The sequence below is a fragment of the Pseudoliparis swirei genome, chromosome 12 (genome assembly GCF_029220125.1).
Source record: "Pseudoliparis swirei isolate HS2019 ecotype Mariana Trench chromosome 12, NWPU_hadal_v1, whole genome shotgun sequence".
NCBI classification, from domain to species: domain Eukaryota; kingdom Metazoa; phylum Chordata; class Actinopteri; order Perciformes; family Liparidae; genus Pseudoliparis; species Pseudoliparis swirei.
The window spans coordinates 7,845,168-7,963,766 of record NC_079399.1 but is presented as its reverse complement, the minus strand read 5'-3'; the positions used below and the strand labels follow the sequence as shown (position 1 = coordinate 7,963,766).

The following is a 118,599-nucleotide window of genomic DNA, read 5'->3' as shown; positions in this document are numbered from 1 at the left end:
CCATCCGGTTCATGTCAACATGCCAGTTTTGCCGGTATTGGTCATCATGATCCTGACTCTTAAATGTTATGGAAATCCATTACAAAGATTTCACTCAACATGACATTTCCATCAGGGCCAAATCTGCCTGATCGTCATCCACGTGTGAAAATGCCGATGGGAGATGAGGAACAAAAAGATGAGCTGCAGTCTGCTGTTGACATTCAATGAAATGAATTCAATGTGTTTATTTCAAAATATTCATTTAAGGCATTTATGAGACACTGCATAAAGACAAAAACAGACACTTGGGGACGTCGGTACTAATAATTTCTCCATCGTGTCATGGCAAGCTGGCGACCTGAAAAATATCTCCCTTGCATATAATAGTAATTGAAAAAAAAAAAAAGAGCGTAAACTTAAATCACAGTCCCTATTATGCTTCCCATGGGAACTAAAAGACACATCACATTCAACTTGATAAAAAAAGAAGACATTTCTATATATTAAAGTATGCACTTCTAGAAGTGTACAGCCACGTTAGAAAAATAAAAACAAGTATGACACACTTGCATGCTTACTAATAGTGTGATCTTTTTCACAAAAAAAAGAACAAAAAAACACGAGAATGGGCTTACGGGCGACAGCAAAACGTAAACCGAAAAGCAATGAGACAAAAGACCCAGAATGATTTTAAACTTTAAAACTAATTTGTAGAAAGTACAAGGTTGAGAGGAACGAAATCCTTTGAACAACATGCCCGGTTACAAGAAATGTCGACCAATGCTCCCCGCACCCCCCACTTCACAACCTGGTCCGAAACCGTTTCAAATGTACGATTGTGCTTTTCCTTTAACCAGACAACCAAGTGAGGACCGAGGAGGGTCTTTTCAAGATGCTTGCGCATGCATTTTTAGTGTTAAAATAGTCTTTATAGTCCAAATCAGAGATATGATCCTGAGGGGTTTGGCACACGGGGGCTCACCGAGTTAGGTTTACGCAACCTAACGGATCAACGTCGCTCACGACGGGTAAAACAAGTCCAGGATTGTTACATAGCGCTCTGCTAGTCGTTCATACATAAGCAAATTAATCTGAAGGCGTGCCGCTTGTGCCCCGATGAAAACAAAGCACCCGATTGGCCCTCACAAGGACCCCTCTTTCCTTTTAGCCGACGCACAACAACCTCACGAAGCGAGCGCGTCATGTGATGCAACTCATCATCTGTCCGGAAACATTTAAGGTATTTCATACGATTTTTGGTACAAAACTAAAAAGATTCGAGCGAAACCTTTAAGAATAACAAGTTTGATAACCAAAAAAAATTAAAGCAAATTCCCCAAAACAAACATATATATATACACACATATATATACATACACACTAAACAGTTCAGGCAGAGATGTGCACATGTGTATCGAGGAGGTAACGTCCGGTCCTCGCGGGAATCACCAGATATGCGTTTGTCATACGAGGGGGGGGCGGTCATCATCGGCCGAGTGACGGACGGAACGAGGCGGTCAGAGGCCGGCGTCCATTTGTCCCGACACAAAAGCGGAGATGAAAACGAGTCCACTCATCCAGCCGATCGAGATAGTCCCAACAAATTGTGCGAGAATCTACAAACGAGACGATTAGCAGCCTCTGAAGACGTCCGACAACACGAAAAGGTTTCACACACACACAATATAAAGGCTTTGTGGAAGAAAACACGCTGCTGGTAGCTTCTCTTCGCCGAGTTCCTTCTCACGCGATCTCCAGTTTGTAGCACGAGTGCAGCGTCTGGCCGCCCTCCCTCGACATGTACTGCATGTCGGCGGCCGCCTCTTTCCGGTGGCTCGCCACGGCGAGTCCCATCCCCTTCCTGACCTCCTCGTCCTCGTCGGTGCCGGTCATCGGGACCTTGACCCAGCCGTCCGTGGCCAGGCCGTGCTTCTTCTGGTGCCTCTTGTAGTTGTCCCAGTGGCCCGTCGTGTAGCCGCACTCCTGGCACTTGTAGGGCTTCTCCCCGGTGTGCCGCAGCATGTGGCGCTTCAGGTTCATGCTCTGGTTGCAGCTGTAGTTGCACACGGCGCACTGGAAGGGCTTGGCGCCCGAGTGGACCCGCTGGTGGCGCTTCAGGTTGGCGAGGTTCCCGCAGGCGTAGTCGCACAGGTGGCACTTGTAGGGCTTCTCGCCCGTGTGCACGCGGTGGTGCCGCTTGAGGTTGTCGAAGTGCGCCGAGGCGTAGTCGCACTGCGGGCACTTGTACGGCTTCTCGCCGCTGTGAGTCTTCATGTGGCGCGCCAGGTGGTTGGGGTAGTGCGTGAGGAAGGGGCAGGCGGAGCACGTGTACACCTTGTCGCTGCGCTCGCCGGGGCTGTTGGGCGAGGACGACGAGTCCTTCGTCAGCAACTCCAGGGTGCACTTGGCGCAGATCTGGGCCGAGGAGCCGTCCTCGTCCTCCAGGACGATGCCGCACAGCCGGCAGGTGTAGGGGAAGAGAGACGAGGGCATGGCGGCGCCGTCCGCCACGCCCCCTCTGGTCGCCCGGCTGCTGCTGCCGCCCGCCGCCGCCGTCTGGGATGTTCAGCAGCGGGGGGGGCTGGTGGCCGGGAGGCTGGTGGCCGGAAGGACGGTGGCTGGGAGGCGGGTGGGTGGGAGGCGGGTTGGAGGCCGGTATGGGTGGTGGCGACGCCCCCTTCAAGCCATCAAAGGCCGACAGGTAGTCATTGCTCTGGGCTCCCAAACTCAGATTTGAAGACGGCCTTGCAACGACTGAAACTTGAAAAAGAAAAAGACGACAGTTATAAGATACTACGTGACAGATTGGGGCTTTTCAAAAGGGTGCATCCTGTTTCACGATCATGGAGTCACAACATAATTGTTTTTTTTTATTTAAATAGGTACGGTGATGATGAAATAATGAAGGAAGGACATCATACACACCCTTAGCTGAAGAACAAGAGCTTTCTTCATTGGGTCGTTGCCCAATCACATGCCTCTTCAGGCTGTGTTGGCCAATGGGAGGTCGCGCCGGGACGTCCGGCCCATGGGCCGCACAGGGCACATGCATGCGCTGATGCCTCTTGAGGTTGCCGAGGGAACTGCAGGCAAACGTGCAGATGTCGCACTTGTACGGCTTCTCGCCCGTGTGAATGCGCAGGTGCCTCTGCAGGTTCACCAGCTGGGCCGAGGCGTACGTGCACAGCGGGCAGTTGAAGGGCTTCTCCCCGTTGTGCGTCTTCATGTGGCGCTTCACGTGGTTGGCGTAGCGCGACGAGAAGCCGCAGAGGTGGCACGAGTGCAGCTTGGCCAGTTTGTCCTCGGCCGACAGCGCCTTGTCGCCCATCCCGTTGCCCAAGCCGTCGCCGTCGAGCTGCAGGTGGGACCCGCCGCGGATCCCGCTCATGCTTCCGAAAGGGGAACAGAAGTCCGAGCTCTTGGCTTCCCGGGAGGCTTTGCAGCACCGGAGGCAGTAAGGGCCGACCAGGTCGATGCCCGGCCCCAGGGGGTCGTCGCGGAGCTGTCCGCAGCCCCTGCAGGACAGGTAGGGGGGGAAGGTGGGCGAGGACTGGGCCGCGCCGCCCTCGTCTTCCCGCCCGTTGTCGGTGGTGCTACGAGAGTTGTCTGTTTCGCTCTCCATGCTGAGCTGGCTGTAGGCAGGGCTCACCTCACCCAGAGGATACACAGAGAAACCGATCTCGGCAGCGACTTCTGCACAGGGGACACACAGAGAGACACGGTTGTAAACACGGCACCTCAGGACAAAAGACCCTCGAAACGTCGTTAGAGGCCGACGAGCCAGAGCAGAGATCTAGACTGACGTTTATTCAATCTGCAATGTTTCACACCACGGTTTCCAATTGCAGCTGAATCCATCGAGAATGCCTTTTATACTGTTCTGCATAGAGCAAATATTCAGGTTGTCATTGCAAATGTATTTTACAATACAGATCAGAGCACAGCGGAACAAATACAGAAAGAAGACAACAAGCAGCCAGCCACACAAAAGCACTTCCACAACCAACATCAGAGACAATCACACATCTATTACGATGCAGCAAGAGCTTTTGTTTTGTTCCTCTAAATCGAACAGGAGACCAGTTTGTAATAACTGAAAAAGTGTGATAATCCTAATATTAAAATGTGTGATCACAAAAACGCTTCATGTTGACACTGTGGGTATAAAAACAAACGACACATTTTTATATTACCGAGTTTCACCGAGACGCTGGCTTCCATACGAATGAACCGAGGTCAGACTGACAGCCGAAGGCACGCGTCCAACTCGGACTGGATCTGTTGAGCAGATCTCACCGAATGACTTCAAACTCAAACGAGGAAAACAGCCGGCAACGACAATCTGTTCCAGATAATGACCCTTTCCTTCTCCCCCCACTGTGGGTAACACGACTCCACTGCAGACAGAAACGCTCTTCACAGCACACACAAAAAAGAAAGAAAAGTGAAACAGAGGATCATTTCATACTCACAGCGCTACCTGCGAGGACAACGGGGGTTTTCCAGGCAATAGAAAGAAAAAGGGGGGGGAAAAAGGAAAAAAAAAGGGGGAAAAAAGGACACTTTTCCCTCCCAGAAAGCTACGCGGAAAAGCTTCGAGACGAGGAACTCTCCGGGATTCGGCGTGTGCTGTTGAACGAGAAGCCGGGAGAGGAAAAGCAGCCTCCTTCACCGCCGCCGAGCCGAAATGTGAGGAAGGCGAGTCGCCGCTGCCCTTTTATCTGCCCCACGGAAACCCCTCGTGGATGATTACCGAGCCTAATGATGATGATGATGACTATAATGGTGAGGCTGCTGCGGCTGATGATAATGATGATGATGATGATGGTAGATGTAGATGATGATGATGATGATGATGATGATGGGGGTGTGGGGGGGGGAATGATCATGGCAGGAGGGTTGTGGGAGCAGAGGCAGCAGATGATGATGATGATGAATACATGCCCTCATATAATGGTGTCCTTGATGGTAATGGTCCTGTTTTTATGACCCTTATACAATAATGGAATGGTGTCTCAGCTCCTTCCTCTACTTCTCCATTTTTCAGATCATTCTATCCGACAAAGAGTCATGCTGGGGAGAAATGAGCGGAGCCTTCCATTTCTCTTAATGTCGCGACGAACAAACTGTAAAAACCTACGAGTCCTCTTCGCACATGAAGCCGCCGCTTCCTTTAGCGCGACGGTGATTTATTAAATGTGTTCATAGTAACGGCAGCAAGTTAAAACGTTTGGCTTCCACTGAACAGAATGAGAGCGTTGGTCTTTCACCAAGACGGTGCGATGGAGTCAATTGAAATGGACTGTAATGCTCCGGCTGTGCGATCCTCCCATTCCCCTTCATCGTATAATCGATACCGATTCACCATACGATGTTTAGGAAATAGAAACGCAAACGCAAGCAGGAAGGTGAGCAGCAGAAAAACGGTTCGGCACTAGAAGAGAAAATAAAATGCGGCTGCTGGATAGAATTGCTCTCCTGACGAGTGACAGACGGCGGACGCCACTTTTTAAAGAAATCAAAAACGCATTCTAGATGCTATTCAGGGTCAGCATTGTTTCTGCCACAACACTTTAATGTATTTACATTCTGTAATTATATAGCAGTTTTTAAAATCGGTCGGAAAGTCACGGCAGATTGAGATGGCCTACTTTCACGCTAGAGATTCCCAGATGATGCATCCAACTGAAAGCAGCTTCACCATCAGAGATGTATTCATTTACTGCTAATGAAACATTTCCTACCGCTGCCTACTTTACATTATGAGCATTCACCTGGTTAAGTGACTGCAAGTCAGGCCAGTTTGGGCATTCAATTTAAAAAAGGAAATCCATCATAAATGTCATGAGCAACATTTCAGATGGCTTTAGTTCAGTTATTCAACACAATAATGTCCCGATAATGTCCTCAGAGGGGGTCTGCCAACATTGCAAAGTAAAATTGGTCTATGGAAAAGGGAGGTTTCCGTTTTAATTTATATTCTGAATTTAGAGGGAACATGGCTCATATGACATTTGAGGGCTATAATCTGGAAATTTCACATCAGCATGACCTGGTACTGTCTTGAGTTACACGCTGAGGTGGTGTAACATTCTGAAGTGAAATGGAAACAGGATGATTCCTTTCAATACCAATTATAATTTAGAGGGACTATAGCTCGTATGACATTTTAGAGGGCTGTACTTTCAGAATGCTCTGATATTGTCTGAGTGAAGCTCTGAGGTGGTTGGCGATCATGCGAGTGTTGCTTCGTTTTAAATATGTTACCATAACCCCTGATATATATATATATATATATCAGTGTTTCCCCTACCATTCTATCAGGGTGGCGCCCCAACCCCCTCAAATCTCCGCCCGACACCCTGTAATTTTCTCTATCGCGCCAGATTACAGCAGAAGTAATTTAAGGTCCCTTTTCTTCAAGACGTCTTTGTTCTTTTATTAAAATAAAAATTTTGTTTTTTTTCGCGCCCCACACACAAGCATTCATTTCTTCTTCTACGTGTCTCGCGCTAATACTCTCTCGCTCTCCTCCGCCGCGCCCGATTTTTTGCGGCATCAAGACAGGTGAGCATATATATATATATATATATATATATATGCAATAACCACACAGAAACGTGGGGGCAACTTTGACCCTGTTTCCCAAAGTGAAGGCCAGCTTCACTGCGGTGTGAAATGCATGGTTGCCGTTTATTGTGAAGCAATCGCAGGAACGAGCGCATTGTGTCACAAGGACTGACTGCAGTCGATTATCAATAATGGAAAACAATTTTAACACTGTTGCCATTTTTTTGGTCTCTTACTATCATGAGCCAGATGCTCTCTTGTTGCATTTCTGACAAAGCTCCAGCACGTGCCGTTTCAACCAGGACAGACACCTTAAGGATTAGAACTTGAAATGCTGAATTGTATTCTTAAAAATTCTTTACAAACCTGAGAACTTTTCCAGGCCTAGAATCTTGTGGTCACGATCAGGATCACCAAACTCAAGGTCTTGTCCGAGAAGGAAGTCTGTGTCTAAGGAGAGGTTTCCAGGCGCTTCAATGGCTACACCATCTTCAGAATCCACTGCAGTCATAGAAAAGAGAATATCAACAACATTTCACCGAGGGGGCAATTTAAAAATCACCGTGGCTTAATATTTCTATTATGAAGCTACTCATGGCAATGACACACATAGCAACAGTACAGAAAAACTCCGCAGCCCAGTGTCGCACACAATCATTGGCAGCCCGACCAGGCGTTACATTAATGTTGGCCCAGGGCACGTGAACTTTATCGGGGGACTAGATGAGAATGGATGACTTTTGGAAAGGGGGAGTTAGGTGCTTGGTCACCATAACAATAGATTTAGTGACAACAAACAGTATTAGTAACACTGATTCTAGCATTGTTCTTTCCTGCAGACTTTACAAAATGCTTTGTTTGCATTTGGTAAAGCAGCATTGATCCAAGGACATCCACAGCTGCTACCTGGCTGGTCACCAGGGCCTGGGGCACCAGGCTCCATGCAGTTGTTGTAGTTGTGAAACAATTCACGACACAACTGTACATGGCATGACATTAAGTTTAGTGGTCAATTAAGTTGAGCAAAGCATACACATATGGGGCGTATTTAAAAGCAATCGACTATGTAATCATTAATAAGTCTGTATTTCTGCTGGTGAAAATCCTTTCAGTTACACTCCAAGGTTAATTATTTAGCATATTGGATGATAGTAAAAGTCTGACATTATCTTGGCAGACAATCTTATTTACGTTCCAACAGTGTACAAGCAGCATCTTATGCACACACAATGAAGTGCGTGTAGTTGACAGATGGAGCATCTTTACCGCAGTTCCAGCTAATGATGCCTGAAATCCTAAATTCGTCTCCCAAGCTTGATGGAATCTAAACAGATATCACACAGCTGTCACTGTTCACCAGGCCAAGTCAAGGGCATCTTGCTCATCAGCACTGCTGAGCAATTCCTTGAGAAACGGCGCCACACTGCCACCTAGTGGTGCTTTGGGGGATCGACACGCTGAGAATGAGATGGGACGGTTCTCTTTTTCTCAGAAACACATAAAATCAAACTAAATAATAGATAGCTATTGATTAGGGTCGGATACAAACTACCTACTAGGATAAGCTGGTCAAGTGACCATCTGTATAAAAAAATTAAAAAAATTATTAAAGAAAACCCTTTGTTATTACTGCATGACATAATTTGTTCTATTTTTAAGTACATACTAATCAATAAGTAATGAGTAACTGAGCTAATTCCAGATTGTGAGTTGATGGTGTTGACATTGCATATTGGCCACCACTGAAATACTTGCTTTTAAAATTCCTGTCCTTCTCTAAGCAGTACGGAGGTAGTAACAGTATGAAGAAGTAGAGACAGTCTCTCTATATATGTTGTAACAATTACTTGAGTGTGAATGTTGGGCAATGAAAAGGTTTGTGAAACCAATACTATCCTTCTGCTAATTGGCAACACAAACATCGGGCCATACTGTGAGGTTTCAGAAATTGGTTTAGGCCACATTTTGCTACAGCAGATGTAAGATCTCTGGGAATGGCTAAAGTAACATGATCAGTCCCCTCTTTCTGAATCTGGTTCTACAGAGAATTGAAGAAAAGTAGAATCTCATCACGTAACATGTCCGTTTTTACATCTGTCCATTTCTAACTTGCAATATGCACTTTCTCATGTATGCAGAATGTGAAATATTTCCAGTACTCATACAGCAACGCCTGTTGTCCAGATGTGGGCGGAAAAAGAGGACACAAGTCGTTAACGACCCGGCCAACATTCACAGGGTTTTAATCAGAGGTCTAACTGTGAAGCCACAGTTACTGTATGTGGTTAAAATAAAGATGCCAGATGATTTCTAAAACTCAGCTATGCATAACATTTCCAAAGTTAAAAAGAGTTTTGAATACCTACACTTGACTGGCTGTGGATTCTGTTGTTTTTTTCTTGGCATCTTCCAGACAGCCTCCCTCTTTGATCTTCTTGCAGACTTCCAAAACCATCAGCTCATTGTCATCCGTTTGGAAGATATTCCTCAGTATATCTATAGATGCAAGACAAAATCAATTAAAATCAATTAGAGGTAGGTCATATCTTTGTAAATTATAATTTTTTTGATGTAGAAAACATCAGTTTACCCACCAATTCAAATTTAAGACCAAAACAATTTCCTAAAGCATAAGGTGACGTCTTCAAATTGGCTGTTTCACCTGACTAACATTCCTTAATCTAAACCCACACGAATATCCCAAAAGAATGAGAAAAAAATGGCAAATACTCTAATTTGACAAGTTTGGACCAGTACATTTGGGGAATTTCTGCTTGGAAAAAAAGTACTTGGATGAATAATAATTTGAATCGGCACCATATATTTTCTGTTGATGTACTGGCGAGTTAAAAAATAGTATCAGCTTCAAAAGCAACTGACAAAAACATTACCACACAATTAATTTGCCATTATCCAAAGCTTAATGGTTGAAACTGAACCAAGGGACTCCTCGAGCTGAGAACAACAGAGTGTCAAGTCTGGAGTGAGTGATGGTGTCATCGAGACACATACTGCACGCGGAGAGCACATAAAGAACACACTTGATCATTTCACAGCAGCGTGTGTAGGTCGCCTAGCTCGTGCACGTCTTTTAAGCCCCGTATTTAAATAAAACAAATATAAAACTGCTCACTATAAAATGTATAGTATAAATGCTGTTTAAGCCAGTCGTGCGTCTTGCTGCAGTGCATCTCGGTATCATTTATCAGCCAAGCTATTCCGTCCCAGTAAAGCAAGTTGGAGGACATTGCACACACTGTAGTAAATACACCAACATCAGAAAACACAGACGGCATACGAGTGTATCATCTGGTGCATTTACGCTGCAGACAAACACGGAATCCACCAATGAAGTAGCGAAGCCGTCGTGCTACTTTAGCAAAATGGCTAACACGTTAGCTCTGGTGCAGCAGAGCGCAATCAAGCGAATCAGCGAGCAATTTAAACTGAAAGACGTCTTCGTATAGCATTCAGCTAACAGATGGTGTTGCACAACGTGAAATGGTAGCAGGATGTGGCCAAACCCGTCGGCGCGCAGCCCATTGAGTGGCCGAACAAAAACGCGTCCTTGTCAGCACGTAGTAATGATTGACAAGTGCCTTCTTCAGTCAGTATTAGGCGGAACGTGTTAACCGAGCAGCTAAATTAGCCGAGCAGCTAATGTCAACTTCACCAGCTAGCCATCGAGCTAACTCACCTAAAAAACGTAAATATTCCTGTCGGTTGAGGTGCTGGTTGTCGTCGGAATACGCGCCATTGGGTGCGAAAGGTTTGCCCTCAAATGAACAACGTCTGGAGATCCGCCATTTCTTCATGAGCTGCGGTGACAAAGAAAGGCAATTAATGGTATTTTTCATAACTTAATTGATTTTGTGATCCGCCTGTGATCCAGCAGCAGCATCAACAAAACGACTTCCGGCACGAGTCCTTCAGAATAAAAGAAACGAGCGCACGAATGACGACGTAATGTGTGCGCGTGTAACAAAATAAAACATTTGCATTCTATGTTACACTGTCTATTGAGGTGATTTAAAGATTTGTTTGTGGATTTATTTCATGTATATTTGCATTACTCAGTTGTATGGCCTTGTTATTACTGTCCTAAGTGAGAGCTGAACTTGTTTTTAGCTTTCTATTTTCACCCAGACAATGTTCTACTTCTTTGGATATAATACAACGTTATGTTGGTAGTGTCCCATTTACATCGTGCCTTAGAATTTATTCATTACTATTGATATTGAAATCACTATTTCAGGACCTATTTTTTAAACGATTTAAATTCGTTGCTTTTATTCTGAAGGCCAAGAGCGCAAAACGGACGTGGTATTGTTGCCGGTGGGATGTATCTTGATTCCATTGTGTTGTATCCATCCCCTCTCTGTTAGATGGGTGTTTCCGTTTCCGTTTCCTAAAACAATTTCCGGTTTCTACCCCTAACATTGTAGTTGTAGTTCATATACAATCATGATCAAATTATCCGTATTATGATCGTTTTAACTGAATTATGTTTACAGTTTTGGGCATGTGTGTCTGGCATTCAAACAAATACTTGCATCACAATATACACATACAATGCACTCATTTAATTATAACAGCAGGCATACTTCCAAAAAACATTCGAAAGCAGTCTCTTAGATTGTAACCTCATCACAGTATGGAACACAAATACAAAATAAAATGCTATTTAAAGCTTTAACTGTAAACTTTAAGCCCAATGGAGTATCCGAATGTTTAAGATACAATGCAATACATTGTGAAATTGTAGGAAGTGAAACAATGCCTCAATTGTGGGAAAAGATTTATATGTTGCAGAATTGTGGTTATGTCTTATATTATATATGGTCAAAAAATCCTCAATTGTGGACAAAGATTCCCTTGATGCATCATTTTGATTATGTCTTATATTATATTAGGTCATTATCTGAATTTCACAAAATAATACAAAATGTAATGATCCGTCTCAAGGTTCCGTGAAATTAATTGCGTTCTCCATATTTTTTAAATTATAAATCCCAGTCCGACAAATGAGTAAATTCAGCTTGTAAATGATAATTATATAATTAAGTCGAAGAATACATTATAGGAAGAATAGAAATAATGATAAGCTGTTCAGTAACAAAGACAAGGTTCTGCATCTATGGCCTATAGATTTATTTGGAATTAGGCTAATCTAAAAATAAATAAATGATTTGACCTTTTAATACTATGTGTTAGACCGAGACAATGTGAACTAATCTTTCTCTCGTGGGCATACGATATGCTTTTAATATTAAATAATCAGAAACCAAACATATTTAGTGAACTCGGACAAACTATAAAAAGAGATGCCATGTGTGTATATTTAGCACTGAAAACGTGTGAGAAGTACCACTGTGTATTTGTTTTTATTGGGCATTTATGCCAAGGAGATCCTGGTATTCTGCGTCATCCCATTGGTTCATGTCACTGCAGTGTGCCTCCCCCAGGCCGCCGCACAGCGAAGCTTTCAGTCTGCTGCTGTGCCGGGTTGAAGGGGGGCGGGGTGGAGAGGATCCCCTTTTACCGCGAATCTACCTCTCTTGGACTCTCTCCCGCACCGTACCGGACCTGACCATCGCACCCAGCCTCTCTGCAGCGTTTCATGGCCAGATATGTGTTGTGTGCAGCAGTGAAGAAGAGGAGACTGGGCAGATTTATGTGCTACTGTTTGGTCCTCAAGGGGGAGGAGCCAGTTGTTGATTCTACGCTGCAAAGAGAAGGCTCCGCACCGAGAGAGGTACGATACCGTTTACGTAATACAACATATTGTGTGTTTTTATCCTGCAGACTTTGCACCGCGCATTTGGACGACCGAACATTCGCTATCACTCGTGTTTATGCGGGATATCTGGAGGTGGAGTTGAATGCGAATACGTAGCCTATTTAACATGCCACTCCCTGCAATAGCATATGCTGATGCCCTGGAAGGACCCCTCTTTAAATGATTCAAATGGAAGTGTGAACATGTGTAAATATATATTTCAAGGCTGCTTTTGATCAGTGTGTTTTGATGACAATACCTTTATTTTATATGTGCATCTCCAATGAATGGCCTGTCCTTATTATTGTGTTATTTGGTTGAATTACACTTATCTTATTTAATCTATGGAGTTAAAACACCAGTGAGTTTCAATACACCACGAACACATATAGCACTGTTATGCAATCCCACACCAAATAGCACTGTTTAATATCATGTACAGATTGTAATTCCTTATATTGCGGTTCATTCATAATATAAAAGAGCCTGCAAGCTGCCAGAGGTCACTCAGGCTCAGTGTTGAGCGGCGCCACATGCTGCAGAAACAGAACATTTTGGTCAGATATGCCGCGAAGTGCACTGGTGTGTGTGCGCGGCGTGTGTGTGCGCGCGCGCGTGTGAGTGTGCGTGTGTGTGTGTGGACAGACTGAGGTCACTCTCATGCCTCTGAAACCCGCATTGCTGATGTGAGCTTGCGTCCAGTAGAGAGACTGAGATATTTAATAGGGTGGATAATCAGGTTTCCCTCAGCTATTAGCAGAACTCAACATCAGACATCCGCTCTGATCGGTGATTGCATAGCAACAGCCGGTTAACAAGTGTCCTCTAAAAACGCCTCAACACGGAGGAGATAACCCGGTGGTGATGATATGGTTCATTCAAAGGACAAAACACTGAAAAGAAGATGGCATGTTTGGTGCATATTTGGCTTTTCAAAGGAGGGGGAAATGCTTTAGGGCAGATGATGGTTGTGTAATCATCCCATCTGCCATTGTAATTGTATATCTGTCATCAATAGAAAGAGTGTCACAATAGAATATAACCAATAAGTCATTTGTGAAATCATAAAGTCTATATTAATACAAGACTAACTTTCACATGTACCGGATTACAGTGCTTTTACCCCTTCTTTTTACCAAATCTATTGCAGAAAGTGCTCCATTTGAGAACGTTAAAGTCATATCCTCCCATTTGTTTCATAATTTTGATTCCTTATGTTTAGATATTACATTCTCTCGTCACAAAGCTAACCATAAGGTAAAATGTGACAGTGAAGGGTCATCACACGTTGAAAGAGCAATATCACCTATAGATGAATTAATGATTGTACAACTTTGAGAGAATAGTCAGAAGCAGCTGCTTCATTTTGAACCGAGCCTTCTGTACAAAGTCATTCAAAGGGCTAATTCAGCTGTTTAGTGTTGCACTTGGATAAAGATGGTCTAAAACAGAGACACAGAGCCAGAGATGTCCTTCATTTCCCAAAAATGCTCCCAATAGTATAATTTAATTTGAGCTTCCCTGCCAGTAAATGCCCACGTCTTTCGAACTCCATGCCTCCAGTTTGTAACACATGTTGAGCCAGAATACGTGGGCCGGTTCTGAGGGACAGTTTTTAGACGAATACATTTTCTTTGAAAACTCTCCAAGTTCAAACTGAGATAACCCTCACGAGGGTTAAACCCTTTATGTATGTGTACGGTTAGTAGAATGCCTCGTATAAAAGTGTTTACCTCTACCACATTTTCCGTAGATCTGTATTCTGAGTGTGTGCTGCTTTTGTTGCCGGATTAAAACGTGTGTGAATCAGCATGCTGAATCGTGTCAACAAGACTTCAGCCAGAACCGTTGCACATTACGTAATGATGCCCACTTGTGCTTTTGGCCGGGGGGTCAGTTTTCTTTTTGCCTGTGGGAAATAAATAAAAAATGAGGGTTTGCCTCTGTGAATTAAGAGTGAGACGCGTGGACGAAGCTTTTGTTTTGGTGCTCTGACGTAGCTAATGCGACGCGGAGGAAGTGTCGGTCGGGTGTAAATCGCTTCAGCAGGTCACAAGGTCAAACAGCCATCTTGTTGAAAGCGTCTTAAGTTGGACGGCAGAGATCCACATCCTGAAGACACATCTCTCCTTTTTGTCCTCGTACTGTAGAGGCGTACATGATGTGTGTGTCAGTAAGTCCAGAACATGTACATTATGAAGTATGTGTTGTTAAAGGTCAGTCTGTTATACAGCCTACGCCCAGCTGTAAGACTGCACAGATGGGTACTAGAGGGTTTCTTTTTCAAGGCTTGCAGTGGGCTATTTCTTTATCTTGATTCCCAAAGGACTGAATTCAACATGACTGATTCTCACTTGATGTCTCCCAAACCGTGAGCGGCAGGTCGCAGTGTGATTCACGTTGCAGTTTTACTCGTTTGTATGACACATGACTTGAATGAACACTTCCAGCGTCATCGCAGTCATTCAAAGGCATTTCATCCAATATTTCAGGTTGGAATTCCCACAAGAATAACCGTTTACCACTGTGTGTTCAGGCATAGAAAAAGTTCTGGAGCAGTTTTTGAATTTGTCCTTTTTAATTCTCTGTAATTCACCGAGGCGCCTTTTTTAAGAATTTTAATTCTTGTTCGGGCTGTGTTTCCGGAGCACCGGCGTCTTTTAGTGTAAAGAGTGTAGGTCATAACTTTAAGTGTGTCTCTTGCCTCAGGAGCATTTTAGGGTGTGCTGTACACACACACACACGCACACACGCTCGCACTCATTCAAGGGAAAATAAAAATCATTAACCTGTTAACAGAAGATGTACTCTCTCTTTCTGAACAGCATCCGCGTCTATCCCTCGTGTTGTTAACTCTGGTCCCCTGAGACTTGGATGACGTTAAATACAGCAGGACTCTTCTTTCTTAGCCCCATAAATGGTCCAAAGTTAGTCTCACTATGTATTTCCACATCGATCCAAGTCTAAGCCACCAAATCCTCATATTTGGTCCTTTAGTGGCAAAACTCAGCAAAGTTTGCCAAAGCTTAACAGTAAAATACAATGTTTTGCATCTTGGAGTATTTTGAAAAGCGCTATAGAAATGTAGTGTATTATTATTTTGTATAATGTCACAGAAATATTTGTTTTATCTTCAAATTAATTAATTGCCTATATTTATGTCCCTCAATATTTATATTTATCTGGATGGCAATATGATCATTTCAGTTGTAAGATATTAAACTTCTTGTTGATATAATGTCCAATCTGATGATGAACAGTATGCACAAAGTCACTGTCGGCCCGAGTCTTTATCTTTGCTCTGCTCTGTAAGAGTTTAAGTTATGCTGCTAATAGTGTTGCATAATTACTTGGATATCTGCCTTTTGTGTAGTGTGGAGGGATAAGCCACGCCTGGAGCCCACCGAGCAATTAAAAGAAACACACCATTGTGTGTGTGTGTGTGTGTGTGTGTGTGTGTGTGTGTGTGTGTGTACTCTGCATGCATCAGTATGCCTGTGTGTGCTTGAGCCTGTATCTGTGTACGTGTAATTGCACCGCAGAGGCAGTATGTGCATCGCATGCAGCATTCAGCTCTTTTGAATATGTTGTGCTCTTGATGTCTTCATATGTGGGAATTATGTCTATAAATAAAAAGCAGCGCAGTGATGTGTTCATCATGAAGGTCGGTGCTTTGGAACCTGTGCTTGGCTTTCTTGTCCTTAGAAAATTAGTCCCAGTGGAATATGGATATTGAGGAAATTGAGGCGGATGCACAACACAGTTGCTGTGAATCCGATGCAGAAAAGCCACGTTTGGTGCTCATGAAACATGAAATATGTAAAGCCTGGAAACAAAGTTTGTCATGAGAGAAATTAGTCTGAATTCATAGGAACTACTAAGTAACAGTTTTCTCATACTAAATGTTGGAAAAAGTGAAATAGACCTGAGAACAAACACCACTGAGCTGAATTAGTCAGCACAGGAAACCGCTTCTAAGAGTTGTTTGGATACTGTAGCTGTGACTTTGTTATTGTATCCTCCGTGTTGTCTGCCTGATTGAAACAAAAAGCTTTGAGTGTGTTCACAAACATCTTTTGTCTTGCCAGTTCATATTCCCGTAGTTGCTTGGAAGAGGACCAGGACTGAAAGATGTTGATTTGTGTTTATGAGCTTTTCTTTTTTTTCTTACCTCTAAATATGGAGTATGTTAACCGGCACTCTTCTCCATTCAGTTGTTCTCTTTATCACTATTTTTAAATCTGTTAACTTATTTGAATATTTGATTCAAACATTTTTTACGAGATTTCCTAAAACTGAACATAAAACGCTGTCGTTTGCGATGTTCCGCACATTTCAGTAGGCCTACTAGTTTTGTTCTGTGATGTCATATTGGCCGAATTGTATCTCAGCAACATATACAGTATTTCCAGCAGAGCTACAGTGGAAAGAATATCTTGCATTTAAAATATCAAATATAACCATCAGTTTATGGTGCCAACTTTTCAAAGGGCAAGAATATCTTTTCTGCACTCTTAAATTACCATACGGTACATCAAGCTGTGCTGCTGCTATTCATGGGGATTTGAACATATCCACAAGACCAGAATATAAATACTACTGCAACTCTGTCTCTATGCGAGACGGCAGGTTATGCACTGCAGTGTTACATAAATCCAGATTCTTTGTGCATCCCTGTTAGAAGAAAAGGACGAGGCACATCGCTCCTGTTGCCTCGAGCCATTCCAATTCATTTGATTATGGAAGAAAAAAACACTTTTTCAAGATAAGAGTTGACTTTTGAAAGTGTGAAACCGATCTCTTAAATAGACGGCAATCTGTCGTCAGATCATATTTCACGGCATGTTTCGTGGTCCGATTTTCTTTTTAAGCGGATGTCAATATGGAGACAGCTTATTTATTTGGTCTGGGGTTGCATGAATCACCTCATGCTCTGGGGGCCTGATTATGAAAGCTGGCCTCCGCCTAATGGAGACAGAATGAGTCGTCTGTGCTGTCTGTCACTGCCTCTCCTCGGCCTCACTCGGCATCTCCCCCTGATCCGTTCTGTCCAACCAGTCGCAACGCTCTCGTCCATCTGCTCTTTGTGTCTCATGGCCGTGACTTATATTGCTCATGTCTCAGACGGCACGCCGGCCATGCCGGGTCCCGGAGACCCTCAGTGTCTCGTCTGTTTGAGTTTCTCTCTTCTCTATATACAGGACTGTCTCAGAAAATTAGAATATTGTGATAAAGTTCTTTATTTTCTGTAATGCAATTAAAAAAACAAAAATGTCATGCATTCTGGATTCATTACAAATCAACTGAAATATTGCAAGCCTTTTATTCTTTTAATATTGCTGATTATGGCTTACAGCTTAAGAAAACTCTAAAATCCTATCTCATAAAATTTGAATATTTCCTCAGACCAAGTAAAAAAAAAGATTTATAACAGCAAAACAAAATCAAACATTTGAAAATGTGTTTCCAGGTGTTTCGAGTTAATTAGACGATTCAAGTGATTTGTTTAATACCCTACTAGTATACTTTTTCATGATATTCTAATATTTAGAGATAGGATATTTGAGTTTTCTTAAGCTGTAAGCCATAATCAGCAATATTAAAAGAATAAAAGGCTTGCAATATTTCAGTTGATTTGTAATGAATCCAGAATGCATGACATTTTTGTTTTTTTAATTGCATTACAGAAAATAAAGAACTTTATCACAATATTCTAATTTTCTGAGACAGTCCTGTATATGTCTCTAAAGGTATTTTTTAATAGATTATTCCGCTGTTAAATGGCATTGCTTGTGTTTGAAATTGCGGTTTTTGTGACATTATTGAAATGTGAGGTTTTAAAATTAGTTCCTGTTAATGTGTCTGGTCAGGTTTTTAAGCAAATGAAAGAGAACGGGCTCATTATTTAAAACACAATATACCTTTTATTTATATCGAGTTGTTTTTCAAGAATCAAATATTAAGATAATATGAAAATGAAACGTCTAAGCATAGATTGTGCTATCTATGTTCCTGCTTAGAAGACCTGTTGCTGATATTGTTCTGTACAATAGGATTCAGAATTTACAGCCATGGGGAAAAAGTTCATATTCATGTGCATGGGGTTCACAAAGAGTGTTATCTACAATAAAAAGTAGAATAGTCAAACCAAAGATTTAATTTTCTTGCTATTTCTTGCTATATTTTAATAGTTTTATGGTTTCACAAGAAGAAACAAATCCCCATCCACAAGACAAGATCAAAGCTTGAGTAAATTCAGGAAAATACATATACTTTTGTAAAAAAAAGAAATGTTTTTCTTGCTTCCCTCTCCGACTAGTCATCCTGTGACCCTTGACATGACCCCCAGGTCTAAACCACTGGTTTAGATCAATATAAGACGATTCAATTAATATCCAATTCCAGATGTCTCAAAATATTCATATTAAGGCAACATCTATTTGGATATGAATATGTACACAGAATAAATTGCATTCTACTGTAATGCATCACATGCACCTTAAATGTCTAAATATAGTCACTTGCACCTTTTGGCTTTTGGTTTGATGTTTGCACATGCTGTTTATATATATTTGTACATTTCCACTGTTAATCATATCTGCACTGCATTTTTTTATTTTTCATTTATGGTATACTGCTTCTTTGCACTTTTTGGTCCGATGTAAAACTACATTTCATTGCCCCAGTGCCTTTACTCTGTGCAATGACAATAAAGTTGAATCTGATTCTGAAACACTTTTTAACTTTTCATATTTGTCTTGTAATCATCATCATGTCCATCCACTATATTTGCTAAATTATTATTCTAATCGCAGAGCCTCTAATTAGTTTGGCAGCTTCCTGGAGGGACTTTTTTGTATCCCAAAAATATGTCCTGACCAAAGGGCAGAATACACATCCCATCATACCTGAGCCACTGTCATTTTGTTTTTAGGGTACGGGACTGCTCGTGGTGAAGAGGAGGCCTAAAGCGATGACGGCCAGTCGGCCAGTTCAGGACTAGCTCAGTCTGAGGGAACCGCACTGGAGGTGGAGGAAGAAGAGGAGGAGGGTAAGAAGCCCCGAAGAGAGACAAAGTAAATCCCATGACCAGACCTCGGGAAAGGTTCCAAATTAGTGATGTTCCCCTCGGGCAGGGATCACCTCCTCCCTGTCGTCTGCCTCTCCATCTCTCCCGCTCTTCCTCCCTCGCACAGCAGAGCAGCCGCCCAGCTCCAAGACTCTGAGCCGTGAGAGCTCCCGCTGCACGCCCACCCACCCACCCACCCACCCACACACACAACTCACACTCTCTCTCACACACACACACACACACGCACACACTTTAGCATCCTGCTCATGGTCGTTGGCCTGTCCTCCTCAGCTGCTGCTACTGCTCTAGTCATAGACCATGAAGAGGCCCAAGCAGCAGACGGGGCCGCTGAGCTTCCTGAACTTCTTCAGCAGGAAGCCCAAATCGGAGGCAAAGCCCGAGAGGCCATTGGAAGCCTGGCCCAGAGAGGAGGTGGCCCTCACCCTGACCCCGAGCGAGCGCCCCGAGCAGGTGAGGCTGAGCGAGTCATCACATATGTCTGGTGTTGTTCCTCCACGTTTTGTTTTAGCTTCTGGTAGACTCGGTGAGTTTTAGTTAAGCAGTTTTTTAAAGTTTTCCTAAAAAGTTTGATCTTGGTTTTATTAAATTCCAGTTAAGAAGTCGACTTGGAGTTTTAATCTGTTGTGTTTTCTTTGCAAAGAAACGGTCGGATATTTGAATTTGGATGAAAATGTACTAATGTCTGGTGTTATCTGGTATATATTTGTTTTAGTGTTCTTTCTCAAAGATGGTTTACACATGAGGACACAGATTATTTATTTATTTATACACTTTTATGTCATTCGCCAGAATCCAAACGTCTCTTCCAGGAAACGAGAATTTGAAGCGAGCGTGTAGATCATTAACTTTAGCTTCTGCTTGATTCCTCCCTTTCTCATACTGTTATAGCCCAAATCCATTAGAGTGTTTATTCAATTAATAGGTCATTTAGAGAAATTAAGTTGCCTAGAAACCAAACACACCAAGTATCCACCTACATATACACTCAGTGGTCATGATTTTCACGAGGAATGTCAGGCCGTTCCATTTGCTTTCTTGAACTTGTTATTATGAACAATGTTTGTGAACAGCAGAATACCCTCACAAGTCAAGCAGTGTAGGTGAATATTGTTCATACATGTGGTTGGCTTCAGTAAGTCAGCAGCTCTGTAATGGTTCACAGGACCTCAGCCGTACAGCAGAAGAGGCTGGAGGAGAAAGAGGAGAAGGAGGAGGATCGGCGGCGGCAGGCGAGGACGGTGCCGCCACAGCTGAGTGCGTGGGCGGGGTCAGCAGCGGCTCCACCGGCGTCCTGTCCGTCGCCTCCTCCAGCCAGGAGCAGCTTTTGGATGAACACCTGGAGGAGTGCCCGCTGTGCCTGCTCAGTCAACCGCGATGCCACTTCCCACGACTCGCCTCCTGTTCCCACCGGACGTGCTCCGACTGCCTCCGCCAGTACCTGCGCATCGAGATATCGGAGAGCCGCGTGTGCATCGCGTGCCCGCAGTGCCCCGAGACGCTGGCGCCGCTGGACGTCCGCGCCATCCTAGATGACCGGGCGCTGCTGGAGCGCTTTGAGGAGTACCAGTTGAGGCGTTTCCTGGCCGCTGATCTGGATACGCGCTGGTGCCCTGCGCCCGACTGCAGGTGAGAATCAGAACCCCAAAGCTGGATCGAAAGTTCCACCAGAAAATCACAATCACAAATACTTACGAAAAAAATATTTTTGGGGAATAAAGACAATTACCTAACAACATTGAGAGAAGATAACTTAATGACGGTTGAATAATGAAAATGGCTCCTCCCTAATTTGTCTAAACTTGTCGAAAAATTTACTTTTCTATTAACATCTTAAATCACACAGAAGCAATTCCCTGCACTGTAATTACCTTGAGACACACAAGAGAGCCTATTCCAGTGTTACAATATGGCAGCTCTTGTCAAAACCCTTTTCATCCCACCCCTCCATTATGTTGTAGAACACAGTTTTCCAGTGTCGGAATGATTGACGGAGCTTTGAAAAGATGAACTGACGACAACGGAAAGCTCAGTTTGGGCTGCATGTGCATCGTAAGGCTGTGAGGAGTTTGACGCAACCAAAATATGTCGTGAATGATGAAGCAAGCCTCTCTCCATTTTGTATGTACGATAATCAATGTGGGACTACGTGTCGTAACACCAAATACATGTTGCAGTGGGAGATTAAGGAAGAACTCGCCTTTAATCGATTTACCACTACATTTGGAAAATCTTTAAATAGTTCTGTGCCTGGCGTATCCGGGTCCATTTGACTTTTTCTTCCTTCCGCAGAACTGGCGGATATGTGGATGACATCATATTACATAGAGATGTTTAAAGCTGTGATGTAATTTCATCGCAGAATCGATCGAAGACTTCATCATGAAGGATTCGGGGAGAAAGACACTGAAGAAATATGTCTATTAGATGAGGTTTTATTTTTCCATTCCCACAATAGACCACGATGCAACGCAACCACAAGACATGTTCTGAGTGAACTCATCTTCTCTGCTGTTGTTAACGCAATGTACAGACACTGATCCATTGCTGGATCACCTTAATGTCCATGGAGGGGTAACAAAATAGGGCTGCTGACAAGAAGTGAGTGTGTGTGTATGTCTGTGTGTCTGTGTGTGAATATTTGTGGTCAAAAAGCATGTAAGCACCAGGGTTCAGGACTCGGTGCTAGACTGTGTGTCTCCCTGACTGCCGGTGCTCGCAGCCGGCTCATGATGAATGAGTGGAGGGAAAATCAATTCGGCAATCGGTCTGATGCGGTTGTGAATTAAATATAACTCAGAGAAACGGGATCGGATTTTCTCGAGCCTCTCCTACAAATCAGCAGAATTATGAATTCCACATGTGGAAGTCAGTGCAGTTTTATATTTGAAATAACAAATACTTCCTACGTAGAGAGGAGCCCTTTGAAGATGTGGCCCATTATGTAAACTGGTCACAGTTATGGTTTGTGTATGGTTCGTGCTCCCAACACACACACACACACACATTCCTCGAGATCTTAGTGACAGAAGCTTAGCGGGAGATTATGCCGGCTCTGGGAAAGTGTGGCAGAAAGTTCTTTCTTCGTCATGTTTTTGCATATGTGATGCTACTCGGTTATTCACAGACGGAATCGGCTGGACCAGTATTTCAAGTGCAAATCTTTCTGTGACTGTGCTCATGTAAAATAAACAGCAATTATATTTAGCCTGACCACACACACTAATGTTTCGGGAAGGATTTATCTCTCTACCTTTTTTAAATGCTGCAGAAAAAAAGCCCCAGAGGAGCATTTTAAAATACTTACACTCATGGCTGCTCTCACTTGTATTTGATGATTAATCGCGTGATCTTTTGAAAATTCAAACTTATGTTAATGTCCCTTCTGTGGAGGGTGATTAGGACCACCGGCTTTAAGCTCCTCGTTCTCATCACGGAATTATTTCTGGTTCAGGAGTTGAACTGAGAGCAGTCCCTCCGACACATGTGTCTCTCTTTGTGATTTACTGACGCACACACTCGCCAATTGTGAGCAACGGCAACAATGAACAACTCAGCTTTTCACAGATATTGCAGTCAGCCAACCAAAGCTGTGATGTTTCAATGACACGGCAGCCACGGTGAGAGTCAGCTGAAGATGCGAGGGCGGCAGGGTGGAACAGTGAGTTCGGAAGAGCATCTGTATTTAATCCTCCCATGGTGCCTCGTGCTGACGTGACCTTCATGAAGAACCCCGGACAACAAAGAATCCCCCTGCAGGGACGTATTAATCCTGTTTTTATCTCCACTCTTCCTCTCTCCTCAGCTATGCGGTGATAGCTCACGGCTGTGCAGAGTGTCCCAAGCTGAGCTGTGGCCGTGAGGGATGTGACGCAGAGTTCTGCTACCACTGTCGCCAGCTGTGGCACCCCAACCAGACGTGCGATCAGGCCCGGCGCCAGCGAGCCCGCCACACCTCGAGCGGCCACGATGCCTCCACGCTGTACGTCTTCAATGAAGAACCCGGAGGAGGTGAGACTCGCAGCTGCCGTTATTTTTCGTAACGTTTTTGCTTTTTTTTTAGTTTACCACGTTATCATGGATGAATACGTATTGACTCTGTTGCTGAAGATGCAGAGGAGATCAAAGCGTGCCCTCGCTGCGGTGCCTACATCATGAAGACCAACGACGGCAGCTGTAACCGGATGAACTGCACTGTGTGTGCCTGTCAGTTCTGCTGGCTGTGTATGCAGGAGATTACCGACGTGCACTACCTCAGGTACTCAGGAACACATCAACACTCCTAGCTAAACGTGTGCTTAATTACCTCGAGATCAGATTTGAGAATTAATCAACACCAAATATAATGACTGAGAAATCCTTCAAGTCATTCTTCAAGCAAAAATGCAGGATACCTGCTGGTTTCAGCTCCTTAAACGTGAGGATTTACAAAGGATTTGATGTGATGTCGTTGTCGTGGGCATTTTTCACTGTTGTGAAATAATAATATATATATAAATAATCATTAGTTGTATCAGCACAATAAACTATTCTGGTGTGACCGGCTGTACAAAGTGAAAGTGTGGACCAAAAAATAAATAAAATCAGCAGAATTTGATCCTCGTCTCACAGCAGCAAGATCAGGATAGAAAGTGCTTTGTGTAAAGTCAGCATAATAAGATACGGAAGAGTTTCACTCGAATGGGGACACCTGTCTTTATAAAACCTGCATTCCGTCGTATTGTTAAAAGCAATACCCAGTTGGAGAGAGAAACATGCATTATGTCATTGTCTAAAGGCCACGCTGCTTTAAACTCGTCGTCTGGGCCTCCATTGATTTCCCCAGCACTGCTGACCTGTCATCAATGAATAAGCTCCATCTGCCTCCATCTTTCCATGTGGCAGAATATGTAACTCAAGCTATTAGGCGAGCTGGAAGCTGATTGGCTTGTCTGTGTATGGATTTTCTTTCATGTATTTATCATTTTCGTGGTGTCACATGCATACGTTTTGATAAATGTCTGCGGTGAGGAAGAGAGCACGAGCCTCATTGTGTCTGAAACCCAATTCTTCTCTTCTCTCTCCCCTCACCCCCGTCTGTCTGTCACACTTAGTAAACACCCTAAAGAACGGGAAAAAGCTTTTAGCGTCGCACAACAGATCGACCGGTTTCTAGCAACAGAGCACGGCATTAATGCCTTCCCATAATTCCACCCACTCAGGCTTTTAGAACCCCCAAAGTGACATTTGCTGTTGTGATATAAAAGCATGCTTTCAGAAATGGCGTCGCCCTGCGGAGCTATTTGTATCGTCACCGCTGCTCCGACAGGGTAATGGCTACTTGGTTAAGACCAACCTAGCGTTATTCGGTGTCGTACCGCTCTCCTCGGCAGATAGAATAACACCACGTCAACCCCGAAGGCTGCTACTACATTAAAGAAACACTTCAAGGTGACACTTATTATACCTGGCGTCACATCAAGTGATCTAACAGCCGCATGTGAGATAAGTGAGTGTGTGAATGGAAGCTGTAAAAAAGACTCATTGCTTGTAAAAGGACAAAGATAGAATGATACATGTGTTCAGTTTGGGTAATGATGTTATGACAGACATTTAATATTGTTGGTGCTCATTTATTTCACCTGCTTCTGAAATGTTGTGTCAGTCGGACTCGGCTGCATTACGAGTGTCTATGAGAGTGTACACGCCATTTGTGTATATTTTAAGAATTAAGTTTGACATTTGCTAACATGCTAACATATTGCGCAGATAAAAAAATATTAATATTTATTATTATTATTATTTACCACATTCACCATCTTAGTTTAACCTAATATTTCTTAAAAGATAGATAGATAGATATATACTTTATTAATCCCCAAGGGGAAATTTGTCGTAGCAGTAGCAGCACCAATAAACCAAACACACATGAATAAAAAATAAAATATAAAATATAAAAAACAGGGATGAAAGATATAGAAGCATACAAAGCAAAATATAAAATAAAATATATTTGTATATATACAACATATATGCATACACAATACACAATACTAATGACAATTAAACTAAATATAAAAACATCAAATATAGACAGTGTGCAAAATGCAAAATGTGTGTAGTGCAAATGAAATGTGTGTGTGTGTGTGTAGTGTAAATAAATGAAATGTGTGAAGTGCAGATCAACATAGTGTGGATATGAAGTCATTATTGTAGTTATTGCACTATGATCTGGCAAGAGGTGATCTGTTGTAGAGCCTCATAGCCGTTGGCAGGAATGTTCTCCTGTATCTGTCCTTGTGGCAGCGGAGCGTGAGGAGACGTTTGGAGAAAGTACTCCTCTGTACCTGTAATTTGCCCTAAAAAACTGAGTACAGATGATGGGAATATGCCATTAGTTTTGCATGTATTCGGTCACAACACAAAGTAATGGGCACATTTAAAAATGTTGACCGGGTGAATGATCACAAGAATAAGAATATAATAATACCTTGAATATCTGTAGCAAATCTTTACAGCAATCCATCCAATAAATATAAATCAAAGCCAAAAATGGTGGCGCTAGAAGAATCATATCGATCACTTAACTTACTTAGATTCATCCTCAGGCCTGTTTGGAATTTCTCGGCGATCCATCCAATAGTTTTCATGACAAACGGACAGAAATAAGTACGTTGCCACCCACGCTGCCATAACACACATTTCCCATTTATTTCCCCAAGTGTGTGTACTATGGTTGAACTGCTATCTGATCTCCCATGTTGTGTGTCTCAGTCCATCAGGATGTACATTCTGGGGGAAGAAGCCGTGGTCTCAAACCCGCAAGGTTCTGTGGCAGGTGGGCATGTTGCTCGGGGCACCGGTGGTCATATCCCTTATAGCGGGCATCGCCATCCCAGTCATCATTGTGGGCATACCAATCTACATGGGCCGCAAGGTGCGAAACAGCCAGTAAATCCTGTGTCACGTCAAATAACCTTCAGTTGCATGCACTTAACTTTTGAGCGCCTGGTTTAGTTTGTACATGAGCAGACAGTCCAGAATGCTCCCATATGGCTGCTATGTTTAAAGTGAATTATTCTCAATCAACCAACATTTTACATCATATGTAGTAGTATTTAAATGTCATTTTTGCACGTCATTGAATTGGAAACTATTGACACACATGTAACTTAAGCATGCACTTAATATTCATTAATTGTGGCTTTCTTTGTGTTGGCGCTCTGTGATAGCTTGTGCAGGTCAACGAGGCTGTGTTCCTTTCCCCTAATGCATGCTGGGATGCATGGATTAGGGGACATGAATAGGTGTCATGAATAAGTTGTTGCCGAGAATGAGAGCAACGAGGATCAAGTTAAATTTCCATGAATTAATTTGTGTTTGTGTTGCCTTGTAGGTCCATGGTCGCTGTAAGAAAAACAATATCTCAGGAAGTAAGCACTACTTGACTGTGGCAAGTGGGGTGATGATGTCAGTGTTCGTGTCGCCGGTCATAGCGGCTATCACTGTGGGTAAGGAACAACACGAAGACGTCACCACCTGCTGTACTGCACACAGAGATGAGTGTAAAAGTGTAGAAGGAAAGATCCCTCCGGAGACGGAGAGGTTAAGGTCAGGTGCCAAAGCGGCAGCATATGTTAATCATCTTTTTGATTTGAATAATAAAGCTGTAGTTCTATCAAAATGTCTAATACCTGAGGGCGGTATTCATGCGGATCAAAAAGCCTTTAAAGATAAATAATGTATGTGGGTTTGACCAGTCTCGGATAATCCCTTCCATAATAATGAGTGAAGAGTCGGTGGGATCAACGAGAGAGAGAAATACCACATCTCAACACACCATTTACAAATATAATTAAAGAGTCAGTTAAACATTTTAGGAAATATGCTTATTTGCAAACAACATATAACGTGTTTGTTATATCCGTAAGCAGTGAGGCGCTATGAGCTGGATTTTGTTACCGTTCAACCGAGCCAGGTTACCTGTTTCCTGTGCTTTAGACTGTGGACTAAACTAAGCTAAACTAAGGAGATTCTGGCAGGAGATTTTTTTATTACCATATGAAAAGGATATCATTCTCCTTGAAGGGAAAGCGAAAGAATAGACTTCCCAAAATGTAAAACTATTAAAACTGGAAGAAAATATCATACTCATATTCATACTTGAACATATGTTCGCTTTAATAAGTTCTCGTACTGTGTCTGTATGTCTCCCTCCTGAAGAAGCCCACTGCACTGATAGGCTAGCAAGAAAAGCTTGGCACTGCTTTGGCAAAGGTGTGCAAGCTGTAGGGAGAGATTGGGGTGGTATATTGAGATTAGCCTGCATGTGACATAGGAAGGAGGGACGCATCTGAATTGCTTGTGGAATCACATGTGGCAGCCGACAAAATACTATCTTATGTCACAGTTTTTGGGTTGTTAGACACTTCAGATACCCAAATGTACGCGCACAAGCACTGAAAAAGTGAGTCTTATGTCACCTCTAATAAATCATGAGATGAACATGCATCCAGGCCCGAGCTGGTGTCAACCTTTACAGCCATATACATAGCCACAAGCTAAGTTTCTGTATGCAAACAGACCAGGATGTCATGAACACACTCATTTTGATGACATGTCCTGCTGTAGGTAACAGTCATGTGAGCTTCCCTCTGATGTGTCACAACTATCACTGACACACACACACACACACACATGCACACGCACACACACAGATTCTACTTTCCACTTGTGTATCTCCCCTGTCCTTACATACCCTCAGTCTCATTTGTTTCCTCCCTCGCAGCACCACAATTGTTGTTTTGTTTTCTCATGTTTTGTTTCACTCGCAGCGCCCTGTCTTGTTGTCTCTCTCTTTTTGACTCAAACTGACACACACATCCCCTCTGTCTGTGGACTTTTTGGTTGGCAGGCTCATCCTCTGGCCCTGGTTTCACCCCGTTGCTGAGTCAATAGCGGTCCAGTGTTCCCGCTGTGTTAATGATGTCCCTTTTGTGTGGTCGGCACCGCTTTGTGTTACCAAATTCCTATCTCAATCACAGGTTGTATAATCTCAGAGTAGGGAGGCTGCAGCTCATCGAGTTGTGTGACTGATTAAAAAGTACTTCTGTGACGGTTTTGAGGAGATACTCTAACTTATTTTGACTTAATATGAAGGTTGATGAATTATTGCAAACAAACACTTCATCTGTTATTTTATTGTTTTGTCAGTGTGCCAGAAATGAAGATGACAACTAATAACCAAATATGAAAAGAGCTCTTTAGACGCAGGTTGCTGCTTTGCTTCTAACTCTTACTTTTTAAGTGTCCAATGCAGGGACACTCTCGTCTACCTCTCATTGTAATAATTACATATTCACATCAACTTACAGTACACTATATGCAATTTAAGTTAAAAGTTCAAACGACTTGAATTGTCCAGGACAGCATAAAACATTAAAAAACATATAAGACTGACTTTTTATTAAATATGAAGAGAATAATCAAGATTCACAAATCCCATAAGATCAAAGGCATGAAATGTGAATGATTAATAGCAGCAAGAAAAAACCATTAAGATGTGCAGCAGATTAAAATAAAAAACATAAAATGCAGGATTGGCTTTTATCTAATTAAAAGAGAATGGATTCAAGCATGCAAGGAAATCGGTTCCTGAAAGAAGACAGAACTTCCTGGAGCATAAGCAATATCTCCCAGTATTTGAGACGATACAGTTGCATCGATATGGAGGCCATCATGCCAGACGAGCTTTATAGATCAGTGTGCTCAGAAACTTTATTGTGTACAGAGAAGCAGGAGGGGATCCCTCTTGTGTTAATTTGGGGTATTGCAGAAATAGTATGATGATAAAACTGTTTAAAGTCAATTTGACCCGAATCTCAAATAATAAATCAATTTTTTTTCGGTCGTCAACAAAACAACAAACAAACACACAGTAAAACAAAAAAACAATATAAATTAAAATATTTTCTGGAGATTTTTATTAGCTGGGGTCATATTATTGAAGGGTAAAATGGTAAAATAAATATAAAGGTAAAGGGAGAGGGTTAACATTGAAATCGGGTCAAACCCCCCAAGGCATCAGGAGGGTTAAAGTCACATGTCGTAAAACGTTAAAGTCACATGTCGTAAAACGTTAAAGTCACATGTCGTAAAATGTTAAAACCATTCACATTAAAATGTTTTTATCAGACACAGGAAGTATTATTATGTCAGATATGTAAGTCTGTCAATTACTCAAGTTACATCTTAGTTTTGGCTAAGAGACTAAAACATGAAAACAGAACAGACTGCATGACACTTTGGGAATGTGGAAGATGCATTGGTCATGGAGGGCCTAACAAAAGATAATGTCTTTGGAAGTCTAGAATCCAGTTTTTTTGGAGGTTGATCTCTACCAGGGACTACAAACTTAGACATTTTTACATCTGCTTTTTGACCATTTTCGCTTTCAAGTCCCTCCCCTCCTACTTTATTTATTATCATTTATTTTTAATCGTACTCTTTTTAACAATTTGTGTGATATTAATTTCTTTGGCACAAAGTCAAGACCAATCATAATGGGGAAATGCGTTCTAAATTGTTTTCTTCTACCTTTCTGCTTTCCTGCAGGTGTGGGTGTGCCGCTAATGCTGACTTATGTCTACGGGGTGGTGCCCATGTCGCTCTGTCGGAACGGTTGGTGTCGACCGCAGAGTGAGCCCCCCGAAGCACACAAAATCCAACTGGAGGACTTAGCCAGCTGTGAGTACAGAATTTAAAAGGAACAGTTTGACAATTTGGGAAACACGCTTATTCGCTTTCTTGCCCAAAGTTAAATGAGAAAATGGCTACCGCTCTTATTTTTCTACGTTAACCATGAAAGCTAGACCCAGGAAGTAAATAGCGTAGCTTGGATTTTCTTAGCATGAAGACTGGAAGCAGAGGGAACCAGCTCAAGAAAGCAACTGTTACTGTTTATGTTGTTCAAACAAACAAGATCCAATGTGTCTCTGCTTTAGAAAAGCTGATCGGTATGTTTTTTTAACTATGGCGAGAGCCAGATTAGCTGTTTCCAGTCTTGATGCGAAGCTGAGGGAATCATCTCCTAGTTTTAGCTTCATATGTAAAAAAACTAAAGTTAATAAGCATGTATCCCAATTTATAGAACTATTAATTTTCTAACTTTCTTGACATTGCATTGTGATTTTTGCTCCAGAGCGCGACCTGATCTGATGAAGTTTCAACTTCTCTTATAGATCTTCTATTCTCTCATGTAGTCAGTGACCACTGGCCGGGTCAGAATAAGCCAACGCCCAGCGACACTAGCGTCCAGGAAGTTCGAGTCAGTGTACAGGAAGTGGGCGTCCTCCCCAGTACAAGCGCCACGTTCCCGGAGCTGGACAGCTATGAGGAATTGGATGAAGCCACAAAACACCTCGGATGCACCCAGCAGGACAGCCAATCAGACTGCCAGGTGGTTATTGTGCCCGACAGCAAGCTCGATGACACACAAGCACTTCCTTTGAGGTAAAGGTCGCCTCTGTCTCTCCTCTTCTGTTTCTACTGTACTTTGTGTTAACTGCTATGTAGCCCTAAACTAGGATGGTGAACGACGTAAACAGTATATCTGCTTTTTGAGCATATCATCCGGCTGTGGCTCTATCATGGGACTTCAGCAGGTTTTTCACAACCGAGGCATTCTTTGCACTTGTTTTCAATTTCGATTGCCTGGCAGCTTCATATCGATTTTCTTTGTCTTTCTGCTGTCGCCACAGGGAAGGAAACAATTTTGAGGTCCGTGTGGAAATTGAAACCCATCCCAGAGGCGCCCGCCAGTCCAGCCTAAGTAGCATCCTGTCTGGCCGGAGCTTGTCAGCGGAGTCCCTGGGACACTCGCAGTCCCAGTCCCGAGACTACCTGTGTGCCTCAGAACTGGAAGGAAGACGAGAGGGGGAAGTAGGAGAGGAGCAGGAGGGAAGAGAGAAACCAGGAGGGCAAGCGGGAGGAGATGAATGGACAGTTTCCCCAGTCTTTGAAGTAGACGGTGTATGAGGTCCTCCAATGCAGGCTTTGTACTTGGTTGGAGATTTTATGGAAATAAAGAAATCCATGAGCTGACATGTCACTGGATTGACCTTTTAAATCGTTGGCCAAGGCCACCTCCTGCCTCCACGACCGGCCCTCCCACCAGTTGCCTTCTAGCTCCAGCCTCGAAGGAAGACGCGGGTTTAGAGAGAGCAAATGAAAACGTGTGTGTGTGTGTGTGTGTGTGTGTGTGTGTGTGTGTGTGTGTGTGTGTGTGTGTGTGTGTGTGTGTGTGTGTGTGTGTGTGTGTGTGTGTGTGTGTGTGTGTGTGTGTGTGTGTGTGTGTGTGACAATTAGCATGAGACTGACAGAGGAGGATAGACTGTAAAGCAGACAGGATAGCATCCATCATTGCATCATCTTAAGCGGAAGTGACTGAGAGCATGTTTTTTTTTCTTTGTTGTCCTTGCTGAAAGAGACTACCTGACAGCCCCATCTGTCATCCATCTATTTCATAAGACTCTCTCTTTGTCTGGCTGTACTTCACTTCTTTTAGTGACCTCTCCTCCCTCCTCCCTCTCCCTTTACAAATAAAGAGACACCCACAACCATGATTTGTTTTATGGGGGACTAAGAATCTAACAACTGTTGTGTCAGCAACTAATTATCACATGGATCCCAAGCCAAATTGCAGAAAAGTAGGGGTGATTTTTTTCTTCTACCTTTTTAAAGTATACTGACAGCATTTTTAAAATACATTGGTCACACCTAAATTGGAAAACTTTAAACAGACGACGCATGCAGCACTGTTACTCTTTTGTGAACCAGTTGAAAATGACATCAGCACACTGTTGAAGCCTGTAACTGCTGCTCTCTATTGGAGAAAAAGTGCTCTGTGACATTATGGCAGCAATTCGATTGATCTCAAATCCAGAGTCTGATAGGAGGCAACGTCACTTTTGCATCATTTTAGTGCAGCGTTTAGCCTCCGAGAAGCTATTTCCTTTTAAACTGCAGTCTTTTTCAAAAGAGACTTCGATTTTAAAAGTAGCTGCATGATTCTACTACCTGCTGTGTACCCAGGATGACACACACACACACACACACACACACAGCAGCAGTCAATATAATTGCCTTTAGTGTGCTCTGCTGAGAGTATTAAATATAAAGTAAAGACCCTTTCAAATGATCACAGAGCATCAAAATTACAACCGCAGCATGCCACCTCAGGCTCAACTCAATAACCCCCACTTGAGGATCCATGAGACATACATGACGTCACATGCTCTGCTTAGCTTCCTGAGTGTGAAATACTTGTGAGAGTTGAACTCGGATGTGAAATGATAACCTGTGTTGATGGGTTTTGGAGAGAAATTAAATAAAGATTTCACAATGAAGGACAAAAACACAATGCATATTTTGTATCTGTCACAAATAGATTTTCTTCTTCAGTGGAAGTTCAAGTGGAGAGTTTCTTGTTTCCTTAAATGGCACAATTGTTCTTTGGGGGCATTTTGCTTTAATGGTAGAGCTGTACAGTAAACAGACAGGACGTTTTGGAGAAAGCAACGGTCATACACAAGACATTAAACTGTGGATGTTGCAGATTATTTTAATAATTTTACCCAATGGTTTATAATCCATTTGGCATGTGACCTCTAAAATTTCTTCTTTTGAACCTGTACAACCGACTCCAGGTCTGGTTCAATGATTCCCATGTCGACAGTCATGGCCAGAGGCATCAGGAGGAGGGAATTCAAACTGATTACAATTTGGAGGTCAAAGGTCAAGAAGGTCACTGTCTCAGGAACACCGTGAAGGAATTACTTCTATTTAGGATAAACGTCCGTCGCACTTTAGTATGAACTGCTAATAATTTATTACAAAAACATTTGGAGCCATGACTCAACAATTAATTATGCAAATGATTACAATTTCACACAAACGTCTAATAAGATACAACTTGACTGGTTGGCAAAGGAATGCAGCAGGAAGGTGTGTAATTATTTCTAGATTTACATTCTGCTATTTGGATATTCAAAGAAAATCCCAAAATAGATGAACATAACTTTGTGTGGCTAAAAACTATTTTGTTTTCTGTTTTGCTCTCCTGGTAATCATCCTGTGACTCTTCAAATTCATCTCTTGGAATCATTGTCTTTGGTTACAAGTGAGCCAATATTTTTTTTTTTTAAACGGCTGATTCAATAATCTATTTATAGTTTATTTTAATTTTAAATTTTTTAATACAGCTACCAGTGCTACTGATATCACCAAATATGACCACGCTAAAGATGGGGGTAAGCCACGCTGTAATAACTGGTTGTAATCAAAAGAGGGCGCCAACATACAAACAAATATGGAATAATTTCCTTAAACAGAAGCATAGTTTTATAGTTTTTATTTTATCATTCATGCCCAAAATATATAGTATTATCCAAGCATTGTTTTTAGTAAAAATTACATTTGTGTAACGACGCATGGATTTTTTTTTAGAATGTGATACATACATCTGACAGTCCACCACGAATTAATCCAACATTTATATTTCAAATGAATTAAACCAACAACAGCGTATTGTTTTTGTAATAACCCAAGTTGAAAGGTTAGCACGCCCTTCCTCCAGAATACACTTTGGAGTAACGGTGCATCCGTCGCAGGCCAAATAACCACAGAAAGTCCCCTTTGAGAGAAACAGAGCACTAGTCCGCTCATTAGCCACGAACTCATTAGCACGAGACCGTCACGCGGCGACCGCAGCGCACTGATTCATCTCCTCGCGCGCGCGCTCAACTGGAGCACTTTGGACCGTCAGCTGGTCAAGGTTGTCGAGGACACGCCCTTAACTTTGAAGACCGTGCGGTAGGTGCGCGTGCTCGCCCTCAGCTGGTCGCCAGAGAGTCTCCGTGAGGGGCGAAAGACAACCCGCGCGATTCAGGGTGGGAACTTCTATCAGCTGGCTCTCTTTTGCCTTTTCTCTCTCTCTTGTTTCTCCCTTATTTGGTGCATCCCTCTCAGTCGAGCCCCGCCTGCTGTATTGTACCTCCCTCCCCCCCAAAACTCCTCCCCGTGGTCCGGACTCGGAGACTGGGGAATCCACCTGCCGGAGATCAGACGCACCTTTCGGGATGGATGCCCTGAAATCCGCCGGCAGAGCGATTATCAAGAGCCCCGGAGTTCCGCGGCACACATGGGGAACTTCCAAGCACGAAAGTGAGTCAGGCAGCATGTGTGTATGTGTGTGTGTGTGTGTGTGTGTGTGTGTGTGTGTGTGTGTGTGTGTGTGTGTGTGTGTGTGTGTGTGTGTGTGTGTTTGGTACAGTGCTGTGAAGGTCTAGCAGAGGCAGTTAAATGTACCTAGAGAGAGAGGGAGGGGAAGAAGGACAATGTGTGCCTCTGATGGACTGTTGTGTTTCCGGGAGCTTTTGTTTGTCTTGTTGCCAATTGTAGCGGAGCTGCATGTAATGAAGTGTGTCACTGTTGTGTAGTTCAACTCTCAGTTGTAATTGCTTTACTTCCTTCTATAGTTAGTCCCACTGTCGACTGTCTTTGACCTCAAAACATCTGGGCTAGCTGGATGCGACCCCGGAAATTGGGTGAATAATCGAGCCCGCAGTCGATCCACAAATACAAAAGATTTTTTATATATTTCATCAGTCGTTCTGTTTAATCATGCTACAATTGCTTACAATTGTTTTTGGGTTGCAGCTTCTCGGATGTGATTGTTTAAAAAAATAATTTAACAACATTATATTTATATAGTTTAATTTTTTAATAATATTTCTGGGGTTTGGACCTTTTTTTGAACAAGGCATTTGAAGGCATCATTTTAGAACTTGAGATGGGAAATTTACTCTTTTTTTCACATTTCATAGACAAAAATGATCCTTTGTTGAAGCCTACTATACTATACATACTAATAATCAGACAATGTGTACAATAGAATCCTACAACAATAGATAGATAATAGAGTTTTATACTCTGTACTGAATACATTGAAGGAGTGTAATCCGGACTTGAGTCTACAGTGATTACAGTTTGGTTGCTACTTTCTTTATCTCCCATCGCACACAACAATGAGGCCGTTCACAAAGTGCCCCTTAAAAAAAGAAAAATGATTCAGAAAGTGTTGATGTGCAAGGTTGCACCTCCAGCCATGCACGACAGTGTGAAGTGCGAGAGGTTGCGAGTGCTGAGTGACGGGTCAGAGCAACAAACCCCCTCACACCATTGGTGAGGGCAGAGCGAGGGGCCAGTGTTGTCTTGAATGCTCCCTCCCTGCAGCTACAACGCCTGTGAGCTTCTCGCTGCCATAAATGCTCACATGCTGTTGCTTTTCCTTTTCTTTTTTTTGTGCCTTATCGTGGATTCATGCTTTGTGAATAATCGGCAGCCCATGCCAGCTTTAATTAAATGTGGCTGATTAATTTCACAACTAGGATGATGTGCTTGATATCTGTACTCTCTATGTTCTACATAAATTATTGAAAATGTGGTGTTGAGCTTGGGATTTCAAAGTGTTCTCATTGGATGAGGGCTTTAATGAGGTTGTCTTACATGGTTGGGATGTTGGCTGCTGAGGGCTGTTGGACTGATACTTCTGATCTTGGCTTTTCTACAAACATCAATGGATGGGAGTTGTTATTTCCCCCAGCGCCTCCATATTCTTCATCTTTACCAATGGTGACTTTATGATGACAAGAGCTGACAAACAAACCGTCAACATCAGAAACTGAAAAGACATTGTCGTGTCACATTATTGGTAGGAGCCACTGCATTGTGCTTTTCTACGCTTATTGTTGTTTTCGTCAGCGAGAGAGGGGGGGGAGAAAAGACCATAGTATGTTTGTTGGAGCAGAATTCACCTCATGAGAGAAGCAGGTTGTGTCTTGAGAGGAACCAGGCTCTAAGAATGTGAACATGGCACTCGCAGACAGACCAGACAGACAGTCCAGACTGCTGATGTCCACGAGGACATTTGGAGGGAGGACGGCGTCTGGATGCCAGCGTGTGACGATGCGTTTAAGCCGCCTGTTGGAATTCAAATGAGGAAACATTGCAGCTGCTCGGCCCATCCACGCAAATTAGGTGGGATTTTAAAGTTGGATAAAAAGAAAAAGAAGAAGAGATGATTTTTTTGTTGTCCCTCATGGGTCTGTGGACGGGAGGCGCGGTCACCCTCGTTAAAATCACCAAATCTAATGAAAATATACAGTTCATTTGTGGGAAATTCTGGCAATAACTGTGCCTTGCTAAGTTGTTTCATAGAGCGATGCTTTGGAGACATAATGAACTCGCTTGGTCAAATGATTGAAAATGAATATCACATTACATTGTAACTGCCATCAAGAACTTTTGAGTTTCTGTTGAAAGTTCACGTGGTGATGCGTTAGTATGCGCGTGCTTCATTGTGACACTGCAGTGTGAAGGAGAGATGAGACCGACGCGTTTGATAGGATGTTGATGACTTGTTGAATTTTAGTACTCCAAAATCACTGAACAAGCTAAATTTACCGGCGTGATTATATTGGTTGGCGCCCGACCTTTCTGCTGACGCTGTAAGGTCAAACTTTCCCCTTGACAGACGTCTTGTTTGCCCGTATAATGAATTCATCACTTAACTATCAGTCCTTATGCACAAAGATAAACACTGCTAATGAGGCGTTAAATGATGTTGTTGAGCAGGTTCTTGAAATGAGTCTTAAAAACGAATTATTTCCCCTTTTTTTGTGGAGCAAAAGAGGTTTCAACCACAGTAATAATCAGATCGGCATGAAAGATGTTAGTCATGAAAGAAACAGATGAATATCCAGCTATTTGCTTCACCAAATGGATATGCATGTCCCATTTGTTGCTGCTCTGGTAGTCGTGGACATCAAGAAATAGGCAACAAGGATGTGCTGTGAAATAAATTGGTGAAATTGCTGAGAAAATATATTCAGGACTGAAGGGAGATGAGTGTCTGTCACACACACACACAACAGTCTTGATTGAAGGCTTGGAAATAAGAAAATAACTTTTTGCCATGCAACGTTGATGAAGCCTGTGATTTAAACCAAACACTTTTCTTCCTGCAGTGTCACAGCGTTCTCTCTTCGGCAGTGGGAGATAAAACAGTTTGCAAGCCGTGTCTCTCCGTGTGAGGGTCCTGCAAGCAGAGAGCTGTAAGGATTATTTAGGTAACATGCCCGAGTGACCAAAAGCCAATTGCATTAAAGTAGAAGGCAAAGCAATCGATGTTTTGTATTCCCTGTCTGAAGAACATTGAAAAACGATTTGAAATGTCATGTTCGGTTCTGGAGTACTTCACTGTCACCAGGGATTTGGCATTCCGAATGTGCATTTTTAATGCCACATGCTGCCGACGGTGTGCAAGACTGACAAATCTTTAGCACCTGAACTATTACACCCAAATCTCTTCTTCTGTATCCGTTCCACCTCAGGATGAGTCATGAGAAATAATGTCCCATCCATGAAGACCCGTTGCTATATTAAGTTACACCACCGGCATCAAGAGGCACCTGAAGACTGAATAATTACATTTCCACTCTACCTCGCCAATATTAAAAAAGATCTATTTATGGGCATGCGTGAAGTCGGTCTTCGGTTCTTTCGCCAACAGAAAACGCACACGTAGCACATTTCCCCCGTCGCGCCTCGCCGTCGTCCGTTGTCATTTGTCGAGGTCAAAGCCGGCTGGCAGGAGGGGAGAGGACGCAGCATGTGCCCGGAGTACAAGCTCTCCCTTTGGATCACATCATGTATAAGCAGTGCAGACCTTTCTGTATCTCAGGGCACACACACACACACACACACACACACACACACTAACATTTGCCCTTGGCACCAAGGATGTCCGTGCTGTGCAGTCTGCCTCAGTTTAACTCTCTGAAGTCGACGCCCGCAGCACCACGTTTTTCACTGTTTACGTTTTTAAAATATGAATTTTTTACTTTACCCTTATTTCTCAGTCCCATTTTTATCATTCTGGTGAATGGTGTGACGGACCACATCATTTCTACTCAAAAAACAATCAAACAAAATGTGGTTTTAGACCTTTATTTCCATGTATCTAGCATTGTATTTCGATAATTCACTGCTTTTAGGAACCTAGGACCTTTGGTAAACCAATTTCAAACACCAAAACGGTTCGTCCACGTGAGTAAAGGTGTGTTTTCACAAGAGATATGAAGAATTTATAAAAATCGAACTTCAATTCTCAGCTTTAGGGCCATATTTTCTCTTTCCACTTGTGCCTGAGGACAATTGTGCCTCATTATATAGAGAGCTGAGATTGTTGATGTATAACACGTGGGTATGTGTCATATGCAAAAGCCTTTAAAAGGTGAATTACATTTTTTTTGTAAAATTAAAAAAATGACCCCAGACTCCAGAGGGTTAAAGCCGTGAGGCTGTGGGACGGACCCAGTTGAATCCAGTCTGTATTCATGGTTCTGGGGTTTCTTTTTTTGGTGTAAATATCAAAGCGTGCTTCTGCTGCACAGCTGTGTTATTAATATCAAAGCAGAAACATAAGTAGCTTCTTTGAGTTCTTGGATACATATTTCAAGTGTGTTTTATTGCGCAGAAGAAAAGGTCAGAATATAATAGTTTGTATTGCTGTGCAGTCCAGAGAAGAGCTGGATCTGAAGTTAGCGACTGGTTGGAAACTCTGGCAGCGAGTAGAGCCTTCAGTTCTATTCAAGCTGACAGGGGCTCGACTGAAGGACTTGAAGGAGTCAATGGTGTCCGTAAGCGCTGACCCTCGAGGAGCAATTGTCCGTCAATGGCTCGTTAAGAATCAGTAACCCATGAGTGAGAGAATGAGAGAGAGAGCGAGGGGGCAGAACAATGGGAGGGAATAATAGAACATGCAGGATAATGACTGTGGGAATGTAAACAATACAGTATAAGAGCGAGAGAGAGAGAGAGGGATGAATGGTATTGTTAGTGTGGAGCACATTACAGCAGATGCTTTTAATTTCATTTAATGTGAAATAAATGTGGGCTGATTGAGCTTTGAATAAACATGAATAACCCTCGCACCGCTTTCACTTTACACACACTTACAGTATATACACTATATATACTTTGCTTGTTGTCATTTTCTTTATTATTTAATTTTCTATAATGTAATATGTCATTGTATTGTGTGTGTATATATTGTAACTTTGCTTGCTGCTGCTACAAACACATTTCTCTCGGGATGAATACCATATCTATCTATCTATTTATCTTTCTATCTATCTATCATTTGGATTGGTGTTCTGATGCAGAGTCATCACTGTTTCTCTGAGTACCACATGTGGAGACACAATTCACAGAAAACTCATTTCCCCACACACGCACACACGCACACACACACGCACACAGTGGTATCCAGTCAAGCGGATGGCTTAGTTTGTATCAGTTTTTGTCTGAGATACGTTTTCTTAGTTCCCCACTGCCACCGCAATACATTCGAGGGGAAAAAGGTGGTGACAAAACATCCAGGGTGACTTTATTTTTTGCGTTGTTTTGTCCGACCAACAGAATATTTTGGAATAATATTCGGTTTTGTCCCAAACTGCCCACAGATTATTCTTTGTATTTTTAAAAATTATTTCTGCTTTAAAAATGACTATACCGACTCGTCAATTATCTACACAGTTGCAGATTATATTTAATGGCGATTGACTAATCAATCACTCTACTAATTGTTTCAGTTGCACTTGCCTTAACTACTGAAAACATATTTTTTTCTTTTGAATAATACAAGAAAATTGCTTTGAAAAATTAATTTGCATTATCTTTGCATGCTGAATGCTTTCATTGCTGTGCCTGGGTCCTGGATTTATTTTACATGCCTACAGGAAAGTTTCAATTTGCATACAGTACATGACCTTTTACAGCAAAGCCCTGTTCATACACACACACAAAATGTACCAAGAGCAGACAAACAGACGAGGATAAGAAACAAAAAGCCAGGATAAAGTTACAAGGAGTACACCGGCTTCTTCTTTTAATTTTTTAAGTGGCTTTGAAGAATATTATCTTCCATCCAACGGATGTGCGACAACAGTAACATGGGAAGTCTTGGCTATATTAGTCACAGTACAGGATTTCCTATTATCGTTTTATTAAGAGTCAATAAACGCATCACTTCTGAAGCCAATACAGGAGAATCTTTGTACACGTAAAATACCATCAACCACATTGGAGATTAAAAAAACTAAAGTTTTTAATAACCTTGTGGTTCAACATTTCCAGCTTAAAAGAGAAGCACTCAGCTATATCGTCTTCCAGTCACTACATACATGATCTATATAGTGTGTGTACATCCAGTCATTTAAAAGACCAGTTAAAGTCAATAAGTGCTCTTAGCTGAGCTTCAGTGTATCGGATGATGATTTAACTGAGCAGATTTACCACCTATACGCTGCATAATTCATGCTCGCACACTCATCGGTCTCACCAGTCGCAGACTGAGGATAGATAGCATGATGAAGGCACGCTAATGGGCTTTCACGGAACAAGCTTTGAAATAGGAAATCAATTAAACAGGTTATCGTTGAAGATTCAAAATTGTTCAAACGCCGTGTGTATTCCTCAAGGTCCTGAGAATGCGTGACTCCAAAAACTCACAATTACCAAGAGATAAAAAGACTTAGCAGTCTGAAACAGATTTAATAAAAAAATGTTACCTTCAAAAGGTTGTTCCCAGCCACCTCTTTTTTTTTTCGCATACGCAATTTGGCGCAGTGAACATGTTAAAATGCAGTTTTATGTTAGTTGTATAAATATTAGCGGCGATGATTGTGGCCTTTTGTGAGTCTCTCCAAGAAGAGAGCTGCATGAGAGAAATCCTCCCAACAGTGTGTGATCAGTGTGATTATTGTCAAAAGCGCAGCTGCTGCCCCCCCCCCCCCCCCCCCTGGGATGAATTGTAAAAACTTTATTGAGACCGTGACCTTTTTCTCTAACCTCATCATCAGGTCATCACTTCAGTTGGTCCATTAGCTCTAGCATATAGACTTGTGTGTGAGCGTATTATCTCAACCTCTTAATCTCAGGTTCTTGTGACGGGGTGAGGCTCAGGCGCAGAGAGACCAGCTGGACGCAATATGAATAACATAAAAAGCACTCTTTAATGAGGCAAAACAGTTTACAAAAAACAAGGTCCAAAAGGGGCAGGCAGAGAATCCAGGTTCAGGGCAGGCAGGGTCAACAGGCAGAACCAGGAACACGGACAGGACGACGGGAAAAGGACACGGAACTAGAGACGACAATCTGACACGAGGCAAGGGAAAGACTGACACAATATATAGGGGGGGAAACAGGTGTACGACATCAGACAGTAACGAGACAAGAGTGGCTGAGGGCAGGTGCAGGGAATTAAACAATTAAGACAGAGAAGACACAGAGGAGACAGAGGAGACACGGAACACAGGAGAAACAGAACAGGGTGTTACACTTAAATGTGTTTCCATCATCTCTTATGAATCCGGTTCAGTTTACAAAAAGGGGCTTTTGGTGTTGTCAGATGACGCTGTGGTTTATTTGGGCGGGCGAGAACAAGGCTGTGGAAACCCGACACCGGGTCGTGTGCTTCGCCACACTCGATGCTCCTCCTGTCCAACTTGTCTGCTCGTGTTTTAATCCTGCGCTCGCTTTGGGTATTTTGAAATTGAATAATGTCTCTTCTTTTTCTGTCCTGTCTGGGTTTAATCAGAGCTTAGTGAGAGTCCTTTTGAGCTTTATTCCACAAGTATCATTTATGTATTAAGTTAATGCCTTAAATCCCCAATGTGCCAAGGGGAGTCCCCTTAATTCTTCCTTGTGGTTTAAGGATAACAGGACGCTTAGGAATAAGGATGGAGGAAGGATCTAACGAGATGTGCGTGTGTTTGTACTGCGCTGACTATATTATCAGGGGCTTTGGTTACATCTTTTAAAAGCCTATTTTTCATTTAGTTGGAAAGGTCACTGCGAATGTTACTTAAAATATGTCTCAGAAAAACAACTGCCACTATGATTTTGTTGTATCTTGGTTATTGGAGGATAATATTCAGCCTAAAACTCATGTATACAGAATCACATGCTCACGCTGTTACATTTGAAGCTGCGAGTGTATTTTTCTTTACTGTTGCACTGCACAAATATTGATTTTAAAGCCTCAGCCTCATGTTATTAAAAACTGCTCCGCACCATATTCTTTATTGATTTTCTTTGCGAAACCCTTGAGAGTTGTGTTATGGTGAGTGTATAACATTTTGTCAAAACCCCCCTGTGTATATATTATGTGCTGTAAGTGGTTATATTTGGTACCTCATCTGTTTTTCTCTTAAAGTCTTCGAGGTTATCTCAGGCTACATGTTTTTCACTGAGCCAGTTTAACATTGACAGCTGGGAGCACCCTTCACTCCTTCATTCTAAACGAAGATTAAGGACATGTCTGGTTCCCTGTTTCACCTCCATAAACACCAACACCTGTAATCACTCCACAGTGTGTCCTATATGCAGCTCATTATTGTTCTGCTCTGTGCCGTCTCTCTGGAGTGTTTTTAGCACCAACAAGGTTCCCCGGCCCAAAGTGAATTATGCAACGCGAGGAAACCAAGAGACCCTATCTTGGGAAAGCTGCTGCAACACACACACACTCACACACTCACACACCACAAATCACTTAGCTCCCTGTTCAGAGTAAAGTCCTAACACCCGAGTCCTCTTTCTGTTTTCCTTGGCAGCTGTCTGTGAAGTGGGATATGCTGTCACTCCGGGTCTTTCTGAGCAGGTTTTCTATTGTCATTCTGTTGGAGTGTGTCAGAGAAAGAGAGATTCAGTATTGCAGATGTGTAGATGTATCTGTGTGTGTGTGCACGCGTTTCGACTGAACTTGCTTCTCCACTGTTTAGCTAAATCCCATCTCGGTGTTCTGTTCCTCTGAAAAATTCAACATTTCTGAGACGTCATGTCCCCGTCTGAGCTCGGCACCGAGAGCCGAAGTGTACCCACTCCTAAATATAACTTTGTACTGTCAAAGTAAAAATGGAGAACTTTTGTAGTCCCGAGTAGAAACATAGTGTGCACGCTATTGTGGTTAAAATAAAGCCCGGAAAGCCCAGTAGAAGTTCTCTTGATGTATATGATTTGAGATGAGGTCTTGATGTTCAAACCAGAGTTTTGTGAATTACCTTTTAAACGGTTTCCTTTGAATGATTATATCATTCATTAAATATTACATTTAAGCAAATGACTGACAAATCTGCTGCTGCTCTTTTGTTGCCTTTATTAATTCTGAATTATTTGTATTTATAATTTTGGTATTTTACATTAACAAAAAGATTTCGGTGCCCATGGCTAAGTTGGATAAGATCATACCATTCATTCAGGGGTCCAATTTCCACTGGGAATGCTTGGGTCATTTATTTGCCCTGGGTATGACCTGTCAGGCAACATCTGACAGGCTGGAAAAGCTGATGAAAGCACTTTTACCTTTTTGTGTTTTTTAAAAATGTATTCCGCTTTTCTAAAAGGATGCTAGAAATAGCAGGGTACTCATTAAAAGGCAAGATAGAATATCAGGTATCTGTTAAAGAAACTTACTTGTGTACATATATTAGCCGTAAAGGCAATTCCAGTTTGTTGGTTATGTCATCACATTGGTCCAGACAGAATATCTCAACAACTATCACATCACAGTGGTGAGAGCCATTGAGAGACAATCTAAATGCTCCTTATCTCATATTATGCACCTTTTTTAAGTAAAGGACAACGTATATAAATAAGATGTGTATACATTAGTTAGAATAGGCCATACCCCAACTGTACGGTCCAGCTCAAACACTCCCATCGATTGTTTTGTCAGACCAGCATCCATCACTCAGCTGGAAGGGTTTAAAGTGATCTAGCGCATTAGAGGGGAGTCCCTTGGGAAGGCCTCATCTGCGAAAGGGGCACAGATAAATAAATGAGATTAGCAGCTCTTGAAGGTGACTTGTTTTGCTTTGCCGTGATAATGGATGAGCAAGCTAATGATTGCACAGGCAAAGTGATGTTTTCCTAGCACTCAGCCTGAGATCAGGACTGGGAAAGTCTTTCTTATACAAGTCACAGCTGTACCCTTTGAATAGAAAACAAAATATATAAAAAATAAACCTATTGTTCCATGAATGGATTTCTGTCAAGGGAGCTATTTATAGCTGATGAAGATGTTGAAATGGGAGCCAGCAGACTCCAGGGGGAAAAGATCTGTATCAGCAAAGAAATAATCATACCCTGTTTGAGTTGCTAATGAAAACAATCCTTCTATGGTTTTGAGCAATTATGCTTTGTGAATAAATAGCTGCGAGGAAAGATTTCCTTCAGTATCTGCATCGTTAATGTGGTTACATTATTTAGGCATGATCTTCACTCTCTGTCGTGTATTTCATTACATGCTGTACTGAAATATACCTCATAATTTAGGTGTCGTTGGGACCCTTTTTTCTTTTCATACAAGACAATTTATTTGAGATTTCTTTTCCCTCAGTGGTTTATTAGTGTCTAACGTTCCCATGTGTACCTATAGAAACGGCTCCGAAAATGTTAAAGAAAAAACTGTCGGATGAAATGTGCATAGAGGTCACTGGGTAGAAAAATGTACCTCGGTGCTTCATACCTAGAACCTTGACAACGTAAACATTAGAAATGGGCCCCTTTATATTTCCTGTCCCAGTGTTTGTTATTGCAGCTGCTGACAGGAAGTAAACTTGGACCAACGTTGTTGCCCTAGCAACAGAATGGCCTCAGAAAGGTCAATATGGAAATCTCAGAAGTATTAATTTAACAGCGAGCCGCTGTTAAACATAGAAAAACAGTAACAGCTGTGTCACTCCATAAAAAATTATCCAACGTACTTTAAATGGACATTTACTGTGCATGTCGCCTCCCTATGTCATGCCCTTTAGTCAATGATAAACTAGAACTGTCAAGAGATCGTAAACGGTCTGTGTAACGAGCAATCTCTCCTCTGGCAGTGTTGTGTTTGATTAATTGGCTCATGGTGACGCAGATGAATTTGTAATAGCTTTTCATAAGCTTTACTGAAGAAAGCTCTTTTTTTTAACAAGGGACGAACCAGCAAGCCGTCAGATCTCAACACTTTTGTCAAAATTCGGCAACTAAAAAGAAGTTTCACGGTGGGGTCAAAAGGGAGGCGCTCTCCATCCCCAGGTGTAGTGCACTGGCACATGTAAAATAATAGATAAGACATTAAAAGGATGCTGATTCAGCCTTAGGGGTGGGGGAATAATACAATGGTCCTATGCCTCTGCTCATCAGTTTCGTACTCGTACGCTCTCCCCTTGAGGTTGTGCACAGTCTCAACACTGCTTTGGTTTTTGTCAGTCATATTCATTGCTGGTGATCTGCTGGCTCCATACGGTGAGGAATCAGCGTTGATGGAAACTTAGATTGGGTATAGGGGTGAGAGTGGTTAGGACGAGGGAGGGGGTGGAGGTAGATTATAGTAAAATGTGGTTGAAGGGTTGTGGTCGGCTTTATTCAAGTGAAGGGAAGTGGTTAAGATTCGGGTATTGGTGGGGGAGGGGTTAACCAAAAGGGGCAGACCAGGGAATTGTGAGCTGTATAAAAGAGTCAGAGTTCACAGAAACCCATGTGGTTCAATGTGTAGAGGTCGCTTGGCAGGAAAAATAAACTGGTTTTACTTATTTTAAACATTGTATTATTCCACACAGGTACATGTGTTTGGTTCAGTGCTCCAAACATTTGTCTACAATAAAAGTAATAAAACCAATACCATAAAGTTAACCATAAGATCACAACATAGGCAAATAAAACCTTTGACCATGTTCAGAATGAGACCGAATAAAGGTTGAAGACAAAGGAAATACAAAATTCAATCCACTTTAAATAAGATTTAAAGTGACCTGTTGATTTAAGGTGTATTTTCTTCTTCTTTTGTTTTTGGACCCATTGGATGTGTAATATAAATTTCATTTTAGTTGGGAGTTTGATGTCCTGTGAGAAGTAATTCCGCCTCATCTGAGCATTTTAATGTGGTTTCTACACTTCCTTTGATGCCTTGCCAAGGTAATCAGTCATGTAATGTGCAGGTACCACCTCCATGTTGCTGCCAGGCTGTTAGTGATGGAATTAGCGGTTGTTCAGCATAATTGGCTGTTTGATCCCATGACTCCATCTTTGTTGTTGATGAAAAGAAGAAAAGAAACGAGTGGCTTGCACTGTACCGCTGATTGATAATCAGAAGTCTCTTATATGTGAAGAGGGGGATGATTTTTTAAATTTTTATTCAGCCAGAAGAAGTTAAACAAGATGCACTGGGTGAGGATAGGTGAGTGGAGGGATAGAATTCAGAAAAATGGTGAGAAGAGCGAGAGTTTGAAAGGAAGGACTAAGCTTTACTCGGTTCCCCCTCAAGGCAGAATCTGGAAACCATTTACACCCCCTCCTCCCCCCCACACACACACACACACACCCTCTCAGCCCACCATCTTCCCTGAATGTGCGGCCTATTTTCTCTGTCAAGGTGGTGTCCTAGATTCAAAGTTCTATCGGATGAGTAAAACAGTACGGCAAAGGGATTATGTTACGAGAATATGGATGGGGGTGTCACTTGGGTCTAAAAAGCAAGATGTATATTTCCTTTCTCACGTATTGGCCTTGTACATATTTCATTGGATTTAAACCAAGATGCGGTGAGAAAGATGGCCTACTTACTGACCTGTCGGGAAATCGTAAACAGGGAATGCTTTTGTTGTTTTGACCCTGGAGCACACACCTATTCCAACTGTTCCAACTATTCCAAGAGTCCGTAACCGGCTGATAGCTTGGCTTGCGGTACCGCTGCTTGCACCACGGTCAGATGGGGAAGTGCCTGTTTAGAGCGGGTGGTCCAAGTCGGTGTGGGCGGATTGTTTGGCTCCCGGCATCCAGCAGCAAAAGTGAGCTGCAGTCTATAAACGCTGCAGACCACACGCTCGACTCCAGGTCCGCAGTGATATGAAGCCCCCTCCTCCCCCTGAATGCTGAGCGGAGCACTCTTCAATTGTTTATTCAAAGGTCACTGATGCAGAACATGTCGAGTGTCCAAATTCGACAGCGCTCGTACCGCCAAGTGTGAAATTGATCGCATGGACGGTTCTTGAGATGTGCAAAGACCACAGACAAGAGATTCCTGGCGTTATAGTTAAACGATGGCATCCTCGGGAAGGGGTTTGTGCACGCATTTCCCCCTCCTTGCTTCGTCGTGCCTGTGTTCACATATGTGCGCCAGCGTTTGTGTTTTTAATTAACCGTCAGTGTATTCATCCAGAGCAGAATTCACAAATTCAATTACTAAGCGTGGAGCTTAAGGAAACAGCTGGTGATCACTGCATGGAGCTGAAGGCGCACAGAGCACTCTGTACATATTATTATGCTACGGCAGCTGGATCAGCTATGAAACGGCTATTCTTGTCAGTTGTTCGTTCAACAGAGCTGAATATTATTATTTTTTGCACATCTCCGGACAATGGCATTATAACTTGCATCGTAGCTTTTATGTGAATACGCTGATGGGTCTTTTAAATACTGCATGCAAATTCAAAATACTGAATTATGATGGCGGAACAACCAATGAGTTTGACTACTGTTACGTCGCCTTTTGATTAGTCGCGGGGATAAAGGGGACGAACACATGAACGCTGACGAATGTGACAAAACTAATGTAGGACAAATGTTAAAACGAGATTTATTGTCACTCAGGGTCATTTCATTAAATGAAATCAACATAACACAACTCGGCCTGGCTCCTTACCCCTTAGAATCCCCCAGTTGATACACTTGGCCTCTGCTTTAATGATACTAAACCGAATTTCTACATTTCCTTTCTTTAAAGCCCTCTTTGCCAACTTGTCCACCCTCTCATTCCCACTCACCCTATAGCTACATGTGCTGAAACCCACAGGAATTTTAACCTGACCTCCCTGACTGGTTATTCATGTAACTGACTGAAGGACTTCATCTTCAGTCTTGACGACTGTTTGAATGAAAAGATCTTAAGATTGCAAGGACTGAAGATGAGTCAGAGCATTTTAACACCTTTTTACTGTCTTGCCTTTTCCACCCACACTGTGCAACCAGCCACCTCCACTGAGTAGACCCCGAGACGATCAGTTCTTCTGTTGATTCCTATTCCTTTGTCTGGTATTGACACCTAAATCCTGTCACTCCTGTCTCAGGTTTATTAGCACCATCCGTATATATCTGTGTCTCTTCACTGTATAGTTTCATTAGCTGATATTCAAATGCACTTAACAAATCCAGGTCCAGAACTTCTTCAGACTTCCTCCTTTTTTAATTGGTTCCCACTCTGCTGATTGGCCAATTCTGAGGAACCCAGGTGCAGCATGACTAGATTGCACGGGTGGCAACTAATCACCTGATTGGCACCTGAAGGGAAAAACAAGGGGGAAGGTGAGAACACACACACACAGACACAGGCCTTGCACCAGCCCGACACATAACACTGCGCCTGCTTTTTAATAGAATTTTCCCAAAACAAATAAACGTCAGGAGAAAACTGCTGTTGTTAATCCACATGGATGCTCCCACTAGGGTATAAGTGTAGATGCTAGTGTTTGTAGCTCATGGTAATCACATATACATTTTTATTTTCGATATTTTCACTGCATTGTGTTCTTTCATTATTAGCTTTTTATATCTACCTGTCAAAAGCTGAAAGTTTCCACAGCGTTTACACTCGAATCTTAAAAGTTCAGATAGTTTACCACAATACAGTATATGTGAATTGAATCATGTGAATTTTTTTGTGAAATAATCCTTTTCAATTATCAACAGTGAAAAATGCCTTCCCATAAATATTGTCGCGTTTTTAATATGCCTTTATGTCATAAGAGAGTTCTTGAGCAGAGGCCCAAAACAAAGGCCCTATGAATTTTTTTTTTTTTTTACAGATTTCTGTGTTTTCCAATTCAAGCACATTCTGAAGTCAGAAAAAAATGTGTCTAATCATGTGATGGAAGATTGACATTTCATCAATTCACAAGAAAACAATCACAATGTAATGCCAAATGCCACTTTGCTTCTGATAGGTGGTTTTTGTTAGAAACAACTATCAGCAAATTCTAAAATGTTCCGTGTTTCCCAGCTGATTCCATCTTAATATCAGTTCCCACGATTCTGTCTTGTGTTTTCCGCATTGCGGAAATCACAGAGCCGTAACTGAAACCCACTGTGATCAGTAACTAACCCTGACCTCCGAGCTCCTGCGGAGAGGGGAAAGAGAAAAGAGGAATTTCTCCCTGATGGATCCGTTGCCCATTAAAGACCCATCCTTAAATGGTGTAAACATTCATGCTGGGAACCATGAATTGTTTAAAGTATTAGTCACAATGTATGTGAGACCAAATATGAGACTTTTAATCATCTTACACCTCTCATCCAGAACAGGTGGAAAGCAACCAACCACGTCAAAGCGATGCCATTTAATAACATGAAATGCGCTCTCCAGTTTTGAACCAGCCCCCCATAGTATGATTGAACATTAGTTAATAATTCAGAGCTGTTGGAAGCATTGTTAGAGGATGGTGTTCTCTGCTGTTCGCCTTCACAGCTGCATGGGGCCTGCCAGTGACAGATGGCTCGGCCCATTTGGAGAATTTGCCAGTAAAGCCCAGGAGAGTGTTAGACAGCCATTGTGTTTGTGTCTCTTTATCTTTCTTTATCTCTCTTTTTAAATGTCACAATCATGATAGTGTGTGCAGAGATACCTCTGGAGAAGGGAAGCACGAGTTCTATATGAATATGTATCAGATGGTTACTGCATGCGTTGTGTGGTTGTCTTTATCGCAGCGACATTGGCGTTAAAAGACTGCTTTAAAATCTGGATCAGGTTTCACTCGTCGCCCCATTGCATTCATCACAGAATGTGGTCTGTTGTCTAGTTTTGTCAGTTGTCCGTCTCCTGATGCTCCTCTGCGGGGTGTCCAGGTGTCTTTGAGAGATGTTTCCGGCTCTCTGCATGCGCACGGTCTCCCTCCTGGCCCACAGGACAGCAGCTTTGTGCTACCTGTTGGAAGTCATGGCAACAGCAAGACACGACAGCCTCTCTGTCTCCCGGAGCGCTGCGTGTCCTGGGTGTGTTGGTCCTGTGCAGCACAGCACTCCTTCTCTGAGAACACAATGATAACAGATGTCAGTTGAATGGGATTTGATCAAATTAAGAAAATGTAAACATGGTGTGGAACAGCAGAATCACTTATGGAAGGTTTCATAGACAAAATAAATCATGAGCCATGTTTATGCTCTGTTTGTTTTATTTGTATCTTCTTCTGCACACATGGTTTTGTACTATTACAAGTTTAATAGAAAACATATTGCAGAGCTCCGACTTTTAAATGTAGTTTATTTCAAAGTGTGACTTTTCCTAACCTGTAAATGACCATTTTTGTCGCATGACAAAGTGGATTATGCTAAATGTTCAGCTATCATTGGCAAGCGGCTATTCACAGATGTTTGAGCTGCTAATTATTCTGTATATCTTTCTGGATCTTTTATTACCTTCACATTGAAAATGCGGAAGGTTATGTTTTGATCGCCATTTATTTATTTATTTATATGCGTGTTCCTCGCATAACAAAAAAAGTTTTAAACCGAATCGCATGAAATTTGGTGGGATGATTGGTTATTATCCGGGGACCATTTGATTAGATTTTGGGGTCAAAGGTCAATGTCAAGGTCATGGAAAGGTCAACATCTTTTTTTTTACCATAGCACGGTCAATTTGTATCCAATTGGCATGCAACTAATGCCAACATGTTCATAATTAAATGCCCAATCTTGTGATATGCGAAGGTAACGAGTGCCCATTCTTGTTTATTAAAGCACATTTTATTTGAACTTTATTTGAAGTTGTATAACCTTGTTCAACCACATTTTTTGTAAATTCCCGATGTCCTTTGTGTTTTTGTCCAATCAGAGCTGCCAGAGAACTGGACGGACACCAAGGAGACTCTGCTGGAGGGGATGGTGTTCAACGTGAAGTACCTGGGTATGACTCTGGTGGGCCAGCCCAAAGGAGAGGAGATGGCCTCGCCTGCCATTCGCAGAATTGTTGCCACCGTGAGTCACTGGTCTCTTTCTGCCTCCTACAACCTCATAACAAAACTCACATTGGCGCTTTCATGCACATCTGGAACACTATACTTCAATTTCATTGTGTTTACAGAATACGGCACACATGATGGATCTATCAGTACACAAGATAGATATATCCTGATGTTTTCAAACAGTGTTGCACATTAAGCTGTGAGCAATGTCAGGATCTTCAATTGCAACGAGAACCTTCAGGAGTGACATTGGGAAGATTTCAATTACCACGATGCTTTATATAGACGCTCTCTTGGCGATTGTGAAATGACAGCCTCAAACTCAAATACGTATCATCTGAACGAGTAGTCGTCAAATGTAGATTGTCATGCATGTTATTCTGATAATGCGGGACAATATTTTGTCAGTATGGTCATATATGCAAATTAGGTATATTGTCATACCCTCTCTACATTATAATACCACTTGGGGTACCACGAAAACAGAAGTCCCTCCTACTTCAGAAAATGTATTCTTCGTGGCATCAAACCATTGTGGACACTCTCATAATCATCCTATTTAGTATCCAGTGTTGTCTTTTAAATTAGCCTGTTGGACAAACAAGAAAAAGTACTAATTTAAAAGTTCTGTAAGATATTGATCCGTGCAATCGGTCCCATTCACCCTATTGACGTTCTGTAATTCTCTTGGCATGTCGTAGTTGAGTCATGTCTGTATCAAGGTCAGCAACATAGCTGCTAATCCAGGATTATCAGTCGCTGCACACGTGGAGCAGTCAAATCAGCGATATGATGTTTACTTAACAACACTGAGCCACACAGGGGATTTCTGAACATCGATTCACAATCCTGTCTGTTGTCACGGTGCTGTTTGGGAAACTGTGAACAAACTGTTGCGTTTTAACCAGTGAGTTTGTAGGCACACACAAATCTAATTGCCCTGTATTCTTGTGAACACAAACTCGCCTACGTTGTATTCCCTCTACACCTTTCCACCGAGCGCTGCCAATAATAAGAACTAATCCAATCTGCCGGAAGGCTTTCTCGACGGAACGAAAAGCCAGGCCTCATCACGAACCCCCCACTTCTCAATGAGAGACTGAACCTAATGGCCGGATTAAGATTCAATTGATTTATACCAGGACAGGAAAAGCAACTTGGTTGTCTCTGCCTGTTCCCTTGGAAACCAATCAACCTAAACGGGATTGCTGAATACATTTGTGACTTTTCCATTTGCGACATGCGTCCTTCAGGCACAACATGACCGAAGAAAACGTTGGTTGTTAGCACTTCCTACACGAAGGAGCTGCCAGTCTGCCGCGGCGCTCGTTCTCTCTCTATTATAAGTTTCCCATACTGTAAGTGCTGTAGTTTCATGCATGTGCTTCTTCCTTGTCACCATCTCCGGGGCATTTAGGCTCGCAACACTTATGCACCAGATCGCATCCTGATCCTGCTGTCCTTCAGAAGTCCTTCGGTTGAAAGCAAAGATCCCACTTCTTTTCATCCTCAGCTTCTTTCCACCGTTGGCCTTTATTTCACCTTCTGAAATGAAAGGGTTCCCGTGCAGGGCGAATGTAGAAATGTGCAGTATAACTGGCATAAACAGTTTAAGGAAAATATGAAAATATGTATTTCTTTGTAAATCCATGTTTTGTTAAAATTATTTCAGTTCTTATTTTGTGCGAACAAATGACCAAAAAAAAGTAATCTCTTGAGTCTTATTCTACATTTGTTCTACTTGCTGTTGTTAAATGTTTATGCCTTTCCTAAAACTGTCATTTTTACAAAATAACTTCTTTCCTCTTCCCCTTCGGTATTCCTTCAATGTCACTTTACTGATTCTTAACCCGATATCATTCGGATGTGAAACTAAACTGCTTTCATGAGCTTTGCTAATCGCACGTTGAGGAGGTCATCGTCATTGTCGAAAGGCGCCCTCGCAGACCGCAAGCTCAGCACTATGGCCGTGTTTTCTGAAACTCCAGATGGAGTGACGCGGCGGGGGGAGCGAGAGGCTGCCAGCCCAACCTCGAGTTGCAATGTGTAGCCTTCATTCTGAGCAACACATTCCCGCTTCCCTCCCGCAGACTCTGTCACCTTTTTATAAATTCCCCACATTTCTGGGAGAACTTTATGCGAGCTGCCTAATTTTGCTCGGCAGACACTGAAGCATTTGAGGGTTTTTGGTGTTGCATCAGAAGTAAGATAATCTTATATTCATGTCAGAGTGACAGGTTAGCTCTGTGGCGAGATGGTTTCTCCATTTGATGTAACTGTGTTTTTTAAATATTTTATGTTCACAGGCTAGGGCCAGTGCTAAGAAGTTTCGTAAAGTAACATTGACGGTCTCACCGAAGGGCATCATCATGACGGACACGGAGACTACAGACCTCATAGAAAATGTCTCCATATACAGGTAAATAAAAAATACTGAATTCAAAGAGAAACCTGCTCTGTGGCTGAGATGAGTGACACATTTGGCACGTTCAAGATTGGTTTGAATTACCATTCAATCAAAGTATTTTTAGATCGTCATTATGTCAAGCCATATACTTTTCTATATAATCGTAATGTAATCTTATAAGTGTGCTTTTACACCTCGTTTTTAGCTACTGGAAACATCTTGCAAAACATTAAGACTTCAATGGACTGCATGCTGAAGTGTGAGAGAATATGTATGACTTGATAGGGATGGGCGTGCATTTTGATATGAAATGATATTATATGAAATGGACGGTTCATAAACTAAAGTATTGCTATTCCATAATGGATTTTGGGTCATCATCGAAGCATAACGATGCTAATAATCCCTCAGGTTGAGTCCTTAAAACAAAGAAGTAGCTTCATCTGATACATAAAAAAACTTGTATCCTCTATCTCAGTGGTTCTCAACCTTTTTTGAGATAAGTACCCCCTGACCAGTGCAAAGTATTCTGGGTTGCACAAAAGGACTTGCTACGCAGCATTTTGCATGTAATATATAATATAAATAATTCAGTTAATGAACTGCCACTTATATTTTATTGAATATTTATTAAATAACTATTTTCAAAGGATTTTTTAATGAGTGCTCATTTTAATATATATATATTATATGGTTATATTGATCAGAATATGATTTGTTGTCTGCATCTAAGTAAACTTATCACATGGGTAACAATAACCTTATTGGAGGGAATCACTTTATTTCACTCTTCACTTATGAGTTTCTCAATCCTATTTCATAAGTCTATGTTCCTGCCCAATTACATAACGAGTGAACAGGAAACAGGTGAGTAATTGACTTGAATCTGATCTCGTCATTCAATACACAGTAACCTCAGATCTCCCAAATCACAGAACTCCGGTTGACTAGATTTGGGTTATTCGCTTCCCCACCTGATACACCATTCCTTCCTTTAACACTCTATTCTAGGCGAATCCGTTATTGTGCCGAAGATTGCTAGTGGTGTAAGTTTTTTGTGTATTGATGTCGAACTGAGTTGTGTGTGTGTGTGTACGTGTGTGTATAGCAGTGTGTGTTTGTGTATGATGTGTGGTTGTTCCTCATCTGCATGTTCTGTCATCTTATTATGTCAGACATCACCAGGAATATTTTTGATCTCTCACTCGTCTTACTCCTTTTTTCCTTTCAAAGAACTTTTCCGAATAACATAAACAACTAACAGGAATATCCATGACTATTGGCATTTGACTCAGTGTCCAGTCATGCCAACACCCAGTAATGAACAAAAGGCCACATGCACGCTGTTACGAGGTTGATATCCCATGAGACCCACCACACCTCGCTACAGCCCATTCCTTCCTATCTTACTCTTATTTCTAGTTGCATATCCAATTGCCAAACAGCAAGTCACAGTGATGAAATAATGTAGATTCGGCAACGATCAGAATGTTGTTTGTTGGCAACGTATGAATGCAGTAACATGACAGTCCGTTGTTCTGTGTCAAGCTGGACATGTGATGCTAATTGAGTATCACCACCAGCGATTGTATGTAATTGTGTGTTTTATCGACGATTCATTTGTGAATACTGAGCCGGTCTTTCTCAGGACGACACTTAGCGAGGTAGAAACAAACAGAAGCATCATGCCTCCTTAAATATGATTCATGACTCATACCAAATGACAAAATATCACATTTACAAACACTCTTCTATCTCATCAACAATCCAAAACACGTAAAAAAACAAACACACACTAGATCTCGACACACTCACAGATGAAATCTAAGGCGTATCGGTACATAAGTTTTTCAACTGTTATAAGTCAGACTTCATCCTAGTTTGCAGCTTGTCTACAACATCTAATGTGCATATCAACTATTTTATTATATGTAGCTTGATCTCTAACACGATAAGTCTGTGATGCTTGCACGGTCTGGATATGTCAAGGATTCATACCACACGGAGGTTTGATGATATCTACAATGAGAAAGCATCTTTGTTTCTTTTACAATATAATACAGTTATGCAAAAAAATGAAGCATATTTGAAATCACTGGATTTTTCTCTGACAACCAATCAAAGTAAAAATCCAGAATGTAACAAGTAAGCTATTGTCCGTCCTCAAGTGATTAATGTAGTATGATGAATGTCTGTTTTTTCTCATCCCTTTGATAATAGTTAATTCCAAATTGCCAAACTTGTCAAAAACAGACATCTAAACATTGATATGATCAAACTGCACTCCCATCGGAAGTTGGAGTTGTTCAGCTTCAGCATCTGCAGTTGTTAGATTCATATTCTGACGATGCTGGAGCCGAGGATTCAATAGCAACGTAGTGTCAGAAACCAGACACACTCCACCTGTTCACATGGTGGCGGTGCTGAAACAGGATTTTTGAGTGTTGCCATCAAATGTTCTATCTTTGATCTCTACATGACATGATAGCATTTTAAGGTTTTCAGCTGATGACGAAATAAAAGGACTATGTTGATGTTGACAGCAACAACTAAATCTAGGTCATTATGCACTCATGTCCAGTTAAAGTGCAAATTCCTGGTGTTGAATTGCGTCCGCTTTATCCTCCATGGAGAGATTCGCAGCTTCGATGTTTGAAGTGCTACTTTATGTTCAATAGCTTTAAATATTCAGTTGATATTCTGTCAAAGGGCTCACGCAGTGAGGAGACAGGCCTGGGTCACTCGGACCCGTCTTGGGAATGATGCCGACTGACAGCTCAGCTTCTGCTGTTCAAGCTTGGTTCATATTCTGTGATGCTGTCTACATGTATTTCACCCTGAGTTTTGTGTTTTAACGACGGATAGTCTATCGATCCATTTGACACATGGTGCATAATTAAAAGTATTTTTTATTTATAAATAATATATATAAATGTCATACAGGGTTTTAAGAGACTTCTATCACATTACGAGTGCTGTAATAAACAGGCTGGGGTATGCTGACAAAGATGAAATCTGTAGACCCTCACTTTAGCTTTAATTTACTAAATATTTTGACGGCTCAGGCATTGACAAGCATAACCCCAGATTTAGAATATTGTGCCGAGTGTGAGGTACATGGGACATTACTTTAAATTATAAAAGTTAATTTCATTGTTGAGCAACAAAACCGCAAATTCCAGAGAGCACGCATAACATTGAAGGAGTGCAAATTGCGCAAGGACAAGGTTACAATAAAGCTCCTCCAGAGAATGATGAGATCACGTATTGCCAGGCGTGATATTTTAGGCATGTAGATAATGTTTTTTAATGATGATAATTACATTGTGGAAACCGGATTAAATAGTGGTCAACCGCTTCACTACTCCCTTCAGCTCATTGGAGAGCTTGGTTTAAGGGTCTCAAATTACCTATCGACGTGATGGAGAGATGGGACATCTGAGCTGGGTGTTGGGCATTGCCAGTGGGTCAGCATCAGTGGAGGCAAGCCAGCACTCAAAAATCTGAGGCCAGGATGATCCGAGAGGGGCACGGTGACTTTTCAGGTGGGGCTAGTCGCCCTTTATCTTCCATGCACTAAGAGGTTCAAATAGGCTCCTAACGAGTGCAGATAGACCACCTGATTCGCTGCAGAGTGAACGCTGATTTGTTCTTTGGACGCCTTTGCTGTAAGTTACTGGAGGTCGGAAGCAGTGCCAGTTTATGAGTCAGCACTCCAAATACCATGTGGCTCGCAAGCTATGCCTATCACATACTCCTGCTATCAGCTAACAGGATTCAGAACGGCGATCAATGTGTTCTATGAGTGAAGAAATCTGACAAACGGATCCTTGCGTTTGTGCAGTCTGGTGAGGCCAGTCATTGGGTTAGATTCCCATTCAAAATAACTGGCTGTGGCTGTCACTGGATTTGCAGGCAATTGGATTTCTTGAAAACCAGATATAAGATCAGTCGAGATTCAGTGGGAGTGTTGGGAATGAGGCCTCATGCGCAGCAGAGAGATTTGCAATCCAAGACTTTACTGACGGTAGAATTTCAGATATTTCAACAAGTTGCAATACATCAAGAGTTTTTTTGTTTTTTTTGCATCAGATTTCTGCCGGTTTCACATGTCTTTCCTGATTGGTCGATGTTCTTAACGGATAAATAAGACCAAACTCTGAGGAATAGCATATACAAGTTACAGTTAATTCAACAAACACTCTTTAAGATGGCTCGCAGCCGCTTAACACGACGCTTAACTAAAGCAACGTGGGCTCAATTAACATCTGAGCCTTGCGTGGGAACTCTGAATCCACAGCGCAATATTGTATCCGCATTTAGCATATGAAGTATCGAAGCGCTCCGAGCGTCTCTCACGGACGTCACCGCTGCTCATTTGTCTCCTGCTTGTCTCCCACGCTCCCAGCTGTGGAACTTAATCAGCATAATATTCAAAACCAACGCTCTCATGCCCGCTGTTATTGGTTTGCGCATGAACACAGACACTCTGGTGAGAAAGGCAAGGCAGCGCCTCTACCACCTCAGGCAGCTGAGGAAATTTAAAGTTTCCCAGAGGATCCTTCAGTCCTTCTACTCTGAGCAGAGAGGCCCTGACAGGAAGCATCACAGCCTGGTTTGGCAACTGCTCCCGGCTCAGGACAGAAGGTTTCAGATTCGGCTGAACGCACTATTGGAACTACACTCCCACCCTGCAGGACTTGTACACCAGGAGGCAGTGCAGAACCAGAGCCGCAGGATCAGAAGGATCCTCACCACCCCAACAACAGTCCGTTTCAGCGGCAGCGGACAGGCAAGCGCCTCCGTAGTCACTCTGCATGAACAGAGAGACTGAGACGGAGTTTCTTTCCTCAGGCCATCAGGATTGTGAACACCGACCTCACCAGGACCCCCACATAGACCCACACAACAGCCCCTCTTAGGCACACACACACACACACACACACACACACACACACACACACTTACTGTAAATATTGTGTTGTTTTTTATTGTAAATAGTGTGTACTTGTTGCCCTTGCACATTCCTGCTGAGCATTGCCACTTTCATTTCACTGCACACCCTGTGTGTGTACGTGACAAATAAAACATCTTGAATCTTGAATCTTGAATCTTGAATATGGAAAAGGTTGAGAGAGAAAAGGCAATGCTGTGGCCTTAATTGACATGCATGCATTTTCTGTAGCTTCCTTTGATGAATGAGGTTTGATTGCGACTGGAGGCCAGCAGCAGCTGCGCTATACATGACGTCCTTTGTTCTGCATGCGTGTTCTGTGATTGAAAAGCATGTTTGAAAAGAGGAGAAAAGAAGTTCAGACACCAATACGTTGTCATCAAACGTCCTCGGTTATCTCCCATAGCAGGTGTAGAATAAATAAACACCCATCAGTTTGTCTGCACACTGTGACCTTTGTCTAAGCTTGTCTATGTTTACTGGAAACCGAACATAGAAGGTTGAAACTCTATTTTTTATTATAGTCACATTTCTAATTACAAATAGCAGCTGATTTGATGAAGGCAAGGGCAAAAAAAAGGTAGCACAATATTTTGACCAGACTTTTTTTTTTTTTTTACCTCATCATCAAACTTCTTTTTTACATATGATGTTACCGTTTTGGTTGAATAAAAAAAAAAAGGGTAGATGGGAATAAACCTTAAACAGGCATGTATTCAATTCAATTCAGTTTATTTGTATAGCCCAATTTCACAAATTACTAATTTGTCTCAGAGTGCTTTACAATCTGTATACATAGACATCCCTGCCCCAAAACCTCACATCGGATCAGGAAAAACTCCCAAATAACCCTTCAGGGGAAAAAAAGGGAAGAAACCTGGAGGAGAGCAACAGAGGAGGATCCCTCTCCAGGATGGACAGGTGCAATAGATGTAATGTGTACAGAAGGACAGATTTAGAGTTTAAATACATTCAATGAATATGACAGAGTGTATGAATAGTTCATCGTCGACATATTCCACGATGGAGACCTCCACGATCCATCAGGCAGATGGAGGTAGAGAGGAGGAGTGGGCGGAGTCTCAACAGTGGGCGGAGTCTCAACAGGGCAGTGGCGTAGTTGGTAGCAGGAATTCCACGACCCAGACCTCGATTATCCATCAGGCAGATAGGATCTATGCCGTCTCATAGGGAGACGTGAAGTCAAAAGGACTCCGTATGAGGTCAAAAGGTTAAAATCTGCAATACACTTTATTCTTTTATTCACCTCATAAATTGGTTCCTTATTGATGCACTTTTATCAGGAGAAATGACCAGAACAATGTGTTTTGTGTTCTCTCTCTCTTCTCCCAGAATCTCGTACTGCACAGCAGATAAAACTCAGGATAAGGTCTTCGCATATGTCTCCCAGAGTCCCTTCAACGAGACCCTGGAGTGCCATGCATTTCTCTGCCAAAAGAAGAAGATCGTAAGTGTGCATCACTTGTCATTTTGTTGTGTTTACCTTTGTTGTTTGTCTGGGTCTAGCTCGATATACAGTATGGAATACATGCCCTTGGACTTTAGCAGGTTTTACATTCAGATTGTTTGAGGAGTGTGTATACATGTAGTTCACCTGGGGAAGCAAGTGGCTCAAATTTAGATAGTGTATGGCTCCACCTTGTGGCTGGACACCTCCCAGCTCATCAGTCTGTATTTGGACATATTTCAAAAGTTAGAAATATAAATAGTTGATATCATGAGTTTTTTTTAAATGTTGTATCACCGTGGATGGTTAAATAATCAGACTAAAGATGCTATAGACCCAGGACACACTTGAGGGATTATATCTCCCAGCTGGCCTGGGAACGCCTCGGGATCCCCCAGTATGAGCTGGAAAATGTTGCGGGTGAGAGGGAAGTCTGGGTCAGCCTGCTGGGTCTGCTGCCTCCGCAACCCGACCCCGGACTAAGCGAATGAGGACGGATGGATTGATGTTTCATCATAAATGTTGTTCTCCCTCTTTTCTTTCCATCTTCAGGCTCAGGCTGTGACATTAACGGTGGCCCAGGCCTTTAAAGTAGCCCTCGATCTGTGGGAGGTCGCGCAGGAAGGTACAACCAAAAGTCAAAATACCAACATGTTTTTCCAAACATCCCATATTTCTTTTTGGGCTTAGTTTTGTGTTTTTCTTCTTCTTCTTTATCTCCAGACAAAAACAAAAAAGCCAGGACCTGCTGTTCTTGCGCAGCCAGCAAAGGGCAAACACAGACGACCGACACTCAGTGTGTTCCTGCAGGTGAGTTCATTTCAATTTGTCCTCATCCACAGTGCATTCACGCACATCATCTATTTAATTATGTTTTTATTTTCAAAAGGCTGAGCAATGTATCTGCACTCAGAGGAAAGTCTTGCTGATAAATAATACAAGACAAGATGAATCTTTATCTCCAGACAAACCTTTTTTCCCTCATTCTTCAGGCGATTTGACTGGAACTTTTTTTGTGAAATACTTATTTACTACCTTGTTCATAACTATAAAAGTTAATCGTGGATACAAGAAGCACATTTACCAGGATCCTTTGGCCCGTAGCGTTAACTTTAACCCAGCCTCACAGCCTCGGTCCCGCCTCGTTCTCAGTCACATTCAAATATAAGTGGAGGAAGGAAAATAACTCTAGATTTCGGCCATTAGTGTTTTAATTTTTTTTTAGGACTACATTATTTAAATATGAGTTATTCAAGTGTTCACATAAAATGATCTGCTGATGTAAAGACGTCTCTTTCCCAATGTGCGTCTTCGTGATAAAGTATTTTTTGGGCCCATGGCATCACATTACGGTCCTAGAAATTGGAATTCCACCTTTTGGCCACAATGTAACAGCTGCCAGATGTGTAAACACATGAGGTGACTGCAGTATATACAGGCAACACATCTCTCACTAGAAACACTAGTTTCTGGACGGATTGCTAACAGCTAATTATCCACCCTGAGCTAACTGGGAGGTGTTCTTTTGTGATGGAGTGATGGAGTGATGGACATGTATTCATCCGTTCAGTTTGAGGCACAATAACAACTTCACATGTTTCTCTCTTCAGAAGCTGCCAGTCATTATGCTTTGTTCTCTATTCTACGGCCCACGTGCTTGCACATCACGCTGGTTTTGAATTTGTTGTTCATTTAGTTATGAATATTGAATATTACAGAGATGTAATTAATATTTGACATGCTTGTTGGTAGGTTTTTGCTGCTGCAGGGGTTAACGTTACCCTGGCAACTTATTCCAGGTGTTGTATTTCTAGGGAGATGAGGATAAAGATTGTGTTATTTCAACCTATTGCATAAGCCTGGTGAGAAATACAACTGCGTGCTGCTGATGAGATTACGACGACCTGATTTAGTTTGGTAAAAATTACAACTGTATTATAATGCAGTCACTAAAATGAGTAATCCTCCCAAACCCAACAGTTTCCAGTGAACATGATGAAATAAATGCTTCTGTAGTGACACTGGCGTAATGACTTTGAAATGACCTTTCTTGTACGAGTTGATGCACAACAAGGAGCCTTGTGATTTCGTAAAGAACCCTCCCACACAGGTTTAACCTCTTATCCACAAAGTGGGCATTTCTGGAAAGGAGAGACTTGAGGGTATCTATAGAATCCATTTTCATTCACCCCTTAGGCGACATTTTTGAAACTCGACATGACAGTTTTTTCCCTCTGTAAAAACCTAGCCCAACTTTTGAGTTTTTTTAGCAAGCCGCTAACGGTTAGAATCAATCAATCAATTATTTGTGTTTTTCAGTTCCATATACATCCAGGATCTTCGAGCCGCGTATAAAACTTAGGCCCCCTACAACCTCCGGAGGATATTATGCTAACAGTTAACTGCTGTCAATCCCGTCTCACTGAGAACAAATCTCCCAATTATACGCCACTTATTTAGTCATTCGGGGACTGGAGTTTTTAAGTACTATCCCATAGCCGTGACATTTATAGGTCAAAATGTTTTCCGCTCCTCGGGGGGTCAGAGGCTCTGCTAAATGACACGTAATCATCCATTCAGCTTGTTGTGAGATAATGGCTGGCTTCCCCAGCTCCTTTCAATTAAAAGTGTCTCTAATTCCAGCTCTGCTGGCTGGCCCAGTGAGAAAATGTGTTGTGAAAGCCTTCAAGGACTTTGGGAGTATCTCGGCACTGAGAGCCGTCTGAAAGTTTTGGAGGTTAATTAAATTCTGCCCGTTGCAGAGAAAGCTGTGAATGCCACAGGCAGGAGTTGATGTTTCACGTCAGTGCTGCAGACTGGGAGATTTAGAAAGACAGAAAAGGAAGAAGGAACTCCCTCCGTCTCTCTTCTCTTGCGTCTCGTCCTTTTAACCGTTTATCCGTCCCCCCTCTGTCTCACCTGCTGTGTCCCCGTCAACCTCTCGTCCACACCTGCCACCTCCCTCAGATCCAGAGGAGGCATGCAAGCCCGTCGGGTTGGAGGAGAAGCTCCGGAGGCCCTTCTTCTCGGCTTTACTCAGCTCGCCGTCGCCTCGCAGCAACCCCTCTCGGAGGCGACCAATCAAACACGACTCTTGGGTAGGTCACGCCATCTGCTTCCCAACTGCTGATTGGTCAGATTGGTTGTATGTGACAGATAGATGCACCTGTCCAACTTGTTCTCTCCTGATACTGAAATGTTAGACAGCAACTTAGGGGTAGCGATCCTATACTAAAGTTTAAATCTGTACACCTCACTAGTATAAGACTACTTTGTATGCACGCTAACATGAGGCCATAAAATGTTTTCACACAAGCTTAATTTAATCTATATTTGTGTCAATGCCCGTCCAGTGTATCTGATTGCTGCGTCCCGTATTTTTAAAAAATGTTTTGTAAATCACACCTTCATTTCCTCTCTCTTCTTTTATTTAAACCACTGACTGTTTAAAACAGTTTGCAATGTGTAAAATAGTGTTTTAGCCAGGCTGAGAGAGCACAGTAAAGTAATATGCTCAACCTGATCATAAAACGGCAACAATGCTATTTGACTTAATTATATTTTTTTCATTTTCAATTAAATACAAAATTCAACAATTTTTCACAATGTTTTAAGGGGACATACATGACTAGAATTATACATGATTTGTGACACTGATCATGATGGGAGTTGTTACATGTAGTTGTGGAACGTGTGTAATGTTTCTGCTCTGAGGCTCAACATCAGTCACCATCCTGGTGTTAACTTACAGATTATTAACACTAGGTGGCACCATATTCATTTGAATGTCTCTCTTACAGGCTGAGTTCACAAATTCATCTGTATTTTTTGTTGCATATTTTCCCTTTTATAGGACTTGTCTCTTATTGGTATAAATTATTCTTTAATTGAGTCAGATTTCACCAGCTAGTCCGACTCCTCACTCAGTGTTGTGCTGTTTATAATACCTCCATGTTTGCCTTGCATCAGGTTCTTTTTAATAATTTTCAGTGTAAATTGGACAGGTTGATATTTATTTAATGATATTTATTAGCATCTCATAAATTAAAACAATGCATTTGAATTAACTGGATCTTTTGCATTCCCAAACCATGTGCAGAGAATGTTGAGCATCCGTATCCATATGTTTCCAGACTCATAATATATTATTCATGCAATATGGCCATACAGTCAGTGATTGAAACTAAAACCTGCCGTGTGTGATTCTTTAGCTCATGAATTAATTTGTGTATCACTTGAATAAAATATGTTATGACAAACAGCTGACTCAGTAAAGATCCACAGGAGCAGCAAGATTGTAATTTGAAGTGATTTACGTGTGTATTGATTCATATTCCTCACGTCCCAACAGGACGTGGATGATGGCCTCGATGATGCGTTCTCAAGGTAACCTTTGCATATGACTACTGCTGAACACTGGGGCAGTTATGACTTTATTTAGAAAAATAAATGGGATTGTTCTCGCACACAAAGTATGAAATATATGTTATGTTGATTCCAGTTCCAAACAGAAATGCAGTGGATCACCATTTCAATGATGTCGCACTGAGAGTGATGGTCAGCTGTCAAACTTCATTTGACAGATTGATTGACACGAATATTTATTGAAATTCACACACAGACGGGGATATGCAACAGTCTCGGGTAACTGTGTCAAAAGATGGCATTACATCCATGGCAATGAGCTGAGGTAGAAAGGATGCATATCATAATTGTCTGGTAACTTAATTAAGTGTCCTAAAACGTATTTGTTTAAGTCATCATTGACTGGGGAGGTGTTTTTAGAGTATGGCCACAAATACTGAGAGAATAAGAATCTTGCTATGTTCTTTCTTTTTTCACCAAAATTGTTGTCTTCTCAGATGTTCTCAGATATATTTTAATTTGGCTCCTATGTTAAATATTTCTGAACTCATCGTATTCTATAAAATAAGAGAAAGTTGATAAAATATATTTTTAAATTACTTTATTTCCCTACATTTCCCTGGTGTAAACAGAAGCACACTGCCGTTGTCGTCTCAGTGCAAGATGGCGTTCAGGCACACGTAACACCAGCTGTAAATATAAAACAATGGAATGGTCGATTAATAATGACCTCATTGGCTTTCCATGTGCCGATTGATTGCGGAATGTGCTGCGGTGGCAAAGACATTACCGGCGGAAACGCCGGAGCACTCCGTCAGCCAGTGACAGAGCTTCACGTGTATAGGGCTGGTCCCGGCGTCGCTGCGGTCCAGCTTAAAGCAGATGGTTGTTTTCTTCCAGTTTTTGGCAGCGCCGTCCCCCGTTCACTATGCTGATTACGATACGGTGCCACGACATCGGCGTAATGCTGCTGCCCTTACAGAAGGCATCAATCCCCCGAGTGCAACACTGGAGGCGGGACGAAATTTGACGGAGGTCGCCGCCTCCTAATTCTCTATACAGGAAGAAAAGCCTGTAGTACCAAAAGAAGGAATAAGGCAAAACGTATGATCTAAGAATACATTACGGTTGGTAGCTACAGTCTGCAGAAAGACGACAATGTGAGTCACACAGGTACAACTTTGAGTCATAGAAACTTTCTTCTGAGATTTAAAAAGACTCAGAACATGATGCATGACAACGCTTACAACATCATGCTCGTGGTCCCTCTGACGGATGATGTGCACAACAGACTGTGAGGAACATATGGGCCAAACAGTCCAGTGGGTGTCGGTGCTCTCTGCCTGGCGTTTCATTTCCTCATATTACCAGCTGTTATGTGTCCTGCAGTGCTGCTCTGTCCATCCATAAAGAGAGAAGAGCAGCTTCACACATTAAAGAGGCCCCAGCTCAGTAAGGGCTGTTGCATGTGGCTAATATACATTTGTTGGAGCATGCAACGCTTTGCTTCAAGCGAATGGGTAAATGAGAGGTGGATGTTATATACAGAGGTCTGGTCGGGCGTGAGGGGGATCAGAAGAGGAAGGCAGGTCATCCCTGAGGCTGTTCTGAGCGGGGTCGAGGAAATACTGACCTCGAGTGTGGAATGGAGGAGGGTGTGACACTTGGATCTAGATTCAACATCCTACAGGAAATGCTGAATGATTGCAGGAATGCTAGTGCTGACCTCCCCTGCAGAGGTCAACAAGGATGTCAGGCAATGTGAGGCGGTTAAAGACTGGTGGAAGCCCCTGGGTCACATTGACTTGTCATGGCTGTCACACCTCCTCGGTGTGACCTTGGGAGTGCCTGTAGGTCGGCAGAGGAGGGTTGTGTTCGCTGCTCTATGCACATGTTCAGAGATCACACTTTTAAATTCTGCTCCAGCTATTATACAAACATTTAGATGTTGCTCTGGTTACAAAGAGGCATGCCAGCGTTTTACACGTCGGAATGATTCAAGACCTTGTCATTGCCTATCTTGTTTATTTTTTGTTCCCACAGCCTTTGTGTAGCTTTCAACATAAAACCTTTTAAAAGCAATGTTAAAAAAGGTTCATTTTTTATCGTTTTAGGTTGTTTTTTCCCCGGCTACCTCTCCTGTACAGAAAGCCCGTACCACCAGGCCTCTTTAGCTCATGTCCTGCTTAGCCTCTTCAAGCAAGATGGCATTGGGGGCCAGTTGGTGGTTCACTTTAATTACTTTATTACATTTTATTTGTATGCAGAAGCACATCCTCTGGGGGTCTCTTGAAGTGCTGTATCATTCCTCTAACTTGCCAAACCATTACTTTTCATTAACTGTATCAGCACAAGTCAGGGTGAAAGTTAAAAAAATCTGATTGTAAGAATGTTAAATTCTTTTTCAAGCATATTCAACGATTGACATCAACTTCCGATCAAATCGGTTTATTTTAAATGCTTTTAATTTCTATATAAGATTTATTCATTCATTAGAGGCCTTGGAGTTTTAAACCCTTAGTTGCAGCATGGGAATGAAGAATGTAATTTTTAATATTTCATTATTTAACCTCATCGAAATGTGGCGAGTTATTAAAATGTTATATCATTTGAATCTTCCTGACATTATGTGTGTTTTAACATATATTTTAGTATAACATACTATTATAGTCACATAGTCATGATTTCCTTTTTCTTCACTCTGGCGTTCAGTAACATGGAAGTAGAGGAGATGGACACCGGTAAGTGACCGGCATGTTATTTGCATGTTTGGACATTGCATGTTGCAAGTGGACTTTCCAGACTTTTTTTCCCCCTGCAAACCTTTGATGAGATATTTGTAGGTGTCCGGGTTTTTGGTTCGGACTTAACTTTTTCTCTTGATATCTCAAAAGATTCTAGTTTTAATTGTAAAATGTCCGTTTGTAATTCTATGGGTGATCTTGTAGATATCCTCCCGGTCTGCCACTTAAGGCTCTCTGTATGTGTGCACACTCGTATACATTTACAATTGCATTCTATCTTTTCTTCTTCTCCCAGTTTTTAAGCTCAGCATGTCCTGTGAACCCCTTGGATGAATACATATTTTCCTGCTTTTGCTTTCCTGTAGCAATATTACTTTTCTCTCTCCCTCTCTTTTCTGTCTCCGTCAGACTGGCCGAGTGCGGCTCCGAACCCGGCTCTAACGATGCAGCTCTGAGTCCCCGGGACTGTTGTCTGTCTGCAACAACGACTTTTTGAATAACACACGCTGAAATATAGCCGCCCAATTTAGAAAGGATTCCAAACTCAAAAAAAGGCCCACATCACTTGAGACGAGGGGAGGCTCTGCTCTCCTGTGGCTGCTGCGGAGAAGTCCGAATGGATGCCCTGATGTTATAAACTGCCAGTCGACCCCCCACTCGGTGTAAACAGACATCTCCCACCATCTTCCTACTCTCTCAAACTGCCGGATGACACACAACAATGTGCACGAATGACATATCTCTAGGTTGTGAGAAGATGGGAGTCTCTGTCTTTTTTTCAATCTGAACTTGTAAAAACACTTTCAACGACACTCGGATAAGTGGAATTTGGATGAAGATATTCTCGGCTTCAAGTGGTTTAGACATGCGTGCACATAAAAGGCGCGTGTCATCTCTTTCTATCAAATGTGAAAGCTCTGATCTCGTCGCTTGCTCAACAAAGTAACATCTGCCAGTCTCAGTCGTCACTGGAAGCAACGCTGGCACACATCTTCAGTCATGATGTTTTATGCTTTATGTATTCATCATTCAGGTTCTTTGAATAATTAAACGGCATGTGATAAAGTCAACACGGGCCACCTTTACCCCATATGTCATCTTTTTATTGTTTGGAACATAAATGTGTCTTAAAGAAATGACCAGAATCCACCTTGGAAATAAGAGGCATACATGTGACATTTACGGATTGTGATGCAGTGTTTATATTTAACAACCATCACATCAAACACAGGCATCAAACACGGGACTGCTGCTTACTTTGGGTATCCAGGACTTTCAATTAACATATCTTGGCCTTCTTCAGCAGATTATTTGCTCAGTTGTCGTAAAGATAGTTTAGTGGTGGTCATATGCATCGGGGTGGTGGGAACTAAATAAGTAATGAATGATCTATTAGGTTGCGTTAAAACAAACTAATCAATCACCATGACAACAGAGCAACTGTATCTGCTGACGAAGGCTATATTTAGATGTTGCTAAAATAGTGTCACGCACTTACGGTCTCAGCAGTGCATCCAATAAACTAGAGCTGAGGGTCAACAGCAATGCACTTGGCAAACAGCTAAAGTCTGGCATGGTGGTACCTGAGTGATTTAGTATTGCACTTCCATAATGTGATATTTATCAGAAGAATGATCCAAACGGATCATCAAAAAGCAGCTGAGGCCAAGATGTCCTCCCCTGTTGTCCCTTCTATGGGCTCCAAACCCACTGGATCCTACATATTTCACAATGCAGTTCGGTCTGTTATGAGACAGATGACGAGCTTCACGCTCCCCGCTTGTAAGACGGGCTGTGAGTCGACATGAAGATGCTCCTGACGACATCACTATGACATCACCAGGGCTATGTTCCCTGACTTGAGAGCTAAGATGTAATAAAACTGTTGTCACAGTCTTCGAATAGTACCAATCAACTGACCTTGGTGTGTAAAATCAATGGAGGGCCTTTTTGAGGTAAACGCATCTTAACCCTCCTGTTGCCTTCGGGTCAATATGACCCGATTCAATGTTTAACCATCCTGTTACCTTTATATTTACTGATATATTTTACCCTTGCGGTCAATATGACCCCAGCTATTAAAATCTCCAGAAAATTATTAGAATTAATATTGTTTTCCAAGTTTAAGTGTGAGGTACTTTATGTTTGTTTGTTGACTCCCGAAAGAACACCGACATTAAACATTGAATCGGGTCAAATTGACCCGAAGGCGGCAGGAGGGTTAAATATTGAATCGGGTCAAATTGACCCGAAGGCAACAGGAGGGTTAATGTGGTTTAGAAAATGTGGAATCCTCCAAAACACACACAGAGAAACCACCGTACTATTGTGAGGAATGTGTATCGTCAGTGATCAGAACTGATATTCTGTATTCCTATGTGCTTGCTTGCTTGCTTTATGTTAACAATGTCAATATATGGTGTTTGCAATGTACAGAAGACACAGCACAACCGCACACCTTTCTCCCTCAGAGACATGTGGACTTTCCTCTCGACAATATTTTCACCGCTGTCTATATGAATATGGCTTATGTGACCAAAATACTGTTTTACATACATACTTCTCCTCAGCTGCCACTCAACGTAAATATGTTACTGTTAAAACATAGCGATGATGTAAGGTTAAGAGGACAGGTGTGTGGCCAAGTTAATAGAGTAAAGAAACTTATTTCCTTATTCTGTATTTTTTCAATGTCAAAGCTGTGTAATGTATGTATGCATATGGTATCATGATAGAAGAAGTAGGATGAATAGATTCAGGGCGTCACAAAGGTTGTTTGTAATAATTATCATGTGAATGTGTAGATGCCTGTATGTTTTGCTTTAGGTTAGACAATTTGTACAAATATAATCGTATGTGGATTTTATGCTTTATTTTTTCAATATAGCCATCGGTAACCCATGGACAGTATTTAATTATTAAGTCAAAATCCTGTCCTCAATTGAACTGCAGTCCGTGCCACAAAACACGTCCTTCGTCCCAAAATCTTCGTGTATATGAATTATTGCTCTGCTGGGACTCAGCGAATTAATTTTTTCCGATGACTTTCAGATGTCGTTGGCTGTCGGGAGGATATTCTACTTTTCCCCAGTCCGTCTGAAGTTGTCCTTCTCTCTGTATTCATGGCATCATGACTGAGGCGGAGGCAGCGGGGGCTCAGTGTCGTTGTCATGACACCTGCTGCTGAATGATTGGATGGTTTTATCATGTCACGCCATGAAGCTAAATTGCATTGTTTCGTTCCCGACTTGCTCAAATAACGCCTCCATTACATCTTTAAAAGTGAGCTCTTTACGGCTTTGGCCGTCATAAAAAGATCTGGAAGATTCGTGGAGCCATGTTTGCATTTTAGTCTCGTTTATACAGAGCGCACCGTCAAAATGCAACGTTGTCATCTCGGCCTTACCTTTCTCATCTTTCCACACATATAGACTTTTTTTTTTCTCACATTTTCTCACCTTCTCAGCTCCATCATTGACTGATTCATGTGCGGGTGCTTCAGTATCAGCTGATTCAGCGCTTTTGAGGGATATTTGGAGATGGGCTGCTGTCCAGGGCTCAATAATGATTTTCAATGACGACGACCAACCAACAGAGTTTTAACCACATTTACGAAAAGGACAACATCTAGAGTTGCTTCTGCCCAAGCGGCATAGTTATCCAATGCAGAGACCTATACGGGGCACGGATATAGTCTCCACCCAGACTTTACCCTTTCTAAATAGATTTTCATGGAATAATATCAGTGTGATATGATTATATGTTGCAGCCAAATTCCCCCTGGGTTATTATGTAGAATAGATAAATGTATACATTGCATCATGGAGGGAATTGATCTGCTGGACTAAATAGTTTTCTTTCATGTATCCAGTATTCTGTGCACAGCACACTGAGACCCAGCGGGGGAGGGGGGGGCAGACCGACCCACTCTTGGAGGTATAACATGCCACTTTGAGTACGGAGTGCACTGAATACAGATCAGACGGAAGGCTTGAGGCCAGAACATATTTCAGGCTTTCAGAAAACTTTCAGAAAAGCTATCGTTGCCCAGTGAACCTGAGATGTTTACAGTATCAGTTTACTTTTCAAAGAAGGTGCTTCATTTCTATCTATGCAATTAGTGGGTTTTCAATAGTGTTGTGTTGATATGATAACAGCAATTGTGTTTATAAACCACAAGCAGTTGTCGTAAACTGTGTTAAAAAAAAACGATTCAAAAGTGTACAGCGTTTGGAAACTGTTGTGGTTTGTTACCGACTTCTGCATAATAAAATACTTTGTACAAATACTTCATTCCACTCAACTGTGGTCTTTCGAATCTAGGATAGCATTTGAAGAAGCCGGTCTTTTGTCAAAAAGTTTCTTCTCTCATTCCCCGAATATAGTTGACAAAGAAGTTCGGCCTTCAGCAGCGTCAGACGATCGTTTTGTTGCAAATCAATTAGATTCCAGAGTTGCTCTATAATTTGATCAATAACTCAGCTTGAGAAAGAACCAATTAAAGCACAACAGCTCACTGTGCAGCCGGGCGCTCTCTTCATCGTGATCGTCGATCTATCCGCTGCATTTTAGTTTGAATCCATGTTGTTTTTCTCTGACACTTCGCATCTGATGTGAAGCAACGGCAGCCTCTTGTTTGGCCGTCTGACTGACACCATCACATCGATGTGTCCTCACTCTGCCCACGGCTCGTGATTACAAAAACTAAAATAATGCATACCATGTGAAAAGCAACGATATGTAGTCTGTTCTCTCGATTTATAAAAAAAACATATGGTTCTGAACACAGTAAATTATATATCGGGTACAAATATGTGTAACCAGTGAATGGAAATGTACCATATTTGGACTGCGGAGGAGCGGCCTAGAGACGCCTTATATGGCTCTGTTACAGCGACCTGTCAATCATAGTAACCCCTCCGTAAATTATACCTTATGGTTTATTTTACTTTAAATGGGACCAAAATGTAGTAAATGAACATCAAGCTGTATTTAAAATACTTGAAACTAGTAATTCAGACTATAAACTCACTTCTTCAATGTTTACTGAGGTAACAAATCAAGTAAGGAGGAAGGTTATTTTCCTCATAGACTTCTGTACAACCAGACTTCTTTTTACAACTAGAAGAGTCACCCCCTGCTGGTCAGTAGAGAGAATACAGGTTTGAGAAACCTTCATTAGCTTCATTCGTCAGAACTGGAGAATGCCATCTGGTTCAGATTATGGAATTTTTCTTCTCATATTTTATAGGTGTAAAACTCAATCAAGTGTGTGTGTGTGTGTGTGTGTGTGTGTAGGTGTGTGTGTGTGTGTGTGTGCCTGTTCTGTGAGACGGCAGCAATCTCAGAGTGTTTGTTTAGTCTGATGAATGTTTGGAGAGGAATGCAAATATTAGTTTTTTTAAAGACACGGATGCTGCATCATGGCACGCCTTCAGTCTCGTTGTCAGGCTCCAACAGAGGGAGCTGAAAAGTATCGGTCTGTATCTCGAGGATCCCTGGCGGTCCATACAAATGACTAATCAAATAACAACAAGTTTAAAAGTACATCATTTATATCACATTTATCAACCTGTCCACTGTGGTTGCAGCCTCTGCAGGACTCTTGCCTTTAACACTTTGATGTTCACTCCAGGAAGGCTGGACTGGAAGCTCAATGTGAGCCCCCTGTGGAGCAGCAGGTCTGTCCCCAGGAGGGACATCGGCCGGCAGTGAGACCAAAGAAAAGCTGTAAAAAAAGGTCCTTTTGATACTTCAGAGCGCTGGAGACTGAGGAGCTACTCCCTGTTACTGCCTTGACGACCACAGCCCTGCAGCGGCTCGCTGGCTGCTTCTGTTCGCTCTGTGGCATTAATACATGTGTGTGTGCCGACACCAATTCACAATTTTAGGTCTCTCAAATGCTTTTGATATTTGGCTTTGTTGTTATCGGTACACGGAAATGAAAAGGGATGGCGAGTCAATGATGAGCCCGTCTGCTTCCGACCTTTTCGGAGGCTTACTGCTCTTTTTGATGATATTTTGCAGGTCTCGGCTCACTGAAAACACGATGCTGCATGGCATGTCATCAGACTCTAAAGCGGCCAGTCGAATCCGGTTTTCGAGGACACGTTGTGGCTTAATTTACTGAATATTGCTGTAGTGATGAAGAGTAATGTATTGGATGACTACACGTTTTATCTGTGACATCACTCTGCAGTTAAACGCAGCACTGTCACTGTTAGGCCTCATGTGCAGTGACTTCAAACCACCTCTGACTCTATTACAAGATTATTCTTAACTATTCTCACAATACAACTGATGCACCAATTGCATCTTTGTGACAGTTTATTTGTGAGAGTGCTTTTTTGTGCGCAGTGGAAATGAGTCATACACAGAAACAACATTACATTAGCTGCAACTTCACGATGGGTATAATTCTACAGAAGGTTTATTTTACACTTCGAGAAATTCAATTGTCAGGAAATGTGCAAGATCTGATATTAAACGCCGGACAATAAAAGACAATGCCCTGTTCTAAAAGCAGGTCGAAGAAAGGAAAACATGAACAGCTTCACAGGACTGCAATCGTGTTTATTTCTCAATTTTTTGGGCATCTCACTTAGAATGCACATCTATTGCTATTCTACAGGCAAACGACCTGCATGCAACTTTATTAAATGAATGATTAATGTGCAGACGCGTTTGTATTTTATGAACTATATGAAAAAATATAACGATAACACGAAAATGGCTCTTTAAGATTATTGGAAAACATTAAGACATGTCGTGGCGGTTTTTACAAATGAAGCCATCATTTTGCTTTATCCTCTTATTTGCAATCTCCCCACGGGACTCATGTAATCTACATTTGTGATGAGGTAATGTATGAACACTATTTGGAAAAAGAAACATGTTTTGATTATTTCGAGCTGAGTTGTGAACGTGGTGTCTAATTGCACATGCCAAGTTAAAAAAATACACTGAATTCAAAGTTGCGTGTTTTTGTAAGTCATCAATGTTAACTGCACCGTGGGTTAACATCAGTTTATGTACTATCAATCTGCAGGAATAGGTTTTCTTAGGGTGTGTGTGTGTATTAGGGTATGTCGTGTGTGTTGGGTCAAGTGGATCGGTGTGTACCTGCACTTTAGAGTGTTCCTACAAATGCTATGTACATGCATGTGTGTGTTTCGCAAAGACAGCCTCACTGATGATGACGCACAGACACGACACACTGTCTCCAGCTTAGTTCCTCATCAGCGAGAAAGGCCTCGATGGCAGAAGAGAGAAAGGAACGTGGCGTCCTTCTTCTTACACTTCGATGATGTTGATAGACCGCACGGAGGGATGAAACTGCAACAGAGAAGGTGAATAAAATTCATAATTACTCTTTTACTTTCTCCTTAAAAATAAAGACATACTTGTTGGATGAATTAAAGAACATTGAAAACGAAAACTTTTTATTTGTATTTAAATTCATATATACAGCATATAGATAGATAGATAGATAGATATATACTTTATTAATCCCCAAGGGGAAATTTGTCGTGACAGTAGCAGCAACACACAAGAATAAAAACAAAACACAAAATATAAGAAACAGGGATGAAAGATATAGAAGTATACAAGTAAAATAAAAGTAAAATACAAACTAAATATATATGTAAATAAATATACAACACACATGCATACACAACACACAACAACACTGACAGATCAAATACAAAAAGATTAAATATAGACAGAGTGCAAAAAGCAAAGTGTGTGTATGAGTGCAGAGCAAATGAAATGAAATGTGTGTGTATGTGTGTAGTGTAAACAAATGAGATGTGTGAAGTGCAGATCAACACTATGATCTGGCAAGAGGTGAACTGTTATAGAGCCTCATAGCCGCCGGCAGGAATGTTCTCCTGTATCTGTCCTTGTGGCAGCAGAGCGTGAGGAGACGTTTGGAGAAAGTACTCCTCTGTCCCTGTAGGAGGTGGTGGAGAGGGTGGTCCGGGTTGTCCAATATGGACAGCAGTTTCTTCAACGTCCTCCTCTCCACCACCTGTTCCAGGTGCTCCAGCTGGCAGCCGATGATGGAGCCAGCCTTCCCAACCAGTTTGTTGAGACGGCTGGTGTCACCGGCTCCGATGCTGCTCCCCCAGCAGACAATGGCAAAGTGCAGCACACTGGCCACAACCGACTGGTAGAATAACTCCAGCATCTTGCTGCACACGTTGAAGGATCGAAGCTTTCTCAGGAAAAAGAGTCGACTCATCCCCTTCTTGTACACAGCGTTGATGTTGGCCTTCCAGTTCAGTCGGCTGTCGATGGAGACGCCCAGGTACTTGTACTCCACCATGTCCACGTCCACTCCCAGGACACTCAGAGGTGTAGGAGCTGTCGCCTTCCTCCTGAAGTCCACCACCATCTCTCTGGTCTTGGCCAGGTTCAGCCGCAGGTGGTTCTCATCGGCCCACTTTACAAAGTCGCTCACCACTGCCCTGTACTCCTCCTCCCGTCCATCCCTAATACACCCGACCACTGCAGAGTCATCAGAGTACTTCTGCAGATGGCATGACTCCGTGTTGTACTGGAAGTCACTGGTGTACAGGGTGAAGAGAAGGGAGACAGAACAGTTCCCTGTGGGGCTCCAACATTACTGACCACCGTTCCAGACAGCGCACGGCCCATTCTGACAAACTGTGGTCTGCCTGTGAGGTAGTCAGTGATCCAGGAGATGGTGGACGCGTCCACACCGGCCACCCGCAGCTTCTCACTCAGCAGCAGTGGCTGGATGGTGTTAAATGCACTGGAGAAGTCAAAGAAAGTGACTCTCACAGAGACACCGGTTCCATCCAGGTGCGACTGAGCTCGTTGCAGCAGGTAGATGATGGCGTCGTCCACTCCCACATGAGGCTGGTAAGCAAATTGCAGAGGGTCCAGCGACGATTTCACCTGCGGCCGGAGGGCCAAGACCAGCCTCTCCAGCACCTTCATCACATGGGAGGTGAGGGCGACGGTCGGTAGTCATTGAGGCCAGATGGTGTTGACTTCTTTGGGACAGGGACCAGGCACGACGCCTTCCACAGCACGGGACCTCCCCAGCCTCAGGCTGAGGTTGAAGAGGCGCTGCAGGACACCAGACAGCTGGGTGGCGCAGGTCTTTAGGACCCTGGGGCTGATGCCATCAGGACCTTCAGCTCTGCGCTGGAGTAGTTTCTCCAGCTGTCTTCTCACCTGGTCAGTCGTAACAGAGAGAGGGGGGAGGGTGGAGGAGCCCATTGTTATTGAGGGCTCGGTGGATGTGCAGCTCAGCAGGGGGGACAGAGGGGGAGGTGTTTGGGAGGTGTGATGTGTGGAGGAGACGGGGGAGGGCTGTGAACTGAACCTATTAAAAAAACAGTTCAGCTCGTTGGCCCTCTCCAGGGAGCCCACTGGCTGTCTCCCTCCCACCTTGAAGCCAGTTATCTGCTTCATGCCAGACCACACCTCCTTTGAGTTGTTCAGCTGGAGTTTGGCCTCCAGCTTCCTCCTGTAGGAGTCCTTGCCCTCCCTGAGCTGCACCTTAAGGTTGCGCTGGACTCTTCTCAGCTCATCCCTGTCTCCAGACCTGAAAGCAGCTTTCTTCTTGTTAAGAAGCGCCTTCAGGTCCCTGGTGATCCAGGGCTTGTTGTTGGGGAAGCAGCGCACAGTCCGTGATGGGATGGTGGTGTGTTCACAGAACTTGATGTATTCCGTGATGCAGTCGGTCATACTGTTGATGTCCTCCCCGTGCGGTCCACACAGCACATCCCAGTCCGTTGACTCGAAGCAGTCCTGCAGAGCGTCGTTAGCCTCCAGAGACCACCTCCTCACAGTCCTGGTGGTCACCGGCAGCCTCTTCACCAGAGGAACATACCTGGGTGTCAGCCGGACCAGGTCATGATCAGACCTGCCGAGGGGGGGAAGGGCAGTGGCACTGTATGCGTCCTTAGTATATGTGTCTCTCTTCGCTACATATCTAAATATTAATGCTTTTGCACACTTATGTTCACACACTCTTTCTCCACCTCTTTCTCTTATTATTTGGAGTGTAATTTATTTGCCAGAAAAGTGTCAAAATTAACAATGAACAAAATTATAGGTGTGTTTGACTAATTATTATTATATATGTCATTATTTATTTGTTTATTTTTCAAATGTTCTATAGGTACCGCAATAATATTGTTCTCAAGAAATATTGGAGGGAAAATCTGACATTGTGACACCTCTAATAAAAAGTGTTTTCTTCGAGATTAGATTAAAATGACCCCGACCTGCCTCCATGCATCCCCTCCGCCGCAGACTGAACACCTTCAGGACTTTTTGCTGAGTCATTTTCACTATTGACTGATACGAGAGAGAGTTTCTGAAGTCCTCTACAGAACTTCTCTGACAGAAACTTTGCATCAAACTCCGACCACCTAATGAAGACTGGAAGGTGAGATAAGCCGACACGATGAGGAATCCTTCAGTGATTGCCCCTCAGATAATTTAGATTTAAACTCAACATGTTGCACCATTAAATTCTAGCCGGAGGTCAAAACTCACGCTGAAAAATTATCTTGATTATCGATCAGCGACGGCCTCATTACGGAGCTGTGACTGCAGCAGATAACCGTTAGCAGATAGCGGTGCTCATACTGTGGTCGGAGATTACTGTGATTACATCTGTAGTAAACATCCTGTTTTACATGAGGAGGCTGTTTTGAATTCTAGATGGAATTTTCCTGGGAGGATTATTATTTGAAGAGGATATTTAAGAGTTTTATAAAGAGTCTATAAAAGGTTAAGCTTAATAAATATGATAAACTATATGGTCGCAATGTGTTTATTTTAAATCTAACCATTAAAAGTAAATTCAAGCATTAAAGCATTAAAAGTAAGGTGAAGTTTCCACCGATAATTGTAATGTTTACTCTACAAGTTGTATACCATAAAGTAATAGTCATTTGCATATTTAAAACAGATTAATGTCACTGAATACAATTTAAAATATATATTTAATAAAAAAATGAAAATATAAAGTAATTGTATTGTAAAATAGCCATTTATTGTCCTTTTTTTAATAAAATCCTTGCTTCTATTTTAAAAGGAAAACCTCTTTCCTAATTAAACATACACACGTATTCACATGCAAATCGCATTTGTTAATCAAATGTCAGTTCATGTCTTGCATTTTAATCCAGGGAATAGCTGGCTGCCTGCTGTTAATCTATTTTATGTAAGGATGTGTGAACACGAAAAGCCCGAGAGAGAAGGTCTAGTGTGTACCTGTATGCTACTATACAGTAATCATGTTAATACCATCATTTGCATCTGTAAAGTACCAAAGAGGTGGGCACTCGACAGCAGTGGGAGTTGGCTGAGCACAAATATCCGAGGACATTAATGTTATTCAGTGGAATTAATTCAAATAGTTTCTTTCATTGATGTGTTTATGTAACTCTAACGCTGTTCATCCGTACACATGGCATCTATTGCTTCTGTCCATCCTGGAGAGGAATCCTCCTTTTTGCTCTCCTGAAGGTTTCTTCCCTCTTTTCCCCGTGAAAGTTTCATTTTCTGCGAGTTTTTCCAGATCCGATGTGAGGTCAAAGGTCAGGGATGTCGTATGTTTACAGATTGTAAAACCCTCTGAGGCAAATTTGTAATTTGTGATATTGGGCTCGATGAAATAAACTGAATTGAATTGAAAATCTTCTGTAGAAAGGGTTCACAACACGGAAGACATATTGACATTGCTCAGTAAAAGGAAACGGAATTCCTTAGACGCAAAAAATAAATAAATAAAACCGTTAACCCCATCGAGCTGCTTCAGTTTCAGGGTCACTCAGAGTGTTTACATACCCAGGCGCGTGACGGAGCCTCTATGTGCTCCGGTATTCGGAGGCGTCGGGCTCACCTTGCTCCTCAGCAGCCCTTCACTGTGGTGCTCCGGCGTGCTCCTTTCTGACGACGGCTTGGCCTTCTCCTTATTGTTGCAGGAGTCGTTATCCTTGATGATGTCATACTGCCGGCAGAACAGGGCAATAACGGCTGCGGGGAGATGAAGGATGGGCACATGTGGAACACACACACACACACACAAATGAGGATGGGAATTTAGTGCTGGGGCGGCAACTGTCCCTCCCAGACACGTCACCACCAGTGGCGGTTCGTCCATAGGGGGCGCTAGGGCGCCGCCCCTCTTAAAATTTGGAGATGAAAAAAAAAGAAGAAGAAAAAAAAAAAATCTGTCAAAAAACATTATATGCCAAATCATTTAAATAGTAAATATACCGTGTTGACGCGCTAAATGTGTGTGGGAGACCGTAAGCCCTGTCAACAACCACTTAAGTTAATGTGAAAAATATAATATATCGCCATTATCACGGAGAGAAGCCCTCCCTTTTCGGGCGCTGGTCTAACGTGTGTACGGCATTGATACAACATTTCAGTCGTTTTGGCAAAGACCGGCTTCACATTGGCGGATGAAGGTGCCGGGCGCTAAATGTGCGCCGCGCGCGCGACTGACTGATGGCGCATAAATGCGCACGCGATTGGATTATTCGGCAGATCAGAGACCCTATGTTCCCTCAGCCCATAGAGCAGTGTTGCCAGGTCCGCGGTTTTCCTGCGGAATCGGGCCACTTTTGAAGTGTTGCGGGTTGAATTTTTGTCCTTGTTGGTTGTCGGGTTGACCTATTTTGCATGCAAATTACATGAATATCTTTAAATAAAAATCCATATTTTAAATGAAATAATTTATTCATACCCAAATCCTACCAAACTGACTCCAGATCAGCACGTACACACATTTTATTTATGATAATATACTGTATCTAATTACACAAGGCCATTTTAGGACATAGGGGAAATAACTGTTTAGGGAAAACTGCTTTTAATGCTGGCAAACTAAACATATGTTGTTACTTTGTAGATATTACAATATATTTGGCAATGATAGCAATGCTGTTGGACTTTAAAAGCAGTGTATATGGTTTGGCACGGGCATATTTTGAGTTCTGATATTGGGCTGGTTTTTGGGCTGGTTTTGATTGGCCATTGGGCTGGTTTTGTCACACAGACCTGGCAACCCTGCTCACAATGGTTTTATATTGAGTGAAAAACGATGTTGCACTATTTTGGCTATATTCTTTTATAAAAATTAACCGTTTATGTTACATACAGTAATGGTCGCAAATACGATCACGGCGTCCAGCTGTCGTGTCATTTAGACCGTCAACATATACGTTTGGTGGCGGTCTCATTGAGCCACTTTGGCACCGTTTGTTTAGCTACATCCGGTCGCCCCGACGTATATTTTCCTTGTGTAAATTGTGTTTTGCGTGTCTAGGAAGTGGAAGTGCAGAGACAGATCAGAAGGCAAATGTGTGTGTTCTGTTGTCTTCTGCAGGTATGTGTTCCCTTTTGTTCAAAGTTAGAATTTTCTCTGTTTCTGCTGAAATGACTCTAGCTCATGTAGTTATTTATTTTGTCCATTAGGGTCTCTGTTTTCCTTGTATGTTACATGTCATGGTTTTGATGAGAATTGTTATTATTTAGATTTAATGTGGTCCTGTCTTCCATGGACAATGGTTTTATTTTGCTGAGGGAAGTGGAAGTGCAGAGACAGATCAGAAGGCAAATGTGTGTGTTCTGTTGTCTTCTGCAGAATAAATAAGTGCTGGGAAAATCCACCATCTGAGCCGACTTCTTCCATGCCCGTTCCACATCTGTAACATCTGCTCTGAACCTCTTTCATGTGAGGTGAAACTCTTTTATTTTGCAAACCTCTAAAACCCAACCCAATGTTTCTTAAAGAATTCTGCTCTGAACCTCTCATGCCCAAAGTTACAGTGTGTTGATAGTTGTTATTGGACAGTGTTGATGAGCACGCTGTGTTCTTGAAATAAAGCTTTGGTTTTTACAATATTCTACTCAAAACCTCTTTTCTTCTCATTGTTGAGTGCTATTTAAACCGCGTCGCCCAACTGCTCCCCCCCAAAAAAAAATTTCACCAGCCGCCACTGGTCACCACTTCTTCAAAGTGAGCGCGCTGAAAGGACAAGTCGATAATGTAACGTCGCTCCGTAGAGAGTGGGATGGCGGGATCTCAAAGCTCCTCCACGCAGTTTGCTTTGCTACAATATGCCAAATGCAGCTCTGCCTCCAGTCTGCTGTGAGCTCACGCTACGCTCCCTCGCTTCACCGAGGTTATGGATTTATATGAGAACGCTTTGATTAATTATTCAAAAACTGATTTAGGGCTTACTGTAATATAGACTAGGGACCGGTGAGAGATAACAGTTATTCTTTTCATTCTGTATGCAGGCATCTTGTAAGCACCCTGCAATATTGCAGCTCCATGTCATAGTGAGATATTCATGGTAGGCATCTCCACATTTTCCACTTGTTTGTTTGGTGGTTATATAACAGCAGCGGTTGAGTCATTTGTGAAGTTTACATTGCCGTTCATTTTATTGCTGTTTTAATGGGACACCTTTGTCAAAGTTTCAGTGAAAATGTCGGCTGCTCTGCCAATTCGGGGATTTTTTATAACATTTTAAGCACTTTTAGAAAAAAACAGAACATGGCCACACAGTATTCAATATAGCAGATGAGATTGCATTGTTTACTTTTTCATTGCTTAACAGGTAACACAAATATGAAAGATAAAAGGACAAAAATAGGACATGAATTGAAGGAGAAATGGAATTAACGAACACAAGGATACATGCAGATGTAAACGACTATCTTTTGTAGATTGTGAACGTTTCAGGGAATAAGCTGACGTGAAACTGGACCGGCTGCCAATGAGCAGTCCATGATGAACGCTCCACATGAGGAGTTTTTTATTCATGCACTCCCACGCTTCACAGCCTCCATGTTGCTCTGCTTACTCTCATTAGTATTACTTAACATCTCGATCCGGTGCTCATGGGCGGGAAACCCGGCTCCTGGCGGCCTGTCAGATATGCCACTTCTCATTCTGCCTCAACACTTCATTAATCGGCACACTTCCCTCAAAGGAGGAGAAACTCCGACATGGATGGAGAGCTTTGTTACAGAGAATGCTCAGAAAAGCGTGATGTTGTTTTGAAGGAAAAAAGCCTGCAAGGGACCAGACACGCCGAGTGGGCAGATTCACAGGAGTCCTACAGCTTTTGTTCTGGATGACTGTCCATTAATTGTCTTATTGATTGGTGTTTCAATGTATTATATACTTACTTTGAGAGAATATACAGTGTGAACGCTCTATTAGGTGAGTACTATTAGTCTATATCATTGAGGCTGACTTCAAATATAAACTAGTTTCAGTTCTGCTATCTTAGAATAGAATAGAATATACACTTTTATTAATCCCCAAGGGGAAATTAGTTCTCTGCATTTAACCCATCCTTAGTTATTTTGGGAGAGCAGTGGGTGAAGGAAGCGCAGCACTGGGGGTTTCAGTCAGTGCTCAAGAGACTTTTCCTTGCAACTAATGGGAGGAGAGCGGGATCCGCAACCAACCCGTGTTGCAGGACGGCCCTCTTACCCCACTGAGCTAAAGCCGCCAAGTTTATCATACTATGTACTGCATGTACTACGTGTGTGTATGTATGTATGTATGTGCTGTGTGTACTGTATGTATGTGTGTATTTATATACTATATGTACTGTGTGTATTTATGTACTATATGTACTGTGTGTATTTATATACTATATGTACTGTGTGTATGTATGTACTGTGTGTATGTATGTATTGTATGTATGTGCTGTGTGTACTGTATGTAGGTATGTGTGTATGTATATACTTTATGTACTGTGTGTATGTATGTATGTGCTGTGTGTACTGTATGTATGTGTGTATTTATATACTATATGTACTGTGTGTATGTATGTATTGTATGTATGTGCTGTGTGTACTGTATGTATGTATTTGTGTACCGTGTGTATGGTATGTATGTGTTAAAGAATATATATTTGCTTGGCTTGTCCCTTAACATTGTGTGCAAATAGATTATATGTAGGGTGGAAAAACACTGAATGAGAGTTGAATACCTCGGCAGGGCAATCTGGTGCCTGGCTGATCGCCATAAAGATAACGGTGACATTCTCTAAGGAAGTTCTATGCACAACCCCCGTTCCCCACATCACGTATAGCTTAGAAGTGGTCAACGACCGAAGAAGCTCTTTATATTCATAGGTTAAGGGCAATCACACCTCTGACCTCACCGGGGCAGAGAGATTAGGACGAGGCCGTTTCTCTCTTCAAAGTCACGTATGGCCCAATCTGAACACACACACACTCACGCACACACTCTTTTCCCCTCTTTAATGATTCGGTCCTTTTGTTCAGTCAGCCATCTGAGAGGAACCGGCACCATACCTTCATTAATGAATGACCGGACAGGGGTCCTTCTCAACAAAAGGACCTTGAATCATCTCTTTATTTTTACAACCCCCTTACTAAATATATGCATTTATTCGCTGGCCACAACATCCAATGAAGGAACGACAGAGGCGGGAGCTGGCAACAAGAACCAATGAGAAGACACCGCCCCCTTATGCTCCTGTCCAATCAGAACTGTTCCCGTCGGGTATTTAAGATGGCCGCTCACTTTGAACCGGCGTCTTTTTTTTCTCCAGCGCTGAGGCCACTGGTCAGAGCTCTGGAGGGGGGTCCATGCATGATGTCTACTTGTATCCTGATTTCTGAATAAAACGCTTATAGATGTAACGTAGAAGTCTACCGCTCTTTCTTCCAGTGAGTGTCGTCCAGGTGGTGTGTCGATTTCCAACTCCAACAAATGGTAGCAGAGCGATGGTTGTGAAAACCGGTCCAGAGACCTGAGGAGGACAGCACCTGAGACCCCAGACGGACCACTTGTTCTAAGACCCGCTCCGAGAAACTGATCGAACCGCGCGGTGTCAAAATAAGGTAGGACTGAACCTATTTATTTCAAATCAGTCAAATTGAACACTCTAAACTTGATCAGGAGTATTGGATGTGAGTATTGGAACTGCTAAATGTTTTGACTTAATTTAAATAATAGAATAAAGCGTAAAAAGGGAAATCACGATACAGTTTGACACTAAAGCCCTCTAACATAAGTGAGGCCAGCGATTAACGTTGGAAGGTAGACCTCTAAGGAAACTGAGGCCGCATTTAGTCAAGCCTTCTAACATAAGTGAGGCCAGCGATTAACGTTGGAAGGTAGACCTCTAAGAAAACTGAGGCCGCGTAGAAATTAAACACATGTGTAATGCATAAACTGTGAATGAATGTTGAATACCGGTGGTGAATAAATGTTGTCAAAGTGGAATCAACAAAGCAGAGTCGAAACCTCACGGTGTCAACGCAAGCTCTAGTCTGTTGAATTGCACGAGTGATAAATGAGGATTTATTGTTTTGAAAGGCACGTTGCTGAGTAAAGAACACATTGTATGGCGATTATGTACTACGTTTAAGAGCAGGTACGAGTTTGAGATACTGAGAAACAACGAGGAAACTCCGCTTAACAAGAGCAGAAAACGTAAACACAGGAGGAGGAGACAAGCTGCTGCGCGTCCCCGCGGAGGGCACGCGCCTTCACAGAACAGAGTAGCCCCCCCTTCCCCACATAGCTGCGCGCGCCGCTTTTCACCTGGCAGCCACTCAGAGCGAGACAATAACAGAGCAGAACAGTGACTGAAGAATTCTTTTTGAAGATAACTATTAATTGATAGTGTGTGACCATCATCTTTCTGTCTGAAACATAGTTTTTAATAAGTACGTATTTTTTATAATATTAACAGAAAACGGACATTTGCAGTTCAGATAAAATATAAAAGAACACAACAACAACAATTAGCCCCTTCCTCCCGTCTACCCTCCCCAACCCACACGGTCCCCAAAGATGAATCCCCAGCCGTTGAATAACGGGGGGTACAGACAGACTGACGACACACGACACCATGACGACTCCAACTATGTACCTGGTAGAGGAGGCAGGACAATAGGCCCATACAATTGTTTCATATGTGAGGAGCCAGGGCACTTTGCCAGAGACTGTAAGAGGCCTAGAGGTAACTATTACGGAAGAGGTGGCAGAGGAAGAGGAGGAAGAGGAAGATACAGAGGAGGAAGTTATGGAGGACCTGGAGGTTACAATGGACCCCAGGGAACCCCTGTTCAACAACAGCTACAGACTCCCCCTCAACAGCCCCCCCCTCTGCAGCAGACAGCAGCACAACCACAATACATCATAGTCTGTATCCAGCCCCTCCTCCAAATCCATAAGCACTGATCTATCAACAGCCACAGCAAGCCACGTTTGCACCGCTTCAAGCTTAGTTATGCATAAAAGAAGCCCGTTCAGGAGTAAGAGGAGTAACAACTGGGGCAACGGAGGCTTTAGACGATTATTGATAACTGTTTTAATTATAGTCAGGCTGGACATTGGGCTAATTTTTGTCCTTATCCACCACAGGGTTAAGCAGTCTCAGTCAGGACCACTTCAGTACTCTCATAATGTCTACCCCGCCACAACAAGCACCCAACACATAGCCACAGCCACAAGGCAATAGTGATCCACGGCACCAGGCCCGGACCAGAGACACAGAATTAGGCGTGCCCAGATCCAACAGCTGACAGCGAACTGTATCCACTGAACAGAAATGTGCCACACCCACTAGTCACCCAATGATTCAACTGGAGACTAAAGAGACACTGAACAGGAAGCAAAGCGTCCGGTGGGACAGAGTAGATGATGATGACATCACACCTCTGCATGACAACAGCCAGCAGTGGAGACTTTGGTTCAAAGTCCTGCATCCCGACTCGCCACCAGGGGACCAAAGACATTGTGCCCTTAACTCCTCCTTGATACAAGATGAGATCTGAGATCCTGAGGGACTGCCTGCAACACGAGATTGAGGTTCGTGAAGACCCAGCTGAGGAGGCTTGGAGATCGATGCAGAGAAGCAAGGAGTAGCAGCGGCTGGTGAATGAACACCAGAGCTGCAGCTTGTATGCAGTCGTTGACGCCGCAGCTCCACGTCACAGTGTTGGTCCAGAGTGGAGGCACAGAGAAGAACAATGGTGAAAGCAGAGGTTGAGGCTACGGACTGGGTGCACAAACAAAATTAACACTTGCATTACTCCACATTTGAGAACATGTACAGAACTGCACACACATCGGAGGTCCAGTTAATATTAGAGACACATGCTTAGACACACACATAGTAGAGAGAACACTGATCATGGGGACACTGACAACATGCGTAACTTATTTCCAGACACTTTTAGGACTAAAGGGTGAACTGATGTGTGACTGATTCTGATAGCTCCCATAGAGATAGAGTTAAAACTACGTACGATTCCAATTTAATCATCACCAGCATCCCTTAAGGATGGAACAGACTAGATATATTTTTTAAATCATAGAATGGGTGTTATAGGCAGGTGTACTGGAGAGGACGAGGGCGCCCTGGAATAAATTAATTAATTAAATTTCGTAAAACTTGGAAAATGGGCCTTGATTTGGGGCCAATAAATAAATGTGTAACCCGTTCTTTACTAATTAGGCCGACTTATTATGACATTCCTAACTCAAGCACAATGATGACGCTGTGAGTTCAGACAAGACATGGTTCTCCTGCATTGATTTGACAGACGCAAGCATTTTTTATTTTATTTCTCTCCTTTCTTCTAGAAGTTGACTGTTTTGATTGTAGTGTCAGTGTTGAAGATATAGTGTTGGGTTTACTATTGATTTCTGATAAACAATAGTGGTTATTATTACAGTAATGCCGTTAGGCGTACGAGTAATTGATTTCTCATCACCGTTTCAAAACTGAGTTTCTTATTTTTATTTTAGTCGGTTTCAAAGGATAGTTTTGGGTTTACTGTTTTTTGGAAAAATAGTGGTTATTATTACAGTCGTCCGTTGGACGTACGAGTAATCGATTTCTCATGAGCTGTTAAGAAACTGACACCTACTTATGCGACGTGCTAAATTGGCAGTTTTGTTTAAAGTAACGAATTCTAGAGGGTGACTGTTTATTAAGATTATTATTATTGAAAAGGACGGATTTAGGAATTCCATCCTATTTCAAAAGAGGGATAGAAGCACACAACAATCTATGTTGAGGACAGACTATTAAGAGGAGGGCCAGACAAGTACAGACTAATAGATCAGATATCAGTAGGTTTAGAATCAGGGACCCCAGAGAATCATAAAATGAAAAGATGTAATCTTATTTGTGTTCCTTCCATAGTTGTGGTGATAGTAGATGGGGTTCAACGTCGACAGATTCGAAGAAGAGCCGCCACTCCTGTACACATAACTTGCGAGTGTTTGATCACATCCCATATAGTGCACACAGGCACACACTCAAGGTATAGAGTTACAAGACGCATCAGGTCCGACAACGGAACACATTTTAACAACAAACTGCTGGGGAAAGTTGATATGCACTGGGCATAACCTACAAGTTTGGGTCTATATATCACCCTCAGTCTCAAGGATTGGTCGAGAGAGCCAATCAAATTATTAAAAGGAAAATGTGCGAAGGCGCTTCCACTAGGTACTGATGACCATGAGAGCATTACCAGGGGGGAAGACGTCACCAAGTGAGTTGTTAACAGGAAGAAGTATGCCAGAGCCACCCAGAGATGGAGGTCATATGCCACCTCTGGATGTCTGTAAAATTGAAATGTCAGAATACATAAAAGCTCTAATTTCTCTCTCACCAAAGCTCTCTCAAACCAGGTTGTTCGAGCCCAGACGATCGATCAGGAGGCAGCAGAGCCAACCAAAGTAAAAGTAGGTGACTGGGTCAGGGTCAGGGTTCACAAGAGGAAGTGGACTGAGCCTAGGTGGACTGGTCTGTACGAAGTGAAGGAGGTTACTTCACACATGGTCCAGGTCAAGGGTAAGGCAGAGGCACCTTGACACCACCTGACACATTGTGCCCCAGCCACCTGTCCAACAAGGACATTGACAGAAACACAATCAGATCTAAAAATGTGGATGCCACAGAGGTCGTTCCGTAGGGGTTTCGGGGAGCCTGATAGCCCAGCTAGAAGGTCCCCCCGCAAACCACTATAGGAACGGCTGGAAGGCAGACAAACTGTTCTAATGGTCATGGGACTGACCCTTGCCAGTATCGTAGGATTAGTCATGTGAGGTTTAGAGAAGAACCTGCCAGGAAAGACAGGAAAAGAAAGGTTGGAAAGAAAGGAGACAGAAAGGAGACAAGAAGGAGACAGAGAGAGACAAATGAGAGAAGAACTAGACAGAAAAGAGAGAGAAATCGCAAGAAAAGAAGACTCTTATTGTGAAAATACTTGGTTAAGCGACTTGACCGGAAGTGACATTTTGACCATGGGTTAGTGACATTTGACCCCTCCATTGTTCTAGCGGAACTTTGAACTAATCACTAGGTGATAAAGGCTGGACTCACCTTTGAGTGAGGATTGGCAGATTTTGAGTCTAAGACTCTGGGGATTAGAGATAGCGGGGCCTCATCAACAGATATCTCGACGCCGGAAGGAGGGCAGAGGACCAGGAGCCAATGAAGAGATTAGGGTCTGACCACGGCACACAGTTTTGCAACAAAACACTTACCACATTTAGAAACAAGCACCTACAAGAAGTTGAGAAATATTTCTAGAGAGCACATTCACACGGAGCAGTCTATTGCCCAATCACAGGTGATGGTCGCGAGAGCTAATCAACAATTGAAGCAATTGAGACAATGATGGCTAAATTATCCTCAAAGGAGGGAGAACATTTCTCTCCTATGAGTTATTGACATGAAGACCCATGCGGGGTCTACAGAGAGTTAGGAGACAGTCCTAGACTTGACATATTTCAGAGAATATTCTGGGGAAAAAAAAAATAACTGACCAGATCTAAGTTTTTCTCCAAGTAGGTTGCTGAAGCCCACTAGGAGCCAGCTGATGAGTCATCAGTGGAACCAGGTGACTGGGTAAGACTCGAGGTTCACATGGGAAGTGGACTGAGCCCAGGTGGACAGGGTGTTTTGAAGTCATAGGACTTCACAGCGCCCTCCAGGTGAGAGGCTTCACCAAGAGGAGCACCGTATAACACATTGTACATTTGCAGATCAGCCGGCCGAAGAATCACAACCAGCCGCTGAATAGTTGCCTCATCAGGGTAATTCTGACTAACAGATGTGAGGTCACTTCCACACATTTCTGCCTGAGACATTAGAGCAAGAGTTAGGACTGCAACATAGGAAGATGTGTGCAGACAACATTGACTCTCACTGCTCACCGTCTCCTGTCATTAATGGCACCTCGATGTGCAAATGTTTTGTTTTTCCCCATAAGCTGTTTTAGGGTTCGAGCACGAGAGAGGAGGGTGCTGGACGAATACCTGCCTGCTATCAGATCCTAGTAGGAGTTGAATATTTCTATGCCCTAGTCAAGGGCCATAGATAGGATCAATTGCATTTATCATAACCAGTAAAGATAAATAAAGTTAGATTGGATTGGATAAGTAATTAAGACTCTGTTGGACGACGGATGGCCATTTAATAGATGATTCCTCCCACACGGGGTGAGAAGCTGTTCCTCCGACTCAGTTAAAGATTGCGAATTCAAGCCTAGAAAGTATTAGATACTTATTAAATATAGAAATTAAAATACAATTTTTCATAGTCAAGTGTCACATTCTGTATAGATCCGGCCTAGTGGCTGTTGTGTTGTGTTTTCTCATTCTCTTCAACAGCTACACCTGACGCTCCAGCATCGACCTCCATCGTGTGCTGACTGCCTGCTGTGAGGACCTGCCATGAGGAGCTGCCCACAGGAGCATCGGACACCATCATCACCCGGCTCAGAGACTGAGGAGCCAATGAAGAGCACGCTCTACCACCCACGATGCGGCCCATGAGAGTCATTTCGTATCCAGGGCCCATGCGACACCAGTGGAAGAAGAACAACAAGCCTGACCAGGACGATCCAGACGAAATCAAGTTCGAGACCACCGGATAAAGACCCCATCGACAGCCGGAGGAGACGCTGACGAGGAGCAGAGGAGCAGAGGAGCAGAGGAGCAGAGGAGCAGAGGAGCAGAGGAGCAGAGGAGCAGAGGAGCAGAGGAGCAGAGGAGCAGAAGGACTTCCAGGACCAGACAGGATGAAGCAGATGGATTGCAGCGGGGACCGGATCGTCAACTGGTTATCAGGATGCCAACCTGCTACTCACCAGCCGCTAGGATGCAAGACCCCCCCCTGCCTGACCACTCTCAATTTCACCTCTTTCCTTTTACACCTGCACATTACAGATTTAACGCACACATACATACTGACTTCCCTAGGATGGAAGATCTAAGAGGGTGGATCGGAGTACCACATGACAGAAACCACGCCCCTGTTTCCATCCCTAACAGAGAGAGACTCTCTCCCCGAGAAATAGGTATCTTACAGGTCTTATGGGACCTTAATCTAGGCAACGAAAGATTATATTTCAGGAGACTCATTCACGTCAAATGACAGAGCTAAGACAGGACAAGGAGACCAGACCCGGAGTAAGGGTTCACATCCAGCGGATGTGAAAAGAGGGATTGTTAAAGAATATATATTTGCTTGGCTTGTCCCTTAACATTGTGTGCAAATAGATTATATGTAGGGTGGAAAAACACTGAATGAGAGTTGAATACCTCGGCAGGGCAATCTGGTGCCTGGCTGATCGCCATAAAGATAACGGTGACATTCTCTAAGGAAGTTCTATGCACAACCCCCGTTCCCCACATCACGTATAGCTTAGAAGTGGTCAACGACCGAAGAAGCTCTTTATATTCATAGGTTAAGGGCAATCACACCTCTGACCTCACCGGGGCAGAGAGATTAGGACGAGGCCGTTTCTCTCTTCAAAGTCACGTATGGCCCAATCTGAACACACACACACTCACGCACACACTCTTTTCCCTCTTTAATGATTCGGTCCTTTTGTTCAGTCAGCCATCTGAGAGGAACCGGCACCATACCTTCATTAATGAATGACCGGACAGGGGTCCTTCTCAACAAAAGGACCTTGAATCATCTCTTTATTTTTACAACCCCCTTACTAAATATATGCATTTATTCGCTGGCCACAACATCCAATGAAGGAACGACAGAGGCGGGAGCTGGCAACAAGAACCAATGAGAAGACACCGCCCCCTTATGCTCCTGTCCAATCAGAACTGGTCCCGTCGGGTATTTAAGATGGCCGCTCACTTTGAACCGGCGTCTTTTTTTTCTCCAGCGCTGAGGCCACTGGTCAGAGCTCTGGAGGGGGGTCCATGCATGATGTCTACTTGTATCCTGATTTCTGAATAAAACGCTTATAGATGTAACGTAGAAGTCTACCGCTCTTTCTTCCAGTGAGTGTCGTCCAGGTGGTGTGTCGATTTCCAACTCCAACATATGTATGTATCTATGTATGTATATATATGTATGTATGTAAGTGTTTTTTCCCATCTTTCCCTTTGATTTCTTCCTCTGAATAATTCATAACCACAGTCATTCTGCCAACCTACCTGCCCACATGACCAACACCACCACAATGATGATCATCTCTCCTGTCTGCAGGTGACGGGACTTGTCCAGGCCCTGCACAGTGGGGTCATCTACGAGAGAGCACAGACAGGTACAGTCAACTCGGACTCCTCAATGCCACTGGGAACATGTTGTCCTCCCCTTTCTTTACATGGAAGAGACAACACGTATGAAATACATTGATATGCAGTCCAGTTGACCAACATCGCAAACAGGAGTAGAAATAACACCCTGACAGGCTGTCAGCTGAGACACTAGTATTAGTCACAGGGCTCTTTACTGGATGTCCCAATAATGTCAGATCTAAAACCATTTTATGCCATTTCACAAAGAAAAATCCTAAATGTGGTGGGCATTACCACAAATAAGTCTTGCATTAATCCTCCTTTAAGTGGATTGGCTGTGGGCCTAATTCCTCCCTCCATCTCTTCTGTTTGGAACTCTTCCAGAGCGCCACTCTTCCCAATTGACTTTTAGTGGATGAAGTTGTCAAGAAACTGGCCCCTGAATGCCAGACTCTCAGCTCTCTTCACATGATGGCTGTTATTAATTGGGATCAATGCTGTTGTGTGTTTCGAAGTCTTGGTTGTCGTGTGGAGAGAGGGAAAAAGAACATCACACTGGAAAATAGCTTCAAATTACAAAAACATGCTCGATTTTTTAGATATCAGGCAAGCAGCGCAAAATCTCACTGTACTGGTGTCACAGAGATGCGACATGTGACTTCCTCTTGCATTACATCTATTGTACGTGCAGATAAAACGAGAACACCAGATGAAAAGTTGTGAGTATCAGTCAAAGTCAAAAGAATATGTTCCGTGTATAGCGTACTTTTTGTTTCAGAGCCGTTAATGGGGGAGTCACGGTGTAGCTTCTGACTCGGCATCTCTTTGAAGCATCGCACAGCAATTGTGTCTAAGAGGACGACCTATAGTTAGATTTGACTGCTCAAGGCGTCCGTTCTTTGTGTTATTTTCTTCTTTGTTCTCTTTCTGCGTGAAACCCTTTGACAGCTGAGTGACAGCAGGCAGCAATTATACCGCCTTTGTGTCTTTTATTTGAGAATCAGTTCGATAAAGTATCTGGATATTATTTTGTATGCACTGTTGCATCACTGTTCATACGAATGAATACAGCCCCCCCCCCTCCCCTTTAATCACAGATCTCCCTCCGTCTGTAAGCAAAAGAGAATCCCTTTCACTATAATTAATCTTACATTGTAACTCGCTTGTAATGAAGAAAGTTCATTTATTATGCTGGAATCCAACCTCAATGAAATTAATTCTATTTGAGTTCTTCAAAATATGTTTAGCTTGCAAATGTGATACAAAGCCATTGCTTACATTTTTGGAATTAAATAAACCGCTTACATACAACATGCATTGATCTTCAAGAAACCCTGCTCCTCTGACAACATGCCTCACTTTTGAAGGGCAGTCAAAGCACACAACTATATAATATAATTAAAAGCTTTCTGTGGAAAAAAATGTAATTGAAGTCGACATTGGAAAGACATATTGATCCTGGGAAAATAAAGAAATCCCAGTAACATGTGGCATATGTCCTGCCAGGAAATAAATCATGTGAAATAGATTGGTTCTGAATCTAGTCCAGGACTGGTGAACAGTGGCATAGTGGCACTAATATGTAATCACATTATCAACGATAATTGTGTTGTGGAAAGAGAAAAGAAGAAGCAATATTGATTCATATTTATCATAGCTTTATCTCTTGGGAATGCCTGGCATATACCGCACATCAATTTAGTTTCAATCGGAGGCACTTGGCTGTGACAAAGGATCTCTGTAATGGCTCCACGAGGCCACAGCCAACTAAATAAAAAATAAAATATTACAATATTACATTTAGGCGCATTACGTTTTATGATGAATACATATATTGCTATTTTAGGAGGAAGCTTTGAAAAACATCCTTTCAGAAAGTGGAAAAGCTCAAAACAAATTCCATTTTCATGAAACAAAGGAAATTCGTGTTCAGGGGTCGGGAATCGATGTGTTGGTTAAAAAAAGATGATGTTGTAAAAGTATATCTGCTTTGCTTTAGAACATGTCTCTATACCTCTGAAGGCGGATATTGTTGTGATCTACAGACTGTATGTTACTTCTTTATGTTCTTTCACTGATTGCACTCGTGGGGTGATTTTACAGTACATCATTAATTAGGTGTCATGAAGAGAGAAGTTTAGTACTAATCTGGACAAGAGGCACGTAAATATAATGCGATTAGACTTTTAAACTGGGGCATGAGATGCAGCAGTGCGGGTCTTAGATTGTCACTGATTGTTTTTACTCTTACAAAAACAAACACCTACAAATGAGGCTACTGTGGGCCACTTGGAAAACTCGGTCAAATCCTCATTAATGTTGCACATTGAATGTTTTCCAAGAGTTTTGGCAATGACCATCAGTCAAAAAACGCCACAGTGCAACATTGATCAGGATTTGATTCATGTCGATGGTTAGTTTCTGAAGTCCATTGCTTTTCAACCTCAAATATATATACAGAAACATTTCCAGAGTATTTCAAATGAAGCAACAAGAAAAGAGCGTGATGTCAGAGTCTGTATTCACTTATTTGCTTTATTTGTAGATTGTATTTGTAATCTTATGTTTTTAGGTTTGTTCTTAACATCAGCAACATTGGGACTACAGATGAAAAATAGCCTCTTGGCTAACTCTGGCACATTTACTGCAAAGTTTTTATCAATGTGCACTGTCCCTTATTAAATAAACCATTATAAAAAAAACCTTAATGGACCCCGCACAGACCTGTTTCTAGACAAATGTCAAATGTAAGCTGGCATTTTTGTTGATGTATTTAGCCCCTCCCATAATCATGGCTGATGCAGAGAAGATTTCCAAAGAAATTTAAACTCTACCCAACTGCTGACAATATAAAGCAAAGAGCCTTTTCCCGCTCTTTCCTCGTCTGTGTCGTGAGAAACTGAACTTATTCTTTATTGATGATGGTCCTATTTCCCCAAGCCCATGAGCATAGACACCGAATCCAAAAGGCTTCAGAGTGGTTCCGGTTCCTGATGAGGCACCCAGAATTCAGAGCAGCTTGCCTGCAGCCATGCTTGAAGAGTGTGTCAATAATAAACCTGCATAAAGCTTCCTCAGAGAGACGCCGCGAGAGCAGGCTTCGGGTTACTTGCCCTCGCCTTTACTGTGCCTTATTATTAATGTCAAAGCATTCAACAGCCAGAAGAGGCTTTAGAGCAACAGCAGAACTGCATCTGTAATCGGCTGCTCCTGTCTGAGAGGCCCACGGCTGCACCATGCACCATCGCCTTCCATCACACAGTGAGATGCGACACTGGGAACAGATGCTGCGGTGACCAGTGTGTGACCTCATCAATTATATACGGGATTTTTGACAAACTTCATAGCATCGAGTTGACTTGAGGAGAGACTTTAAAAAAACTAACAAACTAAAACAATATCTGGCAGTTAAATTACCATTTTGTAAATATTTACAGATCGCATAAAGATACTAAGACAGAGAATTATTGTATCCTACTAAGAGGTATTGTCGGTGTATCCAAAGCCTATCTTTGCCATGGAACTATACATTATCATTAAAAAATATGTTATAAACACATAACAGAGCCACACCACTGCTCTCGGTCAAATATGTATTTCTTCATTCAAATAAACAACTCCACATGCCATTTTAAAGTTCTCACGATATCCAAACAAAAAAATATCTCAACCACTACGGATCACCATGAATCTGGCTTCTGACATTCATGGTCACCAGCAGAAACCCTCATAGCCTTGGTTACCTTGTGTTTAGTGCAAATTGCCAAATAGATGGAGAACCTTGTAAATATCACCGACTCAACATTAGCATGTTATATTTGTTGTTGTTAGCATAGTAGCATGCTGACCTTAGCATGTAGCTCAAAGCTGAGGACAAGGGGCTATACACTGCATCTCTGGCTGCACAGAACATGTTAGCAGGATAGACTCATTGTTGTTACCTTCGCATTGAAAATGCGGAAGGTTATGTTTTGATCGCCGTGTATTTATTTATTTATTTATTTGTATGCGTGTTATTCGCATCACAAAAAAAGTTTGAAACCGAATCACATGAAATTTGGTGGGATGACTGGTTATTATCCGGGGACCATTTGATTAGATTTTGGGATCGATCGGGTCAAAGGTCAAGGTCAAGGTCATGAAAAGGTCAACATCTTCTTGAATCGCATGAAATTTGGTGGGGTGATTGGTTATTATCCGGGGACCATTTGATTAGATTTTGGGATCAATCGGGTCAAAGGTCAAGGTCATGGATAGGTCAAAATCTTCTTTTTACCATAGCACGGTCAATTTCTATCCAATTGGCATGCAACTAATGCCAACATGTTCATAATTCAATGCCCAATCTTGTGATATGCGAAGGTATGCGCTCTACCGAGTGCCCGTTCTAGTTTTTAATGTTGTTAAAGGACTGGATAAAATCATAAAAAGTGGATGAGATGAGTGGTATTTGAGTGGCTTTGTTTTTGTCCTTGAACACACACACAGACCATTTCTTTCAAGTGAACTTCTCCAGGTGATTTTCATTCCCTGTATCTCAGCTCACCTTGATTGGAGCTGTTGGAGGGGAAGAGGTCTGTCTTCCTGAGGGTGCGAAAATGGACCTTCGTGCTGGCCTGGCTTTCCCCGTAGAGGCCGATCGACTGCACCTGTATGATGTAGTCTGTCTCCTCCTCGAGGTCCCAAAGGACACAGGAGCGGCTGGTGGTGTTGACTTCCCGGATGAGTCGGTGCGTGTGTCCTTCCTGCCTCTGAGGATTGGAAGAAGGATCTGATAATCGACACATTGGTCAATGGGGTGATTGCCCTGCAATGTGTCCCTCAGGAAGACCCTTCTTCTCTGTAAAGAGTCTCGTAGTATAAATTAAATCTTTATAGAATTATACAAAAAACTAAAAACAATAATGTAGCCTATCTATTTTTTTATGTGAGACAGAGGTCACCAAACCGAAAATATTCAAGGTGTTTGACAGCGACATGCTGGGTACTTTATCATATGAACAGTTGGCAATTTCTTCTCACCATATGGAGTCTTGACTCTGGAGTGAATATTTTTGATTAATTTAGACTGCAAGTGCCTTGAACCACAAACGTGCATAGCCTCAGACTTTGTCTTTGACCGTTATTGGAACAGTAAAGTCCCAAAGGTGTGAAAGTTATCCCTCCTGCCTGCATGCAGAGATCCTCTCTGTGTGAGCTCTCACTCTTATCTGCACTTGAAGTGGCTTTGGGCCAGGTGTCTGTGTTTTATGGCGCTGCTTGACTGAAAGATCTGATCAAAAATGTTGTTATTCTCCGTGAACAATGAATGATGTAATTCCTAAACCGCCATACTTAATGTGTTGAGACTCAGCTGCATATCATGAGGAACAGCCGTTGAGGTGTCGGAAATAGTCCATCAGTCAGAACGAGTTAATAGCAGAGTAAAATGGCTGCATGATGTTTAGAGTTGCATAAAGCACAAACAACAATTGTGGCACCATCTGCCATTTAAACATTCAGGATTAGCATGTATTGGTTTTACTATTTTAAGCCTTTGAAATCGTTTTAGCCTCCAAAAAAATCAAAGAGGTTGTCCCACTGCTCCCCTTGTTTTCTCTTGACAATTAGTTTTATTCTGACTTGGGGCTTGAAGGCAATATTCAGTCAGCTTGCATCATGCTAAGCAAACCTTTGAAGGGTTCCAAAGATTATGCATCCAGACTAAAACATGTATTCTTCTTTCTCCCGGGAATCTGTGCATACAGCACTTACTCAGTATGTTGGACAAACTCAAGATACGAAGCGTTTGCTGAACACACAAACCCCTCTACGGACTGCAGTCCGTGAATATATTATCTTTTCATTGTCTGACAAATTGTCGTTTTCAACCAATTTATCCGAAAGTGAATTGATTCTAGGTGGACTTCTTCGTACTGGCTTCATCGTGCGCGAACAACATTTCAACAGGACATGACGAATCGATGCCAAACCACGAAGGGCAAAAGCCCCGAAATTAAATGCATTTTTGTGAAACATTTTGCATGATTCCTACGTCATTTATACTTTATAACTACACTTACAATGCATTTTAATCTGTTTAGAGCACTGTATAATTATAATTTATAAGCACTCATTAATATTCATAATACATTCATAGTACCCATTGCACTTCTCAAGTCAAGTATCATTATACATCATAATTGTTGGCCACTCACTATTTTTGCAAGTATCATTGTGCATTATAACTTTTATAGTTGATATACATTTTAACCTTTCTATAATGCATAAAGTAACTATTTATTGTACAACATTTTGTCTGTACTGGTATATTTTTCTAAATATATTTTTGACTCCACATGAAACAAACAGTGAATATAGAAGAAACTTATAATCACATTATAATGCATTATAACAGTGATTACAATGATAATAGAATATACAATGATCCTTCCATAAAAAAGTATTTTGATACTTGACCATATTAGTCATAATATACTGCTTTATAATGTGTTGTGATTATTGCTTTTAATGTTAATAACTTGTATTATACTGTGCTTTAAGAAGATTACAATGCATTTAATACATGAGGGGGATTTACCTGTTGCGAGATTGAGAAACCAATTATTATATCTCCCTCTGGAACCTCCCAGTAAACCGTTGCCGAGTCAGCCCGCAGGTGCATGACCGACACATTGACGGGAGCCGGTGGCCGGTCTGGAGGAACGGAAACAGAAATAGACGGTTGTCTGTTAATCCACCCACTACATTTTAAATGATCCAAGCCAGATGTGTCCACAGCCTCAACACTCTGAGCTCACCACAGGTGTCTCAGGTGTCTATTTTTTAATTAAAAGTGAAGTATCACAACTTATGTTCTTGTGTTTGTTGTTGAATTAGGAAACAGGAAATGCAGCAGCACTCCAGGCTGGTTGTGTGATCTTGGTTCAATAAACTGGAGGGTCTCATGCAATTAAGGATGAATTTCACTCAAGTGCATTCCTGTTTTCCTTTCGTCTTCAAATACCACCGTCAATATTTTATGATCCACAGTCCTCAGACCAATAAACCATCTCAGCGGCACTGTTATTACTTTCTTAACCGATGCTACTGGATTCTAACGAGCTCTCACATTTAAACAAACAGACATTCATAGTCATAAAAGTGTTTTCTAAGGCCAATAAAACTGTTTGATTTTTATTTATTAGAACTCTTTGGAAATAGGCCAATATGTGTAACATGTATTTTTAAGGAAAGGCCAACCTCTTATAACAACACATGACTGTCTCACCTCCTCTGAACAAACAATTAGATTACAAATGAGTATATTAACTTATATGTATTGATATACCTTGTATATATATGTTGTATTCCTCTGTATATTTAATATTGTTATTGTATTTTGTATTTTGTTTGTATCTTTTATACTGCTTTAATGTGCAATTTCCCCACGGTGGGACTAATTAAGGATAAACGATAAAGGATATAGAGGATATCTAATCTAATTAACAGTAACAACTCAGTAATCTACTTACTGCATGTTTAAATAAACCACATGCTTGCATGTTATTGTGAATCTGCGCAATTAGTAGAAACCCCCATAGTAACAACCACATGTTTCATGTATTTCCTCGTCGCCTCTTAACAGGCCGATCGCACCGTAACCACGGTGTCTATTTCACGTCCGGCTCCCTCCTCCTTCACCCCGTCACTTTGCAGCCATCGATCGCGATTTGGATGTCGGTGGAAGCGTTGATTGCAAAATGGGACAAAAGCCTGAGAAGCAAAGGGCAGGAGAAACAGATTGTGACTGATCGAATAGAGAGCAGTGTCCGGCTCCAGTCTCCGAGCAATCGCTCGGGGAAGATGTCATTGGCCGGGTGGATGGGGACCTACAGGCCATACCCAGGGAATATGTTGACGCGGGTGTAAAGGACTGTATGTGTTGTTGCAAAAAGTAACTGAGGTGATGTTGAGACGAGGTCAAGTGTTTGCAAATATCTTAAGCTCTTATGTGAAAAATAATGACAGAAATAATAGTTTCCTATGGGGATGAGGACACAAGACATTTAATGCTTTTCCTCATGAGATGTAACTACATCGTCACAGCTGCTCATCAATGGTAAGATTTTTAGTCGCATCTTTCTCTCACAATTCCCGACATGCAAGTTTTAATTCAGTTGTCCAGTCAACGTGTAACCGCTTTCATCAGCCCGTATAGCATGGGCGTAATAATCCATAACGCAGTTATCTTGAGATGACAGCCATGTGCTCTACACAACATGTCGTCCAAAAAGTGCACTTTAGAAAGAAAGATGAAACGCCAAATGATGAAATTGAGAGCCATTGTTGGAGTTGGACAGCGACACACCACCTGGACGACACTCACTGGAAGAAAGAGAGCGGTAGACTTCTACTTTACATTTATTAGCGTTTTATTCAGAAATCAGGATACAAGTAGACATCATGCATGGACCCCCCTCCGGCTGGTACCTAGAGTATTCAGACCAGAGAGAGGCGCCTTAACAGAGGGCGCAACGGTTTAAATAGCCATCAAGGCCAGTTCTAATTGGTCAGGAGGTAAAGAGGATGGTGTCTTCTCATTGGTTCTTGTTCCTCTGCCTCCATCGCTGTCGCTCATTCATTGGTTCTTCGTGGCCCGCCAATGAGAGCACATGTTGTGAAAAGGTGTGGGAAGAGAAGAGAGTTCACATATAGCTTCCTTTGTCTGAGCTGGGGAGTTTCCTAAGATAATCTTGTCTCTTCCGAGGTGGGATGCGCTGGAGGTCATTTGTCAAAAGGAGCCCTTCACGTGTGTGTGTGTGTGTGTGTGGGTCGGAGAAAGGCCATGTGTGTGTGTGTGTGTGTGTGTGTGTGTGTGTGTGTGTCAGAGAGGGGTCAGTGAGTGGCCTTGAGTGTCTAAAAGGAGAATAATGGCCACATCTGGACCCTTCCTATGCTCTGAGAGTATAGAGAGCTATTTGTATGTGATCACCTCCGGAATGTGTGGATGCGGAGGAGGGGGGCTCACAAAACCTCACCAAGTGTCACTGTTATCTTTCTTTAGATCAGTCAGGCACCAGAGTGCTCCGCTGGAGATTTTAACTTCCATTCAGTGTTTTCCATCTTACACATAATATTTATGCAAACAATACTAGGCTGTGCTAAGCTATAATATATATTCTTTACAAATCCCTCTTTTCACATCCGCTGGATGTGAACCCTTCCTCTGGGAATATTTATTTCCCTCTTTATGCCAGATCTTGTCATGGCCTGGCCTCCCTAAGTGGCTATGTGTCCTGGTCTCCTCGTCCTGTCTTAGCTCTGCCATTTGACGTGAATGAGTCTCCTGAAATATGATCTCTCGTTGCCTAGATTAAGGTCCCATAAGACCTGTAAGATACCTATTTCTCGGGGAGAGAATCTCTCTCTGTTAGGGATGGAAACAGGGGCGTGGTTTCTGTCATGTGGTACCCCGACCCACCCTCTTAGATCTTCCATCCTAGGGAAGTCAGTAGGTCTGTGTGAATTAAATCTGTAATGTGCAGGTGTCGAAGGAAAGAGATGAAATTGAGAGTGGTCAGGTGGGGGGGGGGGTCTTGCATCTTAGCGGCTGGTGAGTAGCAGGTTGGCATCCTGATAACCAGTTGACGATCCGGTCCCCGCTGCAACTCATCTGCTTCAACCCTGTCTGGTCTGCGTCATCGGCTTCATCCTGGTACTCGTCTGCGACCTGTGGGTCTGGTCTCCTCTGTATCGTCCTTCTGGTCCTTCTGGTCCTTCTGGTCCTCCTGGTCCTCCTGGTCCTCCTGGTCCTCCTGGTCCTCCTCCGGCTGTCGATGGGGTCTTTATCCGGTGGTCTTGAACTTGATTTCGTCTGGATCGTCCTGGTCAGGCTTGTTGTTCTTCTTCCACTGGTGTCGCATGGGCCCTGGATTCGACATGACTCCCATGGGCAGCATCGTGCTCTTCATTGGCTCCCGGCTCCTCTGCTTCCTCAGCCTTCCAGCGTCGAGATATCTGTTGATGAGACCCCGCTATCTCTAATCCCCAGAGTCTTAGACTCAAAATCAGCCAATCCTCACTCAAAGGTGAGTCCAGCCTTTAACACCTAGTGATGAGTTCAAAGTTCCGCTAGGACAATGGAGGGGTCAAATGTCACTAGCCCACGGTCAAAATGTCACTTCCGGTCAAGTTGCTAACCAAGTATTTTCAAAATAAGAGTCTCGTCTTTGTTATTGTCCGCATTAAAATCATTTTCACAATAAAAGTCCTGTCCTTGTTATTGTCCGCATTAAAGTCATTTTCATCATAAAAGTCCTGTCTTTGTTATTCTAAGTCACTTCACGTAATTCAACTGGCTTCGTCAATCTATAATACTAACATGCAGTCACTCTCATGCAACATACATTAAAAACAATGTTCTCCCTAATCTTTTCTATTTTGTCTTTTTTGGCAGGTTCTTCTCTAAACCTCACATGAATAATCCTACGATAATGGCAAGGGTCAGTCCCATGACTATTAGAACAGTTTGTCTGACTTCCAGCTGTTCCTATAGTGGTTTGCGGGGGGACCTTCTAGCTGGGCTATCAGGATCCCCGAAACGCCTACGGAACGACCTCTATGGCATCAACATTTTTAGATCTGATTGTGTTTCTGTCAATGTCCTTGTTGGACAGGTGGCTGGGGCACAATGTGTCAGGTGGTGTCAAGGTGCCTCTGCCTTACCCTTGACCTGGACCATGTGTGAAGTAACCTCCTTCACTTCGTACAGACCAGTCCACCTAGGCTCAGTCCACTTCCTCTTGTGAACCCTGACCCTGACCCAGTCACCAACTTTTACTTTGGTTGCTCTGCTGCCTCCTGATCGATCGTCTGGGCTCGAACAACCTGGTTTGAGAGAGCTTTGGTGAGAGAGAAATTAGAGCTTTTATGTATTCTGACATTTCAATTTTACAGACATCCAGAGGTGGCATATTACCTCCATCTCTGGGTGGCTCTGGCATACTTCTTCCTGTTAACAACTCACTTGGTGACGTCTTCCCCCCTGGTAATGATCTCATGGTCATCAGTACCTAGTGGAAGCGCCTTCGCACATTATCCTCTTAATAATTTGATTGGCTCTCTCGACCAATCCTTGAGACTGAGGGTGATATACAGACCCAAACTTGTGGGTTATGCCCAGTGCATATCAACTTTCCCCAGCAGTTTGTTGTTAAAATGTGTTCCGTTGTCGGACCTGATGCGTCTTGTAACTCTATACCTTGAGTGTGTGCATGTGTGCACTATATGGGATGTGATCAAACACTAGCAAGTTATGTGTACAGGAGTGGCGGCTCTTCTTCGAATCCGTCGACGTTGAACCCCATCTACTATCACCACAACTATGGAAGGAACACAAATAAGATTACATCTTTTCATTTATCAAGCATATTATGATTTCAAAAAATTATTTTTATGGTTCTCGTTGGAGTCACTAATTCTAAACCTGCTGCTATCTGATCTATTAGTCTGTACTTGTCTGGCCCTCTTCTTAATAGTCTGGCATCAACATACCCCTCTTTTGAAATAGGATGGAATTCCTAAATCCGTCCTTTTCAATTGTAATAATAGTCTTAATAAACAGTCAACCTCTAGAAGAAAAGAGAGAAATAAAAATGCATACGTCTGTCAAATCAATGCAGGAGAACCATGTCTTGTCTGAACTCACAGCGTCATCATTGTGCTTGGGTAAGGAATGTCATAATAAGTCGGCCTAATTAGTAAAGAGCGGGTTACAAATTTATTTATTGGCCCCAAATCAAGGCCCATTTTCCAGGTTTTAGGAAATTAATTAATTAATGTATTCCAGGGCGCCCTCGTCCTCTCCAGTACACTTGCCTGTAACAACCATTCTATGATTTAAAAAATATATCTACAGTCTGTTCCATCCTTAAGGGATGCTGGTGACGATTAAATTGGAATCGTACGCGGTTTTAACTCTATCTCTACGGGAGCTATCGGAATCAGTCACACATCAGTTCACCCTTCAGTCCTAAAAGTGTCTGAAAAATAAGTTACGCATGTTGTCAGTGTCCCCATGATCAGTGTTCTCCCTACTATGTGTGTGTCTAAGCATGTGTCTCAGCATGTGTCTCTAATATTAACTGGACCTCCGATGTGTGTGCAGTTCTTTACATGTTCTCAAATGTGGAGTAATGAAAGTGTTAATTTTGTGTCTGCACCCAGTCCGTAGCCTCAACCTCTGCTTTCACCATTGTTCTTCTCTGTGCCTCCACTCTGGACCAACACTGTGATGTGGAGCTGCGGTGTCAACGACTGCATACAATCTGCAACTCTGGTGTTCATTCACCGGCCGCTGCTACTCCTTGCTTCTCTGCATCGATCTCCAAGCCTCCTCAGCTGGGTCTTCACGAACCTCAATCTCGTGTTGCAGGCAGTCCCTCAGGATCTCAGATCTCATCTTGTATCAAGGAGGAGTTAAGGGCACAATGTCTTTGGTCCCCTGGTGGTGAGTAGGGATGCAGGACTTTGAACCAAAGTCTCCACTGCTGGCTGTTGTCATGCAGAGGTGTGATGTCATCATCATCTACTCTGTCCCACCGGACGCTTTGCTTCCTGTTCAGTGTCTCTTTAGTCTCCAGTTGAATCATTGGGTGACTAGTGGGCGTGGCACATTTCTGTTCAGTGAGTACAGTTCGCTGTCAGCTGTTGGATCTGGGCACGCCTAATTCTGTGTCTCTGGTCCGGGCCTGGTGCCGTGGATCACTATTGCCTTGTGGCTGTGGCTATGTGTTGGGTGCTTGTTATGGCGGGGTTTAGACATTATGGGAGCACTGAAGCGGTCCTGACTGAGACTGCTAACCCTGTGGTGGATAAGGACAAAAATTAGCCCAATGTCCAGCCTGACTATAATTAAAACAGTTATTAATAATCGTCTAAAGCCTCCGTTGCCCCAGTTGTTACCCCTCTTACTCCTGAACGGGCTTCTTTTATGCATGTTATCTCTCTGTTGTTGGGCCCCATTTATGGGCTGCTGACCCGCCTGTTGCGGGACATAAGGTTTGAGGGAACTAAGCTTGAAGCGGTGCAAACGTGGCTTGCTGTGGCTGTTGATAGATCAGTGCTTATGGATTTGGAGGAGGGGCTGGATACGGACTATACAGGACTTAAGGTCCATGTAGTTGTGCTGCTGTCTGTTGCACTGTGGCTTGTGCCATTTGCTTCTGCTTTGGTCAGGTCATCTTTTCTCTGCTCTGTTTATTTTTATCTGTTTGTCGTCTGACCTGAGCTTCCCAGTCATAGAAGTTCATGTACTTTAGTCCTATCCCTTTCAGTTCGGTCTGTATGGTCACAGTCACTGATGATTCTATTGATAACCTAAAAACTGTTCAGTCATGCTATCTTCAAGGAAATCTTTCCCTAGTTTGTCGTTCTACAACTCTCTGATTCTACCTAAATAAGCTGTTCCTCCCTCACCATCCAATGGTGGCATCATCATTATCTTAGAAACATCAACCTTTTTCTCAGTTTTTCTTTTATTATTTTTATCTGAACTGCTAAGAGAGGTGCCTTGTGGCTGAAAAACTGCAGTTATGCTTGAAAGGGGTCAAATCTTTAAGAGAGACTGAGGAAAAATTATACTAAAAATATAAAATAGATGACTATATAAAATAATAAAGGGGATCAATTTAAAACTGAATAACCTACAACCTTTGAATTAGAAGTCTCATTCTCTACCGACTGAGCTAGCCGGGCAACTGATTAGTTAATTTAAAGAAAAATTAAAATTTGGCAAAACAATGCATTTCTTTAAAACATCATTTCAAAAAGTAAAAGATGGTCGCACACTCTACTAATTAATAGTTATCTTCAAAAGGAATTCTTCCGTTACTGTTCTTGCTCTGTTCTGCTCTCAACTTGGCTTGCTCTGGGTGCCTGCAGGGTGGAGAACGGCTCGCGCAGCTATGTGGGGAAGGGGGGCTACTCTGTTGTGTGAAGGCGCGTGCCCTCCGCGGGGACGCGCAGCAGCTCTGTTACTTGTCTCCCCCTCGTGTGTTTACGTTTCTGCTCTTGTTAAGCGGAGTTTCCTCGTTGTTTCTCAGTATCCTCCTCAATCTCAAACTCATAACTGCTCTTAAACATAATCACCATACAATGTGTTCTTTACTCGGCAACGTGCCTTTCAGAACAATAAATCCTCATTTATCACTCGTGCAATTCAACAGACCAGAGCTTACGTTGACACCGTAAGGTTTCGACTTTGCTCTGTTGATTCCACTTTGACAACATGTATTCACCACCGGTATTCAACATTCATTCACAGTTTATGCATACACATGTGTTCTGATGCGGGTCCCTGACCCGGCTTCGGCCCCTGGCCGGCTTCCTATGAAGTCTTTCTACGTGCCTCCCTGAGGACTTCAGTCCCTGACTGGCTCTCTGTAGAGTCTTTTAATGCGGGCCCCTGACCCGTCTTCGGCCCCTGGCCGGCTCTCTGTAGAGTCTTTAAATGCCTCCCTGAGGTCTTCAGTCCCTGACTGGCTCTCTGTAGAGTCTTTTAATGCGGGCCCCTGACCCGTCTTCGGCCCCTGGCCGGCTCTCTGTAGAGTCTTTTAATGCGGACCCCTGACCCGTCTTCGGCCCCTGGCCGGCTCTCTGTAGAGTCTTTTATGCCTCCCTGAGGTCTTTCTGTCAAACTTTATCGTGATCTCTGTTTTTACGCTTTATTTTATTTCTTTAAATCAAGTCAAAAATTTGGCAGTTTCAATACTCACTTCCAATACTCCTGATCAAATTTAGAGTGTTCAATTTGACTGATTTGAAATAAACAGGTTCAGTCTTACCTTATTTTGACACCAGCTGGTTTGATCAGTTTCTCGGAGTGGGCCTTGAAAGCAGTGGTCCGTCCGGGGGTCTCAGGTGCTGTCCTCCTCAGGTCTCTGGACCAGTTTTCACAACCATTCGTCTGCTACCATTTTGTTGGAGTTGGACAGCGACACACCACCTGGACGACACTCACTGGAAGAAAGAGAGCGGTAGACTTCTACTTTACATTTATTAGCGTTTTATTCAGAAATCAGGATACAAGTAGACATCATGCATGGACCCCCCTCCGGCTGGTACCTAGAGTATTCAGACCAGAGAGAGGCACCTTAACAGAGGGCGCAACGGTTTAAATAGCCATCAAGGCCAGTTCTAATTGGTCAGGAGGTAAAGAGGATGGTGTCTTCTCATTGGTTCTTGTTCCTCTGCCTCCATCGCTGTCGCTCATTCATTGGTTCTTCGTGGCCCGCCAATGAGAGCACATGTTGTGAAAAGGTGTGGGAAGAGAAGAGAGTTCACATATAGCTTCCTTTGTCTGAGCTGGGGAGTTTCCTAAGATAATCTTGTCTCTTCCGAGGTGGGATGCGCTGGAGGTCATTTGTCAAAAGGAGCCCTTCACGTGTGTGTGTGTGTGTGTGTGTGGGTCGGAGAAAGGCCATGTGTGTGTGTGTGTGTGTGTGTGTGTGTCAGAGAGGGGTCAGTGAGTGGCCTTGAGTGTCTAAAAGGAGAATAATGGCCACATCTGGACCCTTCCTATGCTCTGAGAGTATAGAGAGCTCTTTGTATGTGATCACCTCCGGAATGTGTGGATGCGGAGGAGGGGGGCTCACAAAACCTCACCAAGTGTCACTGTTATCTTTCTTTAGATCAGTCAGGCACCAGAGTGCTCCGCTGGAGATTTTAACTTCCATTCAGTGTTTTCCATCTTACACATAATATTTATGCAAACAATACTAGGCTGTGCTAAGCTATAATATATATTCTTTACACCATTTCAAATGATTTGCCGTTTTCTAGCTGCGGGTCCCTCTTACCACTGTTCTTATCTCCCAACGTCTCCCCTTTGATCTCTCCCTCGCTCTCTCTTACCCTTCTTGCACTTGTGTCTGTTTTTATCTCCGCGACAAATCAATGATGGCCTGTGTGTCCGGTGCAGAAGGTGCCATCGAGGAATATCCTAAGACCCTCCGGTCCTTCTTCCCGCCTCGGCCCTTGTGGCATTATGGACCACAGGAGGGGGGGGGGGGGGGGGCAAGGTCAAACACAGGCATGACGCTCAGTTCCCGGTGCTCATGACACACTCAGAGATTGGTTTGTGGATGGGAGTGAATGAGATGAACAAAGGGCCAGAGCACAGTTTAGCCTGTGGTAGAGAGGACATTAATGTACGGTGGAGGGAGTGGGGGGAGGAGAGGGCTTGGCTGATGGTAACACTGGTATCAAGAGGTTAAGAGGTCACCGCTGTCTCATTTTGTCCATTGAATGAGATTGTTTATGGAGCTGGTAATATGTGTGATAGACGTACAGAAGGTTAAAAGGGGAAAGTAACATACAATATACATTGTCCTTGATCTGTGGAGAGCTATGGGAACGACTCGTACATATAATTAAAATAATGGCTTATTTGTCCTTGTTTCTAAATGATTTTATATGTTGTGCCATGAATGTTTAAATACCATGCTAAATATCGTATAATTCAATCTAGTTTCCGTACATTTACATCACAACATGCCGGCACAATAACTTAATGAAAAAGAAAGAAAAAAATAATCAATAAATCCCCCGTCAGATGTTGCAGATGGCTTTGACTCGCCAGGATTAGATGTGTGTCTTCATATCTCATATCTCATTTTTAAAATGCCCACGATGGACAGCATTGCATTTCGAAAAACCAATACACACTTTACTAAAAATAACAGGGCTATTTATTGGATAAAGTCTGACTACTCCACGGTTTAACAATATGGAGTTTACATTGTCGACGGCTCGTGTCGTACAGCGCACACACTTCAGAATCTGGTGTACAGTTTATCTAAGACGGGACACATGAATGTCTCCTGAAGCCTGTTGTCCTTTCAGTAATGGAGGTTACACACAACCAGGCAAGGGCAAAAACTAGCAGCCAGTGACCATGATGCATTGTCAGCAGCTCATTTACTGGTGATGGAGGAAGTGACGCTTCAGTTGAGGCAGGCCATGAATCATCTCTAATATATAAGTGCCTCCTTCGTCTATTGTGTCATTGCAGGCAGTTGAGCAGGACAAGTGAGGCGACTGTTTGCACTGTACAACATTAACAACTATACAAGATGAAGTCAATTAATACCAGCATTGTTGTATTTATTAATTTAATATTTTAGATGCGCAGAACAAATTAAAAGAGCAGAAAACAAGTGACGTGATTTTCTCATGAAAATATTTGTATTGATGTGAAATCCAATAGTCCAATCCTCTTCCCCATGTTCCCTTCTAGCTTGTTTGATGTTCCCTCTTGCAGTGATAAGTGGCATTGTGGGTAATTCGATATGTGTTACGTGTCCTGTGTACGCCCCACTTCACGCTGCGTGGTGTAAAGTCTGAGATCAAACAGCAATAGGTCACGACGGCCGAGGCGTCTGTGCAAACAAATGGTAAGACCCTCTTTGGATGTGGGCGCACTGCCAGGTGAATCATAGCGTGAAGCCAAAACCCGGAGCATCAGCTACTCAGCAAGATAGTGAAAGGGCTGGTGAATCTCTGAATGGCTGAGGAGCCACGTGGAGACGAGCCCAGTTCCATCAGTTAGAGGGAGCGATCGCGTACGTTGCCCTCTATATTTGCTTGCGAAGCACAATTGCTCAATACATCCTGATGTACAGTACGCATGATTAGTTAATCGGTTGCTTATACTGTACGTTGGACAGGATAAGAGAAGAGATTGTTTGTTTCATGGTCAAACCATACAATGTCTGGATTTATCCCAATGAGACAACCTGTTCTGCTTTTGATCAAACGCCACCTTGGATTACCACGACGCATTGGTGAAACAGAAAAAGATTTGATGTGAGTAAAAAAAAAAAAAATCACCAGGAAGAAAATTTGACAGATGACACGTCATCGTCCACCTGAAGAAAAGCATTACGGTGGAAATGCAGGAACGATGCAAAAAGCGATACATCTTCCCGTTTGTGTTTTCTTTTTCTCCGCTTTGCTACTTCTGAATTTGATAAACAATGTTTATGACACCAATTAGTGCTCGACTCATCATTCCACAGTCAGTGATCCAAATGATTGATCGCACAATAAACTCCAAAAAGTGCATCATTAATATTGCTTCAAACACTAGTTTACCGACTGTAATATTGATCATATTTCAGTCTCAATTGGCTGTGAGCTGGTGGCAGGTTGAAGAGCTGCTTTTAATGTAATCCTTTTCTAAACTGTAAAATGCCTGAGAGATAATATGTTCACCGCCATCTTATAAATAAGTGTCTCAATGTTCTCCTCTGCCCAGCAGGAGGGTGTCTCACAGTAGAGCTCTTCGGCGATGTGCTGGTTGCATCACACCGCAAACAGCACTCTCTGCCCCCATATTACCTTTTTTTTAAGACAATTTTTTCCTTGTTTCATCCCAAACTCCTTTCCCTTCTGAGATTCCGCCTTTCTTTCACATATCTGTTCGTGTGGGCGGAGTGACTTCATGTGACCTGTGAATAAATATCTTTCTGTACTTCACTATCTATCTGCAGCAACCGCAGTATGAAGTAGAGCTTCAGAGATGGATAAAGATGGACGGACTTGTCCAGCCAGTGAATATATTTTCCGTTTTAGTCTGTCATTTTAGTTTGTCATACATTTATATCTACTTTGCGGCAAAGGGCCGATGCCTTTTCTTACATCTCTACAGTTTCTGTCCCTCCCTGTGGGTACACGGTGTCTTCTATCTCACTGACTCAGAGGCTGCGAAAGGGCAGCGGGACAAGATGTGACCAGGTGCCCGTCTCAGGTTAATGTAATCACCGGCCAAAGCCCGATGCTTTTAACAGCAACATTACTTCCTGAACTGTAAAGGTGAGCATGCAGGAGCTCGAGTGGTACATTCACTGATTCTACGAGACACCAACAAGTGTCTACGGTTGAACTAAATGCATTTTTCCCACACAGACGCACTCTGTATGTTCTGCTTATGTGTCTAAAGTGTTTACGTGACAGCAGAAACACTAATGACAAACATCGGCTCTCTCGCTGATGGATTCCGCTCTCATGCAGAAAGTCTATTTGTCAAGAATGTGTCTCGTGGTTTAGGAAGAGCAGATTGCCAATTTGAAGGCTGATATGAGCCCGGCCATCCAAATAAATCCAATAACTTCTAAGTCGCGTGTGCCGTGTGCCTGAAGCTCTGGTTGTTGGGATTTATTTGAGAGCATTCTTGTGACTGTGTAAGTGTAAATAGTGTTTCCCGGATGCAAGTATTTCTCGACAGGTCTGAAAAAACAACAGGCTTTGTGTGGGTTTACACTGTCGGGCAGATTGCATCACACTAGAATTGTTCTGAATCTACATATTGGAAGCTAAATTCTGACATAAATGCATCATCATCTGGAGCAAATGTCATGTTGAAAAGCATCTTATTTAAATTCCACTTATTTAATTAGCAAAGAAAGACTTGACTGAAAAGTTTCCTTTTCCTGCTTCGTTAAAATGTGTATGGACAACCTCAACATGAAGCTCATCGCAACAGCCACACACACATATATATATATATATATATATATATATATTTTGATGATGTTTATTATTTAAAGTGTCTTTTCCTGCTCTTGACAGCCCCATGCAGATCTCCACTGAGATCAGAGATGCCTTTGTCAGCGCAAAACATGACCAAAGCTCTGGATATGTGTCTCAGGCGGTGCACACGCCCACAGATATACAGGGAAGTGCCAATCTGATTTTCACAAGGCAAGACTCGGTTCCCTCGAGGAAGTGATAGAGGTAGAGGTTGATAAAAGAACAGAGATACTGGAGATGCACACGTGCAGAAGCAGATATAGAGCACATCTCTGCTCCAGAAATAGGAAATATTCATTCACATTAAGCCTGAAGCTGAGCAGGCAATGGAAAGAAAACTACATTATTATAGGAGTATTATATACACTATTAAATGAGACCACCGACAGTTGAATCAATCTCTCTCATGTTTGATTTCACTGAAGTCAGTCTTGGTTTTGCAAATAGTTTTTTTCTCTCGATGACATCATGATAGAAAAGTGAATACCGATATATTTCGGTCACCTGCGAGAGCTTTTACATATTTTCACTTTACTCAGTAGTGTCGTGATTTCAGATTTACATATTTCTATATTCAAACATGATAATATGACAAATGGGCAAAGTTACTTTCAGTTATTGTATAGCTATGAATCAAAATGTAAAATATACAGAGTATTTTAAAATAGACATTAAAGTAAAGTTATAACAGCACATCGTGAACCGAAACATGATTATAATCCTTTTTATGCATGGGATGAGTAGATGATGAATAAATAAAAACATATTATATGTCTTGCTTGATGATTGTGAAAGAAAGGTGGAATTAAGTGGTTAGAATCCTACAACAAGCATCATCTTTATGATGCCTTGTGGCTGAAGGCGCATTTTACAGGGCTCCAAGGTGGACAGTAATTGGTTTGACTCCTTGGCTAAAGAGGCTCATACTCACTTGCTGCCACCAAGAACATGTCGCTGCCGAAAAGCAACAGGACCAGGGAGTTGACCAAAAGCAGCAAGCGAGCCATGTCTCCGCGGATATCTTTGCTCTTCTTGGATCGTAACGCAGATCTGCTCGATGGGCAACTACATCGCATCAGTTCACCTCCATAACATGCTGACGACTGAATGAACGGTTCCCGGCTGAATCGGTCTCGAGCTGGTCAGTAAATAGATAAACAAACGATGTCCTCACAAACATGTTGTCGAGCCCATGGGCGGGTTCATTATGTTTTAAATCCACAAGTCCCTCATCCTTGTGTCCCGAGTTAAATGTGTTGTCTAGAAACCCGAGACGTCCATCATCCCCGTGCGGGAGCTCAGGTATGAACAGGTCGTGGATCAAATGACGCTCCCGGGCTCGTCGGTGCCCTCGCGGACCGGAGGGGACGCCGCGCCGCGATCCAGCACCACGGACAGCGCCTAAGTTTACAGGTTCTCCGCAGCTCAGTGTTTACGGCTGTTTATTCACGCGCGCGGGCTGGGGAAGTCCTCCCCCTCCCCGGTAAAGCCCCCCTCGAGAAAAGCAGCCCACCAGACCCTCCGGTTTTGGACACTTTGGCTTTCAGCTCGAGTGCACGCGCAGCAGCGTTCCGTGATTCATGCCCCACGTGTCACCATCATTACAGCAGGATGCACGCGCCTCAGCTGCTCTAGTAATGTTCCACTTTACAATAAAGATGATATCTATACCCCAACAAGGTGTTGTGTTAACGTGTTTGAGTGTCTGTTTGTGTGTGTGTGTGTGTGTGTGTGTGTGTGTGTGTGTGTGTGTTATGTGGAATGACAGTGACATGTGAGGGACACAGAGTGTTTTCTATATGGCTGTACCAGGAACGACCATTAACAATATAATAGTAGTGAACTTGTGCTAAATCTAATACATGACTTTAAATTGTAATTTCCGCCCGGCAGCATGCGGGTCGCTGTGCTTCTCACACATCATACATTGCGCAAAGTAGCCTAATATAAAAATGATGAATTAAATAAATCCTCTTGCGGTCTCTTTTCAGTCATTTAAAATGTTCCTCTAATCCCACATTAGGCAAACATACTGCAGAGTGATGTAGCACCAGCCCCAACATCTTTAGTACCAACATGAGCCAAAGTGAATGCAAAGTCTGAGCAGCATTTCTTGTAATATTTTAATCACTGGTTCAAGAGACTCTACGGAAAAGTATTAGAGGATGTGAATGTGTCGTAAGTTACTGACTTGTCGGAATACAACCTGTACAATGCCTGCATCAGGTCAAACCACTCCATCAGTAAAGAGCATCTACTATAGCACGGGGAAAACAGACAACAGACAACAGATTCATTGTTGAACATAAATTGACATATTGAGCAAGGCCAAGATCAGGAATGGAGGGGGCATCTTTCTTAACATTTGTGTTGATCATACATCTTAATGTCTCTGCAGTTGCATCAGAATCCACTGTAATCAAAAGCAGTCAGAAGAACACGCTCCTAGTCAATAGAATTAAGTGGGAATTAGAGGCGGAGTTTCAACAGGTACCTCTTAATATTTTAAGTACACATGTTTCATAATTGATCAAAGTGGTGTTGATGATCATGGGGATTGATTTATAGCAGCAATGAAAGAAACGAGAGAATGTTGGAACGATAACAAAAGCGTCAATCACACTGGAAAGAGCTTTAATCAAGGAATTTAATGAAGGGCTCAGAATGGAGGCAAAGCGATCTATACAAGCTGCCCTCTGGCTTCTTTACGGCGTTTAGGTTTTCCAGCACAGCGGCACGCAACACGTCCTGCACTTCACGTCTGCTTCATACCTAATTTTGGGTTGAGTTGTTTGTTTCCGTCATAATTGCTTGACTGCCCCAGTGGCCCCTGTTGCTCATCTGGTCGCTGCGTTCAGGGAGAGTCTCCGTTCACGGTGTGTGTGATTTGGGTCAAACACAGAGTTCTGCTGATGGAATTCAGGCGCTGTGCAAAAACAAAACAGTTTTTCAGTTTTCTCTCTCAAGCATTTGTGACTGATTATTTGTGTGGTACAGCATCAGAGTTAAACACCATGCAGGATTTGGAATATTTAAACAGAGCATTTATTTATAATTGACTGTGTGGTTCTGTTTTATAAACACATTTGGAAATGATAGACACTGTGTCCCGTCGGTAAGGGAAATGCTGATGTCTCAGTTGCACCAACATGCATGCTTGCGTTGTTTTACTTTATCATAATTGATGTGACGTCTCTCCACTCAGGCAGATGTCGGCTGCTTTTGCTTTACATTTAGTTTTTTTATAGACAAGGCGAGCAGTTTGTCGATGTCAATCTTGTTGCCAAGTTGTCGAGTATACTTTAAAAGTAGACATGGTGGACTTTTATTATGATTATGATCATATTGCCATCACCTCAGCATCACAGCCATGTACTGGACTATATAAGTGGGGGTGTATGCCATCTACCACTGTTGATTATATACATTAATTTAACATATAATATATCGTGATTACGTGTGAACATGTGAAATACACACACCTGGAAGTAATGCATCACCTTCCTATTACAGGCCTGTCGGATTAATCTCAAACTCTGGGACATGAGTGGTTTCCTGCAGGTAGGGTCTTATAGAGATTATCTTTTATGAATATTCTGCAAGTAAACGTGCAGGAGATCTTTTGAAAGAAAGAGGGGCCACCTTCAAACCTCTTCTGGGGGTTTGAACCCTATTTTCATCCTTGCCCCCCCCCCCCCTCTTTCTTTTACATCACATTTTTCAGTCAGCATTTCATTTAATGAACATTCTAACAAGAGCAAAGGTTAAAAATAGCAGAAATAACTTCACCTGGCAGGAGGAGAGAACCACAATGTTAATTGCTTGGTGTCCAGTAAAATAAGTTTATAAATGATGAGAACACAGAAAGAAGACAGAGATTAAAGTGACTTTGTAGAGTTCATTCTATTCATCCTCCTCATGACTCTCAGCTAGTTACAGGATGAGATGTTAATCGGTATGCAGGATGGTAAGTGGACGTGTACTTGACCCCTCAGGACTCTATCTAACTAATCTGCAAGAGCAATTTGGAGTCAGGTGTCTTGCCCAAGGACACATCATAATGGGATTGAACCGCCGACCCTCTGATTGAAGGACGGCCCTGCTCTTACACTAATCCACAGTCGCCCCACCACGACACTTTCCAAAGTCCAAAAGGTTTTCTGGCTCGAAGGTGAAGAAGTTTGCTATTAGTCGCCATTAAGTAAAATGGCATGAGATGATAAAAGCAGAACATATGTTTTGAACCTCACGCCCCCCTCTCCGTTTCCCTAACATAACCAATATGAACAACAGCTCAACCGCCATCATGTTGAGAGCCACGTGGAGGCCATTTATACTCAGAATGATGGAGTGAGCAGCTTTAAAGACCAAAAGAAGAATGGGCGTCTGTGGGTCAGTGGTTAGCAGGTCCGTCTTTCAGTTGGCGGTTCAATCCCCGCCCTAGTCGATGTGTCTTTGAGCAAGACACTTCACCATGAGAAGCTCCCTGTCGCTGTGTCTACGGTGCATCAATCTAACATGATTGTAAGTCGCTTAAAGCATCAGCTCCAAAAATAAAAAGAATGAAATACAGTTTACAAAATGGAAATCATTAGAAATGTCCAGATCCAATCGACAAAATATCTCAACTCCACTTTTACGACGTATTCTTTTTTATTCTTCTCTTCATGACAATGGATGTAAACACCGGCAGAGAGAAAGCAACGCGGGAGAGACAGCCACCCAAGGTCAACGCCACATAGATGAATATTTACGTTGACGTACACAAAGCGCCAGGTGAAGGGATATATAGTGACATCAGAGCTCTATAAAAGGGGCTGGAGCACAGCTCTGCATCCCGATCAGGGATGATGAGGTGACTAACAATAGACTCATATGTCCATGACACACGGTACCAGATGTTATGTGAGTCCACAGCTGTGTGAAATGTGAGTGTTTTGTCCAGTGAAAGGTTTACGTGGTTGCATAAGCTGAGAGATAGATGCTCGCATTCATACCGAAATTTATTTATTAGTCTGATATTTAATTTATTCTCTCTAAACAAATCAAATCATTTTGTTCTCAAAGACATAACAGTGGAGACATTACATCTAAGAGACTATTAAACGGTTACATCTCAGCCCACATAAGGCCAGAGCTATCCTTCAGGACGATTTACTGCACATATAATTACATTTCCTTGAAGCCACTGGTGCCCTTGGTTTATCATTGAGCTCAACCACAGTGGTCAATGAGCGATATGTGAGGGGGTGGTGGCCGGGTTCCTGCTGCCTCATGGCTTTAAGGCTTCCTAAAGTAAATTAATTGACATATACTCGTAAATCAGAGTAATTATCAATCTACCAGATGGTTTCCTAAATCTTTCCCAATCAGCCTGACACAAAGGAGGTCTCCATAAATGATGTCTGTGTGTCCTTTAGTTTGGCCTCACCAAAGTGAACGCCATTAGCATGAATGGCTTCCACAAACTTTGAATTGTTTGTCAATTTTAAAAGTTCTGCAAACAAAACTTTATATTTAGTGAAAATGAGCTGATGAAGTTTGGCATGTTTTGCAGTAATCGGTTTAGCTCTTTTTTGTATTCTAAAGGCTATAATGGTGTTTACACAAGACTACATGTAATAAATGAAATCTTTGAATTGTGTGAAGCTTCAATGTTTTGTACACGAGTTTACAAGCCTATAGTTTCCCTCTCAAAATCCATCTCTTTGTGTTATGTTACGAAAGCTCATTTGGCAAATTGTTTCGATGCATCTTCTGTCATCATTGGACGAGGCACTTTTGACTGATGGACACCATTAATATAATGACATCAAAGCCCAGGAGAGAAAGCGTGTCTAGGAGGAGCCGATTGAAGAGCACTGAAGACGGCAGCATTACTGGAAGATGAAAGCGCGTCTCTTGACGTGCTCGTCTCTCTCTCAAAGGACAGCGCCGGGTTCCCCTCGGAGGATGCTAATGACGTGTTGCCTTCTGGATGAGCCGCCGTTTCCCGTCATCATTCCTCTCGGACAGCACTGACGAACCGAAGGACCCCCCTCCCCCCCGAAACCTTTATCCCACATGTCTTCTCATCTTGTGTTGACATCACGGCTCATTTCAAAGTGAGGCTGCTTATCGATCACACGGCAGCGTGAGACGCTCCTCTCAGATCACACGCTGACAGAACAATGTTCTAATGATCTGCAGCTGCGCCGTGGCTTTTTAGGAACTAGCTGTGTCACATAACATCTATTTTGCACTGAATAAAACATATTACAGCTGATGCTCAACAGATGGATTCTTAGCATTATTGTTGGATAATTAACCACCTTTATATTTGGTTAAACAGCAGAATTAGAAAATAAATAAATTAATATAGAGGTGACAAACAGGATAATGCAATTTGTCTACAAGAAAAAATACATATATTATTATAATTGTTCAGGTTAACATTTTGTTATTTAAGATCATAAACTTTTTTTATCTGACTTGAGGGCTTTATTGCATTTAATTCTCTCTCTCTCTCTCTCTTTTACAGATTATTTTGAATGAAATAAAGAACTGACTAGTATTATACTGCCTTCATCCATCTTTCGTGGGACAACTGTCTCTTACACCATGTTAAACTGTGTGACACTGCCCTCTGCAGGTGGATAAGAGTATAGCAACTACTAACTTTCTGCTTTTCCAAATGTTCCACTTTCTTTTACTAATGTGTATGTATTTAAACTTTTTATTTATATCAGCAAAATAAAAATAACCACACGACTAAGGGTTATTGTTAATTTCCATAATTACTGCTGATGTTAAACAGCTCAAACTGCCATTAAACTATTTTCTGCATTCATAAGAAAGATTGGTATTAAATAAACTGCTAATGCGGCAGCTAGACGATGCTCACATGCAGTTTTTGGAATTGAATCTGCTGATTCGGAGCTCTTCTATTGTATCAGATGGAAACTCTCCAAAGTGTATGCATAATTTTTAAAAGCCTCTGCCACCGCGACAGACTG

The 118,599-nt window shown here is 42.5% G+C and overlaps 4 protein-coding genes across 8 annotated transcripts; 2 read left to right on the top strand and 2 right to left on the bottom strand.

Annotated features, from left to right (window-relative positions):
• Positions 1-1,641: 1,641 nt before the first annotated feature.
• Positions 1,642-10,466, bottom strand: znf513a (zinc finger protein 513a). The gene is given in 6 exon segments (XM_056427421.1): positions 1,642-2,524; positions 2,526-2,742; positions 2,908-3,675; positions 6,919-7,053; positions 8,919-9,048; positions 10,250-10,466. Coding segments are annotated over 5 exon segments (1,959 nt in total). The 5' UTR covers positions 8,959-9,048; positions 10,250-10,466; the 3' UTR covers positions 1,642-1,725.
• A 1,617-nt stretch (positions 10,467-12,083) lies between these two features.
• si:ch211-278j3.3 (E3 ubiquitin-protein ligase RNF19A) lies at positions 12,084-32,017 on the top strand. Of its 5 annotated transcripts, none has more exons than XM_056427422.1 (11): positions 12,084-12,307; positions 19,266-19,382; positions 19,695-19,874; positions 20,587-21,050; positions 23,227-23,432; positions 23,532-23,679; positions 26,175-26,337; positions 26,797-26,911; positions 30,015-30,146; positions 30,641-30,911; positions 31,160-32,017. In XM_056427422.1, the coding sequence occupies exons 3-11, from the start codon at positions 19,722-19,724 to the stop codon at positions 31,434-31,436; spliced, it is 1,929 nt and encodes a 642-aa protein (XP_056283397.1). In that variant the 5' UTR covers positions 12,084-12,307; positions 19,266-19,382; positions 19,695-19,721; the 3' UTR covers positions 31,437-32,017. The 5 variants fall into 5 exon arrangements, with proteins under 5 accessions (XP_056283397.1, XP_056283398.1, XP_056283400.1 ...); XM_056427423.1 differs by having other exon boundaries at positions 19,266-19,560; XM_056427425.1 differs by having other exon boundaries at positions 19,266-19,874; positions 23,538-23,679.
• Positions 32,018-34,537: 2,520 nt separating this feature from the next.
• On the top strand, positions 34,538-71,749 carry si:dkey-71h2.2 (low density lipoprotein receptor adapter protein 1). The gene is made up of 10 exons (XM_056427435.1): positions 34,538-34,622; positions 51,391-51,533; positions 53,827-53,939; positions 60,235-60,349; positions 60,902-60,974; positions 61,073-61,159; positions 63,317-63,447; positions 64,701-64,735; positions 67,427-67,455; positions 67,867-71,749. The coding sequence occupies exons 1-10, from the start codon at positions 34,538-34,540 to the stop codon at positions 67,911-67,913; spliced, it is 858 nt and encodes a 285-aa protein (XP_056283410.1). The 3' UTR covers positions 67,914-71,749.
• Positions 71,750-74,751: 3,002 nt separating this feature from the next.
• fndc4a (fibronectin type III domain containing 4a) lies at positions 74,752-112,611 on the bottom strand. The gene is made up of 6 exons (XM_056428903.1): positions 112,536-112,611; positions 98,613-98,728; positions 96,579-96,783; positions 91,949-92,038; positions 79,352-79,485; positions 74,752-74,793 (listed from the first exon to the last, which is right to left on the bottom strand). Exons 1-6 carry the CDS (start codon positions 112,609-112,611, stop codon positions 74,752-74,754), a joined length of 663 nt encoding a protein of 220 aa, XP_056284878.1.
• Positions 112,612-118,599: the final 5,988 nt, after the last annotated feature.

What these genes read in the sequence shown, in the direction of transcription:
- si:ch211-278j3.3 (XM_056427422.1), top strand. Translation starts at nt 19,722, where the DNA reads ATGAAGAGGCCCAAGCAGCAGACGGGGCCGCTGAGCTTCCTGAACTTC. An exon ending in CATAGCGGCTATCACTGTGG is followed by an intron (nt 26,912 to 30,014) that starts GTAAGGAACAAC and finishes GCTTTCCTGCAG; the next exon opens with GTGTGGGTGTGCCGCTAATG. An exon ending in ACTGGAGGACTTAGCCAGCT is followed by an intron (nt 30,147 to 30,640) that starts GTGAGTACAGAA and finishes CTTCTCTTATAG; the next exon opens with ATCTTCTATTCTCTCATGTA.
- si:dkey-71h2.2 (XM_056427435.1), top strand. Translation starts at nt 34,538, where the DNA reads ATGGATGCCCTGAAATCCGCCGGCAGAGCGATTATCAAGAGCCCCGGA. An exon ending in TCTGCCAAAAGAAGAAGATC is followed by an intron (nt 60,350 to 60,901) that starts GTAAGTGTGCAT and finishes TTCCATCTTCAG; the next exon opens with GCTCAGGCTGTGACATTAAC. An exon ending in GTGGGAGGTCGCGCAGGAAG is followed by an intron (nt 60,975 to 61,072) that starts GTACAACCAAAA and finishes CTTTATCTCCAG; the next exon opens with ACAAAAACAAAAAAGCCAGG.
- fndc4a (XM_056428903.1), bottom strand. Translation starts at nt 112,611, where the DNA reads ATGGCTCGCTTGCTGCTTTTGGTCAACTCCCTGGTCCTGTTGCTTTTC. An exon ending in CATGTTCTTGGTGGCAGCAA is followed by an intron (nt 98,729 to 112,535) that starts GTGAGTATGAGC and finishes CCGTTCCTCCAG; the next exon opens with ACCGGCCACCGGCTCCCGTC. An exon ending in AAGGGCTGCTGAGGAGCAAG is followed by an intron (nt 74,794 to 79,351) that starts GTGAGCCCGACG and finishes TCTCTGTTGCAG; the next exon opens with TTTCATCCCTCCGTGCGGTC.